Source organism: Myxocyprinus asiaticus, chromosome 14 (assembly GCF_019703515.2).
Source record: "Myxocyprinus asiaticus isolate MX2 ecotype Aquarium Trade chromosome 14, UBuf_Myxa_2, whole genome shotgun sequence".
NCBI lineage: Eukaryota > Metazoa > Chordata > Actinopteri > Cypriniformes > Catostomidae > Myxocyprinus > Myxocyprinus asiaticus.
Window position 1 is genome coordinate 738,278 of NC_059357.1, and position 144,179 is coordinate 882,456.

The 144,179-nt window shown below is 40.1% G+C and overlaps 6 protein-coding genes and 1 non-coding gene across 12 annotated transcripts; 1 reads left to right on the forward strand and 6 right to left on the reverse strand.

Annotated features, from left to right (window-relative positions):
* Positions 1–19,069: 19,069 nt before the first annotated feature.
* LOC127451273 (GTPase IMAP family member 8-like) lies at positions 19,070–52,858 on the reverse strand. The gene is made up of 5 exons (XM_051715833.1): positions 52,810–52,858; positions 49,188–49,229; positions 33,483–33,918; positions 29,347–30,051; positions 19,070–20,295 (listed from the first exon to the last, which is right to left on the reverse strand). The coding sequence occupies exons 3-5, from the start codon at positions 33,541–33,543 to the stop codon at positions 19,085–19,087; spliced, it is 1,977 nt and encodes a 658-aa protein (XP_051571793.1). The 5' UTR covers positions 33,544–33,918; positions 49,188–49,229; positions 52,810–52,858; the 3' UTR covers positions 19,070–19,084.
* Positions 52,859–54,203: 1,345 nt separating this feature from the next.
* LOC127451286 (transmembrane protein 184B-like) lies at positions 54,204–74,293 on the reverse strand. 2 transcript variants are annotated; one of them, XM_051715854.1, is made up of 10 exons: positions 74,186–74,293; positions 68,412–68,627; positions 66,733–66,898; positions 63,854–63,944; positions 63,698–63,773; positions 62,700–62,791; positions 62,442–62,611; positions 58,001–58,195; positions 57,676–57,702; positions 54,204–55,482 (listed from the first exon to the last, which is right to left on the reverse strand). In XM_051715854.1, exons 2-10 carry the CDS (start codon positions 68,625–68,627, stop codon positions 55,289–55,291), a joined length of 1,227 nt encoding a protein of 408 aa, XP_051571814.1. In that variant the 5' UTR covers positions 74,186–74,293; the 3' UTR covers positions 54,204–55,288. The 2 variants fall into 2 exon arrangements, with proteins under 2 accessions (XP_051571814.1, XP_051571815.1); XM_051715855.1 differs by lacking the exon at positions 57,676–57,702.
* A 3,427-nt stretch (positions 74,294–77,720) lies between these two features.
* tnrc6bb.1 (trinucleotide repeat containing adaptor 6Bb.1) lies at positions 77,721–99,392 on the reverse strand. 5 transcript variants are annotated; one of them, XM_051715811.1, is made up of 22 exons: positions 97,914–99,392; positions 96,951–97,018; positions 96,377–96,488; positions 95,868–95,889; positions 95,413–95,742; positions 92,516–94,543; positions 92,258–92,413; positions 91,964–92,145; positions 91,704–91,778; positions 91,458–91,607; positions 91,090–91,221; positions 90,858–90,980; positions 90,659–90,772; positions 90,063–90,270; positions 88,182–88,319; positions 87,973–88,092; positions 87,548–87,682; positions 85,701–85,790; positions 85,361–85,564; positions 85,210–85,268; positions 83,626–83,765; positions 77,721–83,484 (listed from the first exon to the last, which is right to left on the reverse strand). In XM_051715811.1, exons 5-22 carry the CDS (start codon positions 95,564–95,566, stop codon positions 83,088–83,090), a joined length of 4,605 nt encoding a protein of 1,534 aa, XP_051571771.1. In that variant the 5' UTR covers positions 95,567–95,742; positions 95,868–95,889; positions 96,377–96,488; positions 96,951–97,018; positions 97,914–99,392; the 3' UTR covers positions 77,721–83,087. The 5 variants fall into 5 exon arrangements, with proteins under 5 accessions (XP_051571771.1, XP_051571769.1, XP_051571768.1 ...); XM_051715809.1 differs by lacking the exon at positions 96,377–96,488 and having other exon boundaries at positions 97,914–97,979; positions 99,225–99,391; XM_051715808.1 differs by lacking the exon at positions 96,377–96,488.
* Positions 99,238–99,391, reverse strand: LOC127452386 (U12 minor spliceosomal RNA). Its single transcript, XR_007899254.1, has one exon. It is a non-coding gene; the product is annotated as a U12 minor spliceosomal RNA (small nuclear RNA).
* Positions 99,393–100,317: 925 nt separating the features above from the next.
* LOC127451302 (caspase recruitment domain-containing protein 11-like) lies at positions 100,318–103,427 on the reverse strand. The gene is made up of 3 exons (XM_051715878.1): positions 103,197–103,427; positions 102,747–102,862; positions 100,318–101,496 (listed from the first exon to the last, which is right to left on the reverse strand). The coding sequence occupies exons 1-3, from the start codon at positions 103,320–103,322 to the stop codon at positions 101,289–101,291; spliced, it is 450 nt and encodes a 149-aa protein (XP_051571838.1). The 5' UTR covers positions 103,323–103,427; the 3' UTR covers positions 100,318–101,288.
* A 136-nt stretch (positions 103,428–103,563) lies between these two features.
* LOC127451467 (uncharacterized) lies at positions 103,564–117,147 on the reverse strand. The gene is made up of 13 exons (XM_051716201.1): positions 116,993–117,147; positions 112,120–112,305; positions 111,345–111,493; positions 111,128–111,259; positions 110,660–110,781; positions 107,953–108,161; positions 106,398–106,430; positions 106,243–106,283; positions 106,057–106,145; positions 105,907–105,953; positions 105,576–105,705; positions 105,310–105,466; positions 103,564–105,195 (listed from the first exon to the last, which is right to left on the reverse strand). The coding sequence occupies exons 2-13, from the start codon at positions 112,193–112,195 to the stop codon at positions 104,767–104,769; spliced, it is 1,614 nt and encodes a 537-aa protein (XP_051572161.1). The 5' UTR covers positions 112,196–112,305; positions 116,993–117,147; the 3' UTR covers positions 103,564–104,766.
* Positions 117,148–132,800: 15,653 nt separating this feature from the next.
* LOC127451290 (cdc42 effector protein 1-like) lies at positions 132,801–142,003 on the forward strand. The gene is made up of 2 exons (XM_051715861.1): positions 132,801–134,168; positions 140,766–142,003. Exons 1-2 carry the CDS (start codon positions 133,706–133,708, stop codon positions 141,398–141,400), a joined length of 1,098 nt encoding a protein of 365 aa, XP_051571821.1. The 5' UTR covers positions 132,801–133,705; the 3' UTR covers positions 141,401–142,003.
* The last annotated feature ends 2,176 nt before the right edge of the window (positions 142,004–144,179 follow it).

Consider the following 144,179-nt stretch of genomic DNA (forward strand, 5'->3'; position numbering starts at 1 on the left):
TAAATGAATCTACTCCCCCAGGTTATTGTTATAAAAATGAGACTCATCTGAAGGGTCGAGGAGGAGGTGTTGCTACAATTTACAGTGAAGTTTCTGGTGTTACTCAGAGGACAGGATATAAGTTTAAGTCTTTTGAACTAATAATGTTTAATGTGACACCATCAGATATAAATAAAAAATCTCTGTCATCTTTTGCCCTTGCTACAGTATATAGATCACCCGGGCTGTATTCTGATTTCCTTGGCGAATTTGCAAATTTTTTAATCAGATCTAGTAGTTACTGTAGATAGAGCTTTAATTGTTGGTGACTTCAGCATTCACATAGATAATAAAAATGACACACAGGGATTAGCATTTATCAATATTCTCAACTCTCTTGGAGTCAGACAAAATGTAACAGGAACAACTCATTGCCATAATCATATGCTTGAATGAATTCTGTCATATGGAGTTGATGTTGATACTATAGAAATTCTGCTGCAGAACGATGACATCTCAGATCATTACCTCGTCTCTTGTATGAATCAGAATCAGAATGAGCTTTATTGCCAAATATGCTTACACATACAAGGAATTTGTCTTGGTGACAGGAGCTTCCAGTACACAACAATACAAAAACAGCAACTAGACTTTTAAAAAATAATTAAAATACTATTTCTCTGTAGAAATGAACATAGTTGGGATGACACTACATTTTCTAGTATTTTCGACATAAGCAGGAGATTTGAAATCGGACTATAACCAGCCAATTCTCCAGGATCAAGTTGTGGCTTCCTAATATGCGGTTTTTAAAGGTTCTTGGGACATGTATACATACATACATATATATATATATATATATACATACATACATACACACATACATACATATACATACATATACAAACACACATAAACACATACACATACATATATACAGTATATACATACATATACATACATACATACACACACACATACACATACGTAGTGCAAATCTAAATACAAATCTGTTATATACAGTGCAAGGGAATGTAATGGCAGAAGAGGTAGGATGTGTTGGATAAATATAAATAGACTAAGCTGTGTATTGCACATTAATTATTGCTCAATGGGGCAGTTTTATCTGTCCATGTGATGGATAGCCTGAAGGGAAAAAACTGTTCCTGTGCCTGACAGTTCTGGTGCTCTGAACTCTGAAGCATCAGCCAGAAGGCAACAGTTCAAAAAGGTAGTGGGCAGGGTGGGTGGGGTCCAGAGTGATTTACTCTGGAAGTGTATAGTTCATGAAGGGAGGGCAGGGGGCAACCAATAATCCTCTCAGCAGTCCGAACTGTCCTTTGTAGTCTTCTGATATCTGATTTCATAGCTGAACCAAACCAGACAGTTATAGAAGTGCAGAGGACAGACTCAATGACTGCTGAGTAGAACTGTATCAGCAGCGCCTGTGGCAGGTTGAACTTCCTCAGCTGGCGAAGGAAGTACAACCTCTGCTGGGCCTTTTTCACAATGGAGTCAATGTGGGTCTCCCACTTCAGGTCCTGTGAGATGGTAGTGCCCAGGAACCTGAATGACTCAACTGCTGCCACAGTGCTGTTTAGAATGGTGAGGGGGGACAGTGTTGGGGTGTTCTTCCTAAAGTCCACAATCATCTCCACCCTTTTGAGCATGTTCAAGGTTGTTATGACTGCACCAGACAGCCAGCTGTTTAACCTCCCTTCTGTATGCAGACTCATCGTCATCTCGGATGAGGCTGATGACAGTGGAGTCGTCTGAAAACTTCAGGAGCTTGACAGAGGGGTCCTTGGCGATGCAGTCGTTGGTGTAGAGGGAGAAGAGTAGTGGGGAGAGCACACATCCCTGGGGGGCACCAGTGCTGATTGTACAGGTGCTGGAAGTGAGTTTCCCCTGTCTCACAAGCTGCTGCCTGTCTGTCAGAAAGCTGGTAATCCACTGACAGATAGACATGGGAACAGAGAGTTGGTGTAATTTATTCTGGAGTATAGTTGGGATGGTGGTGTTGAAAGCTGAACTGAAATCCACAAAAAGGATCCTTGCATATGTCCCTGGTCTGTCCAGATGTTGCAGCATATGATGCAATCCCACGTTGACTGCATCATCCACAGACCTGTTTGCTCGATAAGCAAATTGAAGGGGATCTAGAAAGGATCCAGTGATGTCCTTCAGGTGGACCAACATCAGTCTCTCAAATGATTTCATGACCACAGACGTCAGGGCGACAGGTCTGTAGTCATTAAGTCCTGTGATTTTTGGTTTCTTTGGGATGGGGATGATAGTGGAATGTTTGAAGCAGCATGGGACTTCACACTGCTCCAGTGATCTGTTGAAGATCTGTGTGAAGATGGGGGCCAGCTGGTTAGCACAGGATCTAAGACATGCAGGTGAAATGCCATCTGGGCCCTGTGCTTTCCTTATCCTTTGTTTTCAAAAGACACTGCACACATCATCTTCACAGATCTTAAGTGCAGGTTGAGTGGCAGGAGGGGGGTTGCAGGAGGTGTTGATATTTGTGTAAAGTGAAGGTCAGAGTGGGTGTGGGGTGTGAGATTGGGCCTTTCAAATCTACAGTAGAACACATTCAGGTCATCAGCCAGTTGTTGGTCCACCACAGGGTTGGGGGTAGGGGTCCTGTAATTCATAAGTTGTTTCATGCCACTCCACACTGATGCAGGTTCATTAGCTGAAAACTTGTTTTTCAGCTTCTCAGAGTATCTTCTTTTAGCCACTCTGATTCCCTTATACAGTGTGTTCCTGGCCTGATTATACAAGACTTTATCCCCAACTCTGTAACATCCTCTTTGGCCCGACAAAGCTGCCTGGTTTCTGCTGTAAACCATGGTTTCTCATTGTTAAATGTTAAATAAGTCCTAGTATGAATGCACATATACTAACAGAAACTGATATATGATGTTACAGTATCTGTGAGCTCGTCCAGATTGGTGTGTGCAGCTTTAAAAACACTCCAATCAGTGCAGTCAAAGCAGGCTTGTAGTTCCAGCTCTGCTTTGTTGGTCCATCTCTTTAAAGTCCTTATTACAGGCTTAGCAGATTTTAATTTCTGTCTGTAGTTTGGAAGAAGATGAACCAGACAGTGATCAGATTAGTCCCAAAGTTGCTCTAGGAACAGAGCGATATGCATCCTTTATTGTTTTATAGCAGTGATCCAGTATATTTCTGTCTCTGGTGGGGCATGTGATGTGCTGTTTGTATTTGGGCAGTTCACGTGTGAGGTTTGCTTTGTTAAAATCCCCAAGAATAATAATAACTGAGTCCGGGTATTGTTGTTCCATGTCTGTGATTTGATCAGCCAGCTGTTGCAGCGTGGCATTCAAACACACGTTTGGCACGATATACACACTCACCAGAATAAATAAGGAAAACTCCTGTGGCAAGTAGAAAGGCTTACAGTTAATAAAGAGCACTTCCAAATTTGGACAGCACATCTTCTTTAACGTTGTTACATCTGTACACCAACTTTCATTGATGTAGAAGCATGTTCCACCACCTCTCGTTTTCCCTGTTAACTCCGCGATGTGATCCGCTCTGAACAGCTGAAAGCCCGGCAGATGTAACGTGCTGTCCGGAATGGATTCACTCAGCCAGGTGTCTGTGAAGCACAAGGCAGCAGAGGTTGAAAAGTCTTTGTGTGTGGGTGAGGAGATGTAGTTTGTCCGTTTTGTTAGGGAGAGAGCGGAGATTCGCAAGATGAATGCTCGGCAGTGCTGTTCGAAAGCCACACCGACGGAGCTTGACATAGCACATTTAAACAACACAGCCGTGCCTCCGACTAAAATGTCAAACAAAATGTCTGAATATTCAAAAACTGGGAAAAGATTGTCTGGTATATGTTGTCGAATGTTCAGCAGTTCGTCTTTGGTAAAATTGACTGGAAAAATATTACTAAACACAGGACAAACAAACAAAAACAACAAAACAATAGGAGCACTCCACACCGAGGCGGCCATCCGCGGCGCCATCATGATGTATATATGCTGCAATCAGCTAATGTTACTCAATCTATCGACCATGCTATTGTTCAGGTAGAACTATTCTTTCGACCACTAAAGAAAGCTTCACTAATAATCTTCCAGATCTATCTCATATAATGAGTAAGCCAAAAAGTCTAGAAGAACTTGATGTAATAATAGAAAATATAAATAGTCTTTTCTAGCACTCTTGATAGTGAACCCCTTCGATTAAAGATTATTAAAGAAAAAAGCCCTGCACCATGGTACAATGATCACACTCATGCTCCAAAGAGAGCAGCTTGGAAAATGGAGCGCAAGTGGAAGAATACAAAATTAGATGTATTTCGCGGTGCATGGAACAATAGTGTCTGTAGCTACAGACAGGCACTGAAAGCTACCAGGTCAGCATATTTTAGCAAACTCATAGAAAATAACAACAATCTTAGGTGTTTATTCAGTACTGTGGCTAAATTGGTTAAAACATTTTTTTTTAATCAAATTGGAACCATGCAATCATCTGTCACAGTGCCTCAGAAAACAGTGTCTCATAATTTTCCTCATGAGCAACTTCAATCCTTCACTGTCATAGGTCATGAAGAGCTAACAAATCTTATTGAAACATCAAAAGCCACAACATGTATGTTAGATCCAATACCAACCAAGCTCTTAAAAGAGGTATTCCCTGTAATCTCAGAACCTCTTCTTAATATTATTAACTCCTCGCTATCCTTAGGACATGTCCCAAGAACCTTTAAAATGGCAGTTGTCAAACCGCATATTAGGAAGCCACAACTTGATCCTGGAGAATTGTCTGGTTATAGACCGCTTTCAAATCTCCTGCTTATGTTGAAAATACTAGAAAAGGTAGTGTCCTACCAACTATGTTCATTTCTACAGAGAAATAGTATATATATGAACAATTTCAGTCAGGATTTAGGCCCCATCACAGTACTGAGACTGCACTTATCAGAGTTACAAATGACTTGCTCTTATCATCTGATCGCGGCTGCATTTCTCTTCTAGTTCTTTTAGATCTTAGTGCTGCCTTCGACACCATAGATCATGACATTCTCTTGAATAGGCTGGAGAATTATGTTGGCATTTGTGGACTTGCATTAGCATGGTTTAGGTCCTATATAGCAGACCACTACCACTTTGTCTGTGTAAATGAGGAATTGTCAAACCAAAAAAAAGTAAAGTATGGAGTACCACAGGGATCAGTTTTAGGGCCTCTGCTTTTCTCCTTATACATGCTTCCCCTGGGAGATATTATCAGGAATCATGAAATAAGTTTTCACTGTTATGCCAACGATACCCAACTTTATATTTCTTAGAAACCCAATGAGTTTATCAATAAAATCAAAGATTAGATGGCCAGAAATTTCCTTCTACACAATTCTGACAAAACAGAGGTACTAATTATTGGACCCAAAACCTCTAAAAACAAGCCGCTAAAATATAATTTGACACTTGATGAACGTACTGTTACATCGTCTTCAACAGCGAAGAACTTGGGTGTTATATTTGATAACAATCTGTCCTTTGAAAATCAAATTACCAATGTTTGTAGAACAGCATTCTTCCACCTCAGAAATATTGCTAAATTACGACACATGCTCTCTGTTGCTGATGCCAAAAAACTAATTCATGCATTCATGACCTCAAGACTAGATTATTGTAATGCATTACTGGGAGGATATCCAGCAAGATCAATAAATAAACTTCAATTGGTTTAAAATGCAGCTGTCAGAATGCTGACTAGAACCAAGAAATATGATCATATTGGCCCAATTTTATCATCATTACATTGGCTACCTGTTAAATTTCATATTAATTTTAAAATTCTGTTAACTACATATAAAGCTTTGAATGGTCTATCTCCACAGTACTTAAATGACCTTCTGACACGCTATATTCCATCACGTTCAATATGATCACAAAATTCTGGCCTGTTAATAGTTCCTAGAATATCAAAATCCACAAAAGGAGGTAGATCCTTTTCCTATTTGGCTCCTAAACTGTGGAATAGTCTCCCTAGCACTGTTTGGGACGCAGACACACTCACTCAGTTTAAGTCTAGACTAAAGACTCATCTATTTAGCCAGGCATACACCTAATTTATTCTTCAGCTCACAATTAGGCTGCTTTAGTTAGATCTGCTGGAACCAGAAACATCTATCATGATCTATAACTCTACAATAAATTGAATGGCATCTATGCTGATATTATTCTATTTGTTTCCCTGTCTCAACCTCGGGACTCCTATCCTGAGGTCACCAGAACGGGTCAGATCCAGCTCCATTCCTGCTTGGTGTTGGACTCCACTGCTATCGTGTCTCTGAGTGATGACGACTAAATAGCAGCTGGTGCCAGCCAGACATCACTTCAGTCTATTATGATGGACTTCAGAGGATGAACTGATGCCAACTCCAACCATAAGACATGGGATACTTCATATGCCACTGCTTTAATCTTGGATTTAGGATAGACCTCACCGAAATTACTGGCCAGGTTGAACTGCGATGCACCTCATTGATCTCTGCCTGCATCACCTTTGTCTATTGATGGACTACACTCTTATAATGGAATACATAGACTATCAATTAATTGCCAACAAAACCCTTCATCAGCCAACTAACAAAGACAATTGCATCAATGTGAACTTCTGCAGTTAATCCAGGATGAACTTCAAAGACATCAGTCATTAATCTTACAGTTCATACAAAATCTTTGTTTAAATACTGACCCTTAACACTTACTTAGTTTACTAATTTTACACTATGACTTGCACTGCACATAAATAACTAATATTGGCATTATATGCATGATGTTAGTCCGAGGGGAACTGACCCCCACAGTGAGTCTGGTTTCTCTCAAGGTTATTTTTCTCCATTAATCAACATCTTATGGAGTTTTGTGTTCCTTACCACAGTCACCTTTATACACAACTCACAATCGTATTTTATCAAACTACACAATGATGACTCTAAGACATTATAGATATTACAGTTTCATTTTCTGTTAATGCATGATTTTCTATAAAGCTGCTTTGAAACGATGTGTGTTGCGAAAGGCGCTATACAAATAAAATGGCTTGACTCTTTAGAACTTTTATCTTCACTGTGAATGATTGCAAGTTCTAATATGGTGGTTCTCAACCTTTTTTTGATGAACACCCCCTACTTCATTCCCTTACTCCAGCCGATGAAACATGATTTCTATAAAACAAATTATGGCATTTTTGTAATTATAAACAGTAGGCCTACTCTAAACACATTAAAAACAATAAATACCAAATATAAACATTTATAAGTTGTAACAAAAATGTATTACATTCCATCAATCCCCTAATGTAGCCTATGACTAATTTAATTTAACCCAGAACTACATCGATGACATCATGCCTAATAATATACTGCTGTTAAATGTTTTTCCAATAATGTCTCATGTCTGTGATTCAGTTTAAGAGAGATCTTGTAGGAGGATAACAATAAAACAACAGGACATCATGCGACAGTAAATCTGCAGTTTGTTTCCATTTATCTCTAAAAATAATCCATCACCATGATTGAAGTTTTATTCTGTTGTCTTAGTTTTATTTCTACAGTGATTTTCTGGACATATTTACATGAAGTCATTTAGTAGATGCTTTTTATCCAAAGAGACTTACAGTATAAATGACGAACAATACAAGCCATTTGTCATATAAAACCCATTATTTAAACTGTAATCTTAATTATTAGCCATATATTTTATGCTAGGAAAGATTAATGTTACATACTTAACACACTTTGACATACAGAACACAGAATACCAGTGTTAGCAAGATCATAAGCTATAGATTATCTGCATAAGATTCAATATTAAAGGAGGAGAATTTGTAATTCATTTGTCTGCTTTAAAGAAAGATATTCTCTCATATATCTGACTGGAGGTCTAATGCTCAGAAATTTAACTCTAAAGACATTGTCTTCTCTTGTGTAAGTCTCAGCACCTCCTAAAACATCTGATTGGTGTAGTGTCCTCCTCCATTCTGCTCTATCATTGTGTCAATCTTCTGCAGTATTTCAGTCACATGATCTCTGCTGCCACACTGATGAATGAGACTGTTGAGGTCCTTGTTCTGTCTGATCACTGTTGGGCAACACAATGGACTGTGTACTTTGCAATGTCTTTCTCATAAATGTTTTCCATGCAACTCGGATATAAATATGTTGTGGGGTTAGGGTTGGTGTTTCTAGCACTTTTTCCAGCATCAGTCCTCCCCAGATGAAGTATCTTCTTTCTCAAGTCTGGTAAACAATTAATAGAAGAGAAGTCACCATATTTAGACTTTAAATGATATGTGCTATCATTGAGTTGCAGTAAAAGTAAACATTTTCACCCAAGATGTCTTCATTACCGTATGCAGTATCACACCATCCTGGAGTGTCATCTATATGAATGCGTCTTCTGATGATTTCTGCTGTTTTTCCTCTTTTCTCTTTAGTGCTGGACTCTTGAAATGTGTCTGATTCAAACAGTTTTCTTCCTAAGATGGTGTTTCCTGTCACTATCAACAGTGTGGCAACGTTAGCTCGCATAACAGATCTTCCTCTTTCATCACCGTGGCTAGTTCATGAACACATGCCATAAGTAATTTCTAGCCAATATAACACTGATGGTTATTCATGGTATTTTTACATGTTTGAAGTACAGTCTGATTAATGTCGTGTAAATAAACACATTACAGAGCACACTTTCAAATACAGCCTATCGGTAATATTACGCTTGGATCATGAAGTTCAGATTACTGCGATAGCGTGCAGAAAACATACATTTACACTGCAAAAAAATAAATAAATCATTGAGTTTTTGTGTCTTTTTTTTCTGGTAAAAATACGGAAACATTCTTAAAAGAAGGAAAAAACAATCGAAGCAGAATGGCAAATATTTTAAGTCTTGTTTTCAGAGAAATGGAACAAAATTTGGTGTGCTTTATACTTAAAACAAGACAAAACTATTTGCCAATGGAGTAATAAAAATACACTTGTTTGACCTTTGAATCGAATTTTCAAATAGTTTTTCTCATAAGCATAAATGTTACAAATGTAGTTTTATTTCTCTGAAAACAAGACAAAATATCTTGTCATTTTTTTCTCAAGTAAATGTATCTTGTTTTAAAAATGGAAAACAAGATAATAATACTAGTTATGTTCATCTCAGTCACCATTCAATTTAATGTTTTTTCTGTACAATGGAAGTAAATGGTGACTGAGGCTATCATTCTGCCTCTCCTCTTTTTGTGTTCCAATGAAGAAAGTCAAACCGGTTTAGAACAATAAAAGGTGAGTAAATGATGACAGAATTTTAGTCAATGTTGATAAAGTTTTCCTCTTTTCTTTATTTGCATATGTGGCCTTCGATTCACCATTAAATATCACATGTGACATTCAATTAAATGTAGTCACAGTTCTTTTGAAAAATCACACAATATTTGCATTTTATAATTATATCATTTTACTTACAGTAACATGCTGTTACCATATCAGTAATTTGATACTTACTATTGGGACGATCACCAGTAGGACTTTGCTTTCCTCTGTGCACTGCAAATAAACCAATATAAACTTAAACATTTGGTATGGAATGATTCTCTTTTTAATCTATAGAAAAGACAATGTGTGAAAGCAACTATCATTACTGAATTGATGTAGTTACGGAGTAGCAAACAATGTATCTATCACATGAAAGTAACTTATGTACAGTAATGTCAAATTATAGTTCATATATTTACATATTCAAATCCCACTAGTATTTGGCAGTATGTGTTATATATATGAGAATTGCTATTTTTGTAGTACATTAAAATACCGTATACAGTATGTTGCATCTGTGTACAAGAATTTGGCTTTATGTATCAGTGAATATCTCCCAAATGCATTCCAGCTTTAGCATAATAGAGTTTGGAATGGACCATAAAAAGCAGGAATAAATAAAAGAAATGAAAAAAGGGACAGATGATGAAACATTCCACATTTATGGGATACTCACGTATGTCTTGTTTCTCAGGTGACTGTCCATTTATTGCGTCTGACAAAGACAAAACGATAAAACACTGACTACAAGAACATTTATTTATATGAAATAAACGTTTATGGAAATGTGCATGAGATGCTCAGAATATTGAACAGCTTAAAACCATGTAACAAAGTTGACAGAGCTTAAGAATTCTTCTTAAAGTTACTTAATTTAAATACATCATTATTAAATATGTAATATGTACAGCTAAAGTGTAAAAGTCATGGCAGGTTAATTTAAATTCATTTTAAGACAGTTTTACAAACACATCACTTTTTACCGTATTAATAATCATTAATAAATATCATAAAATGTAAAAAATAAAAAATAAAAATTAAACGGCACCTATATACATTTGTATTTCATTTATTTTATAGACCATGATGGACACTTTAATTTGCTCAATATATTAAACAATCAAGAGATTTAAATGTTGAATCCATTTCTGGTGCTGTTGTGTATTTATTTATTTATTTATTTGAGAGAAATGTTGTCTACAAGTAAAATAAATAGGCATACTTGGTCAAAATGATAACGTAATTATCATAAAATGTGTCTTTAACTAATAAAGACTAATAGGGGCGTGGCCAATTCAATTCAAATAAAAACTCTTTTTGCACAGAAATAAAGCAAAGATCACACATGATATTCTGACAAAGTAAATATTTAAGAAAGTTCAGCAGTACGACCATGTTTCATACAGTGTTTAACGTATATCACACTAATCTAAAATACAAATGTATAAAGAAATCGAAATAAACCATTTTCTACATTAGAATTTGATTAAGATGGCTCACAGAGGAGCTTACTGGTTAAACACAATAAACAGTTTTATTTATATAATTGATTATTGAATCATTCCCCATGTGTTTGATTCTTACCCATATTCGGCGTCCTGATTATTTTCAAAAACAACATGACTGTGGGCGGGAAAGTTCTTCTTCTTCTTCTTCTTTCAGAGCTGATTGGAGCATTATCGCCCCCTACTGAAACTTTAATGCAATGATTCAAGGAAGAACTACTGCAAATGATAATAATAATATTAAAACCCACCTTTAAAGACTGAACTATGTAACGAATGTATTTACATGCATTCTTTTAGTACAAGGGTACCTTTAAGACGCTGACCAGCTCATTTGCATATGTGTGTGATTAAAGAGTTACTCAGTCTGTGTGCAGGCGCAGGAGGATGTTTTGTGACGCTAATTGTTTGTTAATTTTCTCATGTATGAGAAGAGCGTGCTGCCTGTGTATCTGCCATTAAATGTGTGGAATACAGACATTTAATATGTGGAATACAGCTGTTTGGCTGCATGATTTGTCGGACTAAACCATTTATCTCCAGGTAAAAGCGTTACAACTACCATGAACTACGAGGTTTTTTATCGATGGTATATGCTTCCGTTGAAGCCATCCGCCTGAGTTATTTAAACTTCATTGTTTAAAAAACAAACAAACAGCGGAATTACTGTTTAACAACTACATTACCCATAGTACATCAGTGAAAGATCCACCAATCAGAGAACCGCGGCCAACATAGCCCGCGAAATAAAACCGAAAGCGTTATTCCGCCTCTCCCACACACGTTTTCTGGCAGGTCCCGCCTCCTGCATTCGGATTGGCTACTGAGCTTCTTCCAAGCGGTCTGCGATTGGCCAGTTGAGAAGTCGTTCATAAAGCCTAAGTAACGATAGTAAACTGAAAATCAGAATTAGCTTTACTGCCAGATACGCTTCCAGAAGCTTCCAGTGCACAACAATACAACACAGCAACAAAGACAGAGATAATAATAATAAATAATTTAAAAATAAATAAATAGAAATAGAATAAAAATACAGTTTAATAGAAAATAAAGAAATATTATTTCTAAATATAGAAATAAGTACATGAAATATTGTACTTTTTTATTATAATTTTTTTTATGTCACTATGTAAATATATATATGTATATATGTTTAAAGGTGCAGTATGTAGCAATTTTCATGTAATATTCACCTTTTTTTTTTTTGCCAATGTGTGAACGGCTTGTAACGCAACTTAAAAAATGAGCCCTTCCCGGACTTCCTAGGTTGCCTATTAAAGCCTGTAGACTGATTTTCATGCGAAGGGAATGGGTCGCTTTTTGCCGGGAAAATCCAAAGGATGTGACGTTTATGCGCGCTCCCGAGAGCCTCAGTGCTTCTCTTCCGCTATTCAACAGCGACAATAAACTGCAAAACTAGGTAACGTTATCTTAGAGATAAAATCCAGCAAACGTCCGGCTCCCAGCACAACACCGACTCCTACACAAACTCAGAGTAAGCCAAAAAAACATTTATCTACTGAATCCCGTCTGGCTAAGCGGGAACGTGATCGTGGTCGAGCGAAAACTAGAGTGAACATCGGCAGGGCATTTGATTCCTGGAGGGACCTTCGTTCGGTTTGGGGATGATGATGATCTCAGTTATGATTCTGACTACTGCTAACTGGCTAAACAGCACAACAGGAAACATAATCTGATACAGAGATCCGTTTCCTGATCAGATGAAATCAAAACATGACATCCACAGCACTGTTACTGCTCCATGAATGAACTCTGACAAGAGCTTATTATATTATTCATCTCTCAAGTTCTTCTCTCTTCTCATTTGAGCTTCTAACTCTGCTCTGTCTCTTTCATCACTCTCTCAATCTCCTCTTTGTCTCTCGTCCTGTTGTGTTCTTTCCTCTTCTCTCGTTTACATCTCTGAGCATCTTCAAACATCTGATTGGTGTCGTGTTACTATATCTCTTTGCACATCAGTCCTGTAGAACTGTGAAGATGCAGATAAAACTAATGACACAATGAGAAAACTGTCAAGGATGAAAGTCAGCCAACATTTTTATATATTTTAAAATATGGATAAAAAAGACACACCTACAAAAGATGTCTCGAAATTTTTGACAAGCAGCATATTAACTTGGTGGCTATTTTGTTTGGTTTTGTTGTTGAACACGTGATATCTCCCCTCATATTTCTGGACAAGTTTCTTCAGGGGTTCAGTACTATTGAGGAATTCATCTATTGTCATGTTTTCTTCTAGTTCATCTAGTTCAAGTTTTCTGCAGCGATTTTGTCCCAACAGCTTCTCAATCTTCTTGAGTGAGTCTGTCAACTTTGATGACCAGGAGAAACACACAGTGACTACTTCATGTGAACGTCAGTCAGTGTCGTCACCACATGGCTGCTTTTTTTAGCGATTCAAATTCTGCGTAGGGTACAACAGGGTGGAAGACCCCCAGGGTAAAAGACTCCTTTGATTTGATTTTCTCCCAAAACACTAAACACCATCAAAAACTATCACAGCACTTTCCTAAACACCTGTTTGTCACTATACACTGTGAAATATTCCTAATCCATGAGATTATTGAGTTCAATGTCTAAAGTTTGATTTCGAGGTCATTTGATTTAATATTTAATCATTTTTAAAATGTTGCAAATGTATTTAGCTAATGAATATCCTGGAAATGATCACATTTATTTTGAGACAAAATATTTATAATTTTCAATTTTGTTCAAAGTCTTTATATCATAATATTTCTAATAACTGTCCAGTAAGTGAAAGGATAGTATTTTGGGGTAAAAAGCCCCTATAAAACATATTGTTTTTCTTAAGTGGGGCAAATATATTTGTTATGAAAAAGGTTAAAAATGCCTCTACATATTGCCACCAATTGGGCTATTGTGGAATCATGGTTTATTCCTTCTCCTCCTTGCTTCCCTATATCCCTCTGGATCTTCGGATCTGGTATCAGGATTTAGGTATCAGCTGGCGCTGTGTGTTCAGCTCCTCCAGCTTCTACACAGAACCACATTCGATCCACTTTTCCCACTACATTTAAGCAGGCTCGAGTAACCCCGCTGCTGAAGAAACCCGCACTTAACCCACACAAGTAGAACACTACAGACCAGTCTCTCTTATCACATTCATGGCGAAAACACTTGAAAGGGCAGTTTACAATCAAATCTCTGCCTGTCTCTCACAGAACAAGCTGCTGGATGACAATCAGTCAGGCTTCAAAAGTGGACACTCCACCGAGACTGCCCTGCTGTCTGTCACTGAGTCACTGAGACAGGCGAAAGCTGAATCCAGATCATCCGTCCTGATTCTGCTGGACCTTTCTGCAGCCTTTGACACAGTCAACCATCAGATCCTACTCTCCACCCTCTCTTCTCTGGGCATCACAGGAACTGTGCTTGACTGGTTTAATTCCTATCTCTCAGGTAGGTCCTTCAAGGTAGCCTGGAGTGGTGAGGTGTCCAAGTCACATCAGCTAATTACTGGGGTACCACAGGGTTCAGTGCTTGGGCCACTTCTCTTCTCTATATACACAACATCACTGGGACCCATCATTCAGGCATATGGTTTCTCTTACCACTGCTACGCTGATGACACGCAACTCTACTTGTCTTTCCAGCCCAATGACACCACAGTGACTGCTTGAATCTCTGCCTTCTTTCACAATTTCACAGACCACATCTCAAAGACAGCATGGTCATGTAGATTTACACTCTACAATATCTGGAAGATAAGACCCTTCCTCTCTGAACATGCCACACAACTTCTTGTTCAGTCACTTGTCAACACTAGACTGGACTACTGTAACACTCTCATTGCAGGCCTCCCTGCATGCACGATTAGACCCCTGCAAATGATCCAGAATGCAGCAGCACGTCTGGTCTTTAATGAACCAAAGAGAGCGCATGTTACACCACTCCTTGTCTCTCTTCACTGGCTGCCGGTTGATGCACGTATCAAATTCAAGGCTCTGATGCTGGCATACATAACGGTCACTGGGTCTGCTCCAGCATACCTAAAATCAGTTATGCAGAGCTACGCGCCCACTAGAAGCCTGCGGTCGGCTAAGGAACGTCGCCTTGTTGTACCAACACAAAGAGTCACCAAAACACTTTCCCGGACTTTCGTTTCCACTGTACCACGTTGGTGGAATGACCTTCCCAACTACATCCGTGAAGCTGACTCACTTTCTGTCTTCAAAAAATGGCTAAAAACACATCTTTTCCATGAGCACTTAACCAGTCACTAAAAAATAAAAAATAATTATATTAATTCTTGTCGCACTTTAATCTGTCTTGGATACTACTATTCTGATGCTAGTGAAACTTTGTAATACGGAATATCATTCCTCTTTTGTAAGTCGCTTTGGATAAAAGCGTCTGCCAAATGAAAAAATGTAAATGTAGAAGCTGTGTTCCCCAACAGAAACCGATTGTGTTAAAGTGCTTTCTCTAAACAGCGTTTATAAGCACTTTAACAGCTGCATTCACGTTGCATGACATTTCAGAAAGGCTTTCTGCAAAACTCAGAATAATGTTTTTTTTATTTTTTTTTTTATATGTAAACGTGATCAAAGTCTTGACAGAATTAAACATATATAAGTCATAAAAAATATAGAAGCCTCAGCGAAGTTAACCCTTGTGCGACCTTTGGGACATTTTAGTTTTTTTCATTTTTGTTTTTTCGATCATTTTGGCTGTGTTAATGCCAACGGCATACATTTTGCCAAAGGTGTGTATTTTTGGGGGAATTTTGATATTTCAACCTCAGTTCCTATAATACATCTATAATACACTGTGTACACAAAATAGTTACACTCAGGACCTTCAGGACAAAAATGTCCCCATTGAAACCCATTAAAACGGCAATATTTGATCCCAGTGCCATTAAAGCATAAAATCATGAATTCTATGATATTATGCTTTCATTCTGGAGCCCTGGCTTCAACATTTACATTATTAATATTTTCCACCAGATGGCGCCATTTTTCTCATGTTTAGCCTATGGAGCAAATACAAGCTTTTCCCCTATTCTCTGTTTGCTGTATTATAGAGCACTGCAGGACAACTGAATAAATGATGCAGCTAAAATTGCGTGGGGGGGTGTTGGTATGGATGTCAGTGTGTGTGTGTGTGTGTGTGTGTGTGTGTGTAAAAAACAACAGTGGCATTATGTAAACAAACTGGCATTTAAAGGGTTAAAATCCTGAAAATGAATGAATATTTGGTAGTTATGATCAGGACTGATGTTGGTTAAAATCTAAGTCAGTGAAAGTGGAAAATAATATTAATGTATAGTATTATTATGGCAGTTTTTTGATGCAGACATTTTTGTCCTCTAAGGTCCTGAGTGTGAGTTTAGTTTTTTAAATCTGACACTGCACAAAAAAATAATAATGCATCAAAATCAATGTTGTTGCTAATCATTGACATATCCCACACTGTGATACCCCCCCCCCAAAAAAAATTTTTTTTTCCCCTTAGCATTTAGTATATGGAAAATAATTAATTGTTTGTGTTTTTTTTAAATAAAAAAACAACAGTGGCATTATATAAACAAACTGGCTTTTAAAGGGTTAAAATCCTGAAAATGAATGAATGAATGAATATTTGGTAGTTATGATCAGGACTGATGTTTTAACTCATTGAAAGTGGAAAATAATATTAATATATAAAATTACTATGGCAGTTTTTTGACGTGGACATTTTTGTCCTCGTAAATTGATGCACAAGGGTTAAATGATGTCCACAAAGCAAGCTAACATGTAACTATGCTTCTAACCACAGGTAAAGAGCTGTAGTTTCAACCACACAAATCGTTTGACCTACGGCTTTGGGAAACACCAAATCGTTGAACTATGTTGGTAATGATGGAACTTACGACTATAGTTGGCTAACGATGCTTTTGGGAAATGGACGATTTTCTGATGAATCTGACAATCTGACATTAGATGCCTATTCGCTGCACTGTTGAAGGATTCTGTAGAAATTCTGAAGGCCTGATGTGGACTCGTGAGCTTGGCTTCGGGCATGTGATGCTTTGCCTGTAAGCATCAAGGAATAAATTCTGATTGGATAAACATTTAGTTTTTCCCTTTTCGTTTGTAGTTGAATTAAGTGTGTAAAGTGACTGAAAATACTGAATAAGTATGACAAGATGAAAATGTTTTAATTTATTAGGCATGTTAGGCCAGCAGAGAAGGCTTTGCTGGCTCAGAATTCGCTTCTGGGTAAATTAGATTTTGTGTAGGTTATGTAGCCCATATTGTTAAGAATTTGTGCCCATTCTTCAGTGTGCATTTGCTACAATTCAACAACCGGGAATTAAATGTAGATTGCCTGTAAACTCAGATTGTCATAACACAGATTTTAAATGGGGTTCAAGTCTGGGCCCTGGCTGGATCAGTCCACAACCCTGTCCTTCTTTTGCTTTGAATTTTGGTTCATCATCTTGAAACCAAACAAAGGTTCTACTGAAGGACTTGCTGGTAGGGATGGTGTAACCTTTATTCAGGTTTGGCCAACAGCGTTTTGCTCTCAAGCCAATAACTGGACATACTGCTTAAGAAAGAATCTCTCTTTAAAATTCTGATATACAGTATGCCTGTTGTACAGAGTATGATGTCTGGTTACAAAGGCTCTTGCTATGAATGTATGGACGCATACAAATTCAACGTGAGTACAGTGTCGCACACGAGACCTCACTTGAATTTAGTTGACATATCATGAATTTAGCATATAAATCTATAATGTAGTAATGTAAAAGTGGAGTCTCATAAATGAGCAGAAACTTATAGAGTAACAATGTCACAGATAAAACTGGAGAAACAGATGTAGAAGCATCAGGCTCTGCTGTTTGACACATGCCATCTGTTTTACAGAACTATTCTCAAGGGGTGAGTATTTTAAAGTTTATATTTTATATTTATCTTAAGTGCAGTGTAATAGGGAAAAAACATATTTTATAAAAATGTTTTTATTACATATTGATGTAGCAGTATGAATACATAATTGAGAGTATCAGTATGTATAAAGAGTTCAGAACAATATCAGAAATTTGCATAAAATAGTACTGTTATCTGGTATTAATTTAGAACAAAATCAGGCTGTAGGAAAATATTTGATTTGATCTCTTTTTTTGTCAAAAAGGCAAAACCAAATACACATTATAGTAAACAAAAATTATAGCAATAAAAAGCATCAGGTAAGTATCTAGAAATGTTATTTTTATCTAAGAAATAAAGCATTATGCTGTTGTGTGTAATGTTTCGATGTTAAAATACTTTCTCCTATCCCATCTTAATATGCAGACAACTACAGTATAAGTAAGCCGTTTGTAGGTTGATTTCCCTGGAAACTGGAAACACTGTGTCTCTGTGGCACATTCAGTATTGCAAAGTCCAACTGAAAACAGCAACATTGACCAATGCATGCCCGGATCATCAAGTTACAGACCCCTGGACACAAATGTTTGGTGGATCTTTGAGTTTGAGACTCTTTATGCTTAGTCTCACAGAATAACACAGCCTGATTTATTTTTAAGTTCTTCAATTTCTTTTTGTAGCTTTTCTGTTTCTTCACCTTTTTGTTCTTTGAAGTGTTGATAGAGTTTTTCCAATAATTCATGTTGTTTTTTATTATCTTCAAGCATCTCATTGAGCTGCTGAACATGTTGCTCTTTACTGTCTCTGAAATCATTAAATTCTTCTGCTTTTCTTCTGGCTTCATCTTCATGTCTCTTCTTTATGTCTTTTATTATCTGTTCAAATTTCTGTTTCATTTCTTCACGCTCTTTTTCTTCTCTTTCTCTTCTATCTCTCTCCTTTGTTTCTCTTCTTCTGATCTCTTCATCTTGCTCTTGTTTCAGATCTTTAATCATTTTATTCCATTTCTTTGTCTCTTCTTCTCTTTTCTTATCATCCTTTTGTTTTCTTTTGTCCCACTTCTCTTCTCTCTCTTGCTCCAGCTGCTCATAATGTCTTTTCATTTCATTTTTCTTGTCTTCGTATTCTCTATCTTTCCGTTCTCTCTCTCTTCTCTCTTGTAGTTTTTCGTCCTCTCTCTTCTGTCTTTCTTCTTCTCTCACTCTGTCAAATTTCTTTCTCATGTTCTCCAGTTCTTCTTGTTTTTCTCTCAACTGTTTATCATGTTTCTCTTTTCTCTTTCTTTCCTCTTGTTCTCGTTCTCTCATCTTTCTTTTCTTTTCCTCCTCCCATTCTCTCTGTTGTCGTTTAATGTCCTATTGAATCTCTTTTCTCTCATTTTCAGCCTCTTTTATTTTTCTCTCCCATTCTTGTCTCTCTTTTTCTTCTTGTTTATTCTTCTTTCTTTCCTCTAAATCTCTCTTGTTAGTTTCTTCTTCTTGTTTCATTTTTAACTGTGCTATTATTTGTTCTTGGTCATTTTTCATCTTTTCTTGATCTTGTTTATATCTCTCTTCTCTCTTTCTATCTTCCTCTTCTCTTTCTTTCTGCTGTTTTTCATACTGTGATCTCTGATTGTCAATCTCTCTCTTCATCTCTTCTATTTTTTGATAAAATTCAGTTTTTTGTTGTTCTTCCTCATCTAATCGTTTCTGGTTTTCAATCTCTCGTTTCATCTGTTCTGCTTTTTCTCTCTCCTCAAACTGTTTTCTGAGAGTTTCCTCTTTCTCTCTGAACTTATTCTCCATCTGCACTCTTTCTTTATCTGCTCTTCTTTTCTCTTCCTCCAGTCTCATCATCATTTTTTTCATTTTCATCTCATAGGTGGCTTTTAATTTCTCTTTCTGAGTCTGAATTTCTCTCTCTTTCTCTTTCAGTATTTCCTCCACTCTCTTTTTAATGGACATCTCTGCCTCCTCAAACATGTGATTAGTAAAAAATTGGTTTGTGTTGGAGCTGATCATTATCTTGATCATGTTTAACAGTTGGTTAACTTGAGTGCAGTCTTGTTTTTCTTTATTATTGAAAACCAGAAATCTATTTCCACAGTCTCTGATCAGTTTTTCAAGTTCTGCAGATTTACTTGTCCTCACATAATCTTCAATGGACTGATCATCAAGATCATCTCCTCTAGTGAACAGAACAATACTGAACTGTGCAGCTTTTGGACCAAAGATCTTCTTGATCAGATCTAAAGTGTCCAGCTCCACCTGCATAATTCTTCCCACACTCAAAACAATAATGAAGACATGAGGTCCAGGTGCTGACAGTGAAACACATTTCACTATTTCTTCCTGTACTTGTTCATGTGGCAATGTTCTATCAAAAAGTCCTGGAGTATCAACAACAGCTACTGATTTACCATCAATTTCACCAACTCCCTTCTGACAAACACTTGTCACTGAACATCCTCTTGATTGGCTCAGAAACTCATTTTTTCCAAGAATAGTGTTTCCTGTTGCACTCTTTCCATTTCCTGTCCTCCCGATCAGCACGATCCTCAAACATTCTGGTTCACCTTCAGCACCTGAAAACATGTTGGAAAAGTAATGCATTAAGGCAGTTAATTTAGCATATTTGAGCATTTCTGGTGAAAATATCATAAAATATTGTTTTATTGCCTTCAGTGATGGCTTTAAACTTTTTCCCAGTACCCCCAGTGATAATTTATATGTTTCTAACAAAAAAAATATATATATATTGTAATGTTTATAAAATAGCGGCTGAGCAGATTTTACATTATAACAACCACTTCATTAGAGATGATGACGACGCGGCAGTAGCATGTTTCTTAGCCCTATTTTTACAGCACATGGACATCAGAGCAACTGGTGTTTGTGACTACCATCACCAGACACTGAAATCATGCAACAACTAAGCTGCATGATGATCTGCTGGAGAAGCTACGTGATCTCAGCTTGCTGCAGTGACCAGGCCTACAGTCCTTGGCGTCACCTGATGCCGGTGGCCGGGGGAGGGGACATCGTAAGTGGTGTGTGAGGAAGCAGAAGCGTGGCAAGAGGGCGGGGGTCCATGCTAGGCTAAATATAAACCCTAGCCGGCTAGCCCATCTATCCTGCTCTCAAATGTCTGCTCCCCGGACAATAAATTGGACTACATCCGACTCCAGCAGACTATGCTGCGTGAGTTTAGAGACTGCTGCATTTTTGTTTTCATGGAGACGTGGCTCAGCGAAAGAGTTCCGGACGCCGCCATTCAGCTAGACGGGCTCGCCTCATTTCATGCTGTAAGGCTGGCACCAGGATGTCTGCACCCAAAAGGCTAGTAGGTGGCTTCCCCCCTACAGTGCTGACAGAAATGCAGCTCTGTGCGGTATGACTCACGGTTGTGGCTTATGTGTTTACATCAACACGGATTGGTGCAAGAACTCGGTGCTAGTTTCTAGTTACTGCTCATCACTGGTGGAGTTTGTGACTGTTAGATGCAGACCATTTTATTTACTACGGGAATTCACAACTGTCCTCATAATCAGAGTGTACATTCCCCCCAGTGCTAATGCTAAGGAGGTGCTCTGTGAACTGTATGGAGCTATTAGCAAACTGCAGAATACTCACCCTGACGTACTGTCTATTGTCGCCGGAGATTTCAACCATGCGAATCTCAAGTCAGTGCTCCCTAAATTCCATCAGCATGTGGATCTTGTTTACACAAACATCCCCGGCGCGTACCGGGCAGTGCCCCACCCCACCTCAGCTACTCAGACCACATCTCTGTTATGCTAATCCCAGCATACAGACCGCTCATCAGATGCTCCAAACCGGTTCTGAAACAGGTGAAAACCTGGTCAGCAGGAGCCATCTCTGCTCTTCAGGACTGTTTTGAGCACACTGACTGGCACATGTTTAGGGAGGCTGCCACCGATGGCAACTTCACCCAACTTGGAGGAATATACGGCATCAGTGACCAGCTACATCAGCAAGTGCATCGATGACGTCACTTTCTCCAAGACCATCACCACACACTCCATCCAGAAGCCGTGGATGACTGCGGAGGTGCGTGTGCTGCTGAGGACCCGAGATTCCGCCTTCAGAGCAGTTGACAAGGTGGCCCTAAGAACAGCGAGGGCCAAACTGTCCCAGGCCATCGGAGATGCAAAGCGTGCACACGGCCAGAGAATCCACAGCCACTTCCAGTAAAGTAGCAACACGCAGTGCATGTGGCAGTGCATCCAGGCCATCACCAATTACAGGACAACATCACCTGCCTGTGACAGTTATGCCTCCCTCCCAGATGCACTGAATGACTTCTACACTCGGTTTGAGGCACAGAATGATGTGGCAGCGAGGAAGACCACCCCTCCTCCCAATGACCAGGTGCTATGTCTTACCACGGCTGATGTGAGGAAAACTCTATGCAGAGTCAACCCACAGAAGGCTGCTGGACCAGACAACATTCCTGGTAGAGTACTCAGAGGATGTGCAGACCAGCTGGCGGATGGTATACTACATCTTCAACATCTCCCTGAGCAGTGCCATCTTTCTAACATGTTTCAAGGCCACCACCATCGTCCCCGTGCTGAAGAAGTCTTTAGTGTCCTGTCTCAATGACTACCGTCCTGTTGCACTCACACCCATCATCAAAAAGTGCTTCGAGAGGCTCATCATGAGGCACATCAAGACCCAGCTGCCCCCTCACTGGACCCCCTGTAGTTCGTGTATCGTCCTAACCACTCAACAGACGATGCCATCGCCACCACCCTCCATCTGGCCCTCACCCACCTGGACAAAAAGGAAATATATGTTCGAATGCTGTTCATAGACTTCAGTTCAGAATTGAACACAACTGTTCCTCAGCACCTGACTGGAAAGCTGAACCTGGGCCTGAACACCTCCCTTTGCAACTGGATCCTGGACTTCATGACTGGGAGACCTCAGTCAGTCCGGATCGGTAGCAGCATCTCCACCACCACCACACTGAGCACTGGGGCCCCACAGGGCTGTGTGCTCAGTCCACTGCTGTTCACCCTGCTGACTCACAACTGTGCAGCAATGCACAGCTCGAATCACATCATCAAGTTCACTGATGACACGACCGTGGTGGGCCTCATCAGCAAGAATGGCGAGTCAGCATACAGAGAGGAGGTGGAGCGGCTAACGGACTGGTGCATAACCAACAACCTGTCTCTGAACGTGGACAAAACAAAAAAAGATGGATGTTGACTTCAGGAGAACACGGAGCGACCACTCTCCGCTGAACATCGACGGCTCCTCTGTGGAGCTCGTCAAGAGCACCAAATTCCTTGGTGTTCACCTGGCGGAGAACCTCACATGGTCCCTCGACACCGGCTCCATAACCAAGAAAGCCCAGCAGCATCTCTTCTTTCTGCTAAGGCTGAGAAAAGCCAATCTCCCACCACCCATCCTCACCACATTCTACAGAGGGACTATCAAGAGCATCCCGAGCAGCTATATCACTGCCTGGTTTGGAAATTGCACCGTTTTGGATTGCAAGACACTACAGAGTATAGTGAGGACAGCTGAGAAAATCATCGGGGTCTCTCTTCCCTCCATCATGGACATTTACACCACATGCTGCATCTGCAAAGCCACCAGAATTGTGGATGACCCCACACACCCCTCACACAAACTCTTCACCCTCCTGCCATCTGGCAAAAGGTACTGAAGCATTCGGGCCCTCACGGAAAGACTGTGTAACAGATACTTCACCCAAGCCAACAGACTCCTCAACACTCAGAGACTGGACTGACAACAAACACACGACTGAACACCATCCGACTCCCTTTGCAATTTTTGCACATTTCTGTATTATCTACCCGAATGTTTTGCTGCTACTGTATTCATAAAAATACTGTATTTAATTTCTTGTCACTTCTACCTGGCTGCTACCCCAATAACTGCTATGTCCATATGTGGCATAAGCTTATCTGCTGAATACTATGTCATAGTATGTTATGTTTACATTCACAGCATTTTCTATTATACTGTAATATCTTTTGCTCTACCTGTTTCATCTGACACTTTCACAATAGAACTGTGTACTGGTTGGCGTTGCACTGTCTCTTTGTTACACCCGCAGCACCTGCCATCTCCCCTGAACGCCGCAAGAGGTTGCCATCACCTGAGTATTAACATTTCATGAACTACATTTCCCATAATCCTCCAGTCAGACTGATTACTCTTCCACCTGTTTCACATGAACCCTGTCTATTTAAGTTCCCAGTTTCCAAGCATTCAATGCGAAGTCTTGTTTGCCTAGTCTACAATTCTGAGTGTTATTATTATCATTGATTACCCTGTGTTTGACTCCTGCCTGTTCACCGTATTCCCCAGCCTGCTTGTGAGTGTTTTGGATTTACTGACTGTTTATTGGATTTCCCCTCTGCCTATCTGTGTACCGATCCCTTGCCTGCCTTTGTTTTTTGCTTTTTGTTTTGTTACTTTGTTTTTACTATTTATTTACCTTATTAAACTGCTAATGGATCTTAACACTATTGCCCCGGCGTCTCTGTTACAGAAGACTTTGCCAAACTTAGATCCAGCAGCTTTTCAACAGTTACACGAGCTTGTTTCAGCGCAAGCAGCCATGCTGACTAGTCACCATCAGCAGCTGTGCAAGCTCACATCTATCACGGAAGAAATTTTCAAATCCCTGCAACCCAACCCATGTGTATCTCCAAAGTGGGTTTCCACTAGCAGTTCCACCTGCAGCCCAATGCCCTCTACGGCTGTTGTTAATCCTCGACTCTCACTTCCATAGAGGTTTGACGGATCACCCAGTAAGTGTCGAGGATTTCTGTTACAATGTGAACTTTTTCTGTTGCAGCTACCTCACATGTATCCCAATGATATAATATATCAGCCGCTGAATTTGCCTTATCATTCCACACTCTAGCAGCACAAACTGTTTGGGTGGAGGATACGTTAAAACTGTTGTTCCATAAAGGACTAAACCCTGACCTTCAAACGGAACTAGCATGTCGTGATGAGGGAAGATCTCTGGATGAATTCATCAAACTCGCCATTTACCTGGACAACCTGATCAAAGCCCGTCGTCCAGTCAGCTCTCTACAATCACTTCCTTCTGACATCGCTACTACCAGTCTTCACGAGCCCACACAAGTGGGTCATTCCTCCCTCACCACCGAAGAGCGACAACGCCGTCTCAGAGAGAGACTTTGTATCTACTGCGGACAGTCGGGACATTTACTGGCTGCCTGCCCTACTCGCCCACCTTGGTGAGTTTTGAATTCTCTAATTTGATTCATATTGATCAGTTTCAATTGTCTGTCATATTGCATGTTCAGTATAGTGAACAGCAGATGTCAGCCATCTTAGATTCTGGGGCTGCTGGTAACTTCACTGACCTTTCCCTTGCCACGAATCTAAAATTGTCTTTTGTCCCCTGTGTCCCTCTACTACATGTCGCAGTACTAGACGGACGACCCCTGGGCTCCGGCAAGATTCAGCAGATAACTCAACCCGTTCATCTCCAAGTTGGACTCTGTCATCATGAGGAAATTCAGTTCATGGTCACTCACTCTCCAAAAAATCAGATTGTTCTTGGCTTACCATGGCTGAGACTTCACAACCCTGAGATTTCCTGGAGAGATGGACAAATCACTCGTTGGAGTACTTCCTGTTTCCAGTCTTGCCTCAACCTCCCTGAACCCATCTCTCTCCCTCTGGAATGTACCATGACTATCCTTCCAGAAAAGGAGATGTCGACCCTACCACAATGTTATTCGGATCTCCGGGAGGCATTCAGCAAGGCTAAAGCTACCCAACTTCCTCCTCACCGTTCCTGTGACTGTGCTATTGACCTTTTGCCAGGCTCCTCTTCTCCACGTGGACTAATTTACCCCTTATCTGAGCCAGAGACTAAAGCTATGGAAGAATACATAGCAGAATCTCTAGAAAGGGGTTTCATTCGACCTTCTACCTCTCCAGCTTTGGCGGCTTTCTTCTTTGTAGGAAAGAAGGATGGGGGACTTCATCCAAGCATTGACTATCGAGGCCTGAACTCTGTCACCATCAAATATCGCTACCCCCTTCCTCTGGTACCACCTACGCTAGAGCAGTCAAGAAATGCCAAAATCTACAGTAAGCTGGATCTTCATAATGCCTACAATTTAATCTGCATCTGGGAGGGGGATGAATGGAAAACGGCCTTCTCTACACACACTGGCCACTATGAATATCAGGTGATGCCTTTCGGACTTTCCAATAGTCCTTCTGTCTTCCAAGCCTTCATGAATGACATTATTGGCAAGTGGGTTCTAGTCTACATCGATGACATCCTTATATTCTCGTCTTCCCAAGGGGAGGACACCGCGGAGACCACACCACGCCCAAAGTGAGGGGGGGATATTTAAGTGAAAAAAATATGTCACATGATCTAGCCGACCATGTGGAGAGTCTCATGGTAGATCCTACCCAACGGGGGAGGAGTTGCTACAAACATGGAGACTGTGGCAGAGGGGGCTCTGCCCAAGGAAGATGCAGTTTGCCAACAGGGAAACAAATTAGTGGAAGATATACATCACATGGGGTTACCTTACAGGGAACCGCCACATGCGGAGCACCTACCCCGGAACAGGGCTCTTAGTTAGCACGTGTACTGGGCCGGCAGTGAGTCTCTCCGAAAACTCGACTGCCACAGGGTTCGGAGGAAGTCAATTCCCACTGCTGGGAATTAATGGTGCATGTCTTCAGCTCAGAGAAGGTGAAAGGCGCTATATGCAAGCGATACACCCAGCTGGCTATCCTGGGCTTATCCGCTTGTATTGCGTGCCACTACCTGGGAGGAAACCGGTTCCATCCAGAGGTTGTAGAACCTTGCAAAGCTGTTGGGTGTTGCCCAGCCTGCTGCTCTGCAAATGTCTGTTAGAGAGGCACCCCTGGCCAGGGCCCAGGAGGCCGCTACACCCCTGGTAGAATGGGCTCGTAGGGGGCGGCACGTCCATAGCTATGGCATCACTGAGCCAGTGGGCAATGCTCTGCTTGGAGACAGCGCTTCCTTTCCACTGTGCACCAAAGCAGACAAAGAGCTGCTCAGAGGTACTAAAGCTCTGCGTGCAATCCAAATAATGGATTGATGTGTAAAGCACACACCGGACACAGCAATGACAGGGCTGGGTCTGCCTCCTCCTGGGGCAGCACTCGCAGGTTCACCACCTGGTCCCTAAAAGGGGTCGTGGGAACCTTGGGCATATAGCCCGGTCAGGGTCTCAGGATCACTTGAGAGTAGCCCGGACCGAACTCCAGGCATGTTTTGCTGACAGAGAACGCTTGCAGGTCTCCTACCCTCTTGATGGAAGTGAGCGCAGTCAGGAGGGCAGTCTTCAAAGAGAGTGCCTTAAGCTCAGCTGACTGCAAAGGCTCAAAGGGGTCTCTCTGTTGACCCTGAAGAACTACAGAGAGATCCCATGAGGGAACGAGGCATGGTCTGGAGGGATTCAGCCTCCTGGTGCCTCTCAGGAACCTGATGATCAGGTCGTGCTTCCCTAAGGACTTACCGTCCACTGTGTTGTGGTGTGCTGCTATAGCAGCAATGTAGGCTCACTGGGGGAAACGCATATTTGCGTAGGCCAGGAGGCCAGCTGTGTGCCAGCGCATCTATGCCGAGGGGTGCCTCGGTCAGGGCGTACCAAAGCAGTGGGAGGATTCTTGGGAGGCGAACAGGTCCACCTGTGCCTGTCCAAATTGACTCCAAATCAGCTGGACCACCTGAGGGTGGAGTCTCCACTCTCCCCTGAGGGTAACCTGCCATGACAGCGTGTCCGCTGTAGTGTTGAGGTCGCCGGGGATGTGAGTGGCTCGCAGTGACTTTAAGTGCTGCTGACTCCAGAGGAGGAGACGGCGGGCGAGTTGTGACATACAACGAGAGTGCAGACCACCTTGGTGGTTGACATATGCTACCGGTGCCGTGTTGTCTGTCCGAACTAACACGTGCTTGTCCTGGATCAACGGCTGAAACCTCCGCAGGGCGAGCAGAATTGCCAACAACTCGAGGTAGTTGACGTGCCAATGCAGTCGTGGGCCCGTCCACAAGCCTGCGGCTGCCTGCCCATTGCAAACAGCACCCCAGCCCATTTTTGAGGCGTCTGTCATGACCACGACGTGCCTGGAGACCTGCTCTAGGGGAACACCTGCCCATAGAAATGAGAGGTCCGTCCAAGGCTGAAAAGATGTTGACAGACCGGCGTGATGACCATGCGATGTGTCCCGCGGTGCCATGCCCATCTCGGGACTCGAGTCTGAAGCCAGTGCTGAAGCGGTCTCACCCGAGCAGGGTGGCCACCGCTGAGGATGCCATATGCCCCAGGAGCCTCTGAAAGAGTTTCAGTGGAACCGCTGTTTTCTGTTTGAACGCCTTCAAACAGGCCAGCACCGACTGTGCACGCTCGTTCATGAGGCGCGCTATCAAAGAGACTGAGTCCAACTCCAAACCAAGGAAAGAGATGCTCTGAACCGGGAGGAGCTTGCTCTTTTCCCAGTTGACCCGAAGCCCTAGTCGGCTGAGGTGTGAGAGCACCAAGTCCCTGTGTGCACACAACATGTCCCGAGAATGAGCTAGGATTAGCCAATCGTCTAGATAGTTGAGAATGCGAATGCCCACTTCCCTTGACGAAAGCAAGCCGCGACCGCAATGTTGCCATGGTCATGTTCTCGCAGTGAGAATATGAACCATCCACGAATGCTACCACGAAAGACAGCGATCATGACCGTCTGAAGTTGAGAGGTAATGACCGCAACCAGGAATAACACACAATCGGAAAGGCATCTTTAAAGAGACGCGTCTTTAAAAAGACGTTCTGTGTGTGTAGCTCTTTAAGAGAAATATACTCTTTTAGAGAAATATACTCTTTCAGAAAATATACTCTCTTTTTTCTGCCGAAGCGCCCAGGGGCATTCTCTGCAGTGCACCAGTGCAGAGGAGGGAGAAGCCGCTGAAATGCGCCGTCAGATCCAGCAGAGGTGAATGAACAGTGAGAATTCAGCTCAATGAGCATGACCGTTCGGCTCCGAAGAGAAAATCTGAATGAGTGGTTGCATACCAGCTCATTTTATACCCGTATGTCCGGGGGAGTAGCATGCAAATACCACACGCCAATTTTCATTGGCCTTTTATCAAAGACCAGAGGTGTTTTGGGCTCCCAAGAGTGACTCCTAGTGTCACTACATCGACACAACGTCGAGTGAGTGACAGATTGGGAACTACGATGTTGGCAATCAAGAACTCTTGGCCATGAAAACAGCTTTTGAGGAGTGGAGACACTGGCTAGAGGGAGCTCACCATCCTTTTCTGGTGAACAACCCTGTGACTTCCAGCAAGCAGGGGATTGTGGCCAACAAAGGTGAGTACCTCTGAACATGTTGAATAGATTCATTTAAAATAAATCCTTAAGACAGTAACTCTTTTTTCAGTTTTTCAGCTTGTTTTGTCCCGTATCTCAAGAATCAGTGCACTTACAAAATTACAGTATGAACAGTCAGTCCTTAAGATTAAAAAAAAAAAAGAGTCAGATTTATATGCAGAGTGAACAAAGCCATAATGCTTGTTAAGATGCTTTATTTTAAATGTAAAACCCACTTACCCTTCTGCCGATTCTTCTCTTGTAGTTCTTTGATTGTATTCTCCATTCTCTTCAGTTCTTCTTTATATTTCTCCTCTGTTTCTTGTCTGACTCGTTTCTCTTGAGCTCTCACATACATCTGAAGTGTATAGGGTTCAGTCTTCATGTTCTCTATATAATCCAGCAGCTCTGGGATCTGTTTGGATTTTTCTTGTTCTTTTAACCCCATCACTCTGTACCGAACTCCACAGAGACTCTGAGAGTTCATGATTGCTTTAGCAAAATCTATCACAGGTTCTTTAACAGTCATTTCAGAAGTGAAAAGCACCATAAAGTGATCTCTAGAGTTAAATATCTTCTGGATCTTTTCAATTTCTGCTCTGTTTTCATCAGTGAGTGGACCAATGGGAATAATGAGGAGGAAAACATGAACTCCAGGCTGACAGAGAGACACACACTGGAGAGATTGACGCATCACTTCCTCCTCTGAGATCTGAGAGTTGAACAGAGCTGGAAGATACACCAGAGTGATCAGATGTCCACACACCTCCACTTCCTTCTTCTCACACTCTAAGCTGAACTTTTGTGGCTTTTCACTTAGGTCTGGTGTTGATTTAGAAATCTTTTTCCCTCTTATAAGTTTAGATATGGAGACCTTCAGCACCGCATCTCCTCCACACAGCACCAGGTTCAGTTTTTGTTTTTCATGCCTGTGTAAGATTGACCCTAAAAAGATATAAAGAGTCAACAAAAATAAACACATTAGTTGAATGGATTAAAACATGCTCTGCAAGGATTTATCCTGTAATCTCCTCTAGCCTGTTTAGCCACTCTAACAGCCATGCTGACAACAGCTTCAAATAACTGGTGTTGCATGATGCCATCCTAAGGTGTGCATTTGGATTCTGGGTTCGATTCCTGCGTAATGCAAAGTTTTTTTTCTTTATAATTAAACAGAATTGCAGTCTAATATCAGTGGATGTACATCAGGAACAGGGGTAAAATTGTACGCACCATCTTTTGTAAAATCACTGAAACAGAACAGACCACAGATTGGAGCTAAGCAAACGAGAACACTGCTGCTCTGTCACATGATCCGTCACATTCATTCATGACATTTGTTACGTCCCTATAGGATTTTGTATTATTGATATGGTGCAGAGTTGGGTGTTCTGTGTATGTTCTGCTCTCCCTCTCTCTTTCTTTTTCTCTCTCGCTCTCTCTTTCAGTAGGTGCAGATGAACATGAGAGCAATGTCAGTGTGATTTGAATCCAGACCAAACTGTGTTTTGTTATTCATTCATCCCTGATTGTTTGTTCTTTGGCTTTGCTTTGAGTTATGATTCATAAGTTTATTGAGTTTGGAGTGTAAGAGTGACCAGCCATTTTTGTTTGTCCTAAGTTTGTATTTGTTTACGGTTAGGAAGTCAGGTAAGGCACCTGTGTTTTCTTTGTTCATGCATTAGGTAACTTACTTTGAAGCTTTTTATTTATTAAGCAGTTATGTTTATTAATTTAGCCTTTGGTCATTCTGAAATTTTCTCCACTTTTTCTTATTTAATAAACTTACAGTTCTGTGATTTTGATTTTCAATGTTCTTTTTGGTCTTACGGTTGGGATAGAAATTTACACATTTCATATTACACCCCAACCCTAGACTGGGTAACATATAACAATTCTTCTGTATTAGATACATCCCATGAACTCTGACTGCAAATTCACAAAGCCCAAAGGCATCTGACCAATCAATTTTGTATACTCATGGCCTAATATGACCACAAAAATATTTTTTAATTTCTTAAAATTGTCTGTGATGTTCAGGTCATGACAGAATGTAAATTTGTCAGTTTATTTGCTACAGCTGTAGTATAGTACTCTCATCATTTACTCAGCATTATGCTGTCTTAAACTTATGACTTTCATTCTTCTGCGGAGCACAAACAAAGATATTTTGATGGAGATATAATGTGTATACTTCATATCCATACAGTGCAAGTCAATGGCGACCAAACTTTCAGGCTCCAAAAAGCAAATAAAGGAAGCATACAAGTAATCCGTAGGACTCCAGTGGTTTAATTCATGTTTTCTGAAGCGATACAACTAGTTTTGTGTGAGAAACAGACCAAAATGATTATCCTTAACATTTACTTTTATGCTATCTTTATGTCTTTTTTGGAGTTCAAAAATGTTTGGAATCCATTGACTTGCATTGTTTGGATATAATTACATCATATCTCTATTAAAAATCTATGTTTGTGTTTTACAGAATAAATTAAGTCATAGGAACACAAAATGAGTTATTATCAAAATGTCAAAGCTGTTGCATTAATAATATGGAGTGGTGGTGGTGTAGTGGACTAAAGCACTGAACGGGTAAGCAGAAGGTTGCTGGTTCAATCCCCACAGCCACCACCATTGTGTCCTTGAGCTCTTAACTCCAGGTTGCTCCAGGGGGATTGTCCCTGTAATAAGTGCACTGTAAGTTGCTTTGGATAAAAATGTCTGCCAAATGTAAAATAGTGGGGCTTTTCCACTGCTTGACTCTGCTCACTTTTTGGGGGTTTTCCACTGTGGATAGTACCTGATACTTTTTTTATTACCACCTCGGTCGAGGTTCCAAGCGAGCCGAGCTGATACTAAATGTGACATCAAAACCCTGCAGATCACTGATTGGTCAGAGAGAATCGTCACTACCAGCGTCACTGGATTTGCAACAAGGGACATCAACCCGCTAGTTTTAAAGTTAGCAACAGCGATAGCAGTATCATTTGTTCACACGACTTTCGAATTGTAAAAAGAAATGGCTGTGCGCAAAACCACGCCGTGGTCAAAAAATGAGGTGCAGACGTTCCTCTCGTTAGCAGCCGAGGAGAGGATCCAACAAGAGCTGGATGGGGTGACGCAACTATGACGATTAGCCTAAAATCCCACCCACGTTGAGGCTGCACTAAACTGCAGTGGAAAATCAAGCTCAGAAAAGTAAAGCGAGCAGAGTCAAGTCGATCCGTAAAAAAAAGTGAAAATGCATGCTGATCACTGGCTATCAAATGTAATCAGGTAACCTTGTGCACACTCATAAAAAAAACAACAACAACTCATATTTGAGTATGGACACTTTTCATAGACTTGTGGTGTGTTTCCGCCTTATTTAGCAGCATAAATCTAGCTAACTTTTTATATTTGCAATTTATAAATTATTTTGTGTAAATGTAAAACATTATACTTGTATTGGATTTCCCTAGTAAACAAAACAAAAACAGCTGGTGGTTTAATACAGCTGCAGAGGGAGTGACAGTAAATTTGGCATCTTTTCTATACTGACTGTCATAATCGCTCTGCTTTTTTTTATTTATTTCTTTTACCTTTGCGTGCCAAAACCAGATATGTGAAGAGAGTCCATTACTAAGTTGATAAAAAGTGTTATTTTTCTCTTTGTTGATGTATTTTCTTGTCTAGGGCACCAAGTGATTCAGAAGAAGGTGCATGAAGCCCTGTTCACAGATATGTACTTGTTGCACATGATAATGGACAATGATAGGTAGTGTTATTTTCAATATCAATGTGGAAATATTTCCTTTTTTTTTTTTTTTTCAATTCCCAGTGTGTTTTTAAGTCCTCGTGGTCATGTAGTGATTTGCCTCAATCCAGGTGGCAAAGGATGAATCCCAGTTGCCTCCATGTCTGAGACCATCAACCAGCACATCTTATCACATGGCTTGTTGAGCATGTTGCCACGGAGATATAGCGCGTGTGGAGGCTTCACACCATCCACTGCGGCATCCGCGCTCAACTCACCACGTGCCCCACCGAGAACGAACCACATTATAGCGACCACGAGGAGGTTACCCCATGTGACTCTACCCACCCTAGCAACCAGGCCAATTTGGTTGCTTTGGAGACCTGACTGGAGTCACTCAGCACACCCTGGGATTTGAACTAGTGAACTCCAGGGTTGGTAGCCAGTGTATTTTACCACTGAGCTACCCAGGCCCATGGCTGAGCATACAAATGCATTCTTGGATCATTCAGTATAATGAACGAAGGCTAAAAGTAATGCTGAATAGTCAAATCTTTGCTAAATTCCCTTGGTATTAAGGTTTCCTCTTTTAGTTGACATGAAACACAGTTGTTTATTTAATTGTGGGTACTGTACTTACTGCTATGTTTCCAAAAAGGAGTTTCGTCTTTAATCTCTTTATGGCTTTCATCATGTTTCATCGTGTGTCTCTTTGTCAGTAGTCAACACCATTGTGCAATTCTTCATCTGCTCATTAAAGAAGTTCAACACAGAAGATAGTCTCTCTTTATCCTTCTTACTAAAATCATTATGTTGCAGTACCAGTATGATCACATGAGGTTTTAGAGAAGACAACGCTGACCCTTTCTGTATGAACTCATATGCTGAGAGTGTTAGATTGAGGAAGTCAGTGTTGTTGATAATTGTGATGTTTCTCCCCTCCACTCTTCTACTGTACTCCTCTACATCAAGAGGGTGTTTTATCTTTCCAAACATGTCTTCATCCAAGATGAAGTTTCCCACTCGACTGTTATCTGCAACATTCTTCCCCAGCAGAACAATCTTCAAATCACTCACTGGAAGAAACAAAATAAACACAAACACATGCTGTCACATGACAGTTGTAGAATGTCAAACAACAGTGTTCTGCATCAGATAATCAACATGCTGATAGTCTGGTTACCATCAGATTTCACATGCAACTTACCAATAAAATCAACAATATGAAAATATCACACAAATAATAAGTCTTTTTTACCAGTCTCAACTACAAAATTGACAAAATTGGTACATCCACTGGGTTAGACCAGGGAGTATTTTAAAATATATGGCCAAAAGTTTGTGGACACCCCCTTCTAATTTGGTTACTCCAATAAATCCAGTAAAGAAAAATCTTAATGTTTCTTTATGTAATGGTTTGGGCTTTGTGTGCTTCCAAATTTGTGGCAACTGTTTGGGGATAGCCCTTTTCTGTTCCAGCATGACAATGCCCCTGTGAACAAAGTGAGGTCCATAAAGAAATGGTTTACTGTGTCTGGCGTGAAAGAAATGGACTGGCCTGCACAAATCCCAGACATGATCACTGATCACTTTTGGGGTGAACTGGAATAGCAACTATAGGTCAGGCCCCATCAACCAACATCAGTTCCTGACCTCACTGATAGCCTTGTGTCTGAATGAGAGCAAATCCCTGCAGCCACGTTACTACATACAGTATAGTGGAAAGCCTTCCCAAAAGAGTGGAAGCTTTTATTACAGCAAAGGGGTAAATTGATGCCAAAGGTTTGGAAATCAAATGTTCATCAAGCACATATGGTGTCAACAAACGTTTGGCCATAGTGTATGATGGGGTAAGTTGTAACATCATCAGTTTAACCAATTATAAATTAGTTACAGGCACAAAATCATACATGACTACCATCCTCCTGATGTGACAGTAGAAGCTGTGAATCTCTGTGTAAGGATTTACAGGACAAAACCAGTTTTGAGGTACAGTAAGAAAGATTTAAAATTTAAAAATGAAATGTGCATACTTTTAGTGAAAAGGGCTATAATAATAGCTGGCTAGATAGAGCTTAAAAGAAACTAAAAGATGTTCATAGAGAACAGTTGCTTAACACCTCAAGATCAACTAGAATTTCTATAGAATCCTCCAGTTCATAATATTACCACTTATACTCCCAAGCCAAGAACGTCACAGTATTATACATGAACAGTGGCATACTCTAAAATCAGATCCCGTCTTGGCTGAAAGATTCAGGGTCTCTACGACTGTCATTTCATAGAGCAAAAATTTGAAGAATATTCTTGTCAGAGCAGATGTAAGTCTGAAACCATTTGACCACAATATATAGTGATTCCACCTGATAACTCCAAGTGTAGAAATTACTGTACACAAAGAGGTTGAAACACTTTCACACCCAGAACTGGTAAAAACATATGTATCAGAAGTACCATTACTTTTAATTCATGCAATATCATCTACACTCACCGGCCACTTTATTAGATACACCTGTACATCTACTTATTCATGCGATTATCTAATCAACCAATTGTGTGGCAGCAGTGTAATGTATAAAATCATGCAGATACGGGTCAGGAGCTTCAGTTAATGTTCACATCAACCATCAGAATGGGGAAAAATGTGATCTCAGTGATTTGGACTGTGGCATGATTGTTGGTGCCAGATTGGCTGGTTTGAGTATTTCTGTACCTGCTGATCTCCTGGGATTTTCACACACAAGAGTCACTAGAATTTACTCAGAATGGTGCCAAAAACAAAAAGCATCCAGTGAGCGGCAGTTCTGTGGGCGAAAACGGCTTGTTGATGAGAGAGGTCAAGCTGACAGGAAGGTGACAGTAACCCAAACAAACACTTGTTACAACAGTACTATGCAGAAAAGCATTTCTGAAAGTACAACACATGGAACATTGAGGCGGAGGGGCTACAGCAGCAGAAGACCTCTCCGGGTACCACTACTGTCAACTTGGAACAGGAAACTGAGAGTGTAGTGGGCACAGGCTCACCAAAACTGGACAGTAGACGATTGGAAAAACATCGCCTGGTCTGATGAATCTGGATTCCTGCTGAGGTACACAGATGGTAGACCCACTGCAGCCTCAGGTTTCTGTTCTTGGCTGACAGAAGTGGAACCCAACGTGGTCTTCTGCTGCTGTAGCCCATCCGACATGTTGTGCATTCTGAGATTATATTCTTCTCACCACAATTGTACAGAGTTGTTATCTGAGTTACTGTAGACTTTGTCAGTTCGAACCAGTCTGGCCATTCTCCATAGCCGCGGGAAGTAGGAGTGCTGGGTGTGCTGCAGCACCCCCTGTCGGCGTTGCAGCACACCCTGTTAAGTGTGGTCAAAATACTGAATGCATTAAAAATTAATGACTAATGCTATTTGAAAACCATCCTATTCTGTGTTAATCTTGTTAAGGAAAGTATGACAAAAATATTAAGGGGTATTTTTATTTCATCAACAATAACAAGGATGACAAGAAAAAGAAGATTATTTTGGTAATTAAACTATTTTAATTAAAACTTACTCTTTATGAAAATGTGAACTGAAAACATATTATTGCAAGACATTAACAGTGCACTAACAATGTTTTCAAGAAGAATAATCAAGAAAGAATGTATTAAAATAATCTAGACATAGGGATTTCCACGCTTGTGAGTTGAGCTGTTCACCGATGTCGTGCCGGTAAACTGATCTGTTTTAACGGGTTAATTACCTCTCTCATTCGCATAGGCTATGAGAGATCAATCAGCTATATCTACAACTAAAAAGTAATATTCCAACTTACATCTGCACAAACAATGCAGCAAATAGCCAGGTGAACTTGAACAAAGTTCCATGCCAACCAGAATGCGTTGTGAATGCTGTTGTCCTAAATACGTGCTGCTTTGCAACTGTCTAAAACATGGAATTGAGTTACAGTTCCTAAAATGATCAAAACATCCTAAGTTCTAAAAAGATAATACTCATACTAGTTAATACTTTATGTGACAAGGAGGAGGGCGGGGCCGGGCCGTGACTACGGGCTAATCAGCCGAGGAGAGGGATAAGTGCAACGAGATGTGGCAGGTCGGGAGAGAGCTACAGGCAGCTGCCCTGTATGCATTTATATTTGTGTGTTTTTGTGTTTGAGTTTATTAAAACATTACTTTGATGCTTCGTCTGGTTCCTGCCTCCTCCTTTCCATTGAACTCTGTTACATTGGTGCCAAAACCCAGGAAGGAGGAGGGATGCGCCGTCGTAGAGTCCTCGCCACTACCATCCACCCCAAAGGAGCAGCCGTGGCCATCCGCCGGGGGATGGAGGAGCTGCTACCGGCCGCCTGGACACGGAGGAACGGCCACCATCCATGAGGGGAGGGGGGCTCACTGTCGGCCGCCTGGAGCAGTGGGGCCGCTGCCAGGGGTGGAGGAGTTCCCTACCGACCGCCAAAACGCGGCAGGATCGGAAGAACGCCCGCTGTCCGTGAGGCGAGGAGGGGCTCACTGCCGACCGCCTGGAGTGGTAGAGCCGCTGCCAGGGGCGGAGGAGTTCCCTACCAGCCGCCGAAATGTGGAGTGGCGTTCTGTCTGTCAGGGGTCGGAGGACTGGCTCCGGTCCGCCTGGGGAGGAGCGGCTGTTGTCCGCCAGAGGGTGGAGGAGCGATCAAGGACCAGGCGATGGCGTGTCTTGTGTTTCCCTCCCCTTGTCTCCCTCCCAGGTCGCGGAAGGTGGGGAAGGCCTGCCAGCAGGCGGTATATCATGCCGGGGATTCCCCGGCCTGAGGCAAAGGAGGGAGGAGTGTGACAAGGAGGAGGGCAGGGCCGGGCCGTGACTACGCACACCCAGCCCCCCATTGGGCTAATCAGCCGAGGAGAGGGATAAGTGCAACGAGATGTGGCAGTTCGGGAGAGAGCTACAAGCAGCTGCCCTGTATGCATTCATGTTTGTGTGTTTTTGTGTTTGAGCTCATTAAAACATTACTTTGATGCTTTGTCCGGTTCCCGCCTCCTCCTTTCCATTGAACCCTGTTACACTTTAATATAAGTAATCTTTATGTGCTATTATTTCGGGAGTTAAGGTTTTCACAAGGACAGTTTTCATATAGCCAATTATATATCTTATGACCATAACTATAAATCTGATATTTGTAGAAATGTTTCAATAAATGTTATACATGTTTTGAAATGTGTGACTAAATGGTGTGTATATTTAACACACTTTTTTGTCAGTTTTATAGCGGTTTAATAGTGCTATAGGGTGTTATAGTGCAATTTTAAATAGAAGAATTAATGCTGCTTTCAATTATTAATCCACCCCCCTCCCCCTTCAGCACCTCCTGTTCAAAAATCGTTCCCGCGGCTATGCCATTCTCTGTTGACCTCTCTCTTCATCAAGGTGTTTTCGTCTACAGAACTGCCCCCTCACTGGATGTTTTTATTTTTGGCACCATTCTGAGTAAATTCTAGAGACTATTGTGTGTGAAAATCCCAGGAGATCAGCAGTTACAGAAATACTCAAACCAGCATATCTGACACCAAATGCCACACTCCAAATCACTGAGATCACATTTTTCCTCATTCTGATGGTTGATGTGAATATTAACTGAAGCTCCTGATCCATATCTGCATGATTTTATACATTACACTGCTGCCAAACGATTGGCTGATTAGATAATCACATGAATAAGTGGATGTACAGGTGTACCTATTAAAGTGGCTGGTAACTGTATGCTATTTGTTGCCCCTGAGATTACTTTATATAGGAGAAACTTCCAGGGAAATGAGAAATGTAAGTGTAAGCATAGTTCTAGCGGGAGACTCGCAGCTGTACATCATCACACCATTATCTAGTTTGCTCCTAACCAATCATACATCAGTCATTGCTTTAAAAGCCTGCTCTCAATTAACCACTTTGTGTTTCAGTGTGCTAACACGGCACTACATTCTATAGCTTACTACATCTGACGTCGAGTCAGATCCGCAACCCAGTTCGCCGCAGTGCATGTCTGCAATTTCCGTAGTCTCAGTAGAATTGTGGCCCTCTTGGAATGATAATAGAAATGTTAAACAGGCATCTCCGTCAACTCCGATCTCTCCAGGCCACAGGTGAACCAGCTCACATAACATCTCGGGAAACCCGCCTTCCCTCCCCAACGATGCCGCTGCTTCAACTCAACACGAGGAGTAAACGATCAGCAAATCTGGATCTTCATCCAGATCTCAGTCACGTAGGAGATCTCCCTCCGTCGAGCCACCTCATGTACTACAACCAGAATGCACGACGCAGTGCTGGAAGGCGCGTAAACCTCGCCAAGTCCGTCAAAATCATCGCATCAAGGCAGCAGCTGGTCCCCATCAGAAATACACTAAGTTCTCAATCATATTCATCAAATGCATTTAAATGATGGTTTAAAGATCTTACGCCGGGTGCATGCATACTGCGTTAGCGGCGTGTAAGATTCCAGATCATGCAAGGCCTTGTAAACAAACAGTAATACTTTGAACTGTATCCTGTATAAAACAGGAAGCCAGTGGAGTGAGGCTAACACAGGAGAAATAGAATCATATTTTCTGGTACCGGTCAGAAGCCTGGCAGCAGTGTTTTGCACCAGCTGAAGGTATGAGAGAGAACACTGAGTAACACCGAAATAAAGTGCATTACAATAGTCCAGTCTTGAAGAAATAAAAGCATGTATCACGGTTTCCAAATCATTAAAAGTAAAAAAAATAAAAATAATTTAGCAATATTTCTAAGTTGAAAAAAGCTTCCTTTGACCACTGAATTTATTTGTCTGTCAAATTTTAGATCAGAATCAGATCAAGTGTATAGCCTTGATGATATCCAGTCGATGCTAGCTTTACATACCTTGGACTATGCGATGTGTTGCTGGTTTTACTGCCGTTATCAGGAGCTTTGGCTTCAAACATCACATCTTTCACATCTACACACTTCAACCCTATCTAAGGCTGGGCACGGCATCTTCCTCACCAAAGCAAACATAAAGATGCTTCTAAAAGTCATGTCACCCCGCTGACTGGCCCATTTCGGCATCATCTGGCAAATTTTAACTTCCTGTCCAGCTCACAGTGTAGAAGTATTCCGCATATTTAATTCTCAGTCAGAAGGCTATGCTGGATCCTTCCAATATTTTAAGCTCCCGTCTGTATGCACCCACTCCGTTTCTCTGCTTGTCTATTCCCATGCCACTCATAGCTCCACCCTGGACATTTAAACAAATTTTCTTACAAGCTGGGCATCCCCTTTCCAGTGAAAAAACCCTGAAACCTCAGATGGCATGTCTTTTTTCACGGATGCACATCCTCTGAAAGTCTCGGAGGCTAATTTATAGGAACACGGTTCTAAGGAAAATGGCCAGACTAATTCCTAAATCTCGCACTCCACTCCCCTCCATTCGTATCTTCAAAATTTACCCCATCATCATCACCAGCGTATTATGGGTTCTCCTCTGGGCATACAAACGTGTCTTCGTTTCTGCAACAATACCACTTCAGTTGCAATCATCTAGAAGGCGGTCCTTCTCCAGGCTCTTTATACCCCTACTGAGATGCTTGACATGGCAGAGAATCAACTGCACTTCATTCTCTCAGCAGAGCACATTCCTGGGTTTTTCAATTCAATCACTGACTCTTTATCTCATTTCAGGAGTTCATCTACTATGTCCCTGTGGAGGCAAGGTCGTGGTCGAGTGCCCATCTGGTGGGAGTGGAAGCGGTAAGGAGTTTCACCTGAGATGAATTGCTGGTAATTACTGTTTCTGTGTTTGCAGTGAGAGACGGGGAGATAAAAAGGGCCCAGTTCACAGAGAGAGGGAGAGAACCCAGCTGACAAGTCGTGTGTGTTGGCAGAGGATTTCCATCTAGAGCAGTTGCGAGACGAAACACTGAGGCGAGCATTTGACCAAGTGATAGTGATTGATGGTCAAAGTCTTCAGCAAGACATCGCACTCACATATCCATATTTTTAATTATAAAAGATCGGTTGTACGGAGTGACACAGGACACTCGCACAGAAGAGAATACAACCCAGTTGTTGATACCGGAGAGCTGTCGGAAAAAGTTATTCCAGGCTGCTCATTATAATCCGATGGCAGGTCACTTGGGACGGGAAAATACTAAGCCGTCTCATGGCCCATTTCTATTGGCCGGGCATTCACGGGGATGTCAACTGGTGGTGTGTGGCATGCCGTGAATGTCAGCTGGTGAATCCGCCGGCTGCTCCAAAAGTGCCATTGCGCCCCATTCCGTTGACCGAGTTTCCTTTTGAACGAATTGCTATGGACCTCATTGGGTCACTAGAATGGACAGCACACGGGCACTGCTTTTTGTTAGTCCTAGTGGATAACGCAATGTGATATCCAGAAGCAGTGCACAGCATCTCAGCATGTAGTGTTGCGGAGGCACTCTTCAGAATAATCTCCCGAGTGGGGATTCTGAAGGAAATCCTCACTGATCAGGGCACTACTTTCATGTCACATACACTACACAAGCTGTATGAATTATTGGGTATTAAATTGATTCGGACAAGCATGTTCCATCCACAAATGGATGGCTTGGTCAAACGATTTAATAAGACCTTAAAAAATATTATTCGTAAGTTTGTGCACGAAGATGCTTGGAACTGGGATAAGTGGATCGAACCCCTGTTATTTGCAGTGCAAGAGGTCCCGCAAGCCTCCACAGGGTTTTCCCCATTTGAATTGTTATATGGGCATAAGCCCTGTGCCGTGTTAGACGTCATGAAGGAAAACTGGGAGGAGGGACCTTCACAGAGCAAAAATTAAATTCTATATATTCTTGACCTCAGAGCGAAACTTCACACAGTGGGGTGACTATCACAGGAGAATTTGCAACAGGTGCAAGAATGTCAGTCCCGGCTGTATAACAAAGGAGCTCGGCTATGGGAGTTTGCACTGGGAGATAAAGTACTTGTATTGCTGCCCACAACGAGCTCAAAATTACTCATGAAGTGGCAAGGGCCCTTTGAGGTCACACAGCGAGTTGGGGAAGTCGACTATGAGGTAGTGCGTACGGATAGGGACAGGGCATGTCAGATTTACCACCTCAACCTACTGAAATCATGGAAAGAGGGGCCCCCCCGTATTCTTTGTGATAGTAGTTCCAAGAGGGAGGAGCTTAGACTGGAGGTGAATCTAAAAGCCAATAAGTTCACCACGGTCCCTTGTGGAGACCACCTCTCACCGTCACAACATACAGAGGTTGCCAGATTGCAAAAGAATTTCTCTGACATGTTCTCGCCTCTCCCTGGCCGCACTAATCTTATAAAACACCATATCAAAACAGCCCTAGGGGTAGTGGTACGTAGTCATCCATACCAGTTACCTGAACACAAGAAATAGGTAGTATGGGAAAAATTAAAGGCCATGCTCAATATGGAGGTAATAGAAGAATCCCACAGTGATTGGGCCTGCCCGGTGGTTCTGGTGCCTAAGAGTGATGGCTCGGTCCGGTTCTGTGTGGATTATAGGAAAGTTAACGCGGTGTCAAAATTTGATGCTTATCCAATGCCTTGTGTTGATGAACTGCTCGTCGTTTGGGCACGGCTCACTTTTATTCAACACTGGATTTAACAAAGGGATATTGGCAGATCCCCTTAGCGCTGATGTCCCATGAGAAAACAGCCTTCTCTACACAGTTTGGGTTACACCAATTTGTGACCCATCCATTCAGTTTGTTTGGGGCCCCAGCTACGTTTCAGTATCTTATGGACAGAGTCCTCAGACTGCACACATCGTATGCCGCTGTCTATTTGGATGAAATCATTATTTACAGTAATGATTGGCAGCGGCACATGCAACATCTGGGGGCCTTTCTGAGGTCACTCTGAAGAGCGGGGCTCACAGCAAACCCAAAGAAGTGCGCAATTGGGCAGGTGGAGGTATGGTATCTAGTGTTCCACTTGGGTCATGGGCAGGTGTGGCCCAAAATTGATAAAAATCCAGAAATTGCAACCTGCTTGAGACCCAAGACCAAAAAGTAGGTGAAACAGTTCCTGGGGATGGCTATTAATGAAGGTTTGTGCCTAATTATTTGGATGTCACCAGCCCGCTGACTGATCGCACTAAAAAGGGAGCTCCAGACCCGGTCCAGTGGACGGAGCCATGCCAACAAGCTTTCACGCAGGTAAAAGCTGCACTTTGTGGCGGGCCGCTTCTGCATTCCCCTGACTTCACTCTCCCTTTAGTTTTTCAGGTTGGATGCATTGGACAGGAGGCTGGGTGCTATACTGTCCCAGGTGGTGGAGGGGGAGTAGTGCCCGGTGCTGTACATTAGTCGGAAACTCTCTATGAGAGAACCAAAGTACAACATCATAGAGAAGGATTGCTTGGCCATAAAATGGGCAGTCCTTTCTCTCCGCTACTATTTATTGGGATGAGCATTCACCCTTTGTTCGGACCATGCTCCGCTCCAATAGCTCCACCGCATGAAGGATGCCAACGCCCTGATCACCCACTGGTATCTGGCACTCCAGCCGTTTAAGTTCGAGGTGGTCCACAGACTGGGGGCGCAGATGGCTGATGTGGACTTCCTCTCCGGGGGGGGACTGGGGGGCAGACCAGACAGTTCACCCATCTGGGGGAGAGGAAGCCATAAGGAATTTCACCTGAAATGAATTGCTGGTAATTACTGTTTCTGTGTTTGCAGTGAGAGGTGGGGGAGATAAAAAGGGCCCATTCCACAGAGAGAGTGAGAGAACCCAGCTGACAAGTCATGTGTGCTGGCCGCCGGCAGTCCCAGAATGTTTATATTGGGATCTTTACTGCTATGCTGTTAAGCAAACGTGTTTTGTGTTATTAATAAATTTACTTTTGAGTTGGATTTGCTGTCTCCCACTTTCTCATTCCTCGAACTTTTTACAGTACCTACACCAGCTTACTTTCCGTCCCCTGCCTGCACCTTCTGCCGGACTAAGCCCCTCATTCCTCCCCCTTTTAGATTCCACTAAAACCCATGCAGAAAAGACTCGCCCAGCCTACGCTCATTTCCCCTTTTTCTCAAACACTCCAAAACAGACCACTCTGGGTGTGGTCGTAGCATAATAATATCTATAATCTCCACCTCCTGCTGCCCCTACACCTCCATGGTTATATATCTGCAAACTAGTTCACATTTCACATCTAACCCCTCAAACTTGCGGTCTCCTCCCCTAGTCTCTCAGGACACTTATTCAGAATGGGTGCAGCCACAATCGCTGCTCATCAAGGACTACCAGAATCCACAATCTGATGCTTGGCCACTGGCCTTCCTCATCATGCTAGAAATATATTCGACCCAACCTTCAAATCATCACAAACGCTCAACTCTCCATCAGCTGTAAGTTTCTGGTGGTGGCCTGGGGCCACTCACTGCTCATCCACACTTTCTATTTCACAGAAATATCAAATTCAAGCAAGTTTATCCTCCGGCAAGGATATTTTATAATCATACTCGCCCTCCTCACCAGGGCTTCCACAATCCCAGGCATGGTTTTTCATCACTGCATAGACAAACACTGTTAATATATTGCACATATAACATCCATACTCGTTGGAGGGCTCATAATCATACATTGTTTACCTTTCAACAAAGGGTATTTCACAACAATGCCGTCCTTATCGTAGGGCTTTATGCACGTTGCTCATCCTCTGGCAAAGATATCGAACAAGCAACTGTCACTCTCGTCGGAGGACTCATAATCATATGTTAATTATCTTCAGCTAAGGGATCGCACAACGATGTCGCCCCATCATGGGGCAAAATGAAACATTGTCCATCACCTAACAGATATCACACAATTAACGTTCACCCTCGTCGGAGGGCTCATAATCAAATGTCAAACACATCGCTCATACAACTGCCTTCATCAGAGGGCTCATACCATACGTTAATTATCTTCAGCAAAAGGATTGCACAACAATGTCTCCCCATCACAGGACTCAAACGAAACATTGTCTATCTCTGATAGATATCACACAATTAACGTTCAACCTCGTCGGAGAGCTCATAATCAAACGTCATCCACATCGCTCATACAGCCGCCTTCATCGGAGGGCTTATTCCATACATTAATTCTTTTCAGCAAAGGGATCACACAACGATGTCGTCCCATCACAGGGCTCAAAAGAAACGTTGTCCATCCTCTGACAAATATCACACAATTACTGTTCACCCTCGTTGTAGGGTTCATACCATACGTTAATTATCTGCAGCAAAGAGATCGTACAAATATGTTGCCCTCATCATTGGGCTCAAACGAAATGCTGTCCATCCTCTGACAGATATCACACAATGAACATTCATATGCAAGCATGGCTATCCTCAATCAAGGATTTCACACAAACCATGCCTCCTTTCTCATAAGGGTCATCAGGAAACACAAGAACGGCTTATCCTATCACTAAGGTATCACACAACCATGCCAGGGTTATTGCATAATTCCCGCACCAATGTCTATTCATCATAACATCTCCTTTTCTCTTCTCAGAATGAAACTTCGTAACTCTCCTGGAATGTTTCTCTCTTTTGGGGGTAGTATCTGTTTTCTCCTTTTTTTGGGGTAGGCTCCTCACCCCATTCCTCCTATCTCCGGCAGGATCTGACGGTTCGAGTAGCAATCTCATCAGACTACCAGATGGGTTTTATGCCAAAAAGAGACAATATATTCTGTGGTTCTATATTATTTCATCAAATAAATGTCATGTCAACTTTACCAAGCTTGAAAGTCTTTCTGATAAATCTATAATATGTGAACACCACATATTTCCAAATTGCGTTGCAATACGTTGTGGTGATGAAAGTAAATCTGTTGCACAACATTTTAAAGACTGTTTTCATTCTGTTTGCTGTCTTTTATTTTGATATTAAACACGTTATTGTTTATGGTCAAGGGGGTGATATTGATATGTGTCGTAAATCTAGATAAAAATGTTTTATATTCTTCTTAGATACATTGTTTCCAAGAGGAATGAATCAAGAAATATGTTTGGTGTGTTCTGTTGACTTTTTGTTTATGAACTTATGACTTTGTGTATGTTGTTGTAATTAATATGTGTTTGTAATTAAGTTTTCTTAAATGTTGTTTAAAGCCCTTCTTGATAAAGGCCCTGTGGGCGGACAAAACTTCATGGAAGCTGAAACCAAATAAAAATAAAGCTCAGTTTTCATTTAAAGAGTGAATGCTGAACCTTTTTGAAATGTGGTGGGATGAGGTGAACAGTGGGTGATGGGGGGTGCTGTTAACCATAATTTTGAGCATGTGAATTTCATCATCAGCATAAATTCATGCACAAACAAATGTCTCTTTTCTACACATTGACATCAGTGAAGGACCTAAGGATCTGATTTGAGTTTTAAAAAAGGCAACAAGTGTGTGCAGCTTCAAGAGAGCAAACATACATCTGTGTTGGTCTTGATTTACATCGTTTTTTTCTATATTATTTTCTTCTTCAGATAATTTTTTCAGTATTGTCTTCTCAAGTTAGAGATAAGGAGTCATCTCCATTTCAAGGTCTCCAACATCACAGGATGATGTTGTGAAGCAGTAATTGTTGCTGTAGTCTGCTAGCTTTTTTTTTAGCATCACTTATCTATCTGTTTTCAGCTTTTAATCTTTAATATCTGCCATTTTTCAGCGTGCATCGGTTTTCCTTCCGCATTATTCTCTTATCACGATTCAACTGCGTGCATTTTACAGCACGTACCCGTTTTCTCCTCTGTGTTACATGGATTATTACATCGATCTCAAAGCACTGCTGATCAAGAACAACCATAACAACAAACAATTGCATGAGGGATTCACATCGATCTCAAACCCTTGCTGCTCGGGTACAACAACAAACAATTGCGGTAAGTCATGGCATCCGCTCATTGCTTCCTGCATTGCATGTCATGTTTACTATAGCTTCTTCCATTAGCAGTGAGGGATTTACATGTGATAAATGTAAGGAATTAGTCAGGCTGACGGAGAAGGTTAATGAGTTAGAGACATGCATCCGAACGCTAGTGGAGGTCAGTGAGAAAGAGAAGCCGGTAGATACTGTTTCGGATGCAGGTAGTACAGTGAGCAACACACACACTTTGGTTCCATCTGTAGAGTCCCCGCAACAGGGCATTTGGGTGACGTCTCTGCTGCATACTTGCTCAGCAAATCAACACCACTCTCCCATTCCTGTTAGGGTTTCCAATAGATTCTCCCCACTCAGTGATGCAACCACTGAGAATCATGTTGAAAGAGCCCTGGTTATTGGTGACTCTATTTTAAGGAATGTGGAAATAGAGACTCCAGACACTATTTTTAAATGCATTTCAGGGGCTCGGGCATCTGACATCAGATCAAATTTACAAGTGCTGGCTAATGCTAAACGTAGATTTTCTAAAATTGTTATTCATGTCGGCATTAACGATGTCCGGCTTCGCCAGTCAGAGATCACTAGAGATAATGTTAATGAGGTGTGTGAACTTGCAAAAACGATGTCAGACACTGTAATATGATCTGGCCCCCTCCCTGCTCATCATGGTGATGAGGTTTATAATAGATTAGTATCACTGAACGGCTGGATGTCTGAGTGGTGTCCAGAGAATAGCATAGGATTATTAGACAATTGGAAGAGTTTTTGGGGTAGGCCTGACGTACTAAAGAGAGACGGACTCCATCCCTCCAGGGAAGGTGCCTCTTGCCTCTGTAGTAATTTAGCTCATAGTCTTAATAGTATTTGACTAACTGGGGCCCAGGTCAGGACGCAGACAAACTGGCTAATCCAAACATCTGCTAGCTGCTTTGAGACGTCACACAGGTCACATAAACTACAACACATAGAGACTGTATCACCTAGATATCATATAGAGACTGTGTCTGTTCCCCGAACTACCAAACACTAACCCCTCACTAAATCATTTAGAAAAAATGTAAGGTCAAAAAAACAAAAACAAAAAACAATTAAAGATAAACATCATATAAATATAGGGCTACTAAACATTAGATCTCTTTCTAGCAAAGCGCTAATTGTAAATGAAATGATTACAGATCATAGTTTGGATGTGCTCTGTTTGACTGAAATCTGTCTTAAACCGGATGAATATATTTGTTTAAATGAATCTACTCCCCCAGGTTATTGTTATAAACATGAGCCTCTTCTGAAGGGTTGAGGAGGAGGTGTTGCTACAATTTGTAGTGAAGTTTTTGGTGCTACTCAGAGCACAGGACATACACCGATCAGCCACAACATTAAAGCCACCTGCCCAATATTGTGTAGGTCCCCCTCATGCCACCAAAAAAAGCCCCATCCCGCACCTCAGAACAGCATTCAGAGATGATATTCTTCTCATCGCAATTGTACAGAGTGGTTATCTGAGTTACTGTAGACTTTATCAGTTCAAACCAGTCTGGCCATTCTCTGTTGACCTCTCTCATCAACAAGGTGTTTCCGTCCACAGAACTGCCACTCACTGGATGTTTTTTGTTTTTGGCACCATTCTGAATAAATTCTAGAGACTGTTGTGTGTGAAAATCCCAGAAATACTCAAACCCGCCCATCTGGCACCAACAATCATCCATCAGAGAACAATATCTAATCAGCCAATCGTGTGGCAGCATTGCAGTGCATAAAATCAAGATACGGGTCAGGAGCTTCAGTTAATGTTCACATCAACCATCAGAATGGGGAAAAATGTGATCTCAGTGATTTGGAGCGTGGCATGATTGTTGGTGCCAGGCGGGCTGGTTTGAGTATTTCTGGGATATTTACACAGAATGGTGCCAAAAACACAGGGTTTCTAAACACAATTTAATTATTTAATTTAATTACACAATTTACAGTCACATTTAATCAAACTACACAATGATGACTCTAAGACTTTATAGATATTAGTTTTATTTTCTGTTAATGCATGCTTTTCTGTAAAGCTGCTTTGAAACGATGTGTGTTGTGAAAGACGCTATACAAATAAAAATGACGACTAATTCTTCATTGTCTTTGCTTGCTATAATAACACTTGTTGTACACTTATGCTGTTCAGACAAAGTTAGACTGAGCATTGAGAAAGACACAATTATTCAATAAACTGCTCATTTTAACCATCACTTTGTCTTCTGCCTTCTGCCTTCTGCTATATCCCCTGCTGACTGAAGAGTTAACATATCAAGCTGCAGACTGGTTTTGAATATGAGACAAAACTCTGATATTAGGATACCTTCTGATGGAGAGAGAGAGGTCTAGTAAAGTGACTGGATCTGACACCACTGAGTTACAAAATATATTACAACATTTCCCAGTCTCCTTCCTATATACTGTTTTGTATCCACCAATTGTATTGACTTACTGTTTGGACGACTACCGTCTGGGCTTTGGTCTCTCATGATTTCTATAAACAGAAAAAAAAAAAACACACACAAGATTTTATGAGTATTAACTCCATTATTATTCAGATTTATTAGAGGAAGTTAATTATTAGTGTGACAGAACACATCATAGTGTTGATTGATGATACACAGATCAGCTTTTAGGGAAATATTGTCATGCAACATTCATGTTCAGCTCTCAGTTTGGTGAAATGACAAATTTTACAGCATGTTCTAAAAATCAGAGCATTGAATGTCTCAGATTCACAAATGCACTTCAGCTTTACAAACCAAGACAAAACAACGAAAAGATCAAAATAATTTGTTCATGTTTGTTCATGCTGTTCAATACCAAATTACGTACTTCTGTTGGTTTGGTATAAAAAAAATAGGCCAACGTAACTGGCATAAATCATAATTTGCTTTAGTTTACAAACCTGATATTATCTGTGTCTTAAATGGTTTATTATTATAGATGTTGCTGCATACTGTCAGTATTGTTTTTACTAATTGGCAGTGTGCAGTACATTATTATTCCATTCCAAACATACCAAAACTCACACTATAAATGTATGTTAATGTATAGTGTATTGTGAAAAGTGCTCAACACATAAAATTGGCTTGACTTATAGCCTTAAATAACCCTTGCACGGTGTCCATTTGTGAGTCACACTCGTGGTGTTCGCGGGTCAAAAATGACCCGAAAATACATGTGTGATATTTTACTTTTTTTTAAAGATATGTGAAAACTAAAGTAAAAAAACTCTATATGGGGCGGGGGTCTCTATAAGCCAATGTTGTAACAAATGTAATTTCTACATATTATCATAAGTAATGCATTAGATAATATATCTAGACATTATTTAAAAAATAAAAATAATAATAAAAAAATAATAATATTATTTGTCAAATTGTGGCAATTTTTCTAAACTACTTGTGTTGAAGAGTCAGATTTTACAATGATGCTCCAATTTGCGGTCAAACATCACCATGCTGTTACAGTCAAATCTGATGGTGCTACATAGAAAAGACAAGAGTAATTATTGTGTTCAGTCATTTATTTCAAACATTATTCCAGGGGTCAGACTTTGACCTGTATGGTATGTCTGGTGTATACAGAGACCAGTTTATCTACACCTGTGAGGTCCAAATGTCCTCATCAGTAAAAAAATAAATCTCATAAATTGGTCAGATGATGTTGATCTTCAAATGTAGTGATGTGTACATGTTTGTGTGAAGGTTAGGGTTAGGTTTAGGAGTAGAGATTGAAAATAGAACATATTATTAGTCAATGAGAGATCACTAATAGAGTCAAACAAACCTGTATGTGTGTGTGGGTGTGTGTGTGCGCTTTCTGCATTGTGGATGTTTTATTGATTTTTATTTGATAAAAACAGATTTGTGTGTGTGTGTGTGTTCAGAAAGATAGTGGAGGAAAAGTCACCAAAAGTACCATTATAGTAGGGTTCAACAGGGCTAAAGACACAAATTAGGATTTTCTGGTCACAAAGTGTATCAAGATTGAAATACAATTGTATTTTATAACTGTAAAATAATAATGGAGGAGCAACATAATTTGTATGAAAAGAAGTTACTTAAGTTGTTTTGATTAAAATTCATAAAAAAATAAACTGGTGAGAGGGGTAAAAGGCCCCTAGCAGTTGATATTGTAAAAATATAAGGACAATAGTTATAGTGCAAAATTTGTCAGCTTGTGCAAATACTTTTTGAGACAGTGAGAAGTTTTTTTGAGTAACAAATTAAAATAATGCTTATTCAAAATAACCACTTCAGAAAAGGTTCCTGCTGATTTCCTGTTAGTTTCAATCACATTTGCCATTTTATAACATCTCAAGTCAAATGATAATCAAATGAATCTCTATTGCAGTTGTACTCAATTGGCGGACTACAGTCCAGATCCGGACCGAAGGACAATTAAATCCGGATCGAGCTCTGAAGCTTTGTGCTAGTTATCTGACACCTGGCTAAGTGATTATGTAAGTATATGTGTATTCGCTTGCGGAGCGGGAATGAAGCACATTTAGCACTACTCACTTTATTCCCGCTCTGTGCACGTTGCCTCTATCCGTTATAGACATGAGGCGCCGCATAAAGCCTAATTTACTGTATGTAGAGTTGCAGGTGTGGTTATTTTAACAACAGTAGCGGAGACACCTCTACAGATACTGGCATCTTTCACTTAAACACACTGCAGAAAACAGAAAAAAAAGAAAAAAATTAAAAATTAAAGTGAAACTATCTTCATCTGTCTGATATGTGATTCATCCGGTTCAGCTAAGCCAGGTTTGTGTCAGGACAAGTTAACGTGCCGTCTTAAGACTTAATAATGTTTTTTTCCATCTAAATTTAGCTTCATTAATGAGCATGTTACGAGCAGGCCTGGCTCCAGCTCTAAGATGTAAGGTGGGCCATAGGACCCGCCGGGTCGGCCGAACAGTTGGAGGGCTGGGTGTAGATGTAGTTCTCAAGGTGGGCCAAGTTCATGATTGGGTGGGCCAGGCCCCCCTGTGGAGCCGGGCCTGGTTACGAGCCTTTCATAATAAACAGATTTTTGTTCTAATTTTGTGAAAATTCAGCAGAGATGTCATCATGGCAAGGAAAGCCTATTTATCCTTAAATTAATCAAACAGATATTTAACTCTTCATTGTTATGTAAATTGTTTGTTGTTAGTAGATTCTCACTTTAAGGAAAATATAAAAATGGTCCATTCAGACTTTTACATTTTTATACATTTTCTCTAAGGGGACACCCCTGAACCCCCAGTATTTTATCTGTCAAATGGTCTCCTATGTCCCATAGGTATAGATTCTGAATGTAAAAATATTTCAACAAAACTGGACTGCTGTCATTCAGCTTCAAAACAAACTGTTGATCTTTTAATATTCACATCCAAGTGCCCTCGACTGAAGAAGTCTTGATGAAATATTTTAATCTTTTGGTAGAAAAGATCTCAGAGACCCCACTAGCGGTCCCTGGGCCCCCAGTGTCCTCATCAGGATTTTTTTGGGATTTTTTTTTTAAAAAAGTACTATTGCTGTCAAAATGTCAAGTTATAAAAACTATTAAAAAAAGATACATAATTTCCTAGCCATATAACTACTGACACCATGTAAGCTACATATTATTGTCCGGACCGTTGCTGGGAAGGAAATGTAGAGACCGGACCTCTTGGAACTTGAATTGAACACCCCTGCTCTATTGTGATTGGGTCAGTCAATGTTGAAAATGTTTCATAACAAATCGAAAGAAAAACAATTTATGTAATAAGGGCCCCCTGCAACTGGTAATTTTACCCCAAATACTTTCCTTTCATATATTGGATCACCTTGAACAAAACTGAAAATGATAAAGAAGTATTTTGTCTCAATGAATGTGATAATTTCATGGATTCTAATTAGCTACATAAATGTGCAACATTTGAAAAATCTATAAACATTTTTTTATTATTATTAAAATTGACTCAAAATCACCCATTAGTCACCACACAAAATAACTGTTTAAAGTATGATTTTGTGGAAGAAACACTTAACTCGGCTAAACATGAGATTTACTTTTTAATTTTTATATCATTATGTTCTTACCCAGACGCTGCGCCATCTCCGCCTTTGTTTTCTAAATCGAAAGAGAAAGTTTCCTTGACAGAAAAAAAGAGAAACTCACAGGTGCATTGAAATGCATATAACATTTTATCAGTTGTTTTATTGTATCGTCAGAGCTCAGTTAAATTATTTACCCCATGTCAAAGATCAATGTTTTAAAATATCAACATAATCTCGTGACGTGATTACACATTCTATGTTGAATGTAAAGATTCAATAAATAATCTGTGGTGTGCATTGATAGTTGTGATGTAGTCCAGCAGAGGGCAGTCCTGAGCTCACCTGAGGAGGCGTTTTTACAGCTTTTATGTTGTATGTAAAGATTAGTAAATCATCTGGGGCGTGTAGTAAAAGTTAAGGACATGTTCAGTGTGTGAATGAGACCTGTACTTCGAGTGAAAGCTAGTTGATTCATATTTTAAAAGAGCGTTCAACATGCAATAAAATAGACTCGAGAAGCAACCAAACATTACCAGGTGTAAAGACAAACAATGGATTCTGTCGTTTTAACTGTAATTTGTAGATGTGACAGCAGGGCTCTCTTCATGTTACAGAGTTATCCGGATGGTATAACTTATGTATTAAACCATGGGACAAATATTCTACTTGCACTGTGTATCAAATCACATTCATTCCATTTTATGACCCGGATGGGAGTGAGGTTTAGGGGGGTGAGTGTAATGGTGAGCCAGCTGATAGATAGCTGTGCAATGTGTATAAACCTCAATCCCCTGACCTCAAGAGGTGCACTAGCGACTGACGCTAGAGGCTTTAGCCTTTAGCCTCCTTGTTAGCACGCCCACCTCCAATGCTAGAGACCCCAGTTTGAATCCCGCTCTGAGTGGATAGACCGTTTACAGTGGTGCCATGACCCGGATGGGAGTGAGGTTTAGGGGGGTGAGTGTAACGGTGGCCAGCTGATAGATAGCTGTGCAATGTGTATAAACCTCAATCCCCTGACCTCAAGAGGTGCACTAGCGACTGACACTAGAGGCTTTAGCCTCCACGTTAGCGTGCCTGCCTCCCATGCCAGAGATGCTGGTTTGAATCCTGCTTGGAGCAGGTTGAGTATGACCAGTTTACATTTACTCACCTTTATGTTGTTATAAAAATTATTGTATGCGACTCATGTCTTATTGTGAAGGAATACAGGTAAAGTTTGGTGAGAAACAAACTAAAATCTAATGTATTATTTAGTGAATCTCTTGGTTGACCATTGATCTTCTGTGCGCGTAGTTACGCTGCAGCCGCTTGCGAGGTGGGGCGTTCAAGCGAAAACTCATTTTGTTTCACTTGAACAGAACCACCAGAGAAAATAAAAACAGAAAACACAGCACAGCTGCACACAAACCACAGCATAAACTCAATATCTTGTGTTAAATCTGTTTATTTCAATGAGCAATATCTGCTGAGGACAGGAATCATTTTGTTCAGAGAATAGTCCATCTATAATCTGAGCCATTACTGTGAAATTATTATAATCCCAGTTTTTGTCATGAAACAGTCACTCTCTGCTCATCTATTATCGGTTTATTAAACACTCTTTATAACATCATAAATCACCACAGTAACTCATTCTTCACTACTGCTTTCAAACATCTCTGAAGTTTAATCTGAAAGTCTATTATTCAGAATAAATCATCTTTACATCTCAGTTAGTCAGAGGGAGAAAGAATGAATGAAATATCTCTATAGAACAGCAATAAAATTAATAGAAACAAAAAAGCATCAATGAAAATTGCAGGTACTGACTATAGTGTCCATTCAGTGAGCTAGACGAGTGTTTGTGTGTGTACCTGATGTTAAAGGCATTTCAGTCGTCGCCCCTGTAGTTTATAATGCAGCACTTAATCTAGAAATGTCAATGTGTAAATATACCTGCACATTACCCTGAAATATACATGTAAAGCTCTTTAAAAAGTGTCTCAAAGGGTGTTTATGTGATATGGCACATTCTGATTCTCTTTATTCAAAGTCTATCAATCTGTCTCTCTGTAGCTCTGTTCCAAACACCAGTGAGCTGTCATGCTGTTTACTCACTTCATAGGCTGCTACCTACTAAGGCAGCATACTAACTAAAATGGGACACTCAACATAGGCAACAACTCCAAGTTACTAATGAAGCCACTGCTGCCTTTAAATGCACGATGGAAGCTCCCACGTCAGAGTTGGACGTTCGTTTTTACATGATCACATAATCAAGTAACGAAAAAGATATATATATATATATATATGACAAAAGCTGTATCAGTGGATATGCACAAGTGAATTCACCTCACTGTACACAACCTAAAATATACAAGATAAAGCAAACTGCAACGAATGAGTTACGTACTTTATAAGGCAGCATAGTTTTGTTGCCTAAAATGCTGTCTAGGTAGGCAGCTCACTAGGGTTAGAAACAGAGCCTGTCTGTGTGTGTGTGCGTGTGTGTGTGTGTGTGTGTGTGGGTGTGTGTGGGTCAGAACTCGTCGTCAGAGCTGAGCAGCAGTGTTTTCTCATTGGTGCTGTTGGATCGGGTCAGCGGTTCGACCCGACTCTGTTGTGTGTACTGCTGATACGCAGGAGAGAAGTTATGAATTGCATCCTGAAACATATCGCCCGGATTCATCGTCTCCTTGAGACTGCTGGAGATACTCATGGGAGCACAATGTCCTGGGACAGAGAGACAGATGTGTGTTTTTATTGGGTAGTTCAGTAGTTCTGTTAAAGACCCCATGAAATGGTCAACGAATGCAATTTTCTTTCCCGTTTTCATGTATTTTAGTGATATTTCGCTGGTGAACGAATCAGTGTTTTCACTGTGAATGCATCGTTCTCCTTGCTCTTATTTGTCTCATTCACTAAAGTGTCACTCTTTTGAATCAAATTAACTCAGTTTGAAGCACGAGAAAGTCTGACTATAACGCGAGCCACTAGCTTATCGTTGGTTTGCCCCACTGAACGAATCAGTGAATCAGTCAGTAGTTTGAGTCTGTACGAGACTTCTTGTTCGTGAACGTACTGAATGTACTGCTACACTCGCTCGCAAACAAAAAAGTGATGTAACAAATCACAAGAATGATTCTTATTTGTCGACACCTACTGGCGCAAAAACAATTTGCAGAAATGGTCACTGAATGAATCAGTAAACGAATGTGAATTAATCTTTTTGGTAAACGAATTCAAAAGACTCAAATTACTGGGATAATTAAAACCCATTACTAATTAATTTCCTCTTGAAAAAGGAAGTTTGGACATGGTTGTCCAATTTTTTAAATAGGCAACAGGCTTTTGTTACGTCGCATAATTTGCTTCTTTGCTATTGTTACCTGGTAGCAAATGGTATTTATAATTTATAGGGAGGGACATTCTTACTCTACAGAGCATTTAATTGGACAAACATAAGTATACGAGTGCAAGATGAATCATCAATATTTTTGGACTGCTTTTCAGGAAGAGAAAGACTACATTTTAAATGTGTACACTGATGAGCCAAAACATTATGACCACCTGCCTAATATGCTGTTGGTCCTCCGCGTGCCACCAAAACAGTGCCGACCCATCAAGGCATGGCCTCTACAAGACTCCCGAAGGTGTCCTGTGGTATCTGGCACCAAGACATTAACAGCAGATCCTTCAAATCCTGTAAGTTGCGAGGTGGAGCCACCGTGGATCAGACTTGTTGGTCCAGCACATCCCAAAGACGCTCAATCGGATTGAGATCTGGGGAATTTGGAGGACAGGCCAACACCTTGAACTCTTCATCATGTTCCTCAAACCATTCCTGAACAATGTGTGCAGTGTGGCAGGGTGCATTATCCTGCTGAAAGAGGGCACTGCCATCAGGGAATACCATTGCCATGAAGGGGTGTACCTGGTCTGCTACTATGTTTAGGTAGGTGGCACGTCAAAGTGATGTCCACATGAATGGCTGGACCCAGGGTTTCCCAGCAGAACATTGCCCAGAGCATCACACTCCCTCCACCGGCTTGTAGTCTTCCCATCGGACCTCCTTCCATTGCTCCAAGGTCCAGTTCTGATGCTCACGTGCCCATTGTAGGCGCTTTTGATGATGCAGCAGGGTGCGATGCACTGTGTGTTGTGACACATTCCTCCCGTAACCATCATTCAAAGTTTCTGTGACTTGTGCCACAGTAGACCTTCTGTCGGTTCGGACCAGACGGGATAGCCTTCGTTGCCCTCACGCATCGATGAGCCTTGGGTGCCCAACATCCTGTTGCCTGTTTTTGGTTTGTCCCTCCTCGGACTACTGTCAGCAGGTACTCACCACTGCTGACCGGGAGCACCCCACAAGCCTTGCCGTTTCAGTCGTCTGGCCATAACATCATTGCTCAGGTCTTTACTCCTGCCCATTTCTCCTGCATTCAACACGTCGACTACGAGAACTGATTGTTCGCTTACCATCTAATCTACCCAGACTTTGACATGTGGCCTTGTTAGGAGATGATCAACATTATTCGCTTCAACTGTGAGTGGTCATAATGTTTTGGATCATCTGTGTATATCTGGTAAAACATTACTTTTGCAACCTTTTATGAGTACACTAGCACATTGAGCGCAATATGAACAACATGGACTAAAACCATAAAAGTCTGATTTCATGGGGTCTTTAATTGGGAAAACAAATTGTTGTGTTACTTTTAAATTCTGGTAGACAAGATGAACAACATGAAATCACGTCTGAAACAAACAACGAATGAAGTACAATGAAAGTCGCTTCAGTAATGAAATCAAATGAATGATTCGCTCTAGAGACATAACACATTCGAAAGAGTTTCTTATTGAACATAGTGAAAACATAAGATAAAAATTACACACAGTCCAGAAAAAAACACTGTAACTTACCGTACTGCCCATAGACTGGAATACAACCTGAGAAAACCAGAGAGACGCAAAATACACAGGACAAGAAACAAAGACAATTTAAACAAAAGCACATTCAGAGGAAAAATAAAGGTTGTAATTCAAGTTTTAAAATAGAAACAAAGAAATGTGAAGAACAGAGGATAGAAAGAGAGAGAAAAGATTATTTTGGAATAGCTTAAGAATTTGGTGGTTATTTGCAACAGAATTTAAATCAAGTTATACAGGCATTTCGTTGGTCACATGACCAGAAAATCAGGCTGTGATTGGTTCATTTGAGGTGTCTAGCGTGAAGTGTGATTGTTACCGTGAACGTCGAGTCTCTTGTCCATATAGACCTTGTATGTGAACGCGTGTCGGAGCGCCAGCGCAGCGAAAAACATCTCAATACAGATGATGAAGTTCTGGTAACCGGCGGCAACAGTCCCTTCCCCCACTGTGACATCAGGAGAGTTTATCCGAGGAATCGTGCCACATTTCTCCAGAATAGCCAACAGCATTCCTGCATCACACACAATATTGTTCATCAGCATTTCTAAACTCATTTATAGTTTCATTACATTTAACCTGTAGACTATTTACTGCTCTAAAAACTGAACAGATTGCATCACTCATCATTTCAAAAATTGTTATTACTAATTACTTTACTTTTAAAACATGTTGTTTTTCCACTCTGCAAATTAAAAATAATATCTATATTTCCTCATTATTCATTGACGTACAGAAGTCATACACTCAGTATCACGTATCAGCCATTTATTTTTTATATTTATGCATTTCAATTTCATAACTAAATTCAGTCAAATTCATTTGTGCAATTTTTAACAAAAGAAATAAAAATTATTATAATATTTATTTTTATTTTATTTTGTTAAAGATTTCTCAATTTAATTTGATGGAATATAGTTATGAAATGGAGTATAAATTGATAATATAAATCTTAGAATAATTTTGAGCGTAGATGTCACAGAAACACAAATATTTGTAAAAATGTACTGTACATACTGTAAATAATACTATATTATTATTATTATTATAAGTAATACATTTTAAAGTAATTACCAATTGAAAATGATTTTTGTTTACTTAAAGTTATTTGATTACAGTAATTAGACCCGCTTTGTAATCAGATTACGCCCAACACTTACAGTTGCAATCGAAATTATTCATCCCCCCCATGACAGTAGGGATTCACAAAGGTGAGCTTTTCTGATCACCCAGTATTTTTAAACTTTACATCTATATCGGTTGTGACACAATCAAAGTCATAGTGTGAATATATAACCTAATATTTCTAAATACAGCCATGTCATAATTATTCAGCCCCTATTGCATGTAGCTGTTTCTTAAATATGTAAGGCTACACAAGTAATTGTTTTAAAACTAAATTAAGTCATCAATCTGCAATGGCACTTATTTAAGTTTTAAAATGTAAGTTTAGCGTTGTAAGCAAAAATGTATTTCTATGCAAAAAATGCAATTAAAAATAAGCTGTCTCAAAAGCTAATCGAGGAGATAATTTCATTACACAAGAAATGGCTAAAAGTACATTTCCAAGGCACTTCAATTTCCAAGGTTTGGACTCAAGATGGCGCCGAGTACGGCTGCTGCGTTGCGAGCTCCAACACAACATAGCAATGTTTTGTTTGTTTTGTTCACAATTCTTATGTTTTTTGTCTTGGATGTTGTCTGCCTTATTGTCTACGACAGACAAACACTTTTGGACATTGGTTCAGCAATCTCACACCGAAAACCGGACTTCACATTACACAATGCCGACCCGCTGTTTACAAACACGCAAGCGGAGCCCTTTGTCTGGGCAGCACGGCCGCGGAAACGCAGGAGGAAAAGGGGAAACAGAGCCGGCGTTCTCATCAGAGTAAGACGTCGAGCAAATCGACCCCCGCTACCCACTATTCTACTGGCAAATGTTCAGTCTCTGGATAACAAGCTCTGTGAGCTGAAAGCGCGGATCTCTTTCCAACGAGATACAAGGGACTGCTGCATTATCTGCCTTACGGAAACTTGGATGTCTGCGGAGATTCCAGACTCAGCCATTGAACCCGCGGGGTTCTCCATGCACCGAGCGGACAGAGCGAAAGACCTCTCAGGTAAAAGCAGAGGTGGTGGTGTATGTTTTATGATCAACAAATCCTGGTGTGATCAGAGGAACGTACATTCCATCAAGTCTTTCTGTTCTCCTGATCTGGAATTTCTCATGCTTCTGTGTCGACCATTCTGGCTACCGAGGGAATTCACAGCGGTCATTATCACAGCTGTGTACATCCCGCCACAAGCCGACACAGACCGGGCACTCAAGGAACTGTATGGGATTATAAGTGAGCAGGAAACCGCGCACCCTGAGGCCGCGTTCATTGTGACCGGGGACTTTAATAAAGCCAGTTTAAAATCAGTCGCACCAAAATACCACCAGCACATTAGTTTCAACACACGAGGGGACCGGGTTTTGGACCATTGCTACTCTCCGTTCCGGGATGGCTACAAATCCCTCCCCCGCCCACCATTTGGCAAATCGGGCAACTCTTCCATTCTGCTTCTGGCCCGCTTACAGGCAGAAACTGAAACAGGAAGCACCCACCCTCAGAACGATCCAGTGCTGGTCGGACCAATCAGACTCTATGCTACAAGACTGTTTTGATCAGACGGACTGGGAGATGTTCCGGTCCGCCTCTGATGACGACATCGAGCTTTACGCTGATAGCGTAATGTGTTTCATCAGAACGTGCGTAGAGGAAGTGATTCCGACCAGGACAATACGGATCTATCCGAATCAGAAGCCATGGATCAATAGGGATGTTCGCGCGGCACTTAATGTGCGGACCTCCGCTTTTAATTCCGGGAACGCGGAGGAGCATAAACAAGCCAGTTATGCCCTCCGAAAAACTATCAAAACAGCAAAACGCCAGTACAGGAGTAAGATTGAAGGACAGTTTAACACCACCAACTCTAGAAGCATGTGGCAGGGAATTAACATCATCATGGACTTTAAAGGGAATAAAAACTCCGCCGTGAACACCGCTGCCTCTCTCCCGGATGAGCTAAATACTTTTTATGCTCGTTTCGAGGGAAATAACACCGCCCTCGTGGAGAGAGCTCTCACGGCCAAAGCTACAGAGGTTAGTTCACTCTCCGTCTCTGTAGCGGATGTAACCCGATCCTTGTGATGCCTTCAGTGTGTAAATCGAAGCTCGGTGATCACTGGACTTTCCAGCAAGACAATAACATCAAGGATACATCAAAGCTGTCCAAAATCAGGTTCAGGGATGGGTCGTGGAATGTCCTTAAATGGCCCTTTCAGTCCATCATTAAAATCCCATTGCAAACCTTTGTTGGGATTTCAAGGAAGCAGTGGCAGCACAGAAACCAAAGAATGTCAATGAGCTGGAAGCTTTTGCTCATGAGAAATGTGTAAAAATTCTGAAGCCTGAGAACACTTACCTGAAACATTTATTTGCTGTTATTAAGGATAAAGGATGCTCCACAAATGATTGACTTTGGGGGTTGAATATTTTTGACATGACATTTGTGGAGAGAATTAGTTATTAGTTATTTTTTATTTTAAAATTTGAGTAAACTGAACTCTTTGTTCTCAAAATCACTCAAATGTGTATTAAAAACTTACTTTGTTTATTGAGGTTTTAGTTGATGTGTTTTAATTCACATCACCAGAATGTGTTGCTGGTCAGGGGGCTTGAATAATTTTGATTACAACTGTATTTAGATTAAATATTTGTAAGATTTACAGTTATATTTCTATTTACAATTTAAATTTAGCATATATATTTTTCATTAAATAGTTATTGAACCATAAATGCATAAAATACACTGTTAGTTGTTTGGCATAAAAGTGTCTCCAAAATGAATAAATGTTTTTAATTTACAATTTAAATAAGACAAATGAGACTATTTTCCATTAAGACACATTGAGAAGATTTGATGGCCAAATTGGACAAATTTAGGCTGTTTTTGGTAACATGCTTGTTGCTTAACATGCTACATTCAAATACTGCTCCCATCACATGATGAGTCTCTGTCCAATGAGCTTTGAGATGTTTGGTTGTTTCTTTTTTCTTCTTTTATTTTTCTCCCCAATTTGGAATGCCCAATTCCCAATGCGCTCTAAGTCCTCGTGGTGGTGTAGTGACTCGCCTCAATCCGGGTGGCGGAGGATGAATCTCAGTTGCCTCCACGTCTGAGACCGTCAATCCGCGCAACTTATCACGTGACTTGTTGAGCGCGTTACCGCGGAGACGTAGCGCGTGTGGAGGCTTCACGCTATTCTCCGCGGCATCCACACACAACTCACCACGCACCCCACCGAGAGCGAGAACCACATTATAGTGACCACGAGGAGGTTACCCCATGTGACTCTACCCTCCCTAACAACCGGGCCAATTTGGTTGCTTAGGAGACCTGGCTGGAGTCACTCAGCACGCCCTGGATTCAAACTCACGACTCCAGGGGTGATAGTCAGCGTCAATACTCACTGAGATACCCGTTTGGTAGTTTCTGAGTAGATTAAATGTCCCTTTACATCTAGAATTCATCCTGACATTACCAGAGAAACATCAGCAGGAAAACGGTCATTTTAAACATTTATACGAACGAGAATGACATGCATCAAACACTTTCTCTCTCACGTTTCTGTTTTATTTAGAAAAGCAACATCAGTGTGAAATCACCAGCAGAGGATTTTAAAGATATCGATGATGAATCAGTGAACTCACCCTGCCAGAATGAGAGGAAGATGACCGATTTCACCATGAAGAACTTCAGTACGGGACTGTACGGCTCCAACAGATCTCGAGTAGAGAAGTAGAAGAGAAACAGAGCGTAGAGAGAGAGACTGACCGAGATATTATAGATGATCATCACGTATAAATAACCGCTCGCCACACTACAGGAGATAAAGGGAGAATGCAGTTCATGTTCTTCACTGATTACTGTGTTTATATTTGTGTGATTGTTCAGGTGAATCGACACACTTGAAGTCTCCGTCTCTGTATTTCCCAAATGCCTGTAGAATGACGGTCATGACGGCCATCAGTGGCTTCACCACACAGAACTGAAGAGTCGCCTGAGAGAGACAGAAGAGTTTTGAACACTTTCACAAACACATTAAACAAGTTTTATTGGTCACTGACGCAGTGATCATTTGAACTGTTTATTTATTCAAAGATGCATTAAAATGCAATTCATACAGACAAAAAAAAATTCAATTTCTGAATATAAAATGTATCTAAATTTTTTGTTTGTTTGTGTAAATTAAATAACTGTCCGCAGTTATGTATGTTTTTTTTTTAATAAAATTTCAGCCTCAATAAATGACTGAAATTGTATAAAATACATAAAGAAAATATTGTAATTGTGTATTTATTGGTTACACCAGTTGACGTTTTAAAAACATTATATCAAAACTTGTTAATAATGGTAAAAAGTTTTTTGAAATGCACGTGAAACCAACATGAATACAAACGTGATATTTTTAAGAACTTCGCACCAACGTTTTAACCCTCAGAGACCCACTGTAGCAAAATTGCAACATGTTAAAAAAATGTAACGCAATTAATCATCGTAACTCAAGCTTGTAGTACCACCTGTTTTCTCCAGGGGGCAGGAAGTGGTATTTTACGGGCTTAGCAAATATTTATATATTCGATTAATTAATCGGCATACCATGCAATTCTTTTGATACATTTTTATCAATTGACAGCCTTAAAGCAATTAAATTATAACTATTTTGACTAAGCATGGGTTAAAACAACAATTTTGGCAGGTAATACTTCCAAAATTCATCCCAAAACAAAAATGCACAATGATCAAAATGTATATAGCCAGTGGCTTTCTAAAAAAAAACAAAAAAACAAAAACAAAAACAACAACAACTTAATCATCAATGCTTCTGAGTAACTAATTTCTCCTTTTCATCATTTCAGACATCTTTATTTCTGATTGACTTATAAATGTGTGTGTTGTGTGATACCTGTTTACAGAAGCGCAGAAAGCCGATGGAGTATGTTCTGCCCCATAAACAACACGTCCCGTACACACAACTGGACCTGAACACACACACACACACACACACACGTTATATCAGAACTAAAGATATAAACAGAGAACTAGTGAAAGATGAACTCACTCGATGGGTTTTCCTCTGATCTCCGCCATGATGGCGCTCTCACCTCCCAGATACTCATAACACAAACTCAAGAAGTTATAGATCACAAATGCTGTAGAAACACACAAACACACACACAATGTTAGAGAAACACATGTGTGATCTCTTTAGTTGCTCAGTTGTAGAGATAAAACAATATTCGGTACACTTTTCTACTCAATCGGTTATAGCGGGTGTACCGATAAATCTCAGAAATAAATAAATAATTAACCTTTGTGCATCAATAAAAAAAAATTTACTCAGAGGTTCTTCGAGGACAAAAATATCCACGTAAAAAAACTGCCATATTATATATTAATATTATTTTCCACTTTCAGTGAGTTCATTTTTTTAACCAACATCAGTCCTGATCATAACTACCAAATATTCATTTATTTTCAGTATTTTAACCCTTTAAATGCCAGTTTGTTTACATAATGCCACTGTTGTTTTTTACACACACACACACACCCACACAATTTTATCTGCATCATTTATTCAGTTGTCCTGCAGTGCTCTATAATACAGCAAACAGAGAATAGGGGAAAAGCTTGTATTTGCTCCATAGGCTAAACATGAGGGAAATGGCGCCATCTGGTGGAAAATATTAAAAATGTAAATTCTGAAGCCAGGACTCCAGAATGAAAGTATAATATCATAGACTTCATGATTTTATGCTTTAATGACACTGGGATCAAATATTGCAGTTTTAATGGGTTTCAATGGGGACATTTTTGTCCTGAAGGTCCTGAGTGTAACTATTTTGTGTACACAGTGTATTATAGATGTATTATAGGAACTGAGGTTGAAATATCAAAATTCCCCCAAAAAAACACACCTTTGGCAAAATGTATGCTGTTGGTATTAACACAGACAAAATGATCGAAAAAACAAAAATGAAAAAGATAAAAATGTCCCGAAGGTCACACAATGGTTAAAAATGGGTTCTGCATATCTGTTACTGGACACTTGAACATAAAAATAATCAGTATCAGTCGTAAAAAAAATGTAATCTCTACTCAACTGTTTTCAAACGTCAGAGATCTCAATATGAACTCAAACATCTCTCATTAAATGATCGGAGGTGTCCACATTCATTTTATAGCTCTGTACTCTGTCAACATTTGACACATTTATTGTCTCTTGGGGATTTTAGGAGGAACATAAAAGAAAACGTTGGTAATTAAATATAAATGTAACCTCAGAGCAACATCTGAGCAATAACACTGAATTGGGGAATGTGTGTTTTGTTGATGCAGGTGTTCCAGATGTGATCAACACCTCAAGCACTGAACGCATCACATTCCTCACTGATTTCACACACTTGACACTCACTGAATGTGACACGTTACTGAAAGATCTTCACAACAGCTCCTGATCATCTGTGATTCTTCAAGTCTTATGTTAGTATGAGTTCATCAATCGTGTTTGAAACTATGGTTGTAAATTTATGTTAAAGAAGCTGTGTTCTTTTCTTACACAAACTCCTCATAAAGTTGCTCATTAGCATACCATTGCTAGGAGACTGACTTCAATGACACGTGAACAAAGATGAAAGACTCCCATGATCCAATAACTAATATATCTATGGCTGTTTCATCAACTTCAGGCACTTTCATGTCCAAGTCAGATGTCAGATGTTTTCTTGTTGTTATATGAAGGTCACTTTAAAACTGAACTGAAAACTTTTCAACAGACCTTCATCATTTATTTTTGGTACTTTCAAATGTCTTAAGCATAGATGTGACTGTTTCTGCCTTCAGACCCAGACTTTCAATATTTAAAAATACTGGGGGTCTGGGTATCTCAGCGAGTAAAGACTCTGACTACCACACCTGGAGTCGTGAGTTCGAATCCAGGATGTGCTGAGTGACTCCAGCCAGGTCTTCTAAGCAACCAAATTGGCCCGGTTGCTAGGGAGGGTAGAGTCACATGGGGTAACCTCCTCGTGGTCGCTATAATGTGTTCCTCGCTCTCGGTGGGGCACGTGGTGAGTTGTGCGTGGATGCCGCGGAGAATAGCGTGAAGTCTCCAAACACGCTACGTCTCCATGGTAACACGCTCAACAAGTCACGTGATAAGATGCGCAGATTGACGGTCTCAGACGCGGAGGCAACTGAGATTCGTCCTCCATCACCCGGATTGAGGCGAGTCACTACGCCACCACGAGGACTTAGAGCGCATTGGGAATTGGGCATTGGAAAAAAAAAAAAAAAAAAAAAGAAGAATTTTTAAATACTAATTATTACATGTTTAAAACTATGATCATCTAAACAAAGAGTGAAATCAACATAAAACACTTAAATATTTATTATTTAAAATTATTTCTATAAAAAAATGTTTTTATTACAACTGTCCCACAGTGTCATTTCCACCACACCAAAATAAAAAAATAAAAATTCCCCAATAACGTTTGTTTAAAAGTTAGTGTACTTGTTAATCAGTGAAGAGCTTGAAATATGAGACAAAACAAAGACAAATTAAGGGAAATCACCTTTTATTGGCCATTGTTTCCAATTAAGCTGTAATTTTTAGAAATTATGCAAAATATGATTTAATTGAGTGTATTTAGGATACATCAAATGTTAGCTATGATCTTAAAAAAACGTATTTAAAAGGTTCAAAATGTCAGCGTCATTTCCAGCACAGAATTCTATTAAACACAATCCAGAATTTGAGATGGAAATGACACATTAATGTCCTGTGATGCATGAACACACTAATTAAATCAGCTAGTGTGATTGTGAAACATGTTTTAACGAGACTTTCTAGAAGTCCACAGGGATAAAAATGCCTGAAGTTAAAGAAACACCTTTAAATCTATTCCAGTAAACAATAAATGGAGATAGATTAACTCTTACCTTCATAACAGTCACGAACCGTGTCGAAGTAAACGTAATACTCCTCATTAGTGAAGAACAGCAGGCTGAGCCACGAGTCGAAGGCGAAAATCGGCACGATGAAGAGAATCCGAACGATATGCCGCTGCTCATTAGGAGAGTTATAATAGTGCAAGTGCATGTAGATCTGAGAGAGAGAGAGAGACCTGAATCTCACTGAACACCTTTGGAATTAATTGATCATCTATTGGACAGAAGTCGCAATACATCTCAGAAGTGTTGAATGGGGTTCAGGTCTGGACCTTATACAGGACAGTCAAGTTCTTCCACACCAGACTCACTAAATCATTTCTTTATACTGTAGATAATATTAGCAGCAGATTTCAATGGTGGATATGAGCGTGGGGGTCTGGGTATCTCAGCGAGTATTGACGCTGACTATCACACCTGGAGTCGTGAGTTCGAATCCAGGGCGTGCTGAGTGACTACAGCCAGGTCTCCTAAGCAACCAAATTGGCCCGGTTGCTAGGGAGGGTAGAGTCACATGGGGTAACCTCCTCGTGGTCACTATAATGTGGTTCTCGCTCTCGTTGGGGCGCGTGGTGAGTTGAGCATGGATGCCGCAGAGAATAGTGTGAAGCCTCCACACGCGCTAGGTCTCCGCGGTAACGCGCTCAACAAGTCACGTGATAAGATGCGCAGATTGACGATCTCAGACGCGGAGGCAACTGAGATTCATCCTCCGCCACCCAGATTGAGGCGAGTCACTACGCCACCACGAGGACTTAGAGTGCATTGGGAATTGGGCATTCCAAATTGGGGAAAAAAAGGGGAGAAAAAAATAATATATATATATATAGTGTTTGTTGCATAACATACATACGATAATATTTGTTTATTGAAAAAGGAATATTTTATTCATATTGTTTTTGATGTGCTGAATTGAACTGTGATACATTTCAATCCATATTTATAGAGCAAGGAGAGGAAGTTGTCATGGTCAAACTCTCAAACATTTGGTATCTCTGAAAAGCCCAGAGAGTCCTCTGATAATACCCCAAGATTTACCACTGTAGAAAAACTTCAGTAACAAACGTCCTACACAAAAATGAATTGCTGGGCCTCAGGAGGATAATGACCTTTAAAGCCTAAAGTATCAACTATGATACATAAAAAAAAAAACGTGCAATTTCTTTTCATAGTTTGTCTAATGGTACTATAAACAGTTTAATGTCAAACAAGTAGAATTTTCTGGCAACTCTTTCATGTGTCAGATTTACAGGGTTAAAAGAGTCAAACATACACATACAGTATGAAAACAATGATAAAAGCTATGTATTTCTGCATCATAACTGTATTATGATAGCTGTACGTGTTTATGTGTATGTCACTGGAGCAGGTGTTTCTTTTGTCTGTCAGATTCACACAAGCTCAACTATAACAACACACACACACACACACACACTGCACTGTTGCTATGCAACCACCTCTGATCTCTGATGTCACAGCACCTGTTGCCAGAGCAACAGGTCATCATCATCATCCTTTATGCCAACCACACACACACACACACACACACACACATATTTAGTAAGATATCTAAAGGAAGATATCAGAAACTTCTATTGTTCTAAGTTATTAAAATGACTACAAACTATAAAGTCAGTATTTATATTAGTATAACTAAGTGTGTGTGGTACCTGTTGGCAGGTGAGCATTAGTGCGGTCCATGTAAAGATTCCAGAGATGGTTTGGGCGGTCGCTGTCATGAGGAAGATGGGCATCTCTGGGGTGACCACTGGAGTCTCCCACGATCTGTTGTGACCTTCAGGAGCCACCGTAACCAGTCCGAGCCCCAGCGCCATGCTAACCAGAGAGTTATTCCCCTTTGATGTTGGCACATCCCTCTTCCACATCTGAGCCGAGACGAGAGCCAATCAGAACACAGGAAACACAGTGGGGAGGAGTTAATACACTGTGTAATAACCGATTCCATTTACAATTATGACTCCCTTCTATGTTTATGGTTAGGTGTAGGGACCAAGCGAGGAGTAAGAATCTGGTGGGGAGTACGTTTTCGACACAAAAGCAGCATATGAACGTACGTGTTTTGACTAACTTGTGATCAAACTTTTGTTACTGAAGTGTTGTTTAAAAACCATTGAAACATTTTGTAATTCCTAAAGATCTAAAGTGTTTGATGTAAATCTAAAATAAAGTGATATTTATAGTACTTATTTTTTGGGGCGCACCATCCGGTGGTGCACCAGTGCCCACCCACTTTTTCGTCCAACTGTGTTCTGGAAGTATTTTTTAGGGATGAATACCAAATACGAATTTGGCCAATACCGATTTTAACAAATAACTATTGGCCGATACCGATATTTTGCCACTTACCTTATTTTGTCATTACCGATTGTCAACCACATCAATGTCAACCACAGCAATTAAAAATAAAGTTACCAAAGGAACAAAACGCCCTTTTAATTTCTATAGTGGTGTAATGGATAATGGTAAATGCCGTCCAGAGCGCTAGAGGGCGCCGCTTGCTTACACAATGCTGACTGAACCGCTGATTACAGTCTATTTTTAAACGCAGCCTTTCAAGCTTTTGCAAATCGCACAAGACCTTATTGTGATTTCAAACTTAATCAATTGTGCAGCGTTAATGGATACCATACCAATATCTCAGACGTCAAAGGTTGCTGTTTTTCAAAGCGTTTGGATGGTTTTACCCAGGGGGTCAGGAATTGGCAGGTCCCTGTTAGCACCTGCTGGTAGATGTTGGAACTACACCACCCGATGGCAAAAAGCATGTTTCTCCATGGACAGCCACTCAAAAGTAGCCGTGTTTTATGATGAAATAAAAAAAAATAATAATTCCAAGAACCATTTCAAATTCAATTATTTCATTACATTATAGCACATTGTCATCCGGTGATGAACTGTTTTTGAAGGGCTCTTAAAAGCGTGAAATTTATGTATATTTTTCCCTATCTATTCCCATTAATGAGTGATCAGTCACATGACACCCGATCCCGGAACCGAGCGCCCATGAGCAAAGATGGCAGCCTTTGTTTCGCTAGCTTTCTGGGAACCCTGCGCTAGCTGAGCACAGTCATAGAGATGAATGGGGATGCTAACGGATAGCTCTCTCCAGGTATTTTATAGCTTCATGGTTTTACCTCATCATGCACAGGTAAGTGCCGCTTTCACAAGTGTCATGTAATGACGGTTTTACCTCATTAATGTGAGCACGAGAAAGAATAAAGATTAAATATTACATGTTCTTAGGAGTGCCAAACCTTCTACATTGTGTGTACATCATTATTTCTGGACTGTGCATTTGAATTCACAGAGTTTTTACAAAGTGTGATGATAATTAACTATAATGGTTTTTCATATCAGCGTTTTCATGCTTAAACCGATTTGCCGATGGTTTTAATTTGGTCATTAATTGTCCGAAACATTGTTGCATCCCTAGTATTTTTCCCATTCATTTTTTCCATAGACTTTTAATAAAATCCTTCATAAAAGAGAGCCATGAACCAAACCAACCAGCTGTGATGAGACTCACAATATCACAAACTTTGTTTTGAGGCAAAAAACTATTTGAAAATCGGACAAAACTACCATCCCATGAAGTGTTGCAAGTTATGTAATTTACTACAAAACGATGGGAATAAATATGCAACAAGGCACGTTTTTGCGGGTTTTGTTAGACGTGGTTCTCTCATTGGTGGATCTTTCTCAGCTGTACCATGGGTAATGTAGTTGTTTATCATGAATTCCGCTATCAAATACGATTTTTAAACAATGAAGTTGAGATAACACAGACGGATGGCTTCAATGGAAGCACATACCATCGCTGAATAACCTCATAGTTCACAGTAGGTCAGTCTTTAAAGGTTTATAAGTTATTGTTAAAAAAATCAATTAGTCTATGGGATAAATGAATGGGATTTTTACTTCCAGAACCAGACTGTTGCGCTCTATTGATCCTGATGGAAAGCGCTCAAGAGGTCTAATGTTGCTATATGGTTACTTCCTCCCGTGAACATGACTTCTGTTCATCTACTTGGTGGCATGTGACTAACTTGTGTTCAAACTTTTATTGTTACAGAAATTTAGTTTGAAAGTGCTATTGAAACGTTAACTGTGTAATAGACCCGATGTAGAATTAAAACCGTTCTGACTATGTGATTTTTTTAGTACAATTCCAATCGAACCTTTTGTTTTGCAAGTGATGGCATTAAATAAATATTATGTTTCTGCTACAGTGATCCAGCAATGATATCACTTCACCATCTAATCATCAGTGTGACTGTGTGTGCTCAGCGTGATTCATTATTCTCTTCCAGGAAGTGAGTAGACTCTGCATTGCCATGCCAACCACGGCCGTCTCAAGACATTATCAGACACTATCCGATATGATATTCGGTAAATCAGAGTTCATATTTTCTCAGTCATTCAAGAGTAGAGAATTCACACCGACAGGAGATAAAGTTCACTGATGAAACTGAATATCAACATACAGGTTTCCACTGAAGGAATCACTGGCTGTAACGCTTTCTGTGGGGTTTACACTTCAGCAGGCGCAGCTGGTCTAAATTCTGACATATGTATTTAAAAGCAAGTTTTTGTCCTATTTTTAAGTCGTAAAGTAGATGAAAGCTCCGTTACACAGAGTTTGATATAAATATTCCAGCATGTGTGGCAGAGAGTCTGCTGCCCTCCTGAACTCAACAGCGCCCCTCTGTTTGTCCAATAGAAATCTGTGGTCAAATATGGTACTGCAACGAGCCATCATTGACACACACTGGGGGAGAAATTAATCTGCACATAAATGTAGTGCTAAACCAAAAGTAACTTTAGTATTAGTGCACGCCAGCAGTGTGAGAGATTACGAACAAGACGAGCATTATCGATGAACGCGTGTAACAGCGTGTCGATTCTAGTGCTATATTCAAGACAAATTGACCATCAAACAACTTGGTCCTGAAGAACCAGATATAAAAAATAGTTTGGAGATCAAAAGATAAGGGGAGGTGATAAGACATTGTATGTTTTGTATGATGACAAATTGCATGTCAAAAAACCTTGGCTCATGAAACTTTCTATATTAAATTTCCTTTGATTTAAAACATTATCATAAAGATGAGCAAACAAGCTAAAAAAAAAAAAAATACATTTTCCAGATGTAAACACACACATCAAATATACGTGTGGGTGATGTATGTGTGCTATCAGGGATCTGGATTATATAGACACCAGATGTCTATTTGATGTGTGTGTTTACATCTGGAAGATGTGTTTCAGGTTGTTTGCTCATCTGCAATACATCTATTTACATTTACATTTATGCATTTGGCAGACACTTTTATCCAAAGCAACTTACAGTGCCCTGATTACAGGGACAATCCCCTGGAGCAACCTGGAGTTAAGTGCCTTGCTCAAGGACACAATGGTGATGTCTGTGGGGATCGAACCAGCAACCTTCTGATTACCAGTTCAGTGCTTTAGTCCACTACACCACCACCACTCCTTCTACATGTCTATAAGACGTTTCCTCTCTGATGTCAATAAGACATTCAGCAGATGTCTTTGAGATGTTTATGATTTAGAATATTTGTAAATCTGATCTTTTTAAGATGTTTAGCAGATGTTGATTATATTATGTGTGCTAGCTGGGATAGTGCGCACACACGCACACACGCACACACACACATCCAGCCTTGCTGAAGCACCCCCAGATCATCCCCGATCCTCCACTAAGTTTCACAGTGGGTGTGAGACACTGTGGCTTGAAGGCCTCTCCAGGTCTCCGTCTAACCATTAGATGAACAGGTGGAGGATCGGTGATGATCTGGGGGTGCTTCAGCAAGGACGCATGAATCAAGTCACATACAAGGTTATCCTGGAAGAAAACTTGCTCTGACAATGTTCCCCAACTCTGAGGATTGTTTTTTCCAGTAGGACAATGCTCCATGCCACACAGACAGATCAATCAAGGTGTGGATGGAGGAGCACCGGATCAAGACCCTGTCATGACCAGCCCAATCTCCAGACCTGAACCCCATTGAAAACCTCTGTGATCAAGAGGAAGATGGATGGACACAAGCCATCAAACAAAGCCGAGATGCTTGAATTTTTGCGCCAGGAGTGGCATAAAGTCACCCAACAGCAATGTGAAAGACTGGCAGAGAGCATGCCAAGACACATGAAAGCTGTGATTGAAAATCAGGATTATTCCAGCAAATATTGATTTCTGAACTCTAAGTTAAAACATTAGTATTGTGATGTTTATAAATGAATATGATCTTGTTTTCTTTGCATTATTCGAGATCTGAAAACACTGCATCTTTTGTGTTATTTTGACCAGTTGTCATTTTCTGCAAATAAATGCTGTAAATGACAATATTTTTATTTGGAATTTGGGAGAAATGTTGTCAGTACTTAATAGAATAAAACAAAAATGTTCATTTTACTCAAACACATACCTATAAATAGTAAATTCAGAGAAACTGAACTACTTTTCCCCAGAGCTGTATATGGGTCAATGACGTAACGCTCATTTTATTGTCCACGTCTAGTAAATTATTCAAAAATATATTATAAATGCAATTCACACAAGACAAATTAATTGAACAGGCTACAGTCCTTCTATGATGAAGTTGTGTTTTAAAACAATTTTATTTTAAAATACGACGGTGCGCGAAGATTTAAAAACAAATCATGATTTTTTTTTCATATCATTAAATATGATATTTATAATATAGGCAGGTGTGACCATGAGAAAACTTCTTGATATTCTTGACTTAAAAATGTATATTTGTAATAATAATAATAATAATAATAATAATATATATATATATATATTCTTCACCTTAAAACATAAGCCTATGTTTGAAAACTTATTGGAAATTAATGTTTAAGTTACAAATATTTTTTATACATTTTTAAAGATTATGTCTACAAACTTGACACATTAAAATATTTCTAATTTTTATCTTATTTGTCAATGACCCACACACACACACACACACACACACATATATATATATATATATATATATTTCAGTATTACAGTGCCATGTAATAAGATATGAATATAATTATATAACCATGATGAATATCAAACTATTGCCTTTATTCAGCTGAATAAAGTCGGATTGAACTTAGATGAGAAATCATCAATAAAGATATTAAGTGTCCTATTTACAACTATTAGACCTTATTTATCTTCTGACTGGTAAATGCAGCATATATGAACGGATATATTTAATGTAATTCATGTTGTTGTTTATTATAGAGCTGCACTCTGCAGGTGCGCACCGAAAATAACAAATCTCAGAGATCTGACACTTTAAACACTCTTATATTTGATCTACACTAGAAATAAAGTTCCAGATATCTCAGATGATGTGATGTGTCTGTTCTGCGGTATTTACAGTCCACGAGCACATACACTCACGTTATTCAGTCGATCCGGTCATTCGTTTGTCTCGCGGTGTGGAATCAGTGCGGCATGATGATGTTTTATTCCGCTGTCCGTTCCGTCTGTTCTCCGCGTGCGCGAGCGCGTCCGCTCTGTGACGTCATAAAGCCGCGTAGCACATCACCGTGAGCGCTCGCGGATATACGGGGCGAGACCTTATAATAACGGTCAATAAATCATTAACATTATATAATGCTTAAAAGATCCACACATAATAGGCTACATTCAAATATAGATATATGGGCCATTTATCATGCACTATAAAAAGAACTATATAAAAACATTTCAATATTAGATATTCTTATGACATGTTATGATCTATTAAAACTCAAGGCATTAAGATAAGCTAAATATATACTAAATCATCATTTATACAGTACTTTCTATTAGGAGGAGGCTGTCGCAAACACCCTTAAATTTCAACATTTCAGAACAACACTTTTTTCAATGTTGTTTTTTTTTTTTTTTAAAGATCTTTTTAATGTCTTTTAAAGATAAAGGAAATTATTTAGACTTCTGATGGTTTAATTTTAAATAATTAAACTTTTAAAAATACTGTCCTTCACTTTTACGTCATTACCGAAACAACCTGATTTTAGCCACACCCCTGCATTTTTGACCAGGAAGTGAGATCACGTCCCTGTCCATCATGGCCAGATGGGGAGTAGTTCCATCCCATAATTTTGAAGGAAATGTGCTCTAAAGTCTGAAAAATATTAAGAATTGTCACTAACAGGGGTCTGGGTATCTCCGCGAGTATTGACGCTGACTATCACTAACTAACTACTATCGTGAGTTCGAATCCAGGACATGCTGAGTGACTACAGCCAGGTCTCCTAAGCAACCAAATTGGCCCGGTTGCTAGGGAGGGTAGAGTCACATGGGGTAACCTCCTCGTGGTCACTATAATGTGGTTCTCGCTCTCGGTGGGGTGTGTGGTGAGTTGTGCGTGGTTGCCGCGGAGAATAGCATGAGCCTCCACACACGCTACGTCTCCACGGTAACGCGCTGAACAAGCCACATGATAAGATGCACGGATTGACGGTCTCAGACACGGAGGCAACTGAGATTCGTCCTCCGCCACCCGGATTGAGGCGAGTCACTACACCACCACGAGGACTTAGAGCGCATTGGGAATTGGGCATTCCAAATTGGGGAGAAAAAAATGAATAAAAATTGTCACTACCGAAACACATTCTCTGCAATTAAATCAACTTTTTGGGGTTTTAAATTTCAATATTGTTTTTATGTAGGTACAGCTGTTTAAAACATGATTATTTCCTAATAATCATAAGCTAAAATTGTCACTACCGAAACGCAATGTTTTGGTACACTGATTTTTGGACAGGGATGTAGTCTCACATTGTACTTTTCTTTGAGATGTTGGATCTGTTTGTTTTGTTAGACTTTTTGTAGGATAAATGTGTGAACAAAGTGCTCAAAAAGTTAACCAGCAAAAGGTTTAATACTAATATTATGGATGAGCTTTTATGTTTTAAACTGAATCCACTTGATTATTTTAAACTATTTTTCATTTGTATGGAAATCAAGCATTCCTAAACTTCAATGACAATTCAAAACCAGCGTTTGTGCGTCCAAATACAGAGGATAGAAACAATTATGTCTTGAAATAATTAACCACTACATTTACAAACATTTGATGATAAGTGAATATTTTTACAAACATTTTAGATTATGACAACCTGTCAAACAAAATTTCACTACCGAAACACCTGGTGTTATTTCATAAAGTGAAACTGAGTTATTAACTAAGTTTATAATGATTGATCAAATATATATTTAGTTTCATGAATCATTAACTCTCAATCAGTATCATGAAGTATTTTACAGAGAAATTTGCATTTAGATTTTTAGTAAACAAACTGAACTTTGAAATTAGTTAAAAATGTAAATTATTTGGCAATAAAACATTTAGAAAAATTCATAAATTAATGTTTAGATGGGGAATGGAAACAAATTCTTAATAGAAAACCCTTTTTATTTAGTTTCAGTAGTAACATTTTGAGAAAAGAAAAACATTACAAATCAAATCCTGAAAATATGAAAACTAACTGTTCCTTTACTGGATATTTGTACTCGAGATATGGTACTAATATATATATATATATATATATATTCAAATCACTTTATTGTCACTCAACCATATACACAAGTGCAATGGTGTGTGAAATTCTTGGGTGCAGTTCCGATCAATATAGTAGTCGTGACAGTGATGAGACATATACCAATTTATAATAAACATCAGATTAACACAACGCAATTTAAAATCGAATATACACATAATTACACTCAACAATATACAAATAATAACAATACATATTTATATATGACAAAGTATTGGGGGAACTTTTTTTTTTTTTTTTTTTTAAGTTTCCACCATTGAGTTTTCTATCAAATTGGTAAAATGATCCATATATGAAAGTATAATCCATCCATACGACACATCTCACAATAATGTTAAAATATGTTATTATGAACTGTAACCGACAGCGACCAGATCCTTAAAAGAACACATCTGTTACCCTACTAACAGAATTGTAAGGGCTCCAAATAAAGTAACAGATTCAGACAAAAAATTCCGAAAATGGAAATAAAACTTCAAAGACCAGATAAAAATAAAAACTGTTCAAATTGACAAGGCATTTTGACCACTATGTGGTGCTATCTCCAAACTGCTCAGGTACTGTCACACATATGGGATGCAAAAGAAAATTGATTTTGTGTCATCCACCAAGCGTTCAGAAGATACATCACTCTATATCGAAATAAAATGGCAGAGGCAATATGAACAGACGATTTGGTATAGTAATTCTCATGAATCTATAGACAAACCGGTTTAAATGTTATGGACAAAAACAGGCCTTTTTGACACTTGTTGACCCATAGGTGGCATGGTCACCAAACGTCACATGCACCCGCAGATCCTGGTCCTACTGAAGTAAACAAGTCTCGTTTTGATACAGCCTGACATTGTTTTACATTGACATGGTTAACTTCACACTTGAGTAACCGTGAAAATCAAAATTATTTAGTCACGTCTGTGCAGCTCAGTCTGAAGATCATCTGGGCAGTTTGAGAAAATGAAAGGTGGCCAAAATGGTCCCATTACAATTAATGTGAGGGTAGTTCTGGTCTGCAAGAGTTGTTTCTAGGACTAACGCCTCAAGATGAGCAAAAAGAGATGGCTTTCATCTGCATGCAAGCATTCACAAGGACAGACTAAATGGTGTGTTTAGAGTATAAATACGCAGAGGAAGCAGCCTGATTTTGCCTGGAGAGTTTATATAAAAAAATTTAAAAAGTCAATGACAAAGTCAACACATCACTGTGTTAAATTTAGTAATCTACAGACGAAAAAAAGTGTTAAACTGTTCAGATTTACATTAGCAAAAGACAAGAGAAACCACAAGATTTGACACAGGAATTTAAATGAATGCAAAACAGCAGTATGTTGGGATGCCCCATTTAAGCTGCAAGTGCAGAAAGTGAGAAAACGCCAGTAAAAATGAAGTGACATGCTCAAAATGAGCAACTTATTCGAGAACAGCTGCTGTAAGGACATGCTACACAATGCAATATTCTAAATGGTCTCTAAAGATTTAAATGAACGGCCCTAAAACACTTTAGAAAGCATATTAACAGCATATTTAATATAAACTGTCCAAATAAAAATGTAATTGAACAGGTCAACCAATAAATTAAGGTTTCTATATTTGTCCAATTGATCGAACAGGAGAACATTCAGCTTTTAAACTAAACCAGGATTAAGTCATATTCTAAAAAGGAAATTTAACCAATTACACACGGATACCATTTCAACATTCAAACATCTTCCTGGCTCCAAGATCTGGATGCACTGATGGCGCACAGTGATCCTGGTACAGAAAACTTTCTACAGCATTGAAGGTCCCAATGAGCACAGTGGTCTCCATCATCCGTAAATGGAAGAAGTTTGGAACCACCAGGACTCTTCCTAGAGCTGGCCGCCCAGCCAAACTGAGCGATCGGGGGAGAAGGGCCTTAGTCAGGGAGGTGACCAAGAACCCGATGGTCACTCTGACAGAGCTCCAGCATTTCTCTGTGGAGAGAGGAGAACCTTCCAGAAGAACAACCATCTCTGCAGCACTCCACCAATCAGGCCTGTATGGTAGAGTGGCCAGACGGAAGCCACTCCTCAGTAAAAGGCACATGACAGCCCGCCTGGAGTTTGCCAAAAGGCACCTGAAGGACTCTCAGACCATGAGAAACAAAGATTGAACTCTTTGGCCTGAATGGCAAGCGTCATGTCTGGAGGAAACCAGGCACCGCTCATCACCTGGCCAATACCATCCCTACAGTGAAGCATGGTGGTGGCAGCATCATGCTGTGGGGATGTTTTTCAGCGGCAGGAACTGGGAGACTAGTCCAGATCGAGGGAAAGATGAATGCAGCAATGTACAGAGACATCCTTGATGAAAACCTGCTCCAGAGCGCTCTGGACCTCAGACTGGGGCGACGGTTCATCTTCCAACAGGACAACGACCCTAAGCACACAGCCAAGATAACAAAGGAGTGGCTCCGGGACAACTCTGTGAATGTCCTTGAGTGGCCCAGCCAGAGCCCAGACTTGAACCCGATTGAACATCTCTGGAGAGATCAGAAAATGGCTGTGCACCGACGCTCCCCATCCAACCTGATGGAGCTTGAGAGGTCCTGCAAAGAAGAATGGGAGAAACTGCCCAAAAATAGGTGTGCCCAGCTTGTGGCATCATACTCAAAAAGACTTGAGGCTGTAATTGGTGCCAAAGGTGCTTCAACAAAGTATTGAGCAAAGGCTGTGAATACTTTCCGGATGCTCTGTACTTTGAACCTACAGTAGAGAAATGTTTCATTAACATACAAACCAGAAGGAAAAATAAAAGGCACACAACTACAGTCTCATGACAGATCTGGAAGTTAAAGCAGAGGTCAAAGTCTCTCCCAGACCTGCTGTACAGGAATCCGCTGTCACATTTCTTATTAATCATAGAAATAGTCATTGTGAGACTCTCGTTGGGTTTAAGAAGACCTGCACACAATTTTGCCTCTCACTGCAGGAAACAGCACCATGAATAGTCCATCAAAACAAAATTCTTGGCCATTGTTTCTTAAACGATCATGCAGTTGGATAATCCAGAATCAAGGACTGGAGCAGAAGAACCCATTAAGAGAACTAACGTGTTCAGAAATACATGTAACTTGAGGGAGAATGAGGAGCTTAAACACCAAAATCAAGAAACATTCAGCCTGGTGTGTCACTCCCACCGCTGTGTCTCTAAACAATGACTACTAACTGCAGCCTGTGCCAACCAGACAGCGACGGGTGCTTCAGCGATCATCGTCTGCATCACTTCAGTCAACTAGGATGGATTTCATAGGAAAAGAACTGCAACCAATTACTGACCAGACAACCAGGGACACTTCACTGACCACTGCCTGCATAATATCTGCCATTCTGATGGATTTCACAGACAATAAACTGCTACCAACCGCAGAAATTGCCAGTTCGAACAGCGAATAACACTTCACTGTCAGCTAGTTTTAAATATCGCCTACCAAATAGTAACATCAGCTAATTTAGTTACTTTATACACACCTATTACATATACAGTAGCTAAATGTCATTATATTCATGCTGTATAGTCAGATGAGAATGAGGTCTGAACAGGACTAAAGATTAAAAATGACTTGAAACATACCTGACCACAGAGGAAGGGAGGTAAACACTCAACATGTTAACTTACCTCTCAACATACTGGAAACTTTGTGGCATGTTTACATGTTTGTTTTACCATCATCCGAAGAGAGAGTGATGTTCTGAAGAGCTGACATGAGCTTTATAGACAAACCAGAGTGTCTATTTACAGGTACACAAAGACATTTCAATATCTATAACAGTGTCATATTTAACTTTTATTTAAATAAACTTTTCACTTTTTATCTCTGAAAAATCTGTAAAACACTGAAAGGAGTGTTAAAGTCTTAATTTAAAACAAACAACAATACAGAAACATAATAAACGCATACAATGTTTTTTAGCTGTTTGTAAACTCTGTTGGGGTAAGTTTTTGGCAGAGACGCCGTCACACATTTGTGTCTTTAAAATGCTTGTCGAATCATTATTGCAATTCAGCCGATACAAAAGGCTACATGAGTACACTTAAAAAAAAGAAACGCAAATCGCAGAAACCCGCTAATGCCAAGATTTGTAAAACACAACTAACAGTATATAGTACACAATGAACATTTTACAACTTTTAAACATAAAGCAGCCACACATAAACTCACAAATAATCAGTAAAGTGCGCACAGACATTCGTCTGTTCGTCACACACACATTTCACCCACACTCAGTCTTTAAAGAGAACTTTTATATGCATTACAAAAAACAAAACGATATTCAAATCAAATATAAATGCAACATCAAACCTGACAAACAGATAAAGAAGAAACAGTGAAAGGTCAAATGCGTTTAGATACACAAATCCACAGGGAACGCTGCGCTGGAGAAATGAACGTGTTTGCTTTCGCAAGCCCTTTTGACATTTAATCACGAGTAGGATAGAAATTATAGATATCTACAAATCAATTTTCACTATTCGCAATAATAATCCTTAACATAAGCAATGTAATTATACTTGTGAAAAAAAGTAAATACATTTGCACTAGTAAACACATTAATTCTTGATATAAAAAATGATGCAATTACTAAAATATTTGTACTAGTAAGAATGTAATCTTTTATATAAAACATTCATTTTTACTAGTTAGTACATAGCTGATGTGGAATTGTTGTGAAATAGTTATAAATTAATTATAAACACCTGTAATTGCATTTTTAACGTGACAGGATGACGGATCATTGTGAAATTCTACTAGTAAAAATGCAGTTAGAGAAATGAGCGAGTTGAATTTGTATTTCTGATAGAGAATGGGTATTTTCATTAATTCATGTTTTTACAAGTGCAAGGCTACTTTCACTAGTGGTCATTTCATTGCTGATCTCAAGAATTAGCATTTTAACTAGTAAAAATGTTCATTGTAGATATAATTCATTTGCTGCATGTGATTAAATGCCAAAAGCGTTTGCGAACGTTTGTATGTGTTTTTCTGGCTGTTCGCCCCAATATCAAAATAAAGCCACATGACGGCAGCGACACTGTAATACTATCAACCAGCTTCAAGAATTCTTGCAAAAAAATACAATAAAATGATCACACTAAATAAACAATTTACCTCTTGCTGTGATAATCTCAAGAAGAAATTTCCAGGTCATATTTCACTCAAAAACCCAAATGAAAATTATATATATATATATATGTATATATATATATATATATATATATATACATATACATACATATACATACACACACACACATATATATATATATACACACACTTTGCATAAAGAAAATGAAGCCTATTAAGATTTATTGCACTGTGACATTATTTTCATTCCAAATACAGGGGGTAATTGTCACATAATTACTGTTATCTACTGTAGTACAATAATGACATCACTGTCTGGACTTTTAAGATTTTAAGCAAAAAATACTATCATGATTTATAAATACTTACGATTATCTTTTGACATTACAGTAATTTTTTTATTGCAGTAGACACAATGTGACAATGAGAAAAACATCTTGAAAGGTCCTAAAAATATGCTTAATTTTCTTCATACAAACTTGAATTTAAAAACAAATTCTTTTGATTTGAGTAAAATATGATTAGGACATTTCTTGACCGTTTTCGTGAGATATAAGCTACTTCAGAAAAGCGTTAAACGGTTTGCGTATGTGTGTGTCAGCATAACATCAGAGTTATATTTGATGTTTGTTTGAAATATTTGTTAAAGAAGGCCTTTAGAAACAGTCCCTGCATACAAATGCATGATAGCTTAACTCTGGCGATGAGAATGTCTGTAAGCAAATCCACGTGTGTTTGAGTTCTCACTGGATATAAAAGCCTGTCAGTAAGTCCTGTGTTTGTGTGGAAATGTAGCTGTCTGAATGGCAGCGTGTCATTTCTGCAGCTGTAGCGGCACCAAAACAAACTGCAAAAATACGGAAGCCCACAGAGGACAGACATTAATATTACTAATCTTACTTGATTTATCAAAATTATGACTTATTTCTATAACGATCTCGACATAAGTTATCATAAGAAAACAAGCTATATACATTTATAAGAACATGTCCGGGTCATTTGTTTATTTGTATTGAGAAATTATTTTTATGACAACTGAGCGCCCAAAAATTCTCATTATTGTAAAAATACAAATAAAAAAATATGTAAAGAAAAAAAGTGAAAAATTGTGAATCATACATTACGGTAGTATTTGTTGAACTGCCTTTATTTTCTGCTGATTTGAATACTTTTTTTTTTTTTTTTTTTTTACAGTATTTTGTTTTTGTAATACAGTAAAAAGTTACTGTATAACAATAATGAGAATCTAAAGAGAATCGGCATTGAAAATAATTACAATAAAACTCAAAAGTAACCTCTGGATATTTTACAATAATGAGAATTTGGGAGAAATGTGCTTAAATAATTGTAATAAAAATAATGTCACAATGCAAACAAATCTTAATTAAACAAGCTTCATTTCCTTTTAGCTAAATATAATTTCCTATTTTTATTTTTATTTTTTTGTTTTGGGGTAAAACATGAACCATACATGTTTTCATCAGATTCACCTTTGTTCTTGAGAAAACAAACAAACAAAAATTATAAAGAAACATGTCATCTGTGGGCTTCCATATGCTTGACAATGGTTCTGTTTGGTGCCGAAACTCCATGTACCAGAACTTAAATAACTCACAATCAGTGTCAATCACAAATTGTCCGTCCCGCCTCCAAGCAGGTTGCCTGGCAACAATCCAGCTGGGTTGTCCTCCAGTTGAGGTGTGCCCCACAGGCTGCTGCCATGGTAACCTGGAGCCACACCCCCCCAGACCCCTTTCCCCGCCCCCTCCCCTGCGCTGTTGCTCCATTGGCTGAGGAGAGCGAGTCCAGATCCGCCCGTTACTCCCAAACCCTGCCAGCCCGCGCCTGCCTCTGCATCCCCCCCTCCGCCCGCGGCCCGCTCGGGCTCTCGTGAGCTAGGGTCAGAGCTGGAAGACCCCTCGGGTGACCCCGTGACCCCAGCGGTCTGAGAATGTGTGAAGTATTGGATGACCTCTTCCTCACTCATGAACTCCGCCAGGATGGTGGTGTTTCCCAGAACGCACCTGAACAATAGAACACACTTCAGCTCACTTTACTAACAAACAGAACTAAAACAGTAAGAATGATTAATAAATTAAGTCAATCAATCATATGTCTTCATTTATCAAAGTAAACATGTGTAAGTGGCAGGGGGTGTGGCTTACATATGCAGGGCGCTCTGTGCTTTGGCGGCTTCGTGAGGACTGCTGTAGCGAATCAGAGCGCTGCCCTGGGTCAGGCCGAGGTGAAAGGTCATCAGGGGGCCGTGCTGCAGACAGATCGTCTTCAGGGTTGAGCCGTCAATCTGCGCGGATTATCACACGCACAGATTTTTTAGTTATACTTTTGAGGGTCAACACAAAAGGATGAACATGAGGATGGTTTACAAGTAAAGCGCTCCATAAATGTGCAAAATAATGTGTTCATTTAAATCTTCAAGGGTCAAAACATTGAACCAAAACACTGACCACCTGCCTAATATGCTGTTGGACCTCTGTGTGCCACCAAAACAGCGCCAGCTGTGGTATCTGGCACCAAGACATTAGCAGCAGATCCTTCAAGTCCTGTAAGTTGTGAGGTGGAGCCGCCGTGGATCAGACTTGTTGGTCCAGCACATCCCACAGACGCTCAATCGGATTGAGATCTGGGGAATTTGGAGGACAGGGCAACACCTTGAACTCTTCAATCATGTTCCTCAAACCATTCCCGAACAATGTGTGCAGTGTGGGAGGGCGCATTATTCTGCTGAAAGAGGGCACTGCCATCAGGTAATACAATTTCCATGAAGGGGTGTACCTGGTCTGCAACTATGTTTAGGTAGGTGACGTGTCAAACTGATGTCCACATGAATGGCTGGATCCAGGGTTTCCCAGCAGAACATTGCCCAGAGCATCACACTCCCTCCAATGGCTTGTCGTCTTCCCACAGTGCATCCTGGTGCCTTCACTTCTCCAGGTAAACGGCACACATGTACACGGCCGTCCACGTGATGTAAAAGAAAACGGGCGACCTTCTTCCACTGCTCCAAGGTCCAGTTCCAATGCTCACGTGCCCATTGTAGGCGCTTTTTACTGTGGACGGGGTCATCATGGGCACTCTGACCGGACTACGGCTACGCAGCCCCATACGCAGCAGGGTGAGATGCACTGTGTGTTGTGACACATTCCTCCCGTAACCATCAATAAAAGTTTCTGTGACTTGTGCCACAGTAGACCTTCTGTCGGTTCGGAGCAGACGAGATAGCTTCATTGCCCCTGTGCATCGATGAGCCTTGGGTGCCCAACAATCTGTCGCTAGTTTGTGGTTTGTCCCTCCTCAGACCACTGTCAGCAGGTACTCACCACTGCTGACCGGGAGCACCCCACAAGCCTTGCCCTTTCAGAGATGCTCTGACCCAGTCATCAGGCCATAACATCATCGCTCAGGTCTTTACTCCTGCCCATTTCTCCTGCATTCAACACGTCGACTACGAGAACTGATTGTTCGCTTACCATCTAATCTACCCAGACCTTGACATGTGGCCTTGTTAGGACATGATCAACATTATTCGCTTCAACTGTGAGTGGTCATAATGTTTTGGCTCATCAGTGTATAATTAGCTTATTAAAGAAGAACAGAAGTGATCATGTGTACACATGTGTACCTGTATTGTGAGTGTGTGTGGGTTTACTTAGCTACAGTTATACAAAGTATAGGAACAAATTAGTTAATTTGAATTGTATTAAACACAAAAAAGAATGTGTGCATACCTGAGGTGTGAGGTTTCGCAGTAGCAGCCAGGACTTTCCTGCCCCACCATCACTCCACTCTGAACAACATGAGAGAGACACAACACGAGTTACACACATGGATATTCTTCACACTGATGATGTATAATGGAGGTGATGGTGTTCGCGTTACCTGATTTAAAGGACGACTCCTGGCCACTCGACCCTCCACCCCACGCTCTGGGCATTCGCGGCCCCTCTGCTGACCATGACTGCTTCTGATTGGAGAGACCTGGAGGGGGGCGGGGCAGATGGGAACTGTTCCGATTGGTTCTCCATGATTTGCTGTGTCCAATGGGCTCAGGCGGCCAACTGGACTTTAACTCGTGGTATTTAGCTGCAAACAGTGTAAACACATTAAAGGAATTGTTCACCCAAAAATGTAAAATATGTTTGACTTTTTTTGTGACACCAAAAAGGAGTATATTTCCAGGTTATCGATGACCATGGGAATCCTGCTGTGTGTGTGTTACCTGTGCCGTGTGCACTGACGGGGGGGTCTGAGGCACTGTACGGCCAGGCACCAGGTGAAGGCAAACAGGTGGTTAGTGAAGAGTTTGATCCTGACACACAGAGACACACAAACATCACTGAACTATCAGCATAAACTCTGGTGCACATTACAGCTTGTTCCTACACCTTTTGACCAATGAATTTCCACGTTTTTCCATGAACTCTCCAGTTGTTTATGATAATTGGATAAGGATTTTTAAAATGTGTTTAATAGAGAATCATTCCATATTTGATAGAGAATGATTAAAAATTCTGTCTCAATATTTTTCAGCCTAATGATGATATTCAATATATACACTATATCTCAATATTTATTTTCTCCGAAATGGTATAAATGTGTTTTTTTTTTTTTTTTATCAGAACTAACTTTGACAGTCATTGTATTCAAGTAGATTCTACATGTTTAATGCATGAAGTCCAGTTAAAAATAATGAAGGCATGTTTTCCACATTTTTCACTTAACAGAAACTAAGAATGATATTAAATAATTGACACTTATAAGCACCAATATATATTATACATACTAGCATAATAAAAGGCATTATTTAACACCATATCTTTTATCTAACACATTTTTGTGAATGAACAAGGTGTGCAACAACTACAACGTCACACACTTATTTTTTGGAACCCAGTTGAATATTATAATAATACTGAATTATTACTGTTGGACCGAGCCGTGTTTATTATTATAATATTATCCTAATTATTATTATTAGATTTGTTTTATACAATAGGATTATCTTTCTATCCTATTTACTTCACCTTCACAATTTCCAGTCTGGTTTCCGACCACATCACAGCACAGAGAGACGGTGCTCAAAGATATTTAATGATATCCGGCTAAATATTGATTCAGGCAAAATATCAGTGCTGGTATTACTAGATCTCAGTGCTGCTTTTGACACTGTTGATCACAACATTCTCTTAGAGAGACTGAAGAACTGGGTAGGGCTCTCTAGGACGGTCCTCAGCTGGTTCAGGTCATACCTAGATGGGAGGGGTTACTATGTGAACATAGGCAACTATGAATCTGAGTGGACATCCATGACGTGTGGAGTCCCACAAGGCTCAATTCTTGCACCGCTCCTGTTCAACCTGTATATGCTCCCACTAGGCCAAATTATGAAAAAGAAACAAATTGTGTATCATAGCTATGCAGACGATACCCAGATTTACCTAGCCCTATCGCCAAATGACTACAGCCCCATAGACTCTCTGTGCCAGTTCATTAATGAACTTAACACTTCCTTTAGTTAAACAAAAACAAGACAGATGTAAATAATAAACTTGTCTTCACCTGGAGCTTTTATTTTAGCAGAAAACTGAAAGTGCAGTGTGGATTTGTGTTCCTCATTTTCAGATTTGTATAATAACTTGTAGCAGTTACAAATGTTTGGAATTGCACTAATGTGTGAACCTGCAGCACTTTGTTTACACGATGCACACATGCATTAATTTAAGGTATTAATTTACCACAATAGTGATATTATTTTGATAATTGTGCATCACTGTAGGATTGTGAAATTAGTCTAATGATTCGCTCTTCTGGAAATGCAGCGGCAAAATAAAAAGTACATTAAAATCATCACGATATTACTTGTCTGCAAAATCATTGCGATTATATCAAGAAAATTAGATATCTCGCCCAGCCGTACACTAGGGAATACTTTGCATTTCTGTGGAAAATCTAAGTATACTTTGGTCTGAAGTGTCTCAATTAAAACTCTTTAAACATCTGATGTTATGAACTTATGAATGTATGTACATGCATATGGGTGTGTGTGTGAGTGTGTGTGTGGTGTACCTGTGTTGTCTTGCAGCAGGTGATGTTCTGTATCACTGAGCACGGTGGGTCCCAGCATTCCTGCAGGGGTCATGTAGGGGTCAGGCTCGAGCTCAGGACTCTGGACGCCCTTCCATGGGACACCCGGCTGAAACTCTTGAGAAAGACAAAATACTTTAACAATAAAAACATGTGACAGCCTCTGAACAATACTACAAGATTTATATTCGAAATATAGATGGTCTGAGCAAGTAAGTAGCACATCTCTCATGGGACCTTCTTTGTTTACGGAGATGATGTAAACATGCAACAACGAATGACGGAAGTCCAAAAATTCATGCCAAATCAAACCCAACATCACTGAATAAAAATAAAGATTTTCAGCACCAATAATAAAAAGTTGATCATAAAAAGTTCGTAAGCTACATGTGGAGTCGTTGTGATACCTGGAGGCCAGGTGGGGTTGGCAGGAGACACGTCTACTTTGCCACTTCCTGTTCTGTTCCAACTGCCACCCAACACATCATACTGAGAGTACAAAGAGCCGCCTCCCAACTTTACTGGTCCTGAATGCACACACAGAGTTTAAACAGGACTAAACCCAGTCAGAATGTGTCCTGGATTCAATCATACATGACACGTGTGAGAATCTCACCATTGTGCAGTGTGGGTTCTGGTGAGGGTGTCAGACTGTTTCCATCCATCATCCATTTATAGTGAAATTGAGGTCCCCCACCATCCTTCAAACCACCAGAAGAACTCAGAGAATCCAGATCAGAACCACCTGCAAAACCTGAGACAGATCGACAGACTGAGTGACTGTAAATGTATGTTATTTTGAACTCACCAGACTTTTAACATGACATACAAGCGTAATGCTACATGTGCAGTTGAAATCCACACAAAAATAAAATACTATTGTTTGTTTTGAAATGGAAGGACGACAGTCATTTTTAGACACACACACACACTCTGCAGATGACTATTAAAGCATAGCTCCACCAGCAACTAGGAAACCATGAGGTCAGAAATTAAAGGGAAAAAAAGATGTCTATGCATTTTAAATGTACATTTATGAAAGCATTCATAAATATCTATACACTTATGAGCCAATACATTATGACCACCTCCCTAATTTGCTGTTTTGCATGCCGCCAAAACAGCACTGACCTGTTGGGGCATGGACTCTTCAAGAGCCCTGAAGGTGTCCTGTGGTATCTGACATTAAGACACTAGCAGCAGATCCTTCATGTCCTGTACTGTATGTTGTGAGGTGGAGCCGCCGTGGATCAGACTTGTTGGTCCAGCACATCCCACAGATGCTCAATCGGATTGAGATCTGGGGAATTTGAAGGCCAGGCCAACACCTTGAACTCTTCATGTTCCTCAAACCATTCCCGAACAATGTGTGCAGTGTGGCAGGGTGCATTGTCCTGCTGAAAGACGCCACTGCCATCAGGGAATACCACTGCCATGAAGGGGTGTACCTGGTCTGCAGTGATGTTTAGGTAGGTGACACGTGTCAAATTAACGTCACATGAATGACCGGATCCAGGGTTTCCCAGCAGAACATTGCCCAGAGCTTCACACTCCCTCCACCGGCTTGTCGTCTTCCCACAGTGCATCCTGGTGCCATCACTTCCTCAGGTAAACGGCGCACACGTACACGGCCATCCATGTGATGTAAAAGAAAACGGGACTCATAAGACCAGGCGACCTTCTTCCACTGCTCCAAAGTCCAGTTTCAACACTCACGTGCCCACTGAAGGCAATATCGACAGTGGACGGGGTCATCATGGGCACTCTGACCGGTCTGCGGCTACGCAGCCCCATATGCAGCAGGGTGCGATGCACTGTGTGTTGTGACACATTCCTCCCGTAATCATTATTATTATTTTCTGTGACTTGTGCCACAGTAGACCTTCTGTCAGTTCGGACCAAACGAGATAGCCTTTGTTGCCCTCTCGCATCGATGAGCCTTGGGCGCCAAACAACCTGTCGCCGGTTTGTGGTTCGTCCCTCCTCGGACCACTGTCAGCAGGTACTCGCCACTGCTGACCGGGAGCACCCCACAAGCCTTGCCGCTTGTCGTCTGGCCATAACAATTTTGCCCCTTGTCTAAGTCGCTCAGGTCTTCACTCCTGCCCATTTCTCCTGCATTCAACACATTGACTACGAGAACGGATTGTTCACCTACCATCTATCTATTCTTCCCAGACCTTGACATGTGGCCTTGTTAGGATATGATCAACATTATTCGCTTCACCTGTGAGTGGTCATAATGTTTTGGCTCATCGGTGTACTTATTGTCATTATAAGGTCAAAAATATGTAGTTTATTTGAGCCAAGAAGTAACTGTTTTTGTCTAAGGAGACATTTACACAGTTGGCAGATGCTTTTATCCAAAGTGACTTATAATGCATTTAAGGTACACATCAGTATATGTGTTCCCTGGGAAATGATCCCATAAACTTGCTGTTGCTAGCACCATACTCCATCAGTTGGAGAAACACATCCTATGGGAACGCTGCCTCACCTGTGAAAGCCGGCATTGGTTTGGTGTGCATCTCAGATCCACCCATGGCAGCATGCAGGGGCATGTCTGGCTGTTTGTGGGCATTTACGCCCAGGTGATGGAGGGGCGTGTCTGGATATTTGGGTGTGTGTCCTCCCATGGAGGACGGGGGGAGTTTGGGCCCACCCACCCCCTGTTGCTGCTGCAGTATAGCCATGATCCGTGCCAACTACAAAGATGGTCAAAAAAAGAGAAAATATACTAGCCTAATAAGTAAAAAAAAAAAAAAAAAAAAATGTAAGCAATGTTCAAAAGAGGGGCATTTGTTGTTTTTTGGATAATTTAATAAAGGAGACGCTGTGCAGTTTTTCTGATAATTCACTAGAGGGCGCTGTAAAGTTATTTGGATAATTCTGTAGAGGGCTCTGTTTTAGCATTTGATAATTCAGAAGAGGTTGCTGTGATGGTTTGGCCCATTGTGCAAAGGTGCCTCGGTTTCTTCCTGGCAGGCAGCAGATGGCCCCATATGGAGCCTGTATGGCAGAGTACCCTGGAACAACCTGAGGAACCTTTCCAAAATGGACTGAAGTTTTTGGTAGAGGAGTTGTGTGCTGTACCTGCTGTGGATCTTGTTGTTGTCTTAGAGGAGGAGGAGGAAACTTTCTCTGATTCAAATACTGCTGCTGTTGTTGTTGCTGCTGCTGCTGTTGTTGGAGAATGAGCTGACAAGCCTGACAGAGAGAATATAAAAGATTAAGACCACAATTTTAAAACATTAGTACAAATGTCACAATATGGGATTAAATGTGTACATACTAGCTGGAACTGCTGCATGTGTGGATGAATGCCTCCAAGCATGGCAATGTGCTGGGGGGAGAGCTGGGGAGGGAACATACCACCACTGGGGGGTGCCATTGGTTTTAGCATAGGCCCGGGCACCTGTAGCAACATAGAAGAGGTGGAGGAATCATGATACAGGACTGAAAGTGCACTGTGAGAGCTAATAAACTGAAATGATCAGAGGCTAAATCCAAGAACACAAAACCACCTGAGGAGGCAGGAACTGATGAGGCACTTGTGCTCGTATCACAGGGGAAGGGTTTAGGGGGTGCACTGTGGTTTGATGCATCCCTCTTAGCTGAGAAATACCACTGCTGCCAAACATACCATGACCCCCAACCTAAATAAAACATCAGTGCAAAGAATCAATAACAGTCAGGCAGCCATAAACAGTCCAAACAGACAAGCTTGTGGATTGTCTCTTGCAGGGTTGTAACCTACAGCCTTCTGGTTACCTGTCCAGATGTTTATCTACCACAGCACCCCAAATGCATTTATAGACCAACACAGTCCCTGTGTTAACTTTCTTTTTCTTTGGGAGTCACTGAAGATGAAAGTCTGACTGTGTTTCAGTACCTTGTCCAGGTATGTCCCACTTTCCCCAGGTGTGGTCTCTTTGGAATTTTGTGAGCGAAACGCTCCTCCAACCCTGCCCCCTCTCCGCATTTCTCCATCATTCATTCCTCTCCTGTCATGTCTTTCCTGACCCACATTGGAGTCTTCATCCTGACAACATTTAAAAAGTTGCATATTTCTATGTATCAGCAGCTAGACATTAAACTTAATTGAGGCGGATTAGCACTGTGGTAATGACTAGCTTACCATGATGCCCATGTTTGAGAACTGCCGACTCACAGGAGTTGCCCATGAGTCCCCGCTGTTACCTTTCAGAGGGCTCTGGGAACAAACCAAAGGCCAGAGGGATGAAAACTTTAATAAGAAAGAGAGCTAAAGACCAGTTCAGGCTTATGCTTATTTGAGTTCAATACACATGGCTTGTTTGTTAAACCAGAAATTCTTGGTGAGGTCTGTGAACTAAAAGAAACATCTGGCTATGAACAGCTCAAACAGTACCAACATACCTTGTTGTTATGTCTTCTGGCCCCCTGGCCCTGCCCCCATCCCCCGGAGTTGTATGTGGACATGCTGCTTTGGGATTCCCTACTGCCCCAGACGCCAGTTCTACCATCCTCTTCCTCCCAGCTCTGGTGACGGGATATATTTGAGCCTTCATCACCCCACCCCTCTTGCATGGACTTTGAACCTGAAGAGTAAATGGGAAGACTCAAGTTACACCAGCCATTTGAGGAGTACTTCGTGACTGTTGTACTGTTAAATAAGCAAGTGGCTTATTTAAGTGGTATAAAGGCTCTTACCAGACTTGGAACGTGAGTTTGCCCATCCTCCCCCTTTCCCCTGTTCCTCTGAGTCTCCCCAGCCACTTGGCCCATCAAATGATTTCCCCCAAGCAGTTGAGCTATTGTCCACGGACTGATCTGGGGGACCACTGCTGCGTCCCCATGTTGATGGAACTAAAAGGGGTACATATATTGATGAAAGATTCCAAAGGTTTTAAACAGGGTCTATATTCTAAACTGCTTTTTAGCATGTATTATACATCATGATTATCTTACCAGAGTTCTTAGATGGAGCTTCAGCCTGTCTTTCAGACGACTGCTGAAGACTCTGTTGGCAACTTTGCTGTTGAGTCTTTGAGCTGTTCTTATCCCACAGATTGACATTCTTGCTGTTGTAGCGTGAAGGATCACCCCATGCAGACGTTCCATCATCAATCTCCACATTCCGACTGATGGACTGAGGCGAGGGTTCCTCCCACCCACTTGGCTCTACAACAGAAGGCATCTGAGGGATGGGGCCACATGTCCATCCCGACCCTTTGCTCTGTCCATCTGGCCCTCCTGGATAACCCCTGCTGTCCTGCAAGGATTTTGGATGTCCCGGCATTTGCGGTTGCGTCTGCGATTGCTGCTGCTGTGGATTTTGCGTTTTAAGTGCTATTTGTTTGTTTGGTATTTGTGATGGAGAAGGCTTATCACCCCATCCTTGGTGCTGTTTGACACTGACACTGCCTCCTCCATTACCTCCCCAGCCAGCACTCCGATGCCCAGTATCTTCAGAGATACCCCATAACCCCTCATCCTGATTCTTGCGGTCACTGCCTCTCTCTTCCTTCCAGCCTCCTCCCTTGGGCAAAGGTGTCCTCTGTCCCCAATCACTTCCACCACCTTGGTCCTTCCCCATTCCTTCCCTCCTGCATGTACCTTCATTCACCTGGGCTTCTCCCCACCCATCCTCTTTCTCCATCTTCCTCTCATCCCACTTCTGCTCATCACTGCCCCACCCTTTACTTCTAACCAATTGACCCTGGCTGCCTTCCAATCCCTCACGATTCTGCATCCTGGAGCTGGAATGAGGGGCATCACCTCCATCCTGCCAACCTTCCTTACTGTGGCCAGTGTCCACCTCTTGATTCCAGTCAACATTCCTAATGTTCACTTCTAAATCCCAGGCGACATTCTGCTTGATCTGGGTCTTACCCCATCCGGTGTTGCACAGCACTCTAGGATCCAGATTAGTGCGATTGATCACACTCTGTAAGGCCTCTTCAGAGTGGAGGGACTGACCTCTAGAGGGGCTTTGGACCAGCGTCTCTTCCTCACTGCTTTTCCTGTCAGTAGATTCTCCTTTAGACTCACCCCAACTATCAATCCTTTTCTGATTGTCATCTCTTGATGCCACTGTATTGGCTGCAAACAATGATGAGTCCTGTAAACAATCTGTGCTGTCCCTAGAGCTCTTCCTCACATCCTCTCTTGATGCTCCAACAGCTGAGTCTGAGGTCCATTCTGCAGCTGCCTGCTCGTTTGAACCTACCGTCTCTTTATCCCATGTTACCTGAGAGATGCCAGTGCGATCACCTAAACTTCCTTCCCCACCTGCTGTATTACTTTCCCTCCCAACAGTCTCTGTACCTGTATCCCACACATCCGCACATGTGACACCATCCTCTTTGCAGTCAATAACATTTGGTCCAGCTTTAAGCTCCACCCAGTCAGCCATAATACACTCTCTGTTCTTGCCGAGCATTTGGTGCAGTGGACTCAAGGGTATGGGAAGAGATTCCTCAGAGGCAGTGTGGGTTAAGGGTCCTCTGCTTGAGGCTGCTCCATCAGGACCATCTTGCAGGGGGGCAGCCCAGGATGGATGGCTGTAGTTTGGGTTTAGTCCTTGAGTCCCCTCCACGTTTCCAGAAGGATGCAACACCTTGGAATTAAAGGACTTATTAACTCCTTTAATGGATTCTTTATTCTCAGTCTGTGAGGATGAACCCCCCTCTACAGTGGCTTCTGCATACTCACAAAGAGGAGAACTGTCCATTCTCAGCCCAACAGACATTTTCTCCTCTTGGGTCAAATCACTATCCCATGAGGCACTGCTGCTCTTGGCTGCAGAATTTTCCGGTCTTACACTCTCAATGACACTTGGCCATTTCTCCATATCAGAATTGTCGACTACAACCTTGTCCATTCCCTGAGCCGAGGGTCGAACTCCTGAGCCCAGCCCCCATGTGTAATTTGCATAAGTGGGAGTGGCAGAGGCGTCAGATGTTGAGTGAAGAGATACTGGATCTACAGTAGGATCTGAGAGGGAAAACACCATCAGGCAAGAATAAAATAAAGCATTAAGAAACAAAAGGCCATGTATGACAGATATTACCACAATTAGAGGTGTTGTTAAGAAGCATAGTGTTTGAATACACAAATCAGCTGTGGTAATGGGCCTTTCTGTGTGGAGTTTGCATGTTCTCCCCATGTTGGAGTGGGTTTCCTCCACGGTCCAAAAACATGCGTGGTCAGCTGGAAACTCTAAATTGACTGTAGGTGTGAGAGCGTGAATGTATTTGTTTGTCTATATGTGTTAGCCCTGTAATGGACTGGCCTCCTTTTAAGGGTGTTTGTGGTAGCTGGGAAACGCTCCACCACCCCAACAACCCTACATAGGATAAGCGGCATAAGAAAATGAATGGCTACATTACCCCTTTTACCAAGGCTTAAAACATGGTTCATCCAATCTGATTTTAGATTTGAAACTGATTTAATGTATCCATTTTATAAAGCAAAACCAAACATAAAATACACACACACAAAGTAAAAGTCTATAGTATTAGCAAACATTGTAATGATTAGGAAAATCATATCCTACATAATGGATTTAAACATTAAATGGTGCTGAGAGTACTACTCTCTTATTGGTAGCAGAAAAACAAATTAGCCAAAATATTTCATAAACAAACATACAAAGGTGTGGGGGGTGTGTTGAATTTTGTAAATGGTTCCAATTCTGCTGAAATCTTCAGAGATTTCTGTGGAGTTCTGCAGGTGCAGATTCCGTGTGGGCCTGTTAATAGGCATATTTAAATGAAACACAAAATTTGCCCGTCATTCCTCTCCAGTTGTACCATCATTTTCTTTCTACGGTAGTTCACTGCACTCTGAATAACTACACCCACCTGAAGCGTCGGCTGTACTTGCATTAGGGGAGGGTGTGGCTTCCCCTCCGCTCCCACCCCCCAGCAGCATACTGGACAGTGGCGGCTGGCCCCTCTTCAGTAGCACTTTTGGTTCCTGCTGGTTCCGGAAGCGTGGGGGCACCTCACGGGGCATGTAGCGCTGGGACACAGTGGAGAGGGGCAGTCCGTTGGCCACAGCGGTCCGCTTTGCATCATTCCCTCCCTCAGGGGGGTCACATGAACCCTCGACGACAGGACAGGGGGAGGGTGTTTGGGTGAAAGCACAGGTAAGGGTAGCGTGAGATGGGGCAGATGGAGATGAGCTCGATTCTGATAAGAGGAGAACAGTAAAGAGCAACCACAAACTGCATGTCAATAATACATAGCACAGGACATTATTCCACATAACATTAGTAAAGTTGAGAAAGTTACTAGTTCAAGAACACAACACCAACCTTTAGTGCTGTGTTCAGTGTCCTGTAATAAAAACAATAATCCATCAGATTCAATTTTCAAAAGACTGGCACTAGAAGGATAACACAACCATCACAGGTTAAAATCAATGTATTCTGGAAACATAAGGTGATGTAATACACACTGGTCCAGCAAAACAGGTCTACTCACCTGTGTTTGTTAAACCAAATGGTTTTTCTGACTTTAATGTTCAGATAGGAATGCTTAAGCAGTGATCACAAACCAAATACCATATAGTCACAGTCACCGCCACATATCAAATGTCAAGTATATGACACATATTAAAGACTATTTAACTTTTAAATGACAGGGTTAGGGTTTTTAGCAACCACCCAGAGATGCCCTAGCAACCACCCAGAGATGCCCTAGCAGCCACCCAGAGATGCCCTAGCAACCTCCCAGAGATGACCTAGCAACCTCCCAGAACACCCTAGCAAATGTAAAAACTTTGTTTTTACTGATCTGCCTGGAATGTGTCATTAAAACCTACCAGAGTTAGAAGTACTTTAAAGGTGCACTCAGTAATTCAAATCCAATACACTTTTTGTCAAATTCTGCAAGTATCTCCTCACAGTTTGCTAGCTGATCGTTCTGTGGGTGGGCTGAAAAAAAAAAAAAATCTAGTATTTGTACACAGCTCTGGCTCTGTAAATGGGACAAAAACAAAGTTGTGTGGATCGCATCAACATCGACAAGGCATTTCAGCGGTGGAGAGACCTCTGAGAGGTAAAAGGCTTGAAGACGGATGCATAAGTTGCTCTTTTTCTTTCTTCGATAGGTGGGTAACATAAATTTTGCTATGTTTCACAGAACCCATATATGCTGTTGTTGTGATGTTAGATTTAGTAGCAGGAGAGCTGTGAGTGTCTGGAGATGGTTTGTGTAAAACCGTCTTGCGTGCATGAGTTTGGGGGGGGCGGGGCTTCCAAAGTAGCACTGAAGGGAGGGGTGTGTTTGTTTTGGCACTTGAGTTCAATATCAAGTGTTTCTCAGGAATCTGCTTAAGGCAATTAAAATGCACATTTATCAGATTTATCACACTCTTCATCAGATGTATTACTTACCTCCTGATGAGTGCCGTCTTCCGTTTTATGCCGACTGTCTTCCATGAACTGCCGATCCCTTCCTGTTTCTGACATAACAAATCACAGATTTAAACACGATAAGTCCTGTATTAAAACCATGCAAGCAACTGTATAATATATTTGTATAACTATACCAACACCAATTTTCCAACTGGCCCAGTAATTTGGAAAATATATATATAATTATTATTTTATAATATTTTATTATATTCCTCTAGAGTTACAACCAGAACAATAAAACTAACATGAGAACATTTAAACAGACAATAATTATAAATGAAAGAAAATGACTGTGACCGCACTATGATACACTGATGATAATACCATGATACTTTGATATAAAACATATAGATGATTATTATATTCATGCATTATGATATTTACATGGAGATTATCATTGTATTGTAATGGTACATGTTCACAAACACTGTATTACTAGTGTAATCAAAAATCCACTGGAAATACCATATTACTCTTTTGTTAATGCGGGGTTAAACGCTTATCAACGATTGCAATAAAAGTACAATTTTAATACTTCATGTTTGATGTTTTATTCATCTTACAGCATAAACTTACCAAGCTAACATGCTAATGATGGCGCATTTACACACAAACATTACAAACGCACAGATAGTATACTTCAATAACACTTGACACAGATAGAATAGTGCTATAATTATCATGTGATGTAAAATAACATATATAATTCGATTATATTCGTGAATATTTAGCAGATCTCGATGATAAACAGCTAAAACACGGTAACAAAACTTCAGTACTAATGGATTCACACGCAATATAATAACACAACTGCCTCTATCACTCATCTAACACATTATAGCATGTGTATATGTGTTTATACATGTGTAATATTTGTGTTAATGTGATAATTGATGTATATTCAATGTGTGTTTCTAAATGTTTCGTGTTTGTTTTGCTCACCGAATCCTGCCCGCGCATGCGCGATCAACATCCGGGTGTCTGCTCATAAACACACATCTGCTCATAGTAATGAACATACAGGATCATTATCGTAATCATATCATTCACAGAGACAGAGTGAATACATGTGTCATTGAGTGTCTGTGAGCGCAGAAGGCGCATTGAGAACCTAAACTCAACACAAGCTGATGATCACACTAAATATTCAATATTCAAACATTTAATATGAACATCGACTGCTCTATAAGATTGTTTTAATCAGCAACACATTCATTTAACCCTTGTGCATCAATTAAAAAACGTTACTCAGAGGTCCTTACAGGACAAAAATGTCCGCGTCAAAAAACTGCCATAATAATATTATATATTAATATTATTTTCCACTTTCAATGACATTGACACAAACACACACACACACGCACGCACGCACGCACGCACGCATACACACACGCACACACACTCACACTCTCACACACACACGCACACAAACACGCACGCGCGCACACACATGCACACGCACACACAAACACACACTCACATGCACACGCACACACAAACACACACTCACACTCACATACACACACAAACACACACACACACACACACACACACTCTCTGACATCCATAGCAACACACACACACAATTTTATCTGCATCATTTATTCAGTTGTCCTGCAGTGCTCTATAATACAGCAAACAGAGAATAGGGGAAAAGCTTGTATTTGCTCCATAGGCTAAACATGAGATAAATGGCGCCATCTGGTGGAAAATATTAATAATGTAAATGTTGAAGCCAGGGCTCCAGAATGAAAGTATAATATCATAGAATTCATGATTTTATGCTTTAATGGCACTGGGATCAAATATTGCAGTTTTAATGGGTTTCAATGGGGACATTTTTGTCCTGAAGGTCCTGAGTGTAACTATTTTGTGTACACAGTGTATTATAGATGTATTATAGATGTATTATAGGAACTTTACAGTAATAATTGTAGCACAATAACAATAGTTTAGCTCTGGTTAATTTAGTAAAACTGTGGTTGGGTTAGTAACAAATTAAATTATGGTATAAAATTGGCAGCTTTTCAAAACGAATTTCCACACTGAAAAGTGTTTAATCTATTAAGATTTATGCATTTACATTTCATATTAATATTCATTAAATTGTTTAATGTTGAACAAAATGATATTAATAAATCTTGAAATGTTTTTATAAGATTACTCAAGTGAGATTGATGTAACTTTGTTATAAAACCGGAATATTGAACTAATAACTTTGAGCTCTGTTTCTATATATTTTCTTTAACTTATCTGAGGGTTTCTCGGGGCAGATCCTGGTTCCGCGCGGCATCTCACGAAGTAGGTGAGTCACCTGACAGACGGACCTGTACCCGTTCAAAAATTCCTCTCGCGAGTTTGAGCGAGGACACGGGCGTCACCCCGCGTCGTTATTTTCCTTACTCATCAGTTTAAGGCATGCGCAGTGAGTGATCGAGTACATACTACAGTACACATGCATGAGTGTACAGTGACGGTGACCCCGACACGAGCGTTTATTTCATTAAATATATGATATTCACACTTACTATAATCATTATAATCAATAAACAACATGTCAAATACATTTAAAACGACTGAAAAATGCGTTTTATCACGTGAATGAGGAGTACAAGCAGTGCATTGTGGGACAGCATGTGACGTCACTGTGCTAACAATAGATCAAAACAAAACATGGCTTGTCCACTGATTATTGATGAAACGTTGCAGCATGGTTGCACAAAGGTTCCCAGAATTTATTGTCTCTCACATTAATCTAAGTCTCAACCAATAATGAAAAGACCAACAATGGACAGTTCTGCTTAACAGATGTTTTCTTAAATATAATATTATAAATCAAGGATGTTTTGTAATTAAGAGTTAGTAATATATAGGCATCTGCTCTACAGTCCATTCAACTCAAATCATGAGCTGGCAGGGTTACTTTGAAATGTATTCCACTACAGATTACAAAATACATGCTGTAAAATGTAATTTGTAATGTATTCCGTTAGATTACTCAAGATCAGTAATGTAATCTAAATACTTTTGATGACTTCACCACTGGCAGGTTTTTTTTCACTTGTTTTGACTATTAAAAACAAGTGAAAAAAAAAAAAAAAACATCTGCCAGTACATTTAGACAAAATACACTACATTTTCTGAAAAAAAGCCTAAATAACTTATTTTGTTTTAACCTTTTATTTATCAGTATCTTTTTTTTGTTCAGATAAAATATATAAAAATTATCATCAAGAATACGTTTTGCAGTAATCAATGGTTTTATTAGAGAAAATAAATAAATAAATATATATATATATATATATATATATATATATATATATATATATATATATATAGTGTGTGTGTGTGTGTGTGTGTGTGTGTGTGTGTGTGTGTGTGTGTGTATGACTGATTGTGGAATTTCTTGATAATATATGTATATAATCTTGCCTGATAAGGGATGCATTTAAAAGGGCTAGAAATAGCATTTTAGCTTAGCATAATGCTAAATGTTCACATGACAGTTTACACAAGGTTTATTTCTATTTATGCAACTCCAAACTTATTTCAAAACCCCACAGAGTGTACACAACCACATCTTTCTCCTCAGTGACATCACATCCACATTTTAAACAGTGTAAAAGTGTCCTCCGTCTGCTCGTATGAATGTAACATCTTTTATGTGTGTGTGGATTTTCTCCCCTTTTTCTCCCCAATTTGGAATGCCCAATTCTCAATGCGCTCTAAGTCCTCGTGGTGGTGTAGTGACTCGCCTCAATCCGGGTGGCGGAGGACGAATCTCAGTTGCCTCCGTGTCTGAGACCGTCAATCCGCACATCTTATCATGTGGCTTGTTGAGCGTGTTACCGCGGAGATGTAGAGCGTGTGGAGGCTTCACGCTATTCTCCGCAGCATCCACGCACAACTCACCACACGCCCCACCGAGAGCGAGAACCACATTATAGCGACCACGAGGAGGTTACCCCATGTGACTCTACCCTCCCTAGCAACCGGGCCAATTTGGTTGCTTAGGAGACCTGGCTGGAGTCACTCAGCACACCCTGGATTTGAACTAGCGAACTCCAGGTGTGTTAGTCAGCGTCAATACTCGCTGAGATACCCAGACCCCCTGTGTCTGTGGTTCTTAATTGGTTTTGCTTCAGGACATATTTAACATCAGACATCAAGTGGTGACACAACACAGTACCACAGTTGTTTAGCATATAAAAAAATAAATTAAAAAAAATCACACGTTGAAATGTTGGACACTATTGGCCTAAAAATATGTTAAATTATTAACATGACATTAGCTGAATAGGCTAATTGAAAATGTTTTTAATGCTGTACGTGCTCCTGCTCCAGCCACACTACTGTCCTCTGCTGACTGATGATGGTGCTGCGGATCACCACAATCAGATCATCTGTGCAGATCCATGTGTTCGGCTCCACCATACTGAACATCAGAGGAAGAGCCTCCAACTGCAGCTCCTCCATCTGACACACCTCCATCACCTGCTCCTCCTTCTGACCCGATAACAGCTTCCTGAGAGACACCAAGACGAGATTTACAGAGAAAGACAGGATAGCGAGTTTTACTGTGTTTTGAATGTTAGAGTGATACAGTAGTGTAAACACAGAGAGAGAGAGTAAAAGGATGCAGTAATCAATGGTCTTATTGATGGAGTCGTGAGTTTGAATCCAGGGCGTGCTGAGTGACTCCAGCCAGGTCTCCTAAGCAACCAAATTGGCCTGGTTGCTAGGGAGGGTAGAGTCACATGGGGTTACCTCCTCGTGGTTGCTATAATGTGGTTCGTTCTCGGTGGGGTGTGTGGTGAGTTGTGTGTGGATGCCGCGGAGAATAGCGTGAAGCCTCCACACGCGCTACGTCTCCGTGGTAACGCGCTCAACAAGTCACATGATAAGATGCGCGGATTGACGGTCTCAGACGTGGAGGCAACTGAGATTTGTCCTCCGCCACCAGGATTGAGGCGAGTCACTACACCACCACGAGGACTTAGAGCGCATTGGGAATTGGGCATTCCAAATTGGGGAGAAAGAAAGGGGAGAACCCCCCCCCCCAAAAAAAAGTATAACTTTGGCTTCAGGTCAGGTTTGTAGTTTATGTAAAAAATTAATTATTATTATTATAAATATTTGGAAAAATAATACTATAAAAAATATATAAAAAAGTATAATGTAAAAAAATATTTATAATAATATTAATAATGTAGTATTAATATAACATAAATGCATATGTAAATTTATATATATATATATATATATATATATATATATATATATATATTGTATATATATTTCATATAATATGGGCACCATTATTTAATATGTTATTTGTTAATTTTAACATGTTTCATGCACGTTCTCACTCACATGCATGCGCGAACAGACGAGTTAGGGGCCGTTCACACCAAAAGTGTTTCTGTGTGTGTCTGCGCTGTTTTTATGTAAACATGCACTAGATGGACATCTTTGACCGTTTTGTAGTTTTTTCAGCGCATCGCACAGGACTTGCGCATTTTTTAGACTCCATATCAAGTTTTAAAGAACTTCCATTGTTAAAAAGGGAGGCTGACATGCCTTGTTAAAACTGTGTATGTTAACTGTTACTCCACTGTTATGAATGCTGCCTACGATGCTTAAATAAAATACAGAATATTGCAACACATTTACTTGCTTGGAGAAGAAATTATAACTAGAGAGAGCGATTTTGGGTTTGGGCTTTAAATATGACGGTATCATTCGGATCAGGTCAAGAAAGACAGAGATGTGCACCTGAACTTCCTGCCCTTCTTGTCTTTGGGTTTGATGTAGATGATAATGGGGTAGATGTTTTGCTTCAGGAGATTCTCCACACTGTTCAAACCCAGCTGAAGCAGACAGTGTTTATCCTGAACAAACAAACACACACAGTTAACATAACTAATAAGTTAGAGCAGATGGTGAAGTTAAAAGCAGTGATGAAGTGTCCAGCATACATCTGTTTAAAAAGCATCTCAGGAGGAACAACTCATAAAGTTTGAACAACAAAATAAAACAGCTTGAGTTTGATGTAATGACTATATGATTCTCATACTTCCATTTGTGTTACTTCATAGTTTTGTTGTCTTTACAATTATTCTAAAATGTGGAAAATAGTCATAACAAAAATAATTAGTCCAAACTTTCATAGGATACATAATTTACACAATATCTAATAAAAACAGTTTGTGTATGTGTGTTTACCTGGTTAATAACCTCTTGTATACTGTGTAGCTTGATGCCCATTGGTTGATCTGATGAGTCTAAGAGGAAAACACTTTTACCCTGACGGACACAACCTTCCAATGGCTCTGCACACAAAATATCCATATCAAATCATAGAAAGAGGTATAAGAACTCAATAAACACATAAAATGGGGGTCTGGGTATCTCAGCGAGTACTGACGCTGACTATCACCCCTGGAGTCATGAGTTTGAATCCAGGGTGTGCTGAGTGACTCCAGTCAGGTCTCCTAAGCAACCAAATTGGCCCGGTTGCTAGGGAGGGTAGAGTCACATGGGGTAACCTCCTCGTGGTCATGATTAGTGGTTCTCGCTGTCAATGGGGCGTGTGGTGAGTTGTGTGTGGATCATGGAGAGTAGCATGAGCCTCCACATGCTGTGAGTCTCCGCGGTGTCATGCACAACGAGTCACAACGACCACCGGATGCTTACTGGACATATGGACCAACTGAACCAGACTGAAGGGAATCAGCTGCTCCTCATGACCTTAAAACACACACATACTATTAGTGTTAACTCTGAGGTCTTCAGATATTACTTTCTGATAGGTTGAATGTAGAAGTGGGCTTACGGTTACTGAGTGCGTAGATCACCAGACTGGACAAACAGATTGCGCGATAGTTTGAAGCGACGGCTTTAATCAGCCGAACAAGCTCAGAATATTTCTTACAGAACTACACATACACAACAAACAACTCAATGACTTTTACTAAAGAGACAGGTCTCAATATACTGTAATTAATTTGTAATATTGTCACCTTCTTCCTATATTGATTCTGTTCTAGTGTCATTGTTCGCAGTCTCACTAACAACAGCTGCTGAGCCCTGATTGACACAGATATTTTGTTGCAAAGTGTGACTTAAGTAAACCAATACTTTCAGGAGTCCCTGGAAATATACCTGAGTGTGTGTTTATGTATTGTGTGTGTACATGTTGTAATTTGTGTGTATTTTAGTGTGTTCATATTTTGTGTGAACTAAAGGCCAACCGATAGTGGATTTTGCCGATACCGATAACTAAAGTGGAGGAAAAGGGTGATAACTGATAAATCAGTTGATAGCTTTAAAAAAACGATTTATTGAATGTGTTAAAAATGCTCTTAGTCTTTCCTAACTGTGACGGGGCAGACAAAGAGACTACAAGAGTCCAAATTTATAGTTCCAAAAGCAACTATCGGCACCGATTTATCGGCAAAAACAATAAATCGGTCGAACTCAAGTGTGCACCTGATGTAATTTGTGTGTATTTTGATAATATGTGTATTTTAGTGTGTTTATGTTTCGTGTGTACTAGAGGTTGACCGATATTGGATTTTGCAGATACCGATAACCAGATGTTAGAAGAAAGCTAATAACCGATTAATTGGCCGATAGCTTTTAAAAATTGTTTTAATATGTTTCAAATTTTTCTTAGTCTTTCCTAACTGTGATGAGGCGGCACAGACAAAGAGGCTACAAGAGTCCAGATTAATAGTTCCAAAAGCAACTATCGGTACCGATTTATCTGCAAAAACGCTAAATCTGTCAACCTCTAGAGTGTACCTGTTGTAATTAGGCACCGCTCCGGTCTCCAGTGGTGTAGCTGTATGTTTGTCCATGCGGACACAGCGCCACTGATATTTGCCGTTATATGTTGTGTCGGTGACATGAAGCACATCGTCACACTGAACTCTAAATATGGTGGGTCGCCATGGGAACAGAGGTCAAGGTTCACACGCACACAGAACGAATCAGCACCAGTGAAGGATAAAGACAACAGTTCATCCAGTAAAGCAGAATAAGCTGACAGAGACAATAATATAATATAATATAATATAACATTAGGCCAGTAAAGTGTGTTTACCTTCCTGGTTGTGTGTGTGTATGAGTGAGTCTGGTTCAGTCCACCACTGCAGAGAGAGAGAAATGAGCCACTTCTGCTGTACACTGACTGACCGTCCCCGAACATCACCTGATCCAACTGACACATACATGAATATACATGAACACTCTGAACTGTGTGTAAACAGAACGAGATTAAAGAGGAGTGACACCGGATTAAACTGCAATGTGAACAGTGTAAAACTCTCTCGACCTCCAGTAACTCACTCCCCTCTCTCAGACCGCACTGCTCCACATGTGAGCCCACCCTCACTGACTGCACAAACATGCCCGTCCTATTGCCAGCAACGATAGTGATGTCATCAGCGAGGCTGATGCTTTTGGGTGAGGAAGAGACTACTGGAGACAGCCTGAGAAATGGAGAGAATGAGATGAGATAATATTAGAAATGGGAAAATGTGGTTTGGACTCACAGCTGAAGTGTTTCCAATAGATTCAGAACAGATAAAGAGCTCATACACCAGTGATGATGAAGATGATGATGACGATGGTTTGGGGTCATGGAGAGTCAGGGTCATGTTGAGGTCAGTAGAAAAGAGTTGAGACAGCAGAGAACTCCATGAACTCAACAGACACAAATCTGAATCCTCTACAACACACACACAAACATATTGACATTTACTAACACAATAATCAAAACAGACAGACAGAGAGATGGAATGAGAGACAGACAGGTAGAGAGACATTTAGACAGAGCATTGAGAAACAAGGACAAAAAGGGAAATCAGGAAATGGACAAACAGACAAAGATTCACAGACAGGCAGAGAGACAGACAGTTGTATCACACACCAGTGTTTGTCTCGTTCTCATCACTTCCCCAAGAGTTCAGATCAAACCTGCAAACACACATCACCAGAAACACATCAGTTTATCACTGATTAGTGAATCAGTCACACACACACAATTTAACAAAATACAGTCATGATGACCATGTCTTACTCTATGTTTACTCTGCGGTTAATGGAGTTCACACAGGGAGGAAATGGAAATGATAACAGTCTGCTGATATCGTTCTCTATGTTACACTCCTAAACACACACACACAACAAAATATATATATAGTGATGTGTGAAAGACAGTCTTACTGTGGTTAATTTGTAAATGATTTAATGCAATAAAACGTACCAGTGTGAGCAGATTTTCCTCTGAAGGTAAGCAGTATAAATCTGTGATAAAAACACAACAGATTAATAATGAAATCAACCATCACAGCACTGAACTATATAGATCACACACACACACACACACACACACATAAACACACACACTCACACACTCACCTTCAGACTGTTCACTGATTTTAACTGTAGAGACTGTAGAAACAATAATAAATTCAGAAAACAAATACACACACATAAGAACTGTGTGTGTGTATGTGTGTGTGTGTGTGTGTGTGTGTGTGTGTGTGTGTGTGTGTGTGTTGTAAATCTGACCTTCCACTGTGTTTGGCGTGTGTGTGTGGACTGGGGCTCAAATCAGCACAACAGCATGGCCCAAAACACTGATCCTCACTGAACAGAGACACGTGAGACTACACACATAAACAGTCATTATGTAGTACAGTATGATACAGAATAGTATAGTACAGCGTAGTATTAGTATAGTGCAGTAAAGTACAATATACGTAGTATAGTGGGTAAGTATAGAATAGTATTGCATAGTATTGTAGAGCATAGTATAATACAGTATAGTACTAGAATAGTGTGAAATACAATAGAATATAGAACAGTATAGTTTAACATAGCATCATATAGAAGTTTAGTACATTATAGTGTAGTGTAGAACAGTTTAGTATTATAATAATGTACATTAGTACTAATATAGTGTATTACAGCACAGAATAGTACTGATTAGTATTAGTGTAGTGTATAATAGTACAGTATAGCATAGTATAGTACAGCATAGCATTGTATAGTGTAGTATAGCATAGTAAAGAATAGTACAGTACAGCATAGTATAGTAGTACAATATAGTATTAGTATTGTATAATATAGTACAGTACAGTATAGTTTTAGTTTAGTGTAGTATAGTACAGCATAGTATAGTATAAGTATAGCATAGTATAGTACAATGTAGTATAGTATAAGTGTAGTATAGTGTGGTATACTATTAAATAGTATAGTATAACATAGCATCATGTAACAGTATAGTGTAGTATAGAACATTATAGTATAGTGCATTATAATATAACAGTATTGCATAGTATAAGCACAGTACAGTATTACAGTTTTTCTGGATTGCTTAAACACATTTCTTGAAATTATTCCTCCTTTTCTCGAAACTCTAAACACAAATCCATAACTTCTCACCCAATTCCCCAAACTTCCTATTTTCAGGTCAAAATGAAGCTCTCCACTCAAAACCATTTAATCTTGCTGAAAAACAAAACTTTGCATGACATGACACACAAGCCCTCAAAAACACACACACTACAACATAGTCTTACACACTGGTGGGATAAATTCAAAACAATGCTACAAAAACCGGTAATAAGTTATGTTGCTTGTGGTTCTCCCCCTCAAAAACCTTTTCACATGATGAACACAAAAGACACAACAGAAGTATACATTTGCACATGTTTTATTCCTTAATGTACTGTACAGTACAATACACCAAACAACAACAAAATATTCTGCCCCATCATCCCGTCTTTGGTCTGGGACAGGCCAGAGAATCTAGTCAACATCACAGGCTATATTGGCCCTTGTCAGGCAGCGGGGGTAAAATCCTCTTGCATGCCCGATCCACCCCTGGCACGCATCAACTGAAATGTCTAGGCAGGCTTCTTCCATGGCCTAGAGGAGGTGAACACGGATGTGAGGTTCTCGGTCATACACTTTCCACCACCATGCCGAAAAAACTCCTCTATTGGGTTATAAAAGGAAGAGTATGCAGGCAGAAAGATGTTGGAAAACCTCGGGTTATTGGTAAACCATTCACGAACCAGAGCAGCGCGATGGAAGCTGACGTTATCCCAAACGACAATGTAGCGAGGCTGCTCTGGTTGTGCTGGCTCCCTCTGGTCAAGCTGGAACACACACTCTCTTAGACCATCAAGGAAACCAAGGAGGAGCATAGTGTTATAGGGTCCAAGAATGGCACGGCGGTGGAGTACCCCTCGTTGGCTGATGGACATGCACATAGTGACGTTCCCTCCTTGCTGGCCAGGGACATTCACAATAGCCTGTTGGCCAATTATGTTCCTCCTCCTCCTCCTCCTCTCCCTACTCCTACTCCACCTCCTCCTCCACCTCCTTCTCCTCCTCTCCCTACTCCTCCTCTTCCTCTTCCTTCACCTCCTCCTCCTCTCCCTACTCCTCCTCTTCCTCTTCCTTCACCTCCTCCTCCTCCTCTCCCTACTCCTCCTCTTCCTCTTCCTTCACCTCTTCCTCCACTCCCTACTGCTCTTCCTCCTCCTCCTCCTCTCCGGTGTCCTCGACCTCTTCCTTCACATCTCTCTGGATCCATTGTTCAAAACTGAATGAACTGACTCAGGACCTTTTATCTGTCTATTGAAGGTTCTGATTGGTGTGTGATCAATTTTGACTCTCAGTGTTTCCACCTGGGTAATTATGTGCTAACTGAGCTCAAGCTGTGCTGACTTGAGTGAACAATACTGAATGCTAGTGCTTTCTAAATGACCACATGGTGTAAAGGTTTGTGTGTAGAGTTTTGCAGTGACAGTTCAACAAATCTGACTCATGTGTCAAAACAGGGGAATAGTGTTTATAGTTTAGGGAAATGGGTGTGCTTTTTGATAAATGGAGTTATGGTTTTGAAATGTTAGTTCAAAAGCCTGATTATAGTGTTTAAGCAATCGAGAAAAACTGTAATATAGTGTATTATAATATAGAATAGTACAAAATAGCATAGTATAGTATTCATATAGTGTAGTATAGTACAGAATAGTCCAGTATTACATAGTATAGTACAGTGTAGTACAGAACAGTACATCATAGTATAGTATTAGTATTGTATAAAATAGTACAGTATATTATAGTATAGTGTAGTCTAGCACAGAATGGTTTAGTACAGTATAGTGTAGCATAGCATAGCATAGCATAGAACAGTATAGTATAGTACAGTAGGCTATAAGAGGAGTTTAGTGTTGTACAATTTGAGAAATGCAACAAAACTAGATCGCTTTTAACACTGCAAGTGTAAAACATTCACCCTTAGGGTAGACAGTGTTAAAGTCATTTGCAGGTGCAGTGTGCAGTGTGCAGTGTGTAATGTGAAGGTTTAGTGTGCAGTGTGCAATGTGTAGTGTGCAGGTGTAGTGTGCAAGTGTAGTGTGCAGTGTGTAATGTGCAGTGTGCAGGTGTAGTGTGCAACGTATAGTGTGCAGGTGTAGTGTGTAGTGTGCAAGTGTAGTGTGCAGGTGTGTAATGTGCAGTGTGCAGGTGTAGTGTGCAGCGTATAGTGTGCAGGTGTAGTGTGTAGTGTGCAAGTGTAGTGTGCAGGTGCAGAGTGTAGTGTGCAAGTGTAGTGTGCAGGTGTAGTGTGTAGTGTGCAAGTGTAGTGTGCAGGTGTAGTGTGCAGCTTATAGTGTGCAGGTGTAGTGTGCAGCTTATAGTGTGCAGGTGTAGTGTGCAGTGTGTAGTGTGTAAGTGTAGTGTGCAGTGTGCAGCGTATAGTGTGCAGGTGTAGTGTGTAGTGTGCAAGTGTAGTGTGCAGGTGCAGTGTGTAGTGTGTAAGTGTAGTGTGCAGTGTGTAGTGTGCAGCGTATAGTGTGTAGTGTGCAAGTGTAGTGTGCAGGTGTAGTGTGCAGCGTATAGTGTGCAGGTGTAGCGTGCAAGTGTAGTGTGCAGGTGTAGTGTAGTGTGCAAGTGTAGTGTGCAGTGTGTAGTGTGTAAGTGTATTGTGCAGTGTGCAGTGTGTAGTGTGTAAGTGTAGTGTGCAGGTGTAGTGTGTAGTGTGCAAGTGTAGTGTGCAGTGTGTAGTGTGTAAGTGTAGTGTGCAGTGTGTAGTGTGTAAGTGTAGTGTGCAGGTGTAGTGTGTAGTGTGCAAGTGTAGTGTGCAGGTGCAGTGTGTAGTGTGCAGTGCTGTGGACTCACACAGTGCATGCAGGGGGCGCTCTGCTCTCTCTTCTCTTGGTCTCTCTCTCTCTGCAGCTGCTCTAGATTGCTCTGCAGCTCTGCAATTCATTTGCGCAGATGGTTTTTATCCAGGAGACAGTCAGAAAACTCCAACTGCTGGCTGTCATGACTGCGCAAAGCCTTAAACACAGAAAAAGAGTGTACATTGGCGTGTGTCTGTTAGTATGTGTCCATGTGAGTGATTACTGTAATTTGGGGTGCTGAAACTGTGTCAAATCCGAGGTGGGTATTCGTATTTTTTTAATAATTCATGTAATATTACAACTCTCTGTCTGTGGATGTATTTTAGATTAAATTCTATTTACTGGTTTCACTGACTGCAACTCTTACTTTAAAAAGAATCATAAAATTGTCATTTCCTTTAGAGGTTAGGTTAGTGTATCGTTTAGTTTTTATGAAGTGTTTATTTGTCATTTTTAATTAGCTTTATTTATGTGTGTTACCTGGTCTCTCTCTCGAGCTCCATGATCTGGTTGAAGTACGACATACTCCTCCTCTGTTCAGTCTCCCAGTTCAGCTGTAGAGTCCTGACCTTCAGATTCAACTGTTCACACTGACATGACAGCTACACACACATTTGTAGTGATATTTTAAACATTGATTTTTACTCCACATACACATTGGTCATTGCGGTTACATTTCATTACTGTGTGATATATATTTTTAATACATTTCATCAATATATAATACCAATGCTTATTGTCTTAGTACATACTTACATTTTCCTAAATCACAAGATTACATGTTGAAAAGTTGTACAGTTGTAAAGAAGGTGTACATTAAACCTTGGTATTCAGCTGTACAATTTTGTAGGGTTGGTCATTCTAGAAATTCTTTCTTAAATTCACTCATAATTTTGTCTTTAGATGGATCAAGATAATCCATCATTTTCAAAAAGTAATATGCAGTACGTAGTATATAGTGTGTAGTATGCAGCGATACCTTCTCTCTTTGCGCCTCTGAGCTCTCCATCTCCCCCTGCAGTCTGGCGATGGTGCTGCACAACTCATGCCGCTGTTCTGCTGCAGAATGTCTAAAAGAGCCTGCACACACACATTAAAAACATACATTAAATGTGAGCAAACACACTCCTGTAGTGTGCTTTACAGAGTCTCGTATGTTTCTCACCTTATTTTCACACATGCGCTCTCTTGTTTTCACAGTGAGTGGTGTTGAGTCCTCCTGTGCTGTGGGGGCGCTGTCACACACCTCAAGGCTCAGGGGGCGGAGCAATCTCTTTGCTCCACCTCTCGTATTCTCTTCCTGAGCTGCTCCCTCTGACAATGACATCACATGGACACGCCCACCATGAGACCAGTGACTCACCAACTGATTTTCACTGTATCTGACAAACGGAAGTCATTCATTTCCAATGGAGAGTCACACGGTGGCTGCGTCGAGTTCCGAGCTTTTGCGACATTTTCTGATGCAGTTTGAGCTGCAGATGCATTGAAAAATTTCAACTTGTGTGACTAGACCATATGCGATGGGATGTATTTAAAATGATGAGAATACTGCAAGAACGTTTTTTGTTTGATAAACTTCATTTATTTTAACTATATTTCAACGTTTTAAAACATACAGTCCTATGTGAATGTCGCAGACAGTGAAAAGGCGGCTTTAGCCTCATTTCCATAATCGTTCAAATGGAAGTGTTTTGCGTATTTACGTTTTTGTATCCGTTACCTCAGCGAGCAATTTTATAGCACCTTTCTAAAAACTCAGAAAGTAAGTAAATGAAAGTAAGTCAAACAACGGCTCAAGGCACAATGAGAGCAAAACGCAAACTAACAAAACTAGAGCATGCAATAACAAACAAAAGAGCAAGGGCATATGAATGGATTTAGAAACCAGAGCAGCACAAATAGTGCAGAGTAGTCACTGTATATATTTCTATAATCACCTCTCCAGTTGTATCCTGTCCTGTCGTAGCTCTTGTGCTTTACGTTCAGCTTGACTGCGTTCCTCTTCGGCCACATGACAGCACTGAGAGAAACGCCGCTCACACAAACGACTGCAGCGCAACTGCTCGTGCAACTTATGCACCTCGACGAGAAGAAACTGCATCAACCCTCGGGACCCTCCTCATCTGCATACATACACACACACACACATTACAATAAAACCATGAAAATAACATATCATCATTAAAAATTACTGCTGAATAAAGGTAGGCAGATATATCGGTTTTACCGATTAATCTGTGCCGATAGTTATTTTTATTCCTCTCTGTTCCTCTGTGGCCGGATTTTACCGCTATAATGCCTTGGCTTTACTGTATAAAGTATATTTATTGTACATTAGTATATAGTGTATATATAGATAAAGTGTTGATTTAAAAGGAAAGTGAGGGCTTGAAAAGAAAGCACATAAATGGTGTCACCAACTTCAAAACTTTTGAATAATAATAAAAAACGAATCTTGCGAAATATATATGAAATCCTTAATTGGCAAATATACAGTATAGGCTATAACAAGCTTAATTTGGTAAATACTTAAATATAGAGCACTGCAACTGGGCTGAGTCTCCATCATTTCAAAATATGAGTCCTGAAATAAGTAATTACTGGATATTTTGGGCTTGTTTATTATTAAAAGTCAATCGTTAAAAATCACGTTAAGCTCCAATTTGTTTTTATTTATTTTTTTGTGTGTGGATTTTCTCCCTTTTTCTCCCCAATTTGGAATGCCCAATTCCCAATGCGCTCTAAGTCCTCGTGGTGGCGTAGTGACTCGCCTCAATCCGGGTGGCGGAGGACGAATCTCAGTTGCCTCCATGTCTGAGACCGTCAATCCGCGCATCTTATCACGTGGATTGTTGAGCGCATTACCACGGAGATGTAGCGTGTGTGGAGACTTCACGCGCACAACTCACCACGCGCCCCACTGAGAGCGAGAACCACATTATAGCGACCACGAGGAGGTTACCCCATGTGACTCTACCCTCCCTAGCAACCGGGCCAATTTGGTTGCTTAGGAGACCTGGCTGAAGTCACTCAGCATGCCCTGGATTCAAACTCGCGACTCCAGGGGTGGTAGCCAGCGTCAGTACTCGCTGAGATACCCAGACCCCAAGAGACATACTTTAATACTTCACTTAACTGCTGCCGCTTGTACTCATATTGATGACGTAATCAGACCGCAGTTCAGACCAAAATAATATGATGTGAACAGAGACCAGCGCGGGCAGTGGAAGGGGGAGAAAACAAACTCAGGTTTGGTCCAAGCAATCGAAACAAGTGTGAAAGCACCCTTAAAGTCAACTTTAAGACTTTTTAAAACCTGTTATATATATAAATACAATTAAAATTGGATGTCCATACCACAAAAAACCCTCACAAACTCAAAATAAATAATGTTTCAGATTATTTGACATAAACAGGCTGTGGCACATATTCAACACAGCCTTAACACAGTAATACAGGGTATTTCCATGTTTAAAATCCTCTACCAATTAGAGATCAACCGATATTGGATTGTGTTTTGAAAGAAAGGCAAAACTGTTTTTATCTGCTGATAGTTTTTTTAAACTGATATATATAGCCTATATTGATTGTAAAACATTTTCAGTCTCTGACTGAAACATGAGCCCAAATTGAATCAAATCCCAGATGTGACTTTGAATTATAAACAAGCCAGATGAGAGAAATAAAATACCCACTCTTGCAATCATCAACAACATATTACAATATAAACATCTTAAAGCAAACATTTGTCAACAGTAGATCATTAGCGATCGCTTGTGATAAATGTGCGGTACTCACTAATTATGAACCGCTCTGGAACCGCTGGAAACACAGTATCACGAGCTCTCCGTCTGCTTGAAGAATGTGCAACAGTGCCGCATCTTCACTTTGTAGCATTCAGCGCACACATTTATTTCATTAAATCGTAGCACTTTGAAGTTGAATAATAATCGCATAAGGCCATATTGCGATTCCTGTCTTTCAGTTCCCAAATTTAAGACTAATTATGACCTTTAATTGTAGAAAACTGAATTTAACTGACCTGTGGGAAACCTGAGATCTTGTCATTATATTAATCGATATCAAGATCGTTCAAATCAAGACTGCGATGAATCTAAAAAATGTATAGTATTTTTTGGCCCCCCCAGCCCAAGAAAGTGTGTGTAACAAATAGAGCTGGACCAAAATATTGATTTTCCAATTCACAAGTTCACTAGTTCATATAGTCCTGTAAATATACCCCAATGAAGAATCAAATCGTATTGAAATATGAATCGAATTGCGAGCTTCTAATCAGTTCGGGAAATCTGTGTCGATACCCAGCCCTAGTAACAAGATGGTATGCAAGAATTGGGACATATTACCACTTCATAAAACATAGTGGATTTTACCAGTACCAATAACTAAGGCTGATAACTGATTAATCGGCCGATAGTTTTTTTAAAATCGATTTATAGAATGTTACAAAACTACAAGAGGCCACAAGAGTCCAAAAATGAACAAGATGCAGTTTATTGTGCAACCAAAATCCCAATAAGAACAAGAAGCAAAAAAAAAAAACTTCAAGATGTTTTCTTCTTTTGTATCTTTGTTGTATTTGATTTGTTCTAATTTCTATTGATTGTCATTTGTTTCTTTGTTCTTTATTACTGACTTGAGTAATTACTTAAGAGCTTGAAACAGTGTTTACTCAAGTTAGGTTTTTATTATGGTATTGAGAACTGTCAACTTCTTTTATTGTTTGCCAGACGGACATTATAACTGAAATATACCCAAATTAATCAGAATTAAAACAAAATCATAAGTGAATTGACAGCTTGTTAATCGTAAACTAATCAAACGGGGAAATCTGTATCGATACCCAGCTGTACAAGTTTTCCCATTACCAGTGAAGTACAGATACTAGTATGTAGAAGTACGTAAATAAGGGCTTGGGTATCTCAGCGAGTATTGACGCTGATTATCACACCTGGAGTCGTGAGTTCGAATCCAGGGCGTGCTGAGTGACTCCAGCCAGGACTCCTAAGCAACCAAATTGGCCCGGTTGCTAGGGAGGGTAGAGTCACATGGGGTAACCTCCTCGTGGTCACGATTAGTGGTTCTCGCTCTCAATGGGGCGTGTGGTAAGTTGTGTGTGGATCGTGGAGAGTAGCATGAGCCTCCACATGCTGTGAGTCTCCACGGTGTCATGCACAACGAGTCACGTGATAAGATGCACGGATTGACGGTTTCAGAAGCGGAGGCGACTGATACTTGTCCTCCGCCACCCGGATTGAGGTGAGTAACCGCGCCACCACGAGGACCTACTAAGTAGTGGGAATTGGGCATTCCAAATTGGGAGAAAAGGGGATAAAAATAAATAAAAAAAATGCAAGATGCCAGTGTTGGGCAAGCCACCCGCCAAAAAAGAAATCCACTACAAATTACAAACTACTTCTCTAAAATTATAATTACATTACTTTAGTGATTACTTCATCGAAAGAGTAATCCCATTACTAATTACTTTTAAGTTACTTCCTAAAACGTTTTTTCCGCCCAACAAATTCAAAATAATGTCTATTTTCTTGTTCATTGTCGCACACTTTCAGCTGTCACAGAAACGCAAACGATGAATTCACATTTGAATTGTAATACACATAAATACATTTGTTTTTAGAAATATTTGTAACCCAAGTAATGTACTTAAAAGTAATTACTTTCACTGAAAGTCATAAACTGTAATCTGATTACATGAATTTAAAATGTAATGTTACGCAACTACATTTTGTGCTTAAAAGTAATTAGATTACAGTAACTAATAACTTTGTAATCTTATTGCACCCAAAACTCTCACTGATTACAACTGAATGAATCCGAGCGTCAACATCACATTAATATCAACTGATCTAAAAATAATTGTAATATGTCTTATTTTTCCATAAATAATCAAAACATCCTTAAAACTAGATGAATTTACTTGAGAGTCAAAATTACACAAGACTAAGGCTTTACTTAATTAGTGAGGTTTATGCTTAAAACAAGTCAAAACTATTTGCTATTTTGAGAAAAATAAAAGTAATTCAAAGGGGAAACAAGTTTTTTTTTCTCTTGTGCCAAATAGTTTTTTTTATAAGACAATTATTTTTTGCAGAGCAGTGCTGCATGAGGCACAGATGTAAATGTGCAAATTCACTCTATAGGGGGCAAAAGATGAACTCATAAAATCTCAGAGGAGGACAGACCGCTGCTGTCTCACTACAGAAGAACGCACACGGCACCGTCACGATCCCGCTAGAAACGAGATGATAAACACCAGACTGAGATAGACTGTTGAAGATCTTTGATCATGTCTGAAAAATCGTTTATTTGTATCTTGGCCAGCTGATTTCTGCAACACATCTAGAGGAAAGATCAGGAGAGTTGGAGTTCTCAGTTATGATTCATACAATTATAAACATAGTTTATGTGATGACACTCCAGTAATCCCATTAGAGAAATAAAAATAAACCCAAATGGGTCAATTGTTGATATACAGTCATCCAATTCTCTCAAGAGCAAATGATCGGAGCTCCACACTAACACACATCACAGTAACACAAACAAATGAGAGGCTATACACGAACATACAGATGTGCTCAAATTTGTTGGTACCCCACCACAAAAAATAAATAAATACGAAGAATGCAATTTTCTCTGAAATAACTTGAAACCGAAACCAAGTAATTGGCATCCACCAAATCAGACTTTGCTTTTGATTTTTTTATTCAACATAATATTGTAAATAATAAAACAAATGAAAATGGCATGGACAAAAATGATGGGACCGCTAACCTGATATTTTGTTGCACAACCTTTAGAGGCAATCACTGCAATCAAATGTTTTCTGTGAGACTTCTGCACCTGTTAACAGGTAGATTGGCCCACTCTTCCTGAGCAAACTGCTCCAGCTGTCTCAGGTTTGATGGGTGCCTTCTCCAGACTGCAAGTTTCAGCTCTTTCCATAGATGTTCGATAGGATTCAGATCAGGACTCATAGAAGGCCACTTCAGAATAGTCCAATGTTTTGTTCTTATCCATAGCTCTGTGTTTTGGGTCATTATCCTGTTGGAGGATCCATGACCTGCGACTGAGACAGAGCTTTCTGACACTGGGCAGGACGTTTCGCTCCAGAATGCCTTGATATTCTTGAGATTTCATTGTGCCCTGCACAGATTCAAGGCACATAACTGAGCCTCCATGTTTCACTGTAGGTATGGTGTTCATTTCTTTTTCATCTGCGAACACTGAGCTGGTGTGACTCGCCAAAAAGCTCCAGTTTTGACTCATCTGTCCAAAGGACATTCTCCCAGAAGGAATGTGGCTTGTCAATATGCATTTTAGCAAATTCCAGTCTAGCTTTGTTTCTCTTTCAAAAGTGGAGTCCTCCTGGGTCTCCTTCCATGGAGCCCAATTTCACTCAAAAAGCGACGGATGGTGCGATCAGAAACTGACGTACCTTCACCTTGGAGTTCAGCTTGTATCTCTTTGGCAGTTATCCTTGGTTCTTTTTCTATCCTTCTGTTCAATCTGGGGTCGATTTTCCTCTTGCGGTCGCGCCCAGGAACGTTGGCTACAGTTCCATGGACCTTAAACTTCTTAATAATATTTGCAACTGTTGTCACAAGAACATCAAGCTGCTTGGAGATGGTCTTGTAGCCTTGATCTCCTCAGACAACTCTCTCCTTAGCTTTCTCTGGTCCATGTTCAGTGTGGGGCACACAATGATACCAAACAGTGACTAATTTTCTCCATTTAAATAGGCTGAATGACTGATGACAAGATTGGAGACATGTGTGATACTAATTAAAGAAACTAATCACTTTAATATATCACTATAATCCAATTATTTATTATCTTTTCTAAGGGGTACCAACAAATGTGTCCAGGCCATTTTAGAATATCTTTGTAGAATAAGCAATAATAGAACACACAAACAACAGACTACACTACACTAACATGAACACAACTCACTTAAACACAAAACTACATTAACACAAACACTACACTAACATGAACACAACTCACTTAAACACAAAACTACATTAACACAAACACTACAACAACACACTTAAACACAAAACTACATTAACACAAACACTACACTAACATGAACACAACTCACTTAAACACAAAACTACATTAACACAAACACTACACTAACATGAACACAACTCACTTAAACACAAAACTACATTAACACAAACACTACACTAACATGAACACAACTCACTTAAACACAAAACTACATTAACACAAACACTACACTAACATGAACACAACTCACTTAAACACAAAACTACATTAACACAAACACTACACTAACATGAACACAACTCACTTAAACACAAAACTACAATAACACAAACACTACACTAACATGAACACAACAACAACACACTTAAACACAAAACTACAATAACACAAACACTACACTAACATGAACACAACTCACTTAAACACAAAACTACAATAACACAAACACTACACTAACATGAACACAACACACTTAAACACAAAACTACAATAACACAAACACTACAACAACACACTTAAACACAAAACTACATTAACACAAACACTACACTAACATGAACACAACACACTTAAACACAAAACTACAATAACACAAACACTACAACAACACACTTAAACACAAAACTACATTAACACAAACACTACACTAACATGAACACAACTCACTTAAACACAAAACTACATTAACACAAACACTACACTAACATGAACACAACTCACTTAAACACAAAACTACATTAACACAAACACTACACTAACATGAACACAACTCACTTAAACACAAAACTACATTAACACAAACACTACACTAACATGAACACAACTCACTTAAACACAAAACTACATTAACACAAACACTACACTAACATGAACACAACTCACTTAAACACAAAACTACAATAACACAAACACTACACTAACATGAACACAACAACAACACACTTAAACACAAAACTACAATAACACAAACACTACACTAACATGAACACAACTCACTTAAACACAAAACTACAATAACACAAACACTACACTAACATGAACACAACACACTTAAACACAAAACTACAATAACACAAACACTACAACAACACACTTAAACACAAAACTACATTAACACAAACACTACACTAACATGAACACAACACACTTAAACACAAAACTACAATAACACAAACACTACAACAACACACTTAAACACAAAACTACATTAACACAAACACTACACTAACATGAACACAACTCACTTAAACACAAAACTACAATAACACAAACACTACACTAACATGAACACAACTCACTTAAACACAAAACTACAATAACACAAACACTACACTAACATGAACACAACTCACTTAAACACAAAACTACAATAACACAAACACTACACTAACATGAACACAACACACTTAAACACAAAACTACATTAACACAAACACTACACTAACATGAACACAACTCACTTAAACACAAAACTACAATAACACAAACACTACACTAACATGAACACAACTCACTTAAACACAAAACTACAATAACACAAACACTACACTAACATGAACACAACTCACTTAAACACAAAACTACAATAACACAAACACTACAATAACACAAACACTACACTAACATGAACACAACTCACTTAAACACAAACTACATTAACACAAACACTACACTAACATGAACACTACAACAACACACTTAAACACAAAACTACAATAACACAAACACTACACTAACATGAACACAACACACTTAAATACAAAACTACAATAACACAAACACAAACACTACACTAACATGAACACAACAACAACACACTTAAACACAAAACTACAATAACACAAACACTACACTAACATGAACACTACAACAACACACTTAAACAGAAAACTACAATAACACAAACACTACAGTAACATGAACACAACAACAACACACTTAAACACAAAACTACAATAACACAAACACTACATTAACATGAACACTACAACAACACACTTAAACAGAAAACTACAATAACACAAACACTACAGTATCATGAACACAACAACAACACACTTAAACACAAAACTACAATAACACAAACACTACACTAACATGAACACTACAACAACACACTTAAACAGAAAACTACAATAACACAAACACTACAGTAACATGAACACAACAACAACACACTTAAACACAAAACTACAATAACACAAACACTACACTAACATGAACACAACACACTTAAATACAAAACTACAATAACACAAACACAAACACTACACTAACATGAACACTACAACAACACACTTAAACACAAAACTACAATAACACAAACACTACACTAACATGAACACTACAACAACACACTTAAACACAAAACTACAATAACACAAACACTACAGTAACATGAACACAACAACAACACACTTAAACACAAAACTACAATAACACAAACACTACACTAACATGAACACTACAACAACACACTTAAACAGAAAACTACAATAACACAAACACTACACTAACATGAACACTACAACAACACACTTAAACACAAAACTACAATAACACAAACACTACACTAACATGAACACAACAACAACACACTTAAACACAAAACTACAATAACACAAACACTACACTAACATGAACACTACAACAACACACTTAAACACAAAACTACAATAACACAAACACTACACTAACATGAACACAACAACAACACACTTAAACACAAAACTACAATAACACAAACACTACACTAACATGAACACTACAACAACACACTTAAACACAAAACTACAATAACACAAACACTACACTAACATGAACACTACAACAACACACTTAAACACAAAACTACAATAACACAAACACTACACTAACATGAACACTACAACAACACACTTAAACACAAAACTACAATAACACAAACACTACACTAACATGAACACAACAACAACACACTTAAACACAAAACTACAATAACACAAACACTACACTAACATGAACACTACAACAACACACTTAAACACAAAACTACAATAACACAAACACTACACTAACATGAACACTACAACAACACACTTAAACACAAAACTACAATAACACAAACACTACACTAACATGAACACAACAACAACACACTTAAACACAAAACTACAATAACACAAACACTACACTAACATGAACACAACAACAACACACTTAAACACAAAACTACAATAACACAAACACTACACTAACATGAACACTACAAGAACACACTTAAACACAAAACTACAATAACACAAACACTACACTAACATGAACACTACAACAACACACTTAAACACAAAACTACAATAACACAAACACTACACTAACATGAACACTACAAGAACACACTTAAACACAAAACTACATTAACACAAACACTACACTAACATGAACACAACAACAACACACTTAAACACAAAACTACAATAACACAAACACTACACTAACACAAACACAACAACAAAACACTTAAACACAAAACTACAATAACACAAACACTACACTAACATGAACACAACACACTTAAACACAAAACTACAATAACACAAACACTACACTAACATGAACACAACACACTTAAACACAAAACTACAATAACACAAACACTACACTAACATGAACACAACAACAACACACTTAAACACAAAACTACAATAACACAAACACTACACTAACACAAACACTACACTAACATGAACACAACTCACTTAAACACGAAACTACAATAACACAAACACTACACTAACATGAACACAACTCACTTAAACACGAAACTACAATAACACTAACACAAACACAACAACAACACAAAACACACTAATAATAAATTACATTATGCAAAGTGTGAAAATATGATTTAATCGTGTGTATTTTGGATACATCAAATGTTCCCTATGAAATTAATCTTAGCAAGAAAAATACGTTGATCATTTTATTTAAAAAGGTTAAAAATGTCAGTGTCATTTCCAGCATAAAATTCTGTTAAACACAATCCAGAACACATAAATGTCCTGTGATGCATGAACACAAGATCATGTAGATTTACACTCTACAATATCAGGAAGATAAGACCCTTCCTCTCTGAACATGCCACACAACTTCTTGTTGAGTCACTTGTCAACACTAGATTGGACTACTGTAACACTCTCATTGCAGGCCTCCCTGCATGCGCGATTAGACCCCTGCAAATGATCCAGAATGCAGCAGCACGTCTGGTCTTTAATGAACCAAAGAGAGTACATGTTACACCACTCCTTGTCTCTCTTCACTGGCTGCCGGTTGATGCACGTATCAGATTCAAGGCTCTGATGCTGCATACAGAACGGTCACTGGGTCTGCTCCAGCATACCTAAAATCATTTCTGCAGAGCTACATTACCACCAGAAGCCTGCGGTCGGCTAAGGAACGTCGCCCAACAAAAAAATCTTTTCCATGAGCACTTAACCAGTCTCTAAAAAAAATTAAAACAATTCTTGTTGCACTTTAATCTGTCTTGAATACTATTCTGATGCTAGTGAAACTTTGTAATACGGCACTTTTCGTACCGCTGTCTCCTTAAGATGATTCGCTTATAATGTATTCCTCTTTTGTAAGTCGCTTTGGATAAAAGCATCTGCCAAATGAATAAATGTAAATGAACACACACAGTTGCACATTGTTAGTACACAAATTACATCAGCTAGTGTGAGTGTGAAAACGGATTTAACAAGAGTTCACTTTCTAGACCACAGTGAAAAAAGTGTCAGAAGTTGACGAAACACTCAACAGCATGAGGGTGAGTAAACGATGACAGAATTGTCATTTTTGTGTGAACTATCCCTTAAAAATGTATAACTTCATGTTCTGTGAAGTTGTTGTGTTGCTGAAACTGTACAGTGTTTACTTCACTGTCTCTCTCTCATGTATTGATAATATTCTTTCTCACTGATTGTGTCTGATATAAAACGGACTGAATCTCAATGACACAAACTATAACACTCACAACAGATTGATCAAACATCTGCATCAGTTTCATGTCTGGTAGTTTTCCATCTGTTTGTTTCTCTCTGTCTGTCTGTCAATAGTCTCTCTGTGTAGCAGCACAACACTGAACACTTGCCCAGAGGCAAAAACACAAAGAAAGACAGACAGAAAAAGAGCGACAGCAGTTCCAGCGATGGAGGAATGTGACATGAACTCCATCAAACACTTCTGTCTGTCTGATCCACACATATAATCACAGCTTTGTCCTGAAGAACAAGACGCCTTTATGACTTTTCTTTCTTTTTTTGGAGAGAGAGAACACATATTTAACTGCTGTTGTGCCACTAATTGAGTTTAATCGTCTACATTTCGTTCATTATGTGGGCCGACGAGGATCAAACATCTAACCAATGAGAGAGTTTAGGAAAGAAAGATCTTTAATAAGATCCCTTTTAATATTTCAATGGTTTCTCTCTATAATGTCTCAGACTGTGCTAAAATTTGCCCAGAGCCGAATTAAGGGGCCGTTCACACTGAACACGTTCTTGCGTTTTAAAAACCAATACGTAGCCCAATGCATATAACATAATGCACGTGTCGTGAGACACACATTCAAAAGTGGAAGTTTGTTTTCACCTGACTTGCCGTCTAAGAAATGCAGTTCTCCTTCACAAGACATACAAAAAAAAGACAAATGCAAATGCAAATACACATTCATTGTGAATGACCCCCTATGATTTTTAAAGGAACAGTTCACCCCAAAATGAAAATTTTCTCATCATTTACTCACCCTCATGTCATCCCAGATGTGTATGACTTTTTTCTTCTGCAGAACACGAATGAAGATTTTTAGAAGAATATTTCATCTCTGTAGGTCCATACAATGCAAGTGAATGGTGACCAGAACTTTGAAGCTCCAAAAAGCACATAAAGGCAGCACAAACGTAATCCAGTGGATAAATCCATGTCTTCAGAAGCGATCCAGTTGACTAAGCAACTAAAATATACCTCCTTTTTCACTGTATCATCTTGTCATTGCAGTCTCTACGCACGATCGTGATTTCAAGCTCGATTACACTAGAGCACTAGATGGTGCTTTAGGAAGTGTAATCAAGCTTGAAATCATGATCGCCAAGGAGACTGTTGATGTTAAGGTGTACAGTGATAAAGGAGTTACATTTTGGTCTGTTCTCCCCTAAAACCAGCTGGACTGTGGCCTGGGTATCTCAGCGAGAATTGAGGCTAACTACCACACCTGGAGTCGCAAGTTTGAATCCAGGGCATGCTGAGTGACTCCAGCCAGGTCTCCTAAGCAACCAAATTGGCCCGGTTGCTAGGGTGGGTAGTCACGTTGGGTTAACCTCCTCGTGGTTGCTATAACTCACGCATGCTGAGTTGTGCATGGATGACACGGAGAATAGCATGAAGCCTCCACACGCGCTACGTTTCCACGGTAATGCGCTCAACAAGTCACGTGATAAGATGCACGGACTGACGGTCTCAGACACGGAGGCAACTGAGATTCGTCCTCCGCGACCCGGATTGAGGTGAGTCACTACGCCACCACGAGGACTTAGAGCGTATTGGGAATTGGGCATTCCATTTACTGGAGTTTACTTCATTTAGTTCCAAACTCCATCAACTCTCCGTGGAATCCAAAAGGAGACATTTAGCTGAATGTCCCTGCTGCTTCAAACTCAGAAGTCAGAGATCTCAATGAGAATATGATCTGAGCTATACTACATTCATTTGATAGCTCTATACTCTCACTTTACACTAACAACTGACTCATTTGTGTCTGAGACAAAGCTGAAACCTCCATTGAAACTCCTGAGAGCAATATTTTTCTCCTGGCGGGCTGCATCAGGTGATCATGTCTGAACATGAGCTGTAAACTTCTGAAGAATCCTTTCCCAACATGTTAAATCAACTCTCTGATTTCAGTTATCTATCATACTGTTACTACACTGTTGTCTACAAATGATTCAGCCATAATTACAAGCATAATTATGCATATCTGCAGGTGTTCAGTGTGGGATTATGATACTATGAGAATTTATGGCATTATAATAAGAGTTCGATCATATCTCAGACATCTGAAGGAAAGCTGTACATCTTCTTCAGTAACTGTGAGGAGATTGAAGCTCTCCACTGGTTTGTTATTGTAAGATGAACAGTAACGTAAGTATTTACTGTGGCCTCTTTTAAATTATGTGCTGCCTGGAAAAATGAAACCAAGGAGACGCGTTCAGGAAGCCACGGAATTCTGCTCATTTACATTGAGATCTGCTCAAACTGTGAGCTTCATTCCGCAGTGACTGATTCCTCAAAAAACATCTGAATTTCCTCTCGCTGTCCTGAGCTGTTTTTCTGACCGCTATGGTTGTCTTGACACCAGCCACAGTCAAACTGAGGAATAACATGTCCTGGAGACACAGAAGTTGTTTCTTGACGAGCATCATATTGCACAGGAAACAGAATAACAGTTTCCTGAATGTGTTTGCAACCGTATGTTCAGTCCTATACAAATATTCCCGAATCCAGTCTCAGATGTACAGAATCAGAGGAAGCATGGGAGAAATCACAATATTCAAACACGCAAAGTGCTGTTTCACACAACAGATTGGAAGCGAGAGAAGGTGCTGCATCATCCATGTCTATAAAACCCAAAAAACACAATGTCATCATGACTTCATAAGACTTCTTCCACCTCTTTACTCTCTCTATCAGTCTGACGTCATGTTACTGGATGAATGAGTGGGGAAATCATTAAACCTGTGCAAATGTTTATTTTCATGCCTGAAAATGATGTACACACTCAGATATACTCACACACATGTGTCATGCATTTGCAAGCCCAGACAGAATCTGCAGATTTCCACAGAATTGCCACATCTGTCATTCATAAAAGATCTACCCATTTCCCATCCCTTGTATGTTTGTTTATCACATATTTTGGCTAATGCTTCCATGTTTCCACTACTGGGCCAAACGAGGGCGTGCTAGTGTGTGCCAGAGCCAGTTGTGTTCCTACTTTCACTTCCGGGGCATCATCGTGCCTCCTCTGGGTTTTCTCTGGGCCAACGGTCAATGACCTTTGGCCCGCCGATTACCCTTGAGCCAAACAAGGCCAACTGGGGATTGAGGTGGGTTCAATGTCAAAGGTGGAGTTTCGCCAAACTTCCCAGGATATGTATCTAGTGCACAAAGGGAATTGTTTTTTTTAATCCGTTAAAATGCACAATGGACAAAGTGGTGCCCAAAGAAATTACTTTCCATGGTTCGGTGAACTTTCATAGACGGTGTGCTGGGACATCATCCCACTGTTAGTGGAGAGACCACTCGGGACATCATGGCAGTTGCATTCAGTGAGTTGTCAACACTAATTTTTCTTTTTTCTGTTTACATTCTATATAAACTTGATATTCTTGATAACTAGATAAAATGATATACCTCAGCTTGAGTTTCCATCTTGCTTGTGAAATGGGCGAGGTGTGTGACGTTGGCACCGCAATGGCATATTAAAGGTGGGTTTTTGGGCAACGCTGTGGAGTTACTGGACCGATCGTGGGAACGCTGATCAATTTTGGTCTAGTGGCTCGAGGCTATTGGCCCCAGCTGGCCAGTTGATAGCCCTGGCTCGCACTGGCCCGATAGTGGAAAAGTGGCTAATAAAGCCCAAAGTATACTTCACCTGTCCGCGTTCCACGACGGTCCGAGCACAGTCTATGTGATGTATTTTTCGTCATCAGGAGTGTCTGCGGACATCTGCGCACAGTGTCCACGTGCAGCCAGATTTTTCTGTGCGGGCGGACTGTGCGCGGACAAACAAGTTTGACTGTTGGGACAGAAGAGTCCACTAGGTGGCAATACGCACAGTTGGGTTGTACTGTCAAGCAGTTTTCGAAGAACATATATATTCGAAGAACAGTTTTCGAAGAACATGAAAACATTCTCCATCGTTTTGTTGTTCTTGCTTCCTCTAATGGCGGATCCTCCGTTTTTTTCTTCTTCTTTTTTTTGGATTCTCTCCCCTTTTCTCCCCAATTTTGCATGCCCAATTCCCAATGCGTACTAAGTCCTCGTGGTGGCGTAGTGACTCGCCTCAATCCGGGTGGTGGAGGACAAATCTCAGTTGCCTCTGCGTCTTATCACGTAGCTTGTTGAGCGCGTTACCGTGGAGACGTAGCACGTGTGGAGGCTTCACGCTATTCTCCGCGGCATCCACGCACAACTCACCACGCGCCCCACCGAGAGCGAGAACCACATTATAGGGACCACGAGGAGATTACCCCATGTGACTCTACTCTCCCTAGCAACCAGGCCAATTTGGTTGCTTAGGAGACCTGGCTGGAGTCACTCAACACACCCTGGATTCGAACTCGCAACTCCAGGTGTGGTAGTCAGCGTAGTTTTTCTTCTTTATCCTCCAGAGCGGATGACCTGTAAATGACACGACTCGGTGCTGCCCTCTAACGTCTGGTAGTGTGTAACAAAGAAATTGTACTGCACATGTGTCGAACGCGTCCATTCGGTATACTTTCAAAGCTGTGCACACACAACTGTGCGTGAGACGGAACGGAATGCACAAACTGAAGTATACCTGGGCCTTAAGAGTGTAGTACTCTCAGGTACATTTAATACATTTTGCAATGTTTAAATCACTTCTGCAGAATTTCCCAAAGAAATCAGTGCAGAAAATGCAAAAAGAGTCTGCAGATTCTCTCTGGCCCTGTGCATTGGTAATTTTAACACATTAATAAAGTTTCACATTGTCATACAACAGAGTTTAACAGTTAAAAATCCCATTTATTTTCTCTATAAGTGAACTGATTTTTAACTATAACTTATAAATCTTTAAAGACAGACCAACCGTGAGCTCCGAGGTTGTTAAGTAAGGGATAATATACAGTCAGCCGGTTGTTATCGCAAAATAAACCCCTGACAGGGTGATCAGAACCCCGACGCGAAGCGGAAGACTCTTGTATCACCGTGAAGGGATTTATTTTGCGAAAACAACCGGCTGACTGTACATTATCCCGCTTATTACATGGCTGCTAACTAACTAAATACATGGACATAAAATGAGAAGAAAGAAATCACTAACCAGCTAAAATTCACCTCTGGTTTGCATCAAAGTTCTGTTGGTGATTATTTAGTAAATCTGACTGCTCATTATCCAGCTTATTACAAGACTAATTGCCAAATAAACAAATAAATTGACATGAAACATTGATCTGAGTTGAAATTATTTTATTAGCTTTCTTGTAGAGATCGCACAGTGATCTGAGAAGCAGAAAAGATGCCTCGCAATACGTCTGATACGTGGATGTGCGGTTGTTACTGAGAAATATCAGACTGCTAGATTGCACCATTGACCAATCAGAATTTAGTATTCCAGAGAGCCTTGTAATAATCGATGGTATATGCTTCTGTTGAAGCCATCAGAATGTTTTATTTCAACTTGTTTAATAAAGGAACTCCTAGTGAAGAACTACACTACCCATAATCCTAAAGAAAAATCCACCAATCAGAGAATCGCAGAAATCAATGTGCGCCAAAAGAGCTCTGCCCACTCTCATGATGCACTGTGAATGACACAATCGAGTCCCTCAAACTACTTATATATTTGTACATATCTGAATATTTTGCTAATAAATTAAAATATAATGTTTATGTACTTATAATCAACAACTTTAAATCAATAGTTTTATATTTGTCCATCGTTTGTAATTTGATTACGTCGTTCGCAATGCATCATGGGATTGTAGTTCATTCCCTCATTAAAGACGTTAAGAACAAGGTCTTGTATCTTTGTCTTTTTGTGCATTTTCAAATACTTTTTTGCTTCAAATCAAAGTTTGTAATGTTGTGATTCGTGTTGGAGCTAAATAATTTGGTTCATAGCTTACAAAAAATTAAAGCCAGCTGAAAACGTTGCGCTCTATTGTGACCAGCGTTTGTGAAAGACTGAAATCGTATTAAATCTTTTTCGATTGAGTGACTTCTGTTTGGTGCACATTTCATTATTCAGTGCACCCTAAAATTGGTTCGCCTCAAAATAGGAGCCAACAAGCTTTCTGGACCATAAAAACCCCATCAGCCCACATAAAACACCATCAGAACCATTTGTAAGGGTGTTTACGTGTCCATTCGGTACAGAACTCCACAGTTAGGATCATGATGGATCTTAATGTGACGTCTGGAGAGTTTGAGGCTTCATAAACCCTGAGTGCCAGTATGCAGACGCTATTAAAAGGCAGAATGAATGTTGTGGGATGGTTGTGAAAGTGTTGCCGTAACCCATTGTGGGCTGTAAAAGCGTTTGGCTCTAGATACAGGGTGTGTCTGTGGTCATACAGACTTTGAGAAGAAACAGCAGCTGGTTAAACCTCCAAACACTGGCATGTGTGTGTGTGAGAGAGAGAGTGTAATGGGGAAATAATGATATAAGCGATTGAAAATGTGGAACTGTACTTTTGTCCTAGGGAGTCCAAATCCTTAAAAAACTATTTTCTTTTCCTGAATAAAGATTCTCAGCAGTTACAGAGAAAAAAGAAAAGGAAGAAAAAGCAGCATGTGTGAATTTTATGCCAATTCATTCAGGCTTGACCATCACAAGCGAGGATTTTTGATTCGTGTCCGGTTGAAATTCCCGCCTTATTGTGCGCGTCCCCGAGTCCCCGTCCTCACGGATGCGCGCAGCGCGGGCGCGTGTGAAGTTTATTCATCAACAGTCTGAAACTCTGATTTTATCCTGTTTGTTTGAGGTAAGACGATCATATTAGATAGAATCAAAAGAAAATACGAACGCGTGTAGTTGACATTTAACATTAAGTAAAATGTTTTCGATAATCTTTCGTTATTTTATTCCCGTTTCTAAGGTTTAATTAATTTCTAAAATAGGCATATTTGCATATTTTTGTATTTTATCGCAGCGTTAATAATCTGTAATAACCTGTGTGTAGGATGGTAGTGAATGCACATGATGTCTTTTATTGTTTCTGTAAGGCTAATCATGACAAGTTATTTTATTTATAAATAAAAAAAACAATATAGTCTAAATCATCATAATTGATAATTTTGTGGTCAAAACTTTCAGTGTGGATAAAAATAAAAATAAAAACTTAATAAAAGGTTGTTAAAATAATAATAATAATAATAATAATAATAATATATATATATATATATATATATATATATATATATATATATATATATATATATATATTCTGCTGGATAATTTTGGGTGATTTTTATGAAACCTAATTTTAAATTTCATATTTATTTTTAACCCTTTAAGCTTGGATGGGCCCTCGAGAAAAAAAAAATAATCATCAAAATATAAATAACCACAGTCTTGACCAACACAAAATAGGTATCGTTTGAAATCTTAGAAGCTCTACTTTCCAATGCATGTAGACATTATGACCAAAACTGAACAAGTGCTTTGAAATTCGTAGATAAATCAGAAGTGTTCGTTTTAATAATTTATTTAAAATGTTGCACTGCACATTTTATTGCAATCAGTAAAAACATCAAACTGATCAAATAGTCATGTGTCATGTGTTGTTGGAAAGCTCTCAAAGAGTAAAATACAACCAGCTGATTTGTTTTACTCACAGACAAAAATATAGCGAGTAATAGCTAAGTATATGTCTTTGACAATTATGTTGGTGACTTTATGCCGCGCTTTCGCTTATAACTTAATAAACAGAACATAAAATAACATGCCATTATTTAGAGGAGGTGATTATCTTTCAAACGAGTCCACACACAAGGTAATCAGATGTATAGATCATTAGATAATCCACATGAAGCACAATGTTACATATGACCACCAGGAGATGGCGCCAAATACATGACACAGACTCAATGATGACTCAAATGACACAGAATGAAACTCATTCTGTGAAATCTCATTACTAAAATCATGTCTGCATGCTATACAAACCTTTAGTCATTGTTGTGTTTGCATGTGTAATTAGTTCTTATGTACAATTATTATGTTTTATTTGTTTAGAGACGTTTTTGGACACTATGATACATTATTTTTGTTATAACTTTTGATTGCTTTGTCGTATCAACTCAAGGCTTTTCTGAGCCACCTTATTTACACACAGAGATATATAATGTCAAATCAGAAAAATAAGAAAAAAGTAAATTTTTTGCTCAATTTCTCGGTGATTTTTCAGCAGTTTTTTAGGCTGAGAATCTCACAATGTATCATAATCTATATCATTAAAACAATTTGAAAAGTTTTCTTTACAATTATACCAAACACTTGACCCTCCTTGTTTTTTTGTGGAGTTATAAGCCTTTAATTTTGGGTATACCACTGAAGCAGGAAATCCTTAAAAACACATTCACAGCTTAAAGGGTTAAAATATTTCATATTTTAATTTATATATTTAATCCCGAATCAATAAAAAATCTTTTAATTATATTTGCATAAATAAAATTATTCCTAGGAGGACTATTAAGATTTTTTGCATTGTGACATTATTTTCAGGACACTTAATAACATTTATCCCCCTATTCTCATTACCATAACACAGTAGTTTTTTTATATGACTGTTGTACTTCAAAAAATGTAATAAAATAAGTGAAAATGAGTACATAAATACTTTACACTTTATCAACTTTTTATGTTGCGGAAATGAGAATATCATAATGACCTGTTTTTTGTATTGCTGTAAAGACAATTGGGAGGTAAAATGCATTAAAATAATCTCACAAAGTAAAAAAAATTGTTTTTTAAAATATGTTTAAAGGCCGTATGCTTATATGCTTAAGGCTGTAAAAATATGCATACTTTTCTGTATGTAAAATATAATTTAATATTTGTGTCTCTTGACTTTGGAGTAAAACACAACCAGGACATTTTCTTGACAGATTTTGTGCGAATCATCCTTTTACAAACGTGCTTGATAAATATGACACACATCAGTTTTAATGGGAATCGTTAAATGGAATAGGAACCTAAATGTATTAATTTTGTTGTGTGTATGTGCCATTAAAAAAGACCAATCAATTCTCACTTTACCAAGTGATTTTATTTGATCCCCAAAAATGAAATCAGAGATATTTCATGTGGCTACTACACACAGATTATCAACATAATACAGATTCTCATTAAACAGAAAACTGCTTTTTGATTTCTTTCTCTTGCTCAGGACATTTGTTGTGGTGTGAAAAGAAAAGACTGACTGACAGACGACTAAATGGATTGAGACTGTCCAGTGAAATAAAGAATAAGAGAAGTGAGAGGAAGAGAGAAAAATAATCCAGCTAATCCAGACCAATCTCTGCCGATCAAACCTTCTGCAGCCACTTACAAATCACAGTGGGATTAAACACATGCTTGCTTGCTTCTGATGCGCTTTAGCGGGTTTGTTTTGGGGGCTGTGGACACTAAAGGCCCATGGTGGGCTCCTTAAACACCAAAACAACATATCAGAGGTCAGACAAGTGGACGTCAGGTGGACACACTGTTGGACAGAGCTTCAGGAAAAGCACGGTTCAAACTAACGGTGCTGTAAATATCCCACAGATATACGCTCACAATCCTGGAGCAACAACGTTCTGCTTTTGGTGTGGAAGACGTTTATGTTGTTTTAGAAAAGATATACGCCAGACATTTTGATGGATCAAACTGACGTTTGAAAAAAGCTAAATGAAATGGCTAAACTCTGCCATGTGTAAATCTAATGAACATATCTCTAAACTCGGGTTTTTTGGAGGAATTTGGCGACTTAAAGTTCGGTGAGGTGTTTTGAAGATATTTTGTGGATCACAGCTGAGCGAGAAACCTGTTTATTTTCTATTAGCTAAAACAAGTTGGAGTTATGTGCTCATTAAAAGGTGTTTAAACTCCTTGGAAATCCTATTAGACTTCTTAAATGGGTTATTTATAAATGCTCAGTTGCCGGAGCCGTTCGACGCGCTTGTATCTCTGCAAAAACGGCCATTTAAAAAAACAATAGTGTATTTTTATCTATAAGTACATTTCATGTAATCATCACTGAGGTTGCTGACGCTATTATAATGATGCCCAATTACGTTAGTGTGAATAAACTTAAAATAACAGAGTTCTTGCCAGGATATAAACTTTAAGACTTTGCATATTTCTGGTTTTGCTGCCCAGCAAAAGATTTATTCAGATTTAATCAGATATTTCAGTACGAAAACCCATATATAGTGTTCGCTTCGCTTTCACTGCTATCATATTCGCTCGCACCATTGTTTGAATAAATGCTTTTATATTAAACATTTATGCTGTATTACACTAACATTAAGGCTTTTGGCATTTTCTGATGTGAGTTTTTACAATTTGTGTTCATTAGATTTGAGCACATCATAATATCTTCTGATAAACTGAGACACTTTTTGATGGTTTTTCACCAGTGAATTTTTTCTCTTTTTGTTGTTGCCTTCTGGATCTATTTTAAGGATTATTTTGAATATAATTTTATCGTCATGAGTTTGGGAAAATTGCCTGCGATTAAAGGACTGGTCACCACATCTAACAATAATCGGCGCTTTAAAAGCGACCTGTCAGTGGACATGATCAGCCCACCGCTCGGGGACTTCCGCCACACTATGCACGTTGGCCGCGGCGGAGATGTTTTCGGTGACACCTCATTTTTAAGCAACTACGGCGGTTCAATGAACGACGGAGGGTCGGGGAACCCAGATTCACCATCCGGCTCAAAAACAACACGATTTTTCTCGCGCACACTTCGACACGTACGGAAAAACCCGCCGCCTCGGCTGAGAGGGGGGTCACGTGACTTCACCTCCCCTCCCCCGCCGATCTCACCCATCATTAAAAATGCCATCTCTCTGCCTCAGCTGAACCTGGACACTTCCAGTGGCCACCACATGAGGGCGCTGCTCCCCATCTCCATCAGTTCACCTGCGCAGTCGCTCTGCTCGTACGGTAAGAGCCTGAACACAGACACATAACAGCTACTGAGATGAACTGTTGATCAATAATCAGATCTTTCTTTTGTATGTTTTTAAAGGCCTTTAAATGACATTTTGGGCACACAGCCTACAATTCCTTTAAACCGTTTTTTACACAAACATCTACATCACACACTTGTTTGGGAGTAATGTATATTTGACATATCACATCACGCCACTCACGTGCAGTAAAGACAGCGCTGGGTAGTAACTGATTACATGTAATCTGGATTACGTAATCAGATTACAACACCAAGTACTTTTAATTAGATTGAATTACATTTTAAAATACTCGTAATCAGATTAGGTACTTTTTTATGGATTACATGATTACATATTAATTTATTGATCCTTCTAATTCTTTATTCTAAATCAGCCTACAGCTGATATACATTTGGTAAATTTTTTGAGCGTTGTCAAATTGAGGTGGAACTGCACACACAGACCTGATACTAGCCACCAGCCATAATTACACTGAAGGTGGAATGGTAATCCACACATAAATGCTGAACTGATTGCATTAGTGCGGTAAAGTTAGTTTTAGTTTCGCAAACTGCTTTTGTAACCGGTCCTGCTCGACCCACTCCGAGCAGGATTCAAACCGGCACTAGCCGGTAAGGGAGGTGGGCATGCTAAAGAGGAGGCTTAAGGCTACAGCCTCTAGCATCAGTCACAAGTGCTCCTCTTGAGGCCAGGGTAGTGAGTTTTACACATTCTGCACAGCTATCAAATCCATCCGGGTCACGGCACCACTGTAACTGGTCGTGCTCGACCCACTCTGAGTGGAATTCAAACTGGTGTAAGCCGGTATGGGAGGTGGGCCGCTAACGAGGAGTCTAAATGTCTGTTGCCAGTGCACCTCTTGAGGCCAGGGGAGTTAGGTTTACACATACCGCACAGCTATCATGTCCATCTGGGACACGGCACCACAGTTACCAGTCCTGCTCGACCCGCTCCAAACAGGATTCGCATGGGAGGCGGGTGCGCTAACGAGGAGGCTAAAGACTACAACGCCTAACGTCTGTTGCTAGTGCACCTCTTGAGGCCAGGGGAGTTAGGTTTACACATACCGCACAGCTATCACGTCCATCCGGGTCACGGCACCACTGCAACTGGTCCTGTTCGACCCGCTCTGAGCGGGATTCGAACCGGCATCAGCCGGCATGGGAGGTGGGTGCACTAACGAGGAGGCTAAAGGCTACAGCGCCTAACGTCTGTTGCTAGTGCACCTCTTGAGGCCAGGGGAGTGAGGTTTACACATACCGCACAGCTATCTCACCCCAGATGGCTCCCGTTACACTCACCCCCCTATACCTCACTTCCATCCGGGTCATGGCACCACTGTAACCAGTCCTGCTCAACCCACTCCAAACAGGATTCGCATGGGAGGCGGGTGCGCTAACGAGGAGGCTAAAGGTTACAGCACCTAACGTCTGTTGCTAGTGCACCACTTGAGGCCAGGGGAGTTAGGTTTACACATACCGCACAGCTATCACGTCCATCCGGGTCACGGCACCACTGTAACTGGTCCTGTTCAACCCGCTCTGAGCGGGATTCGAACCGGCATCAGCAGGCATGGGAGGCGGGTGCACTAACGAGGAGGCTAAAGGCTACAGCGCTTAACTTCTGTTGCTAGTGCACCTCTTGAGGCCAGGGGAGTGAGGTTTACACATACCGCACAGCTATCACGCACCAGATGGCTCCCGTTACACTCACCCCCATAAACCTCACTCCCATCCGGGTCATGGCACCACTGTAACCGGTCCTGCTCAACCCGCTCTGAACATGATTTGAACCGCACAGCTATCACGTACAAGCTGGATCCCGTTATACTTTTGTTCTCGGCTTCAAAAATTTACATTTATGTGCTTTTGCGACAATTTTTTTAACTTTTTTTTATAACGTTGATTTACAAAAATAACTAAGTTAATGCCAAATTGTCAGAGTAAGAACATTTTATGTGCCTTTATTACACTCATAAACAGACTCACACAACACACTCAAATAATCATATAAATTCTCATATTTTGATCCATTAAGTATGTTTTCTTTTAATGTATTTACCGGTAAACAGCATTATGTCAAAATGGTACAACTCAAATGCCTGTGACATCAAATAAAAAATAATTAGGTCAGAAGTAATCCAAAAGTAATCAAAAAGTTATCAGATTAGATTACTTTAAAAATGTAATCCAAGAGATTATGTTACTGACTACAATTTTTGTCATGTAATTTGTAATCAGTACCAGATTACATTTCAAAAGTAATCTACCCAGCACTACGTGAAGACATGGTGTTTGACTACATACACTGTGCGGTCTTGCCGTCTCTCGAGGCTGCTCAAAAATCTGCAGTGCCACAGAGCATAACTCGCATAGTTTTCCATTAATTTCGCCCCATATCATTATCAAAGGACGCAGATTATTTATTCTAGCCATCGCTGAATGATATATTGTGTATATGCATCTTTCATAAAGCCTACACAATGTATTTTCAGTTACAAGTATGTCGTTTTGTGGTTTGAGAGCTTGAAGGAAACCTCTTCAAAGATACATACAAAGAAATTGCATAATAACTGTCGCCATTTCTAATCGTTTCATACACAGTTTCATACACTAAACTGCAAACTCATCAACATCACTTTCATTCTTGAAGAAGTACAAAAACCTTTGTAACTTTTGTGTGTATGCGTCCTGTGCAAGGAGCTCTAAAATACTGTCCTATGTTGTGTTACCTGTGCCTTGAGATACCTGTGCCTGAGTAAATGTTACATCACCCCCTTGTGGTCTCCCAAAGCTATTACGACTGACATTCAACAGAAGCCCAACTGAGTGAATTGGAAAGCACGCAAATTAGGCTTCTAATTTAATTTTCGGCTAATTTTATTATATCGATGCCTCAAAAATATATATTGGTAAAATAACGTGCCGATCAATAGTTGATATATCAATATTTTATGTCATGCCTACTGATGACCCATGAATATGAGTAACAACATAAGTACTAGCAAAATGACTCGGGAGATATATTATATATTCTTATATTCACTTTCTTCTGTCCCTTTGGTTATACCACCAAAATTAACATGCAAAGAATGACACGTGTTTGGTGCAGATTCGTTAAAAGAGATGTGACTCATCAAAGAAAATTTCTGCAGAGACAATCAGTTGTCTGAATATATGTGGGAAGGATTTATAGGAAAAGCGCAGTGATATTTGTATGTGTGTTTCATATCTCTGGAATTCTGGAATTTCCCTTGTTCTGGGGAACCAATTCTAAAAGAACTCACTTAAAAACAGCTAAATAAAACAACTAAAAAAAAGAAGAGACACACACACACACACACACACACACACACACACATTCACACACACACTTACACACACACACACACACACACACACATTCACACACACTTACACACACACACACACACACACACACCCAAACCCCACCCCCACACTCACTCTCTCTCTCTCTCTCTCTCACACACACACACACACACACACACTCACACACACACACTTTCTCTCTTTCACACACACACACACACACTCACAAACACACACACACACACACACACTTACACACACACACACACCCAAACTCCACACACTCTCTCTCTCTCTCTTTCTCTCTCACACACACACACACTTACACACACACACCCAAACTCCACCCCCACACACTCTCTCTCTCTCTCTCTCTCTCTCTCTCACACACACACACACACACAGACACACTCTCTCTCTCTCTCTCTCTCTCACACACACACACACACACACACTCTCTCTCTCTCTCTCACACACACACACACACACACACACACACACACACACACACTCTCTCTCTCTCTCTCTCTCTCACACACACATACAACCTCTCTCACACACACACACACACACAGACACACTCTCTCTCTCTCTCTCACACACACACACACACACACACACACACTCTCTCTCTCTCTCTCTCTCTCTCTCTCTCTCTCTCTCACACACACACACACACACACACACTCTCTCTCTCTCACTCTCTCTCACTCTCTCACACACACACACATACAACCTCTCTCACACACACACACACACACACACTCTCTCTCTCTCTCTCTCTCTCTCTCTCACACACACACACACACACACACACTCTCTCTCTCTCTCTCTCTCTCACTCTCTCTCTCTCTCTCTCTCTCACACACACACTCTCTCTCTCTCTCTCTCTCACACATACACACACAGTATAACAACACATAAGGGCAGTGAGTTCACATAAAATAAATGTACAGTATGTGAGACATGGAAACTCAACACTGCACATTTGAGCACTAAGACGTCATACTGCCACCTACTGGACACTGAGCATATTACACGTTTAATAGTAAACCTCATGAAGTTTTATAGAGATCATAACAATATTCCTTCTAACTTTTGTTCAGCAATATTTTAGTGACATGAGCCGAAAAATGGCAAATATCAGATGTGAGCATCTTTTACTGTGCCACTGTTGACACTTTTTAAAACTTCTATATTTAGTTTAAGTGTTACATGCTCACCTGTTTCTAGATCAGTTTGAGTGGTTGGGCACCTGATGAACCTCCATTTACTACTGGCACACCCATCTGTCCACCAATCAGACTGATAAAGTAATCATTATCAGCAGCTGTTGAGATAGTAGCAGATGGAGGACAGACTGCTCATCACACATTTACTCTAATCTCACAAATGTTACTTTTGCCCTTCTCTCTTTGAGGTTACTCTCTTTTTTTTATTATTCTTTTGAGTTGTTTACTCTTAGTTGCTTCAAATCTGGAGTCTTTTTGACTTTTAAGTGGGTGTTGTGGAATCATTTGCTGTTTTGAGTTCATCTTTTGAGTTAAGTTAACGTTTTGTTTTTTATTTCTTTTCACCACATGTTGTGTCCATCTAAGCAAACACAGTACAGTATTATTTTGTCATATCAGTTAAAGGTGCTGTAAGCTGTTTTTTTTCATGGAAATGTATGCAAAAAATGTCCTACTCCCTGAAATATATTACTGAAATAAGTGTTGTAAGATATCTCATCGGTCTCTGTGACAGCTCTAGACTCTGTAAACAACAAACAAAAATGTGTCTGTGGTCTCTGACACTTTCTGCCTGTCAATCATTTTGCGTGTTCTCATAGTATTGCAGTTGCAGTGAATTATTGAGGCTTAATGCCATTTTTATGCCATGTTGTCCATAACAGTTGCCAGTTGAGGGCGCTATTCTGCTGCTGTTGTTTTTAACAACCGTTTCTGTTCTCAATAAAACTCATTTGGTATCTTTGGAGGGTGTGGTTTTGAAAAGAGGGGGTGTGGCTAATCCAGTGGCTCAGTTTGTGTTAGTAGAACAGCTAAAATCGTTTACAGCACCTTTAATATCCACATTTCTCACATTGTTATGAAAAGGCTATTTTTTTTCCAGGTCAAACTGAGTAACCCTGAGAAACATCTTCATTATTCTTGACTCAAATTGTTATTATGTACACATGTATTCAAGGTGGAGAAAGCATTTTAATACCTTTTACCTCATTAATACCTCATAAATTAATTACAATTATTATTATTATTATGGAATGACTATTTGAACTAGGTGTAAATATCATCTGCCACACAGCAGAGCTATTTGCACTCTAATAGTCTGGTAGAAACATAGAAATTAAAGTCAAACTGTGCCCTCAAGTGTCGCTGCCATAGCGTAGTGTGTAAAGACGCTGTGGATGAGTTTTTAGCTACAGTAATGATGGTGTTAATATAGTAACCATGTTAAATTTAGTGTTTACAGTGATTTTCCTACAAATTACCATGGTGATACTATGGTTACTGTAGTAAAACCATGGATAATTTTTGTAAGGTTAGGGTCAGGTTTAGGGGTAGGGGTTTGTGTAGGGTGTATGTAGGACTCTAAATAAACACAATAAACACACTGCAGTGATACTGTATGTTAGTATTTAACAGGAGAGCAAATGGCATTTAACACTGTTTACACTCAGTGCGAAAATGTTTTTTTTGTTGTTGCTATTTAAACTTAGTGTAAATTGGCGCTACTTTATTATTATTATTAATATTATTATTATTTTTGTATTTATTTATTTTATTTTATTTTATTTTATTTTTTCTCCCCAATTTGGAATGCCCAATTCCCAATGCGCTCTAAGTCCTCATGGTGGCGTAGTGACTCGCCTCAATCCGGGTGGCGGAGGACGAATCTCAGTTGCCTCCGCGTCTGAGACCATCAATCTGCGCATCTTATCACGTGGCTTGTTGAGCGCGTTACCGTGGAGACGTAGTGTGTGTGGAGGCTTCACGCTATTCTCCACGGCATCCATGCACAACTCACCACACACCCCACTGAGAGCAAGAACCACATTATAGCAACCACGAGGAGGTTACCACATGTGACTCTACCTTCCCTAGCAACCGGGCCAATTTGGTTGCTTAGGAGACCTGGCTGGAGTCACTCAGCACCAATCTCTACATTCTTGCAATTTTACTAATGCCATAATAAATGAAAAAGCTGCAGCAACATTTTAGTTCTCTCCTCTCCTGCAGGTCTTCATTCTGGTTTTGTAACACTGCCTCGCTTTTCCCGGCTTGATCAAAACCCTGGAGAAACATCTGGAACGCTCTTCACAGACTACAGACGGAGTTCACTGCAGGAGAACAGTGACGTGACGCTGACACGCTCTGATTCGCTCACGTCCTTCAATGTGGACCTCGGCCCCTCCCTCATGAGTGAAGTTCTGCAGTTGATTGACAGCGCCAACAGTCTCTTTAGTAGCAGTAAGAACTGGGAGAGAGAGGAAGAGGAGGAAGAGTCAAGCTCAGTGTTAGAGATGGAGAGCCCATCCATCTCTTCTGCAGAGAGTGTGAGGGTCTCTGTGAGCAGCACGAGGCGCTCTGACACCTCACACAAGACTCAGCAGGAACATGATGATGATGATGACGATGATTGTAAACAGCTGATGACAGATACGTCACTCAGTTGTCCAATCAGAGTTGAGGTGAGTATGGAGCCCAGGAGGTTCCAGCAAGCTGCTAATGTGCTAGCGCGTCACTTTGGAGAAGGCAGCAGTCTCTTAAAGGAGCAGCATCGACCTGAAGAAGAAAAAAACAGACCTTCATCATTCAGCCACATGAGGGTGCCACTCACCTTTCCTGAGACAGAAGAAGAAATCAAAGTGTAAAGTACACAATATTAGAACAGTCACCTAACCAGTCAGATTTGTAAATACACCGTTATCTTAAACTTGCATCAGTTTTGGAGTTTTGACACAACAGATACAAGGACCTGAATGAGACATTTTTCTAAGCACTCTAGAAAGTCATGTTATAGTTAAAGTTCAAAGTCTGCAATTGAACTGTGGAATCAAAGGTAAATATGATGTCTTTTCTGTACATTTGATATTGATGTTTTAGCAGGTGAATTCACATATAAAATAAAGGCCGATTTTACCAGGAGACGCAGCTGAAAATACCCAACCAGGCAAAGGTTTGGACACAATTAAATGAATGTATGATTCTCATGATCTAAGATGAGAGCTGAACCACAAGAGTCTTGAATATAATTGTAAACTAATTATTGCCCAGATTTGTGCCAGAGTTTATTTGCAATTTTCATATGAACATACTGTGCATTTCTATTAAAATGTTTAAGTGTATTTTTTCATGTAAATATTTAATATTGCAATTTTTGTGACCAGTGGGCACATACAGCTCTGGAAAAAATGAAGAGACCACTGCAAATGTTCAGTTTCTCTGGATTTACTATTTATAGGTATGTGTTTGAGTAAAATGAACATTTTTGTTTTATTCTATAAAGTACTGACAACATTTCTCCCAAATTTCAAATAAAAATATTGTCATTTAGAGCATTTATTTGCAGAAAATGACAACTGGTTAAAATAACAGAAAAGATGCCGTGTTTTCAGATCTCGAATAATGGAAAGAAAACAAGTTCATATTCATTTATAAACATCACAATATTAATGTTTTAACTTAGAGTTCAGAAATCAATATTTGGTGGAATAACCCTGATTTTCAATCACAGCTTTCATGTGTCTTGGCATGCTCTCTGCCAGTCTTTCACATTGCTGTTGGGTGACTTTATGCCACTCCTGGTGCAAAAATTCAAGCATCTCGGCTTTGTTTGATGGCTTGTGTCCATCCATCTTCCTCTTGATCACAGAGGTTTTCAATGGGGTTCAGGTCTGGAGATTGGGCTGGTCATGACAGGGTCTTGATCCGGTGGTGCTCCATCCACACCTTGATTGACCTGTCTGTGTGGCATGGAGCATTGTCCTGCTGGAAAAACCAATCCTCAGAGTTGGGGAACATTGTTAGAGCAGAAGGAAGCAAGTTTTCTTCCAGGATAACCTTGTATATGGCTTGCTTCATGCGTCCTTCACAAAGACGAATCTGCCCGATTGCAGCCTTGCTGATGCACCCCCAGATCATCACCGATCCTCCACCTGGTCATCTAATGGTTAGACGGAGACCTGGAGAGGCCTTCAAGCCACAGTGCCTCACACCCACTGTTAAATTTGGATGTGAGGATCGGTGATGATCTGGGGGTGCTTCAGCAAGGACGAATGAATCAAGCCATATACAAGGTTATCCTGGAAGAAAACTTGCTTCCTTCTGCTCTAACAATGTTCCCCAACTCTGAGGATTGGTTTTTCCAGCAGGACAATGCTCCATGCCACACAGACAGGTCAATCAAGGTGTGGATGGAGGAGTACCGGATCAAGACCCTGTCATGACCAGCCCAATCTCCAGACCTGAACCCCATTGAAAACCTCTGTGATCAAGAGGAATATGGATGGACACAAGCCATCAAACAAAGCCGAGATGCTTGAATTTTTGCACCAGGAGTGGCATAAAGTCACCCAACAGCAGTGTGAAAGACTGGCAGAGAGCATGCCAAGACACATGAAAGCTGTGATTGAAAATCAGGGTTATTCCAGCAAATATTGATTTCTGAACTCTAAGTTAAAACATTAGTATTGTGTTGTTTATAAATGAATATGAACTTGTTTTCTTTACATTATTGGAGGTCTGGAAACACGGCATCTTTTCTGTTATTTTGACCAGTTGTCATTTTCTGCAAATAAATGCTCTAAATGACAATATTTTTATTTGGAATTTGGGAGAAATGTTGTCAGTACTTTATAGAATAAAACAAACATGTTCATTTTACTCAAACACATAACTATAAATAGTAACACAAAGAAAAACAGTATAATAATTATATGTCTAATGTTTTCGTTATTACATTGTTATTTTATAAATGAATGATTAAATCATTTATAAACTGTAACTTGTCCTGTTACTGCTAAAGGAGTAATCCGTGTGAACAAGCACAAGTGTGTAGGCGTAATTTATGTCAATTATTAATGTTCATAAATGCAGTAAATATACATGGAGTTTGGGTTAGATTTAATGTATTGTAGGAACACTTTTACTGAATAATTAAAGGTTAACAATAAAGGTATTTTCAGAAATATGCTTTTGAACTTTTTAGTTGAGCAGGCGGTTTGATTAGGATTCAGTTAGTTTACATCATAAATATTTACATTTATGCAAATGAAGTCAACTGTTGCTGTTCGCCCGCCATCCGAGTGTTCTCGCGCTGAAAAGTTCCTGAATGTGACAGAACATATAAATTCACACTTTTTAATTATGTCAGTTAATGCAATGTAGTTAGAATATTGCAGTTTTACGGTTTGGATGTATGTTCATCGTTTTTAATCGTATTTCTGTCATAGCAGCAGATTTTGCGCCCTCAGCACGAACGATATCACAGAAAGTGATTTTACCTCCTGTGAACTTTAAATTGATATTTGCAGTTGAAAGAAAACACATTTGTCAATAAAACAACCTTAAAAGAAAGATTAATCGTCTGGGGGGTATTCCAGAAAGCGAGGTTAACTTATCGTGACATAAACCCTGAACTCCTGGTAGATT

Bases quoted from the DNA above. Each gene is read 5' to 3' on its own strand.
- LOC127451273 (XM_051715833.1), bottom strand. From the start codon at position 33,543: ATGAAACATGATGAAAGCCATAAAGAGATTAAAGACGAAACTCCTTTT. The intron at 30,052-33,482 runs GTAAGTACAGTA...ATATCTTTTTAG, and splicing joins TCCTTTTTGGAAACATAGCA to GGTCAATCTTACACAGGCAT. The intron at 20,296-29,346 runs GTAAGTGGGTTT...ACATGTTTTCAG, and splicing joins AGAGAAGAATCGGCAGAAGG to GTGCTGAAGGTGAACCAGAA.
- LOC127451286 (XM_051715854.1), bottom strand. From the start codon at position 68,627: ATGTGGAAGAGGGATGTGCCAACATCAAAGGGGAATAACTCTCTGGTT. The intron at 63,774-63,853 runs GTGAGTTCATCT...GTGTGTGTTCAG, and splicing joins ATCAGAGGAAAACCCATCGA to GTCCAGTTGTGTGTACGGGA. The intron at 57,703-58,000 runs GTAACAATCACA...TGGTTTTCTCAG, and splicing joins CAAGAGACTCGACGTTCACG to GTTGTATTCCAGTCTATGGG.
- tnrc6bb.1 (XM_051715808.1), bottom strand. From the start codon at position 97,944: ATGTTGATCGCGCATGCGCGGGCAGGATTCG. The intron at 88,320-90,062 runs GTGAGGCAGCGT...GATCTGTCTCAG, and splicing joins ACCAATGCCGGCTTTCACAG to GTTTTGCAGGTGGTTCTGAT. The intron at 83,766-85,209 runs GTATGCACACAT...TAATCCGCGCAG, and splicing joins TGCGAAACCTCACACCTCAG to ATTGACGGCTCAACCCTGAA.
- LOC127451302 (XM_051715878.1), bottom strand. From the start codon at position 103,322: ATGGATATTTTGTGTGCAGAGCCATTGGAAGGTTGTGTCCGTCAGGGT. The intron at 102,863-103,196 runs GTAAACACACAT...TTGTTTGTTCAG, and splicing joins TACAAGAGGTTATTAACCAG to GATAAACACTGTCTGCTTCA. The intron at 101,497-102,746 runs GTGCACATCTCT...GGTGTCTCTCAG, and splicing joins AAGAAGGGCAGGAAGTTCAG to GAAGCTGTTATCGGGTCAGA.
- LOC127451467 (XM_051716201.1), bottom strand. From the start codon at position 112,195: ATGTGGCCGAAGAGGAACGCAGTCAAGCTGAACGTAAAGCACAAGAGC. The intron at 108,162-110,659 runs GTAACACACATA...TGATGGTCTAAG, and splicing joins GAGCTCGAGAGAGAGACCAG to AGAGTGTGTGTTCCAGCTTG. The intron at 106,431-107,952 runs GTATGACCGAGA...TTGTTTCTACAG, and splicing joins TCGGCATGGTGGTGGAAAGT to TCTCTACAGTTAAAATCAGT.
- LOC127451290 (XM_051715861.1), top strand. From the start codon at position 133,706: ATGAGTTTGGGAAAATTGCCTGCGATTAAAGGACTGGTCACCACATCT. The intron at 134,169-140,765 runs GTAAGAGCCTGA...CCTCTCCTGCAG, and splicing joins GCAGTCGCTCTGCTCGTACG to GTCTTCATTCTGGTTTTGTA.